This window comes from Larus michahellis, chromosome 18, assembly GCF_964199755.1.
Source record: "Larus michahellis chromosome 18, bLarMic1.1, whole genome shotgun sequence".
Taxonomy (NCBI): domain Eukaryota; kingdom Metazoa; phylum Chordata; class Aves; order Charadriiformes; family Laridae; genus Larus; species Larus michahellis.
The window spans coordinates 3,729,361-3,848,580 of NC_133913.1; the positions used below are offsets into that span (position 1 = coordinate 3,729,361).

Consider the following 119,220-nt stretch of genomic DNA (forward strand, 5'->3'; position numbering starts at 1 on the left):
CCCCCAACAGATTAGAGCTAGTTAGTGAGGGGGCCCAAATAACCAAGTTGGGGTCTTAACTGAAACCAGTACACACGCGACTCAGATCACAAGACCGTTATTGAGTTCTCTGTCCAGGCCAACCACGAAAGCCTGGGATGAGCAACACGTCCCGGGCTGTATCCTCCCCACTCGTAAAATGGAGAAAAAATCTATTCCCTGGGAGGCTTTGAAGCTAAAATGGGGTTTGCAAAACAGTTTGGGGTGAAAGATACTGAGGAAAAACACACAGGAAGTCTTTTATCAACTACGACCCACAACTTCTGGTGAAAGAGAGAGACACAGTCAAATCTCCCGTCAGTCAAATCTCCATCCAAATGCCAGAAGAGCCAAAGGAAGAAGTGGAGAATAAAAAGCACGTGCTAGATATTTTTGTCCCAGTAATAAAACATTTACTAGAGCAAGCAGAAAGTAAACGCACAGCTGATAAAGAAAACATCACAACGTCACAAAAACCTGACAGTTTCTGATACTTCTTTCGGTAGAAACAAGACAGAGGTGGGTGCTGACATGTTTCAACAAAAGAGTTCTTCCTTACCTTTATGGCGCAAAAAAGAATTATGTTAAAAAACGGGTAATACACACAACGAGTTAAAAATGGCCAAGCAAGATTTTACAGTTTTAACTACACGTGTCCAATATGGGGCGATATTTGAGCTGTTCCACTTCATCAATCGCTTCTCAGGTTCTCCCTAAAGGCTTCTGAGCAGCAGGTCCCTGAATTTCTGGGTGAAGCCTCTTCATCAAGCTACGCTTCACGGGGGGCACCAGCCTTTGACTGTTGTGGTGTATCTACATTTTTTTCCCTTTTTTTGTTTTTAATTAGAAGAAAGCACTCAGCCCTCTCATAACAGAGGGCGCGTAGGCACAGCAGAGAAACGAGTTTGCTATGCAGGCTTCCACCAAAATGAAGGTTTATTAGGAAAGAAGGCAAAAAAATACCTGGGCAATGGGATTGGGATTGATGTACTGACCACAAACAAGCCAGGGAGCCCATCCTACACTACATGGGAATTTGTGGTTAGCCAGGCTGGAGAAGGATCCCTTGAACAGCTTCATAAAAAATGGGAAAAAACAAAAAAACAAAAAAAAAAGGAAAGAAAAATCAACTTGCTTCATCCCACCTTCAGCAACGCAAATTGACACATTCTTAGTTGATGGGGAGAGATGTAAGGGGCAACCTGGAGGCCAAATTATTTGGGGAAAAGGGAATATGTAAAAGGAAGAGATTGGGGAAGAACTCACCATACTGAACAAATTGCTGAAAGATTAATGTTTAACAGGTGGGTTCCTGAGCATCGCTAGATGGACTGGTGTTTTTAAATGTGAACGCTGGTTAAGAAAAGACTACTTTATACTTCTATGGACAACAGTTTCTTAACGTTCCAAGGACGTGAAACAGCTTCTTTCTTGTCAAGAAGATCTCTTTAAATCCAGCAGAGAGTCACTTGAGCACTGAATGTTTAAAAGCAGAACCCAGGGAGCTTTATCAAAATGATTTCTCTTTGACTAAGCACTGTGTGTACACATCATTAGAGTGAATCTGTCCGCAGATGTACCGGCCCAGATTTGCACAGGTAGTTTGCATGGTTTCCTTCTCCTCCCCCAGACGCTCAACAACCAGTTACCAAAAACCCCAAAAAATCCTCTGGAAAAAGACAATACTACCTGCAGAGATTCCAGGCTGCGAAACACCAGCTTTTAACTGTCCCACCGGCTCTTCTTACGTTTTGGGGGCTCTGGGACAGCAAAACCATCTGTCTTGTTGTCTCGGCTGTTGGCATCCTTCCTGTTCTCACCATTCCTGTTCTCGTTGTTCCTACCTTCGTTGCTATTCCTGCTATCACCATTATTGCGATTGCCACTGCCCACATCAGCGAAGTGCCGGCTTTCACCGTGGCGATGGTTGTCGCCGTGTCGGCCCTCTCCGTGGCGGTAAGCGTCACTGTGGCGACCGCCTCCTTCTCCATGGCGTTGCACATCATTGTAGCGACCACCACCCTCTCCGCGGCGCGGGATCTCATTGTGGCGACTGTTCCGGTTGTCGTTGTAGCGTTCTCTGACAATGCTGCCGCCGCCGCCACCACCACCACCGCTGCCGCCGCTGCCACCGCCACCACCGCCGCCAGCGGCGGCAACGCCGGTGCTGCTGCTGCCGATGCCTTCTCGATTGTTGGTGCTGGCATTGGTGTTGTTGAAGCCCTGTACTCCGACGCTTGGAAAAGTGGGAACGCTACTCAAATTCCCCGTGCTGGTGAAACCTGGAACACCCTTTGCTGCTGCGGTGGCTGCAATCGGGCTGTCAGGATTTGCAGCATTTTGCTGTGCTGAACTCGTCGGTACTGAGTTCAAGCTCCCAGCGCTGGTCCAGCCACTAGCACCAGCAGCGGAGCTACCAGTCTTTTGATTATTTAAGCTTGCGGCAACAAAGTGGCTCTTATACTGGGACTGCCGGAAAGAAACGGAAAGAAAAAAAGAGAGCCTGTTTGCCTCTACATTGCACCACAAAACACGCAGTCATCATGCATACACAAGCCTGTCTTGAATTCTGGGGAGTCAGTCTTGGAGTGATTACGTTCCTGCTGTGCTTACGAACCCAGAATTAGTAACGGATGTCTGCTACCAGACCACAGAAACAAGGGAACTCCTACATTGTGGGGTTAATTTTTACACTGAAGAGAAAGGGTTTCTCTGTTCTCCGTTTCTTTTGATTGCAATTACACTACTGCTGCTAAGCAACCTAAATAGGATCAACCCTAGGAGCAGAATCCAGAAGGGAATGCGAGCAAAGAGGCAGCAGAAAACAAAATAAGTTTGGTAAATTAACTTTGTGCGACCATGTTGTGTCCAGCCTGCATACTAATTCTTCCACTTTGGATTGCCATGCTGAGTGCGTGCTCCAAGTGGATGAGACACGGCCACAACTACCAAAAAACCCAACTTCCCTCAAGTCAACAGGGTTTCTGCATTTTCAGGGGAGAAAAAAGTTGTCTTCAATCATCACTAGTAAAATTTTTCCATGTTATGTCCTTTCCTCCTGAGTTAGAATTTGGAGTAAAAATGATGGAACCAACCTGAAAAGCCGCTTTCATTGCTGTAAGTCTGTCTCCCATTGCCCCGGTGGATGGCTTGTATGCCTCATAGTTACTCATCACACTGTTGTTGTTTCCACGGTCCTATGCAAAAAGACAAAACGACAACTGGAGAGATTTATCCAACACAGACGCTTTCAAGTCAGCCTTTCTCCAAATCTACCTTGACCCTGCACTCAGGAAATACACCTACTAAGGATGACAAACTTCTGGAGAGCACTGAGCAGAACAGTTTGTCCCATGACCTTGAGGACGACAGAAAAGTAAAGATGCATTAAGTCTTAGTGACTCACTAGTCAACAGTGGGAGGGTTTCCCAGCTCCTTACAGTACAAGCAAAAGCAAAATGCAATCAAATGGAGATTTTCATAGAGGTCACTGCCAAGACAAAGTGTGGACAAGGCTTCAGCTGTGACTTTTGGAAAAATGCTGAACGTGACGTGTTTTCAGTACGTCTGCAGTTAAACTCTGTCCCCATACACATTGGCAATGAGCTGTTTTCCTAGTGTGGACATACCTTAGTAAGTGTTCCCGGTGCTGCAAGATTTTTTGCTGCCAAGAACCAGCCTGGAAACAGCTTTTCAAGTAATTTGTTAGCGTTTATTTTGCATTGACAGTCTATTTTGAGTAGAATCTCCAAACCTTCTGGATCACTCTAGCCCTAAAGGCGGCATTTCTTGACAAGAGGATTACAGCACAGGACAGTTTCGCCTGAGATATTTCTGATACTAACTGCAAGACTCTGAGCTATGAAAACCTTGGAAAGCAGAGGCTATACTCCAGACTAAGAAGATTATTTAAATTAAAGAGTAGTCAACACTAAGTTTAAAAGTTACAAAAATCTGTAAACAACTTCTTCAGCATCTCTACTTACAGAATTTTCTGATCCCAGACCAGGACGTTCACGGTATCCTAAGCCACCACCACCAATATTCAGCTTCTTGCCTTTTCCTCCTTTGAAACGTGATTTCCGGAACCACGGATTCTGGGCAAAAGAAGGACAAATGCTTCTCAACACATGGAATAAGAAGCTTCATAAATGCATGCAATGAGGCTCAGAAAAGAAAGATTTTGAGCATTTCAAAAGAACAATAAAAATGCACTGTTTCCCCATTCAACAACACAGCTGTTGCAAGGGGATGGGACGTGACAGACAGCGCTTTGGAAGTAAACTGTAAACAGTTCTGTTATGTGGGTCTGAAGCTTTTTGTTACAAATGCTTTTTCTGAAAACTCATTTTTTGTCCTGAACTTTCATCCATGTTAAAGTTTTGGGGGTTTGCATTCTAATAAACCCAGGAATAAATGCAATCTCTAATGCTACTCACTTGGGAGCTCTGCATTTGCTCATACTTGGGTTTTATCGATTTAGCCCGCTGCCCAGCTACGGAGAAATGAGGTTTGGTCAGCAAAACTTCCTGCAAGATGCAGTGGCCAGGGAAGGGCACTCCAACCAGACCTCCTCCTATTACCAGGTTTTTAAATAATGCTTGGCTGCACCTCTTTTTATGTCCTGTAGTTTCTTCAAACCTGAAGAAGCCCGTGAGCCAAGCCATTTAGCTTCCATACTGTCCTCTCAAAGGCAGCCTGCGGAGCTCTGCCTCACAAATTCCGTCCCTTCTGGAAATGCTCCCTCTGTACCTCGGAAAAAATATTTACTTCTAGCAGATGAGTGCCCAAGCTGCTTGGCAATGAAGCCACACGCATGCTAATCAATCTCTGCATTTGGGAATAACCAAAAAACCTTCGCTCTCTTGCAGCTACACGGGCAGCAAAAGACAAGAACTTAAAGAGCTGGTGAGTTCAGAGGTGCAAGTACAATTGCTTCAGCTATCCGACAAACCTATATATAGCAAGCCTGCCAGACAGCACTGCCAAGCAGGTATAATGATCAAGCAACAACCATTTCACAGAGTGAATGCCCCTGTAATTATTTTCTAGTTTAGCTTTCAACTAAGCTGCATTTCCCAGGTGCCTGCCACAAATGCATATCGAAAATCTGATTGTAATGAGACGCCGAAGCTGCGGTGTTCTGCTGGCATCAGCCAGATTACAGCTCCTAATTTTCTCGGCAGTGCCTGACCCCAAAATAGATTACATACTGCATTCCAAAATCTTCATGTCTTCATGGATTCTTTCACGGGCCATTAAAAACACTAGAAAACCTACTTAAAAACAGTATAGGTTGCCAAAAGGTCACTGCGAACACATGATGGAATGAGAAAGCTCCTGATTTTGTGCTAACCATGGACGGAACCTTCCTCTACTCAACTTGCTTGTTCATACCTGCATTGCTAGATCCAACAGCTCTTTGGAAACATGTTGATTAGCACCTTCCAGATTTCTGACAAGATCACCAGCAAAGTTACTGTCTTTGGGAGTCAGCAGGGTGTAGGCAACTCCCTTCTCGCCTGCTCTGCCAGTACGACCAATTCTATGGGTGTGCGTATCTATGTCCCGAGCCACATCGTAATTGATGACAGTCTTAATGGAAGGAATATCTAACCCACGAGCTGTAATAAAGAACATAGAGGTAAGCGTGATTATCCTGAATGACCTCAAAGCACTCCCATTCACACCAGTATATCACTTCATTCTGCTCCAGCATAAAAAGGAGTTTCCACAGGAACACACCCCAGTTAAGATAACAACAAGTTTTAGTGCCTTAAGTGCAGCAATAGCTTCCCCAAGAGTAGTATAAGTTACACCCATCCCCAAGTTCCCAGGACTGGAGATGGAAGAGGTCTCTTTAAATGACTGTTATTCCAAGGAAGAGAGAGGGCTTTATTAAAGGACACTGAAATTCACTCATTGTTCAGCTAAACATCTGGGTACAGAAGCTGTTCTAGAGGAGGCTTCAAGCACATCCATTTCCTCTTCATTTCAGCATGCATAATGTGTCAGCTGATTAACAAATAGCAACTACTTCCTTAAGAATGAGCTTATTTTCTTTCTGTATATTAAAAAATATTGGTCGGACTGTAATTTAAACACCATTAAAAGACTTTAAAAATAAACCACCTTGCTAACACTGTGTACTTCTGAAAAAATGCCTGTAACACCATGCCCAGCAGGTGTAGACGCCAGCCTTGCTGCCTTCCACTGACATGTGTTAGCCTTTTCTGCTGGTATCTTGTCTGAGCTGCTGTTTCGTAGAACATCACATACCTGCCACATCAGTAGCTACCAGTATCGGGATCCCCTTTTTCTTAAATTCTGAAATGACTTTATTCCTCTCACTCTGGTCCATGTCACCATGAAGCAGCCCCAGATTATGATCCTCCTGCTTAAGATTATTGGCCAGCTCTTCTGCATTTGCCTTCTTGGTGACAAAGAGGAGAACGCTCCCAGAAGATGTGAACTCCACGAGGCGTCGAGTCAGCCAGTTCCATTTGCTAGGGCCAGAGGGGAAAATCTCCACAATTTGAGTAACATCTTCATTTGCCTAGAGGGAGAAGTAAGACAAGCAATAACACAGGACAGAAATGACAGCGTGGCAAACACACACAGATGGCAGAATAAACCCAGGAATTTAAACTAGGTGTGAGAATGCAAAGTGGAGAAGCAGGAGACCAAAATTCTCCTTTAAAAGTGGTTTCAGCTCCTGTCTAAATGCCGAGCGCTTTATTTTCACAGCGCAGAAAGGGCAGGGGTTAAATGAGCTACTCTCTGCTAAACCTGAGAGAGGCAAAGTGCAGCCTTTGGCATGGCGCAGTTTAGCACCCTACTGATCTAAAGATGGGTACTTGCAGTTCAGATGCTCTTGCGACAGATGCTACTAACATCTAAAATAGGCTGTGCAAGAGCAGGGTCTGAGATGGAGAGGATGCTCATCAGTAGAAGTTATTCATATGGCAATCAGAGAAAGTTCCTCTGTGAGCTGTGACGTGCGCTCGGAGTCAGGAAGAAGGGAGGTATGAACAGACTCCCTGTACGTTCCCGACTGCAGGTAATAAAAGTGCCGTGGAGCCCACAGCGCCCTCTGGAAGTTTCTCTGAAATATTTAATTTTTACACATTAATTATTCCAAGGATGATGCTCTCCTAACAGAGTAATAATTTAGATTAAAGAAAAGAAACCATGTGATTGAGCTAGGAAAGCTGCTTCGCTTCTTAAGCGACGTTTAGAAAGAACATTTTCCCACAAAGAAGGGGCTTCAGGTAGCCATTAATTTTTTGTTAAAAAGGGATGCCTCACATTCCTGATTGAAAAAAAAAAAAATATGCAGAGAACTGGTTAAAAGAAGAATGTTCTGAAGGCATCTTGTGAAACTTCTCAACAGTTTTCATACATTATAAACAAAGTTTCTTCACAGCAAGTGTAATCTGCCCACTTCACTGATGTATTACCGAATCCCCAGTCTGCTAATAGTTCAACTGCTACTGTCAAGCAAGTATAGAATCAACCTTCCCACGTAAACCACCTGAAATCCTTCATTGCAAAAACTGCTATTTATTTATAGTTTTAAAACAAAAGGATATACCCACTGATTCTCCTCATTAAAAAAAAAAAAAAAATCAATCACTGCATTAATGTTGTTTCACTCCTTGATGAAACCTCCCATCACTACAAGAGTATTTGTTGGCAGAAAGAAAGCTCAATAAAATAAGAAAAAGCCCAAACCCTTACTGTTTTTTGTTAGGCACAAAGTATTTACTCTTAAATATAAATGATGACTACAGCAGTTTAACATAACTTTCAGACAACAGAACCAGGATGGTCTGTTTCTCTGTCTTAGAAGTAATTACCTCCCCAATGTCTCCCTGCACAACTCGAATTGGGTCGATCAGAATGTCTCGGGCCAATTTCTCAATCTTCTTACGGAAAGTGGCACTGAACAAGAGGGCTAAAAGAAAAACAGTATTTGAACTCAGTGAAAAATACATTTTCCTTGTCAGTGATCTGAAGCTACAGTTTGTTCTACCGGTTCTAATGAAAATTATCAATCACACTATTAAAATACCTCAAAGTGGAAACGCATTTCATGGCATTAGAAAGTAGAAGTGCATAATAAGTGGCACTGCTGTGAACGTTCTTTCATGGCAGCTTACAACACAGGATCTCAGGGCATACTAATATTAATGCAGCTAATCATCTTTTCCCTGAGTAAAGTCTGCGGAGGGATTACATGATGAACAAGTACGGACGTTTAACCACACTCACAAGCGCTCCCTCCCAACAGCCCACACTGAGAATTAACACCAGCACACTCTCATTGCGCGGCTGCATCAAGAACAGGAAACCCAATCTCTGTTCCAGATTCTTAACTGGTAGCCCACCATATACCCTCCTTCGACTCTCAGGAGTTTAGCCTGAAACGTGCTTATACTTACTCTGTCTGTCAGGACGTACGTGGCTTGCAATTGATCTGACCTGATATTCTGGAAAGGGGAGGGAAAAGGTAATGCTCATTATTTAGCAGAATAACTCAAAACGCAACTTTGTTGTTTTATTTAACAAATAACCACAGAGGGAATGAGTGCCTCTCAGAATTCATGTTACACTGTGACTTCCAGCTGCTCTTTGCTGCACAACAGAAGTTCCTTTGCTATAAAAATAAACTTCTGGAAGTTCCTTCAGCAAAAAAGTACCAGAAGCAAAGATCCTAGCTGAGCCTGTGCATACCCTGTGCATCTTAAAAATGCCTCCCTCTGTTTGCAGTATTAGAGTACTGTCAAATCTTTGCTGTGTCTCATGATTCTTGAGCACAAATTCAAAATCATGCCGATCCGAATGACCAAACCTCTTCCAATAAAGTAGAAAGTTCTTTTAACACCACTAGTTTGTACACATAGAATCAAAGACAAAACTTCCCAAAAGTTATTCAACAACTCTACAATAAAAATCAGGTTTTTTGGACTTCAACATCAACAGGACATTGGTGATCTCTCTATACCACCAGATATTAGACCTTTAAATATGTCTATATTGTCTCTAAAGTACTTTCTTGATGTATTTGCAAGTATATGAAGCTACAGGGGTTATAAACAACCGTATTAAGCTGGGAACTAGACATCGCTGTTTTCCAAAACAGTGACCTTCATTCATTACATACCAAAACCCATATCAAACATTCTGTCAGCTTCATCAAACACAAGGTAAGTGACTCTCTGAAGGTTTGTAGCTTTCTTTTTCACATGATCAATTAAACGACCCTATTAAAAAGAAAAAAAGCCAAGTTTTTAAAGCATATTTTAAAATACATTAATACATGCGACCTTCAAGCACTTAACTTTCCTCGCTTAACTTTACCCTCACTTACCAGAGACTTAGAACAGAAAATATCTGAGGCTTCACTAAAGAAGTAAGTGTCAGTATTCAAGTCACAGAAACAGACTCCTGAAACTCTCATCAACTGTACTGCACAAGCTGAATTTTAGGACTGGATTTTCAAGGTTAACAGCGCTGAGATCCTAAAATTCCCTAGTCTTCAGTACAATTAAATTTTAATTATGAACTGGCTATTTAATCCCACAATATTTGGCACAAGGGTTCTTCATGCTTTGTTTTCTTGCCTAATATCCCAATAAATAGCCACAATAAAACTCCCAATCATTAGTTGCTCAGTTTTGCACAAGTTCGCAACTAGTTTTTGCAATAAGCGAAGTCAGTTGACAAAGGTCTTCATTTAAATCCCTGGTTCAGCATTAACAGCCATTCCGATTCAATGTTTCGACCCTTCAGCGTTACTGCCACTGAATCTACGCTGACTCAGTACGATGGCACTCAGGTTCATGACATTCTGGGAATTCTCTTCAGGAATTTAAAGCTCAGCAATCAGACACCGGTATTGCACACAACTGACACTGATTCAAGCAGATCTTGCTGGCTACTCTCTCTTCTATTGGAAATCGTACTTAATCTCTTTCAATTTCTTTTGGAACACAAATAATCCCAGCATATTTGCTCTCAACATCCGACAACCTGTGAAGAACCTAGATTTCAGCAATCAGAGAACAAATTCTGCATCGCTGACGATATTAAAAATCTGACTCAGCTTCAGTTAAGCAGCAAAAAATTGCACTGTGCGCGTTCAGGTACTTACTGGTGTGCAGACAACTATCTCTGCCCCCTCCTGGAGGGCTTTGGCTTGCTCCCACATGCTTCCTCCTCCATACACAGCTACAGAGCGTAGATTATATGCCTTACCAAAGCGCTTACATTCAGAATGGATCTGGGAATTTTAAACACAGCACATCACAGTCCACGTTAGACACATCTGAGAAAATATAGCTACCTTGGAAATACAGTCCAGCTCCTGAAATCCACTTTTCAGCTAACAACTTAATGAAATTATTCAGAAATCCTCTGGGCTAAATACTTCAATACTTGTGGATAATTTCCAATACTTTATTTGGGAAACCTATTTAGGCATCCAATTGTAATTTAACCTATTAGACATACATCCTTTTACATACACAATTTGTGGCAATGCATCCCCAGCATTCTTAATAGTTGGGAATAAAATGGGAGCCCCGTGCAAAAATTAACAATTTCCGATTTGTCATGATCCTTCAACAAAAACAGGTGTAAGAGTTTACTGAGGTTTTCTGATAATTTCTGCCCAGAATTTTGCTTTCTTCTGTAAGAACACCGTATGGCACATACATGCTTTCTATACACCTACCTGTTGGCAAAGCTCTCTGGTTGGGCATACGATCACTGCAATGGGACCATCCCCCGGTTCAAGCTCCTTTTGATCCATGATGTGAATCAACATTGGCCAGATGAAGGCTGCTGTTTTTCCGCTTCCAGTCTTAGCTATCCCAATCATATCTCTGCCACTTAGTGCAACTGGAACACCCTAAAAATAAGGAGATTCTAAACCCATATTATGCCTACCATAGCATATTCTTGTGCTAGATCTTACATGACAACTCAGACAACAAGACGAAAGCACATTACAGGGGACTCATAGCAACATACATCGATCCTTCCACAGTTTTATTGCCAGATCTGAATTAGTTTGTTTTAAGGGCCGGAAGCAATTATCACGTTACGACTGTTGGTGTCCTACATGAAACCAATGTTTGGGCAGAGTACAACACCCCAAGGATATATTTACATGTCCACAAACGCATCTAGACCAGCTGTAAGAACACTAAAAGACAAATTCTCTGACCCTACTCTTTCTTTAGCCATTCTGAGTGCTGAATCCCTACGGTTGCTACAAGGATCTCTCAACCACAGGTTTTTACAAGTAGTATGGACTAAGGTCCTAACGCACATCCCTTGGACACAGCACTATGTCATTTTTTTTACTTCAAGACAAACATCTGAAGCGCTGTGGTTATAATCACATTATTGATAACCGTAATTACTTATGGTAATCAGTTTACATAAGCAGTAGAATCCCTTTTGCTTGCAAGGCTCTCCAAGGAATAAGCAGTTAAACGGTCCAGCTCATGTGGCATTTATTGTAACTGCCAAAAGAAATTAAAAAATGCCTTGTTGCATATTTCGTCTAGTTACAAGGCATCCAAATATAAGCTATTTAAAGGAAGAAAGCTGACAATGTATGGCACTCAACTCGGCTACTGCTATCGTTATTTTTAATAAAATTTCTAAAAAGATCTTAAAAAAACTTCCATACATTTCTATAAGCAAGAGATGTCACTTGAATGTTGTTCACTAAGAGACAAATGAAGAAAAGTATATAGATTTATTTACAGTGGTCATTTAACAAGAAATAAAAGTGAGCATACTTCTATTTAAAAAATATCATAGCTATTTTCCTACAAAAATAGAAATTATATTTCTCTGTGACAGCTCTATATAGGAAACTACATATCGTCATACGGACTAGGGACCTTTGCGTGTGTTCTATTAGTTCTCTTTAGATGTTAGAGAAGTAACAACACTCACCTGACACTGTATAGGAGTGGGCTGGGTATACTCAGATTTCCTAATTTGATGCATAAGTTGCTCATCAAACCCAAAATGCGCAAAACTACTGCCAGGCCTTGGAGGAGCGGCACCGGAGACCTTAGAAACAGAAACATATCTTTGTTCACGAAAAGTAAGAGAAAAACAAAGAGCAATATGTAGAAAGATGAAAAAAGTGTCTCTCTATCTCCGGAAATGGCTTTTTATTTTTTAATAGATGTAAGTTTAAGAAAGTGCAATTTCCAGATGTGTTGTGTAAATAGGACTTTCAGGTACAAAAATTCAGATAAATTGTCAATCAACATAAGCTACTAAACATCATACTACCCCCTTGTATAATTGGTCTCCTTCTTCCCCAAATAATTCCCTTCACAGAAAGCCACCACATTAACATGTCACAAATAGCAAAGAATTCTCGCATATAATATTTCTGGTTTCAATTCCTAGTTCTTTAGTCCAAATGCAACCATGCAACTGGCAATCCTGGGTGCCCACTTTGAGAAGTCCAGAGAAGACTTTTAAGAACTGCTGAGGAAAACCAAGCTCCCTTAAATCAAAGTCACTGAAGGTATCCAAGAGGCTTGGTATTCAAAAACTGGTGTTCCCTGTGAAAATCTTCATTAAAACTACTAAGGCAGTCAAAAAAATGGGAGTGAGAAGATCCTAGGAGGACAGTTTTGTGACCAGCTTACCCGGAGATTTAGCTTATGACGTAACTCCACCACTTGCTGCGGGGTGAGACTGGTGATCTCCTCATGCTCATCATAGAAATTTTTCTCAAACGGTGGGTATTCGATCTGCAAGGGTAATTACTCAGTTAGTCCAGGACTCAAGATTCTCTCTCTGTACACTTAGTTTTGGAGGGAAAGGGTCCTTTTGAGAAAAAGTTCTTAATTATCTGCAAGAACATTAGTTTAATGTGAAGTCATTTGAAGGATCTTCAGTATGACTCAAGCGGCACAGCACCTGCCGCTTGAGTCATACTGAAGTGTATGACTTCAGTACACACGGGGGACAGAAGTGTATTTCAACCTCCATCTTAGCTCCTGCTCTCTAGAATGCCTCAGCCAGAAGAGAGTGGACTAAAGTTCCTTCCTACCTCTGAATGGTCAATAGGTGGAAGAGGATCAATGATTTTCTTGGACGGCGCAATTGGATTCCCATCACTGTCATACTCCAGGTTATCCTCTTCCTCTTCTTGGACCACACCAGCAGTGGGGTTTTCAGCCATGTAGCGAAAATAAGCTTCCTGCAGCAAAACATATCAGTAAAATCACATACAATAGGATACAAAAATACTACTATATTTGTTTAAATGATGTATATGCTAGATGGCTGTTTGCTTTCACACCCACCATGGAGGAAAAAAACGTTCACTAGACCTGATTCTTCTAATAAATACCAACAGTTATGTCCAGAAGAAGGACAGTAAGTACAAAGAAAGCAACTAAAGTGTCAAACCACAAAATGCTTTCAAAAACCAAACAACTTCTCTCACACGTCTGCTTAACAACTCCTTCTACCAAGACTTCTTAGGCTTTAACAATAGAAGAATCTACTCCACAAGTAAAAACGCTGCAGGTTTTTAAAAAACAACACGATGTTACTAAGCATATGATGTTTACATATTTTTAAACACACTATGCCAAAAATAGGTTCTCCACTTCCCCTAACTAGACTCCAAGAAATGAAAATATACCTATTTTGCATTGAGAGAGTCAACAGCAAACGGGAAAGAAGCTATTTCAGAAGAGTCCTTCAACACAAGGCCAAGTCAGAAGTCACTGTCACCACTGTCACATGCTATACGTACAGCTCACAAATACGTATGTGTCTCAGAATCTCACTGGCACACCAAGGCATTCTCATGGAGAAAACATCAGCCTCACTTGACTTTCAAGTAGTTATTTAAGCTCAGATTTTTAAAGCAAGGTTCCATTACAAGTAAGTGTATATACACTCATCTGGCTTTTTCATCTGCATGGCCAACTACCACTCCGTCACATAGATACGCACACAACACACTTGAACAACAGCTGTCTCCAAGTGTAAGTCACCTTTGCTCAAACTTTAGCACAGCTACACTCACCAAACTGGAAGCAAAGGCCTAGAGGCCAGACAACCCTTCCATGCTCTACGTTACTGCTCATAACACAACAGTTATTAATTACAACTTAGTAGTAAGGTACATTTTGAAATGAAGTCTTTCCTCTTTGTTTATTATTTCTGTCGCAGCGATGCCTATAATCCTCAATCAGAACTGGAGCTCCTCTGAAAATAAAGAGCAAAAAGCACAATTTTTGCCCTTAACAGACATGAAATTTCACTGCAAATAGCCTCCATGGTTTAACAGCCTCTCACTGGTGCTCCAGGTTAGTTGATTCTGCTAATTTCAAATTTGATGAGACCCTCAGATACTGGAAGCTGAAGTTCAAACTGACTGAAAAAAATCTTAAACGGAGTCAAAAAAGAATGAAATTGTCTCCTAATATTCTTTTTTTTTTTTTTTAAGTGAAACACCTAGAAGGGTAGAGACAGCAGGGTAGCCACTAGAGCTTTCTGATGAATTGTCCGGCTACTGCGCGTGATACTGGAGTTTTGTTTGTACCTACTAGTTATATATTTGGGGACGGAAGATACAAAGAAAGCCCAACACAACAAAAAAAAACAAGATAGAAAGACTGCATACGAACTCACTTGGTCATCTTCCTCTTCAATGTCATCTCGAATACCCCTGGAAAAACAAGCGGAGAAAAAAAACTTCCCTGCAAGTGTTCCACATACTCAGCTCCATACTTTCATGTGATTAGTGCTGAGCTCCATATTTCGTGGAAGACACAACACTAATAACTCAGTAACATTTATAATCCCAACCCATGGAGTTTTCGTATTTGGTGCCAACCATAACAGCGACCCTGCAAAGACTTCTTTTTACTTCTATTAACGAGACTGAAAGATTAGGACTCCGTCTTCCCAGTAGATGCCACATCAAAGATCATCCTGGTCTAAGCTCTTGATGCTACAGAAGTCCCATAACTGAAGAGGAATATGAGCCAGGAAGTGCAAATCCAGTTCAGAACTTCCCCAGGTGGTGATTTGGATCCGGTGTTCTGTTTCAGGACCATGTATAATCTGATCAACCCCATGCAATGCAAGTTCTAACAATGTATCTGACATTTATATCAAGAATCAATAGCATAATTATTTTTCTTGGTCAAAACAGACAGATAAGCTGCAAAACTGTAAACTGTTTTTAAATTCCAAATATAGTATCCCAATTGTCACATGCTACCTAATACATCAGATTTACAGGGAGTGTCTTAAAACCTAGTTCAAGTTTGGAAGAATCTCCAGGACTACAGGTACAGCAGCACTGAGTTATTTTGCTCACATTAACGGAATTTTAAACTAAAGCATCCTGATCACTGCAAGGATGTGGAAAGAAGAAAAAGTATTGAGGCTGATCTGGAAGGTGGTAGTAGCACAATGCGTTGCCCCAGTTTGTGTGGCCTAGAAAGGCTTCTCGCATGAGATAACTCGCAGTGTTGTTACATTTTACCACAGGATGCCGCAATGGATTCATCCCTCCTATTATTAAATTTGTATTGCACAGAACTTTACCCATGGGGGATATCATGCACTGATTAACGCTGTTTACTATCTATATATTATATTGACTACAAAACAATCATCATCAACAAAATGCATTGGAATTCTCTTAGCACCATACAAGTCACAGGCAGGCATGAGAATTATAAAAGAGAACTTACTTAACATTCTTTTTTTCCTTGTCTTTGTCTTCAAGTCTCTTCATGTCTCGAGCAGCTTGATCCTAACAGGTCATAAAATTATGACATGTTAAAAACCCCAAGATAATAAAACATGGAAGGGAAAAATGTTCCTACATAACTAGACCATCATGCCACACAGACAACACTTCTTTGGACTAAACTTTCTCTTGTTCCATATCCTACTATGCTAAATAAAGTCTGCTAATTCCTTTGAAATTTATACACTGTAACTTCTTGGCAATGTTGTTGAAAAAGTACATTCTTCATATTCCTCCTGAAAACACTGTGGTAGAATCCAGTGAGTAACAGAACTGTAGCTAAGGAACAGCTCCTGATAAATACAAATCATTTCAATTCAAGTAGTGTAAAATGCACAAAACCTTAATTTCATATTCAGAGATACACAAAGCTCTTTGTGGTATTGCCTTGACATGCTTAAAACAGCTAGTTAAGCTACTGTAAATCATATCCATCCTCTCCCTATCTAATCCACCTTTGAGTTCTAATTAACATAGCATCTTACATAAAAACCAGAAGCTAAGTGACTCTCTGAATACAGCTGCCAAAGCCGTGAGTGACACTTGCTGCTCCTGACTGGAGAGAAGTACGGCCCCATAAATTAATAAATATTTCACGAGCCAGGTCTTGCCTCCACTTCAGCCATGAATGCCTCCAGAGGATCATCATCGCTGTCAGAGTCTGCTGATTTGGAATGAAACTGCTGGCGAGTGGGGGAATTCTCTGCGGGAATGTACGGCAATTCAACATTGCTGGAATCTTCCTCTTCATCCTCAAAGTACCTGAAAAGAAACAAACAATGGCTCAGTCAACACATAATCTACAGCACCATGCTGTCTTTTGTGGTTTCTGAGTTGAGTCAAGTTTCCCACACAGAGATGGATAACAAAAGTCAGTATGTACACAGGAATAAATGTTGACACTTACTCAGTTATTCACAATTATTCATTTTGTAAGCTAAAAGTGGTAGAAGTGCAAAGAGATGTGATGAAACTGATCTTCTTGAGTGGCCCTCCCAGGCTGGTGAATATAGGATGATTTTCTGGCCTTCCTTCTATTCAATGCATTTATGCAGCTTTCTTAGTAAAGAAAAGTGGAGTTGAATGTTCCCCTGTGCAAACAACCCCTAAACGTATCCTGCTCGGCTCCAATTCTGAACACATCACCTCAGGCAAAGTCTTGTTCAGACCACAGCATGAATGAGACTGAGCTGACTGAGGCTCAGCTGAGATACGTTCTTAGGGAGGGGAAAGCTAGAGGAGAGCTCTCCACGGGCTGCTGTAGTACCTCACAGTCCTTTAAATACATTTAAAGGCAAGGATGTATTATCATTTTCATTTTATAGACGATGGGCTGACACCCAGAGAAAGGGTAAATAATCAGTCCAGAGTGACACCAAAAGTCTGCTGCAAAGCAAGGATACCTGCAGGTGACTAGCTCTGTTTTTCTCGACCCGATTGCCATAAAGCTCCTGGGGTTCTGTTACACCATAATGCAGTGTTAAGGCATTTATTCTTGAGCAGGCTTTTCTAAAGAACTAAACCTCATAAATGTCACAGATACTTTCCCTGACCTTGGAAACTTTAAAACACTGAGATCCAGAGCTAGGACACACACAAGAAATAACCATACTTACGCATTCTCTTCATCAAAATTTGCTCGCTTTGACCCAATTTTGTAGAAAGAAGGCAGCTGAGGAGGTCCTGATTTCGCAAATGCAGCAGAAGAACCGGCTGTTCCAAAAGCACTATGAGACTGTTGAGAGAGCTTAGGCTCCTCTTTTTTCCCAGGTGTTATGGCAAATCCACCAAACCCAAAGCCTCTCTTAGTCCCAGGTCCACCTTTATTCCAATTCATGATGTCCCCAATATATCTGTTAAAATCAGAAAAGACAAATTAATGCCCTTTCTGCTTTAGACAGTTAAATATTTAATTGTCACAATTTTTCTTGTAAGTGGATTACTTCAGTCATGATAAAGAGACTTGTGGAAATGTGACTGACAAGAATTTAATCTGTTTCCCAAAAGGGACTGAGCTTTGTTCTTTTTTTTGTAAGTATGAATGCATCCACTATTTGAAAAATGAATAAAAGAGGTTGTCTTCCAAAGCAGATCATGCCCCTCAATGACTACTCAAGTGTACTTAAGATGTTGCCTGTCTTGTCTGTTTTGCAATCTAAGACAAACAAACCCAAGGCCAGAACTTTGAACATCATGAGGAACAAGAGACGAAAAGTCAACTCAGTACATATTCTGCATGTCCATACAGCCCCATCCTTGAGTGCTTCATGGCTTTGTAAATACCACACTACTGCAATCTAGGAGCCTCTAAAAAAGGGGGCCCAAAGCAGCACACAGCACACCGCTCCATTATGAGACAAGGCACACTTCTGCCTAAAAGTCAACTCCCTCCTTCTTCAGAAAGCATCTTTAGCCACGTATATGTTCTCCAACCTACATTTTTCATACCGCATTTTAAATACTCCATGTAACATGCCGCCCTGGAACTCCGTTTTCTAAGTCAGACGAAGAGCAGACTGAACTGATATACTAAGATTCACACTTCCCGTTCCAAGTAATTTAATTATTTCATCTGCATGGTCAAGTGAGACACACCTTTAAGGCAGCCAAGGACAGTATGACACCCACTGCTTTCAAGTGCATTATAATTAGATGGCCCAAAGGCTTCAAGTCTTAGTAAACAAATCCTCACATTGAGTGAGGATCCTCCAATGAGATCAGAATTCACTGTCAGGAGAAACAACTTCAAAATAATCTGAGAGTACATACTGGTACTGGTCCCTGTGCAGAACATTTGCCAGCTTGGGAGTCGCTCAATAAATCTCAAGCCTAGACCAAAGCTCACTAGGAGACTTTGGGGAAAACTCTGCTGTTCAGATCTCCATGTCAGCAGCTGACAGAGATGTCCTGTTCTCCCACTTGCACTGACATACCTTGCAGCTTTCACACCTGCAGATGTGTGGCAAATAATAGAACAAAATGTACAACAAATGGATGAAAGGTGTAACTTCGCACTTCTGCTGCTGACAGCACAGCAAGCAGTCTTAAGTTATCACATCTGATTTTAAGGGATCTTCCTTGCTGTACTTATCGACCGTTCTTCCCCTCCCAACACCCAAGAAAACAAAAGAAAACATTCTTTTATTCTGTCATACAGCCGCAAATGTACAAAATTTGGTCTGTCTGCCCACAGAGCCAACCAGTGAGAGCAATGAAATGCAGAGTGAGACCGCGGGCTAACTGCCGAGGCTTTGCTTCCCTGTGAACGCCGCTCCCAGGGAGGAAAAGCGAAGGCACAGACCCTTTCTACGGATTCCCTGGATCTGAGAGAAAGGCAGCAGTATATCTTAGCCGCTCCCGTTCCCGGCGGCTGCGAGAGGAGGGGACACCCCCCCCGCCCCCCGCCATCACCCTTTCCCGGGCACCGCAGGAGACAGGCGGCCCAGTGCCGCGGGGAGCCCCCTGCGCCAGGGCAGGCGGCAGCGGCGGGAGGCACGGCTCGCCCTCACTACACTCTCCCGGCCCACGGAGCCGATAGCGGGGCCTCTCACAGCCCTTCCCGCCCGCGGGGCCCCGGCACGGGGGCGGGCTCTTTGTGCGGACCAGGCCCAGGCTGCCCGAGCCCGGACTAGGCCGCGGTCCCGGCACCTCCCGCCCGCGGGGGCCGCCGGCGGGGAGAAGGAGGAGGAGCCGCCGCGCCGCGCCGCCCGGCCCCGCGCCCCCTCACTCACCCCTCGGGCACCGCAGCCGCCGGCCGCCGCTTCCCCGGTTACCGGGGCGGGGGGGTGGGGTGGAGACGCGACGTACCCACGCACCAACGCGCGTACGTGCGTGACGTGCTGAGGTCAGCCCGCCGCACCGAGCATGCGCACTGACGGCGGGTGAAGCCGCGGGAGGAGGGCGGAGGAACCGGGCATAGGCCGGGGCGTCCCGGGCCGCCGTCATCGGCAGCCCCGGCTGTGAGGCTGGGGGTTCTCCTGCCCACTGCCCACGCGTGTACACGTACGTACACACATGCACGCCCTACGCACGTTCTACGCACACCCCGCGCACGGGCAGCGCGGGCGGCCGCCGCAGTGCGCATGCTCCCCGCTACGCAAAGCACGCAGGCTGCGCCGCTTGCGGCCGCGGCGGCGGGCGCGGAGCGGAGGGTGAGGGCAGGGCCTTAAGTGGCGGCGCCGCGTGAGTCAGGTAACGCGGCTGCGGCGGCCCCGCGCCCCGCTGGGGATGGGGCACCGCGCTCCCGCCTCCCCGGGGGCGGCCGGAACAGCATCACAACCCCTTCCCCACTCCCCGTTACCGGCCCCCGTAGTGCCCCCGAGGGGGGCGGCCAGGCCCCGAGGGCACCGGGCGTGCGGGGCCTGTGCCGTGCCCCGCGGGGGGCTTTGGGGCAGAGCTGTGGGGAGCGGCGGGCTTGGGAGCAGGAGCTGGTTTCACCCTGTCTAACCTTGACCTTGTGTCCCTGGAAGGAGCGGGGAGTGGCGGCGGGTGCCTGGAGCGAGGGGACCGCCGTGTGGACCCGGCGCCGCTCCCGTCCCTCCGGGCTCTGCGGAGGTCGGTGGGTCGGTCCGGGATGGGCGGCGGGTCGCGGAGGGTCCGGCAGAGCGCGTTGTGCGTCGTGGAGCTGTTGGTACTGGGAAGCCCGTCTGCCCTGTGGCAGAGACGGCGGAGCTGGGAGTGTGTCCTGGTTTTCACCCATCAGCTGCAGAAGTTTATTTTGCAGGTTTTAGGGAGTTGTAGGGTCTTTTGAAAGTGGATACGCTCTAATACTCTCAAAATTCTTATTGTGAAACTCTTGGGGGTTTGGTTGAGCAGGTGGCTCTGTTTTCTTGGTATTTTTAACCTCTGGATGCAAATACATAAATAGTGCATTGTTTTTCTGTTTAAATTTGCATAAAACTGTAACATGCCTAAACAATGTGCTAAATTCCTGGGCTCACTCTGCCTTGCTCTACTTCCCATCTCATTTAATGTCTCTGGGAACATGCTCTGTTCAGGTTTTTGCTAGAATGAGAAGTCTGTGACATAGGCATTTATTTTAGCCATCCTCGTTATTCGTAGCAGTGGGTTCCCTGCGTGTGGTACTCGGAGGAGTGCTGGTCTAATTTAGAAACAAATTATTTCTATTTCAAGTTTCTAAGAGAACGATCTCATTAACATTCAAGTTCCCACTCGGATCTGGTTGCGGGAGGGAGTAAAATGAGTCTTGTTGCCAAGTCTGATGCAGCCGATCCTCTGTAGGTATTTGCAAAATGCAGGAGTAAGGTTATTATGGCCTTTTCAGGCTCAGTTCGGACCTTGGCAATGTAGAATTCTTGGTCGGAGTGGGAGACTGGGACTGTTCGGAGCTCACACAGGAAGACATAGGAACCTGAGGGCAAAAAAAGATGAACTCACAAACTCTCTGCAGTTTTCTGGCAAATCGGCAGAGAGAGCTTTGAGCTCATGAGCCCCAGTTTACCCTGGTGGTTTGGGGACCAGTGCAATTTCCATTCTCTTCCTGCACTTTTTTGGTAGAGTTTACAACAAAAGGTCTCTACCTCTAAACAGAAATAGTGCTGGGATGTCGTAGGACCTGATTCTGAGCATGCGGTCTAGAAAACCACCTTTAAACTAGCAGAGGCTATTGGAGCATTGCTGCTTAAAACGAATGAATTCAGCGCATTTTAAAGATTTACTGCTGTTGTTACACATTCATTGAGCTGACTGTGTCTAATTGCTAATTAATAACAACTGTAGGCACAGCGTGTGGTCTTTGAAATGAGCTGGCAACGCTGACTGACTGAGAGATGCTATTGGAGAGTCAGTTTTTTAGCGGAACATCTCCGCTTCCAGAACTCGCTCATCTGAACTTGCCAGATATGAACTTGCCACTCCTGCTGCAAGCAAGAGAGTCTAGAACCTCACCCTCACAGTTATTTTTTCTTGTAAGAGCATTCACTTTCTTTTTACAGAAGATGGCAAGATCAGGCAGAGGTTTATTTCTCTCTCTGCTCTGACCCCGATAGTGTTTTTAAGTTGTTCGTGGAAGTTGGGCATTACTGGAGGTGTGATGTAACAGGATTGATAAGGACTTTTTGCAGTGTTTGATAATTTTTAATTTTTTTTTCAGTGAAAATGAAGAATTTATATATTTTTATTGCTGTCCTGTTTATCCCATGGAGTTTTTCTGTGGCAAAGTATGATGAATTTGAGGATGGGGATGACATTATGGAATATGACGATAATGACTTTGCTGAATTTGAAGATGTTAGTGAAGATGCAGTCACAGAGTCTCCTCAGAGGATCATCACTACAGAAGATGATGAAGAAGAAGCCACTGTAGAGCTTGAAGGTCAGGACGAGAATCAGGAAGACTTTGATGATGCAGATGCCCAGGTAATGCCTCATCTCCTTTCTCTGTGCGTTTCCTAATAGTATCTCTACACCTTACTTTCTCACTTATCTTTTTGGATTTTGCTTACCGGGCTTTGGATTTTCATGCTGTTTATGATTTTGTCCTTTAGGAAGGTGATACTGAGAGCGAACCGTATGATGATGAGGAGTTTGAAGGCTATGAAGAGAAACCAGATGCGTCTCCTAGCAAAAATAAAGACCCCATAACAATAGTTAATGTAGGTATATTTTTCTCTATATTTGGTGTTTCATCACTTTTTTTTTAAGGCAGTATGCCAATAATGTCATTGGTGTACAAACATACACATAAGCGAGAATCTTTCCTAAAGAATTTGCTATTTGAATTAACAAAGAGACAGTGCAGAAATAGGAAGAAGTGTGGAGACAAGAAATACCTGCAATAATGCAACAGGATAGCAGCAGAATGTGATCCAGGTGTGCCTGTTCCCGATTCCATGCTGCTCTTCATTGGTTTATGCTACTTTAAATATCAACTCCTGAAGTAAAACTTCAGGGCAGGTACCTTTGGTCTGTTGATCTCTGTTTTAAGCCACTAGGACTCCCATCGTTGGATCAAAGCTGTAATCTATGTTCAAACTGAGAACTGTAATTGGAATATAGATCAGGAAATTCTTCATTAAAACAGACCATTTGAAACATAGTTTTGACCAAAGCATTTTCTGACTCAGCTTCCTTTACCCTTATGACTATGGGGGAGAAGCGGAGGAGCTAGAGTGATGACCTTCATTTAATCCAGAGAAAAACATACATCCGAGAACGTCTGGGTGCTTTGTCAAGACATAAAGTAGAGGTTGCAATGATGATATGTGTACAATAGCTTGTCTATGGCTAAAATTTCAGATTAGAAATGGACTCCTGTGATAGTTTTTGAAGCCAATCTCTCTGTCCACCCTGCATCTTGTTGCCTCCCAAGAGAGTCTTTTACAGAATGATCAGGCGTTTGAGGCCAGTGTTTTTATTATCACTGAGATCTCTTTTTAAGAATTATGGCTGACATTGGTAGTGAAAATTAAGGCTTGGGTGCTTTTATGATTGAAGGGTGATAGAGTGATAGCAGAACAGCTAACTGATCTCTGCAGATGGCAAGGCCAGGCAGACTTCCCTGCTTCCCCACGCAGTCTGTGGCTCTTGGTGGTATGCTGAAAATGCTCCAGGTGCTTGGGTATTACTTCAGATTTCAACAGCAGTTAAATGATGATCAGATAATGCTGTGATGAGCAAGGCATCAAGCTCAAATAATCCGGGGATTGAAATGCTGGGCAGTTGACTACTGCGAGGGATGCGTGCTAGCACAGGTTCACTTGGAAGAGACACGTATTTTGTTTGTATTAGCCAGGTATTTTGGGAATGCTATTATCAGTAGTTTCCTGTGTGATTACTGTGCCCCAGTATTGCCAAATGCATTATGTCGGCTTAGCTCTGTCCTGTCGCCTTTGAAGCTTACTGCTGTGTTTGGGATGAAGCTTCTCCAGTACTCTTTTTTTCAAATTGTTTGTGTGTCTGGAATCCGCTCATTCAATATGTAAAATAGTCTCTGTTCACTGACCATAGGTCCCTGCTCACCTTCAAAACAGCTGGGAGAGTTATTACATGGAGATCCTGATGGTAACAGGTCTTCTTGCTTACATCATGAACTACATCATTGGGAAGAACAAAAACAACCGCCTGGCTCATGCATGGTTCAATACTCACAGGGAGCTGCTAGAAAGTAACTTTGCTCTTGTTGGTGAGTTCCATTATGACTAGGCTCCATTTTTAGTTTATTTGAATAAAGCTGGTTTTAGACCACCATGTAGGCTATAGAGAAGAGTAATCTTTTCTGGGCAGATGCATGATAACACTAATGACCACTCCGTGTGTAGACAAATAGTGTGCTAGTCTTCCAGTGCTGAAATGAGGTTATGGCGTCGTAGTATAAATTATTCAGAAACATCGCAGTGATACTGAAGTAATCCAGGAACAAGCTCTAAGCCTACTGATGAGCTCCGGTGTTTAGATTTGTGACTTTCAGACTGCAGTTCTCTTTAACTGTTGTTTTCTTCAGGGGATGATGGCACTAATAAAGAAGCTACAAGCACTGGGAAACTAAATCAAGAAAATGAACACATTTATAACTTGTGGTGCTCTGGAAGGGTGTGCTGTGAAGGAATGCTCATCCAGCTAAAGGTAAGGATGAGTGAGTTTGTAGTACTGTTTACCTGTCACCAGTTTTCAGGTTCTAGAGGCTTTTCCATTCCACTGTGAGTAGCCAGGAGTCCCGGCTCAACTCTTTCGCTCACATTTAGATACAGGGTTCTGAATATACACACGTGAAGGGAAGACTGGTTGGACTAAAGATCCATACAGGCCTGCCTTCTGCCCACCAAAGTAGATAAGAGTGAATGCTTACAGAAAGAGGATAGAAACCAGAAGTATAGCGTAAACACAGGTAACTAGGCTGAAGAGCCCAGCTGCCATTTTAGTATGTTGGAGGAATGGACTAACAGGAATTCCAAAAAAGTCCAACAAAGACAAATACAAAGTTCTGCACCTTGGGATGGAACAGCCCCACACGTTGGTTCAGCTCCTAACTTGAGGGAACAAGGCCCTGAGAAACCCATCTAATGCAAAAAGTAGGGGCCTGCTTCTGAGCAGTATAGGTGACTTCCAAAGGGCCCCTCAAAGCTAAATTATTCTATGAAAAATATCTGCTTATAACTGTCTTATTTTTCCTTGAGCCCCACTGCTATCTGCCAATGAAGTGCTAGACTTCACTGTATCCTATTATATACTATAATATATATTATATACCTATACTGAATAGGTATATTCAGCTATCTTCTTTGTGTTTACAAACTTGTGTTTTTAGTTTCTTAAGAGACAAGACCTACTGAACGTTCTCGCACGCATGATGAGGCCAGCTTCTGACCAAGTGGTATGTACTCAGCCCTATAGATCAGCTGTGATAAATTGTTGCATTCCTTTGGTTCTGCTCTGCTGCTTTTGATTGTTCTTATGACACGCAAGTGAACTGCTAGGTGTCTTTCTGTAGTATTCCATATCTTCCAGTTCAGTAACTGTCGAAACAATCTGAAAGAATCACTCGTATTTCTTTTCTGCCTGGGAAATGCAAGCTGCTGATGACTGGAAATTGTTTTATCTATGGGTTTTATTGTTTGAGTGGTTTTGTGAACAGTCCTATCATGCTTCAAGACCTCATCTTGATAAAAAGTGGTTTTATGATCTGAAGTACTTAATTATTGTTCTTCTGTCTGTTCAGTCTGCCTGAACAGAGCTGCTTAATGCGTGTGCTGACCTGGTTATTATATCCTATAATATTACTTTTTGCCTCACCTCTTGCTCTTGGAGATGAGGGGAATCTCTTAACTGCATAAATGCCAAAAGAAGTTACATTTTGGAAGAACAGTGGCTGTGTACACTGTGAATATTCTTTCCATGTATCCATAATTTAAATCAACAACCTTTATCTTAGCTGTGTATGGCCTCACTTAGTCTTTGTTCTTACGAATCAAAATCAGACAAACACTGAACTCGCAGAAGACACAGGTCTCCATTTGGTCAGTAGTCTGAAGGCAGAGTACATCATATAAATCTGATAAGGGCTAATAATGTTCTGTCCCACAGCAAATAAAAGTAACAATGAATGATGAAGATATGGACACCTATGTGTTTGCTGTTGGAACAAGAAAAGCACTGGTGCGACTTCAGAAAGAGATGCAGGACCTGGTATGTATGATCGCAGTGGGAATACTAACATGATAAATAGCAGGATATAAGAACCTCTAATCGGTAGATTGCTTTTTTTCTTTGGAACAGCTGAAAACTTGTGACTGACCTGTTGGAATTAGTGTGTGGGGAAAAGACATTTTCATCTAATGGAAATGGTGTATAGCTCATTTAGGAGGAGGCTGAAGTATAGTCTTGGGATACACACGAGTGTCACTTCACCTCATTTAATTTGCAGAAATTACTTTTTCAAGGATTGAAAAGTAAACCTAATTAGCGATATGTGATGTGGAAAGTTTGGGTCTAAGTCATCTGCTTTTATATGACTTGAAATTAAAACTTTCCGTATGTTCAAGCCCTGAAGCTTGCAAAGAATCCAGTGATAATATGCAGTGGTTTGCAAATCTTTTCACTCATAACTTGTCTCAGGTAACAGCACTGAAGTGTGGTTGGTAGGATGCCAGTTGGCTTTATTCTGTTATCAAACAATGTAAGCAAAATGCCTTAATCCACTTTGAGCATTCCAGCGTGGATGTATTACAGTTGTTTTATATTTTTCCTTAAAATAGTGACTATTGAAGAGAAATACTAACTTAAAGACTATTGGTACTGCATGCTTTACTTTATGCTTGAAATGTCCCCAGCCAGACTGAGGGACCAAGTTAGTGTATTTTGATTGTTTCTTATCAGATACTCTTAGGGGTCCCACTGTGCTGAAACAGTTCAGTCTGATAAGACACTTACAAGCATGTGTTTGTTTCTATTTCTTTCCCCTTGCTCTCTTTGAAACAGAGTGAGTTCTGCAGTGATAAACCTAAGTCTGGTGCAAAATATGGGCTTCCAGATTCGCTGGCTATCTTGTCGGAGATGGGGGAGGTCACAGAGGGAATGATGGACGCTAAGGTAATCCCAAATGAACTAGTACAAATCTTCCTTGGTAACCCTGGTACTTACAGCCTATGCAAGAAAGTTCTACTCTTTATCTCCTGTTAACATCACAACAGGAGAGACAAATGGCCCTAGTGAGATCTAGAGAAATCAAGACCCCAAGGAAGGTTAAGGGCTATAAGAAGGATGTAATTCTCATGTCTTTATTCCTTTTACATAGCAACTGTTAGTCTAACGTGAACTGCAGACTTAAAACTGCCTTTCAAAGCCTGGAAGTTAACTTCAACAGCCAGTTCGAAGGAGGGTGTTGATGGTGTGCTTGCAGGTCCTCAAAGTTGACATGTTATCAAATTGATTGGAAAATCCCAAATGAGCACTGTGTATCTAATATCTGAGTTGCTCGTGTTAATTCAACGCATTTGGCCCATTCTAGTAAAAGCTAAAATAATTGACAATTTAAATTTCAGTGTCATTGTGGCAAGCTGAGCACAGCAATTTTCTGAGTGATACATGGGCACTTTGGCAAACCCATATGGAGTGGGTAGGCTGCAGATGGATTGGTGTTGGGAAAAACTAACCCCAGTTTCTCTTTTAGATGATACATTTCCTCACGCACTATGCTGACAAGATTGAGTCCGTCCAATTCTCGGACCAGTTCTCCGGTCCAAAACTTATGCAAGAGTACGTATAAAGCTAGATCTCTCCTCCCGGTAGCTATTGTAACACTAAGCAAAATAGAGGCTGACAAACTTGTTTGCACTGTGAAACCTGCTGGAATGCACACAAAGAGAAATTGGGAGCAAAGGTGAAACAGGTGAATAAATACACTCCCAATGCTTCCAAATGCTGCATTAGTTTAGAAGATCAAGGTGCTGTATTGCCTTAATATTTATTTTTGTGTGCTAGTTAGGCTGTAGTTTGGGCAGCTACAAATTTCAGATAACACCAGGCACCTACAGTGTACACAGCTGCATGGAAACCAACTGAGTAATCCCACTAAAGGTACACGGCATGTTAGAGTTTAAGCACCAAGAAATAACACTGCAGGAGGAGAATCAACACATCAACTCGGATGCTATTTGAATGCGTTGAGAACTAGAGAAAAGTCTGCAGTGTAAAAAAAAAAAAAAAAAAAAAAAAAAAAAAAAAAAAAACCCCAAACAAACCAACCAAACTAAACCATCAAGGTTGCTTGCCCTTGCCTAGTTGAATTCAACATTCTGCTGTTGAATCCCATCGCTTGGGTACTTTTGTTCAGGCTGATTCTCAGCTGTGCTTCAGAAACACACAGATGCAGTATCTCCTGTGTTTCTCTAAGCCTCCTAGTCTTGAGGTGCTTTTAGCTGCTGCTGCAGAATTGCCAAGCGGTGGGTGATTTATCTTATCTGAATTACCATGTAGACTTTTGCAAGGGTGTATTATGCTCACAGGCATGTAAATAAATGATCCATATCAAAACTTCAAACCGTCCTCCAAAAAAGGAACATACTTTGATTTAATTATAAGACAGCAGTATGTGCACCTTGTACTGAAACTGCTAGGCTTTGGAGGATCTGTGAAATGTAGGTCTGACTTTCTTACATTAGAATACTGTGGGGTTTGGGGCAGTGAAGACTTGAATTATGTTGAATAATTTTTTGTTTTTCCCCTAACTGGTAGTTATAGAAGATGTGTAGTAGTATAAACAACAGGGCATATGTAAAACTGAATGTCATTAAAAATATACAGGCTGCCTTAGAGCTCAGATGACCTCTGACAATTGGATTGGATGGTGCTGTTAGTATTTACGTTAATGCCTTTTCACTGTGTGCTTTTGACTAAATACTTCAGGAATCTGAATAGTTTGAAACTTAAATTTGGGTTACAGCCAGCCTTTTAATCTTGTTTATTTTATTGGAGTAGTTTGCAAGTGTCTCTTAGTTCTTAATGAGGTTTTCCTTAACAACGTTAGGTATTTTGTATGCCCATATTTTTCTTCACTCATTCCAGACACTTTTTTCTTTCCTACCAGGGAGGGTCAGCTTACAAAACTGCCCGAAACTAAAAAGACACTTTTGTTTACATTTAACGGTAAGAGAACTGCTGTACATGTGTGTATGTGTACCCGGGGGAGTGTTGTGTTTCATTTGTGCAAATTACATGCTCAAGTTCTGTCATCTATGGAAGACAATATGTGATGAATGACTTGTAACAGTGCATGTAACAGGATCATTGATTGATTAACCAGGAAACATAAGGCAGTAATAACGCTGGGGACTGGGCAGCATATCGTCATAATAGGATACTCAGTCTTGCTATTATTGATCTTAGTTCATGCTCCGATCTCTACTGGTGGTTGTATTAGGGCACCATTGAAAGATGGCTTGTTTTCAAGCCACACTCCTTGCAGTTGGAACTTCCACAGAGTAACTTGGTTAACCCTGTTTTGGAAGAAAAACAGCCTGTTGGAAGCCTATTTGAGAAAAGGCCCATAGTTCTCTTCAAAATTCAAGGCCATAGCTCCAAGTGACATTAATGTCAGAGCCTGAATTCAACCCTTATGTTTGTATTCCGTCCTGCTAAAACTAAGAAGGATCGTGTGTGGGAAGTGTGCCTGTCACTGTGTGAGGAATCTAAATGCGATCTCCAAAGCTAAACGCCTCTTTTAGATAGTTATGTCCTTCCTAAAGAGATGGCTAAGAACATCTTTCTTTAATGAATGGTGTGAGCAATAAGGAAATAACGTTAGAGCAAGTAGAAGAATCCTGCCAACCTCTCTGAATTAACAAGTAACTCTTTATTTTAGTGCCTGGTTCAGGCAACACTTCCCCAAAGGACATGGAGTCTTTGCTGCCTCTGATGAGCATGGTTATCTACTCTATTGACAAAGCAAAGAAGTTCCGTCTGAACAGAGAAGTAAGTAGGGTATATTTTTTCTGTCTTCTGAGTATTGTATGAAATTGCAACCATTACCATTGGATCCTTAAGATTGGGAGCCTTTTGTTTCTGACTGCTAGAGATACTGCATCCTGCTCATGGGGAATCTGTATTAACTGCATTTGCTTTTCTCTGTGAAAAGGGTAAACAAAAAGCTGATAAAAACAGGGCTCGTGTGGAAGAGAACTTCCTTAAACTGACTCACGTGCAAAGACAGGAGGCTGCCCAGTCCCGTCGAGAAGAGAAAAAACGGGCAGAAAAGGAGCGAATCATGAATGAAGAGGATCCTGAAAAACAGCGTCGGCTGGAGGTGAGATGCATTTTTCAGATTGTTAGAAGCCACTGGCACATTTCTCTTGTGGTATCTCCCAGGCTGCCCGTAGGCATACCAGCAATGGCCAACTTTGATTTCTTATTTGCTGGTAGGCAGACAAATTTTGGGGTATGTACATTTGCTTTCTGAAACATGCGAAGGCTGCCAGTGAAGAGCCCGCTCATGTGGTTAGAGATGTGAACCCAAGTACTGAGGGTCTTTTTTGTTTGGCTCTTCTGAAAAGATGAGCTTCCTCTTTGAAGAGCTCACCAATGTTCATTCAGACCTTTCTGTCCTTGCCTGTAGGAAGCCGCTTTGCGGCGTGAACAGAAGAAACTTGAGAAGAAGCAGATGAAGATGAAGCAAATCAAAGTGAAAGCTATGTGACTCCATTGTGAAAAGCGTCTCAGTGCCACCTGCAGAATTTTAATTCACAGGGTACAAAGACCTACTTAACTCCATTATCCTACACTTCTTTCAACACGAGTAGCCATTAAGAGAAATGTTCCTTGCATTGGTGTTACTTATTTAAGTATTACAGCAACATGCAGGTGTATGTAGAAAGCTTTGTCTGGGCAGTTTTATTCCAGGTGGTACAAATTTTTGCTACTTGTCTGTTAAAAAATTTTGCAATATTCTTGAATGCTCTTTGTCATTTGTTCTTTAAAAACAGAAGATTGTAAACCTGTCCACGTGTGCTGGTAACATATTCATGCTTTGGTTTTAAACTTTGGTTTTAGTTATTGGGAGGGAAAGGGGGAAAACTTAAGGGGAGGAAAACTGTGCAGTAAACATTTACTGTGCATTTATTTGCATCAAGCTTGTAAAGGCACAAAACTTAAGAGCCTTCCATACGCAGTATGGATTCTTCAGGGATTTAAGCCCAGTAGAATAGAAGTTATTTTTGGTTGTGTTTTTTTAACAAACAAGGGACCGAAACAGTATTCGGTCACCTGATTGGCATATGTGTAAACATATAGATGGGTTAGATACGAGGGAATGGAATACATGAACAGTTTCCTACTTGTGGTTTTGAATGCTGCAAGCTTAGTACAATGTGAAGTCTGTAATGTCAGCGTGGTGTTTCTTCAGGAGCGAGTGCATGGTGAGTTAACAGCTTCAACTAGCTTTCCTTGAATATTTTTAACTGTACAAGTTTGCCTCAAAAACTTTTCTCCCGATTTCAGCAGCTGCTGCTGAGTTTACTTCAGCCAGGAGCTAGATTCAGTGAGGTATCTACTAATTGCCAATTTTCCCGAGCAAGTGAAAAAGTTTCAGAGGACATGTATCCTCTTCATCTGGGAAATTATCACTTCAGGTTTTTGAATATAAATGGAGAGAATGAAGTGAATGCCCCCGTGCAAGCACTTCGCTAACTGAGAGGGCACTGCATTTTATAAATGCTTCTTGTCTTGAAGGCGTTTTATTGTTGCTTGTAACAGACTTTTAACAGTTTTGTGGGGAAACAATGTCTTGCATTTTCTTGTTCAGTACTTTGTGCAAACTTGATTCTGAGGCAATAAGAATGAGCTGCTGTTGAAACAGCAATTGTTTAAACTTCTTGTTCCAGCATGGGATACTTCACACTGATTTAAATGCAAATGTCTGTAATCTGATACATGCAAATACATTAATTTTATAATGGTTGGTAAAATTATTTAAAAACAAAACTAATGTAGATTATGTGAAATTTTAGCACTATTTAGCTTTAAAGATTAATACGGTATTATTTCACACAATTCTCTGAAAGGAAATACTAGTTTGTGCTCTTTTGAGTAAGTGGACAGCTTTCCTGAAGTCCCATATGTTTGTGGGCCATGGCAGCTAATTTTGTAATATGAACATTCAAATGAACAATCTAATGAAGAGTAAAATGTAATTGAAACACTCCGCTTGCCTACTTTACTTGGATGGAGTCCGTTGTTCCTTTCATCTAGTAGAATCTCGAAGCCCCCTTTGTCCTGGGTAGGTTTCAGTGTAGGTTTTCTATACGCAGTAGCCGTGTTGCTGGACAGGATCCACCAGGACCTGCTCCCTGGGAGGGCTGTGGTTGCTGGGAGAGGGCCCATAGCTGGAGGAAGCATCTCTCCCCTTGTGCGGGCGGGGGTGGGTGGAGATGGAAGACTTGTCCCCTGCCTTTGATGCCGGGGCCGTGCGGGCGCTGCAGCAGCACCGATGGCGGGGGCGAGGCCTCGCCTGCTCGTTGATGGAACCAACATGGCGCCGGCCGCTTCCCGCCGCTCCTGCGGGCGGGTGCCTCCGAGCTGACGTCACGCGCGCGACCTGCGTGCGAGCCGCATCACGTGGCGCGGCGTGCTGGCGTCACACGCGCAGCGTCTCCTGCCGGTGAGCGGCGGCCGCAGCCTGAGGAACGGGTGAGGGGCCGAGGGGGGACCGGCGGGGAGGTCGCTGCCCTGGGAGGGAGGTCGCTGCTCTGAGGGGCCCGGGCGGTTCTTACCGGCCGCCCCCGCTCCGGTAGGGCCCTCCCGGCCTAGGGCTGCCGGGCCTCGGGTGAGCGCTGGCCGTGGCGGGGCTCAGTGAGGGGGTGACCCGCTGTTGTTGTGCCTGCAGGTTGCCCGTCCTTTTACGAGCTGCGTGTGGTAACACAAAGGCGGATTCCATGTCTTTTCTTGTAAGTAAACCCGAACGGATTAGGGTGAGTGTTCAACACCTTTCAGCTTCCCTCAGACGCCGGCCTGTCGGGAGAGTCTGCCTTGCGCTTGTGCAGAGGAGCGGCGGCGGGGCCGGCCTCCTGGAAAGCACCTTAAAAACGCATGAAAACGTGCTAATTATAGGGCAGGGTATCGCTGTGCAAGCTAGGTACTAGTTAAAAAGGCCCTGCGCCGAAGTATTTATTGCTTGCACACCTGAATCTCCTTGCTGTGCAGTGCAAGGGGTTTGTAATAAGCCTCGCAATTAAGAAAAAGTGCGGTAATGCTGAGTATTTCCTACCTTTCTTTAAGAAGTTACTGTCTGACCTGTGTTGCACCATCCAGAGTTTCTGTTTTTCTAAACTTAGCTTGGAAAGCTAAACACAACAGCTTTGTTTAATTCTGCATTTTTAAGTGAGGTCGTTTCATGCGAGAAAACCACTTTTTATGCCTTAAAATGATATTGTTATATAGGAGTTTTGAGTCATCATCACCTAAAGACTCATTGGTGCTTTCTAGGACTGGCTTCCCTTGCACTGAAAAACATAAGCTATTTTTTTCAGTTATTTTACTGAGTAGACAAATTCTAGTGTTGGAGTGTTTGTGATTGCTTATGTAATGCTAACTTCATGATTAACACTCTGCAAGCCTAAAATTGCATATTCTATTGTGCGTTTATATATATTTTTCTTTGAATCACAGAGTTGAATGGACTGGTAGAAACATTTCTCTGCACAACCTAATGCTTGCTCTGAATCTTAAGCATGAATTCGGGAAGAGAATAGCAGCTTTAAATTACTTGTGTTCTAATTTTGCATCATTCAGTCAATAGATATGTAGCCAAAATATTTAAGTTCTTTAAGACATCACCTAATTGTAAATAGTTAAAGCTGTTTTTAACACTATTACACCGAAGCAAATAACTTTTATTTGCCTATATAAGGGAGTTGTATTGTGCTTATTATTTTTGCTGTCTGTGCATGTGTAACAGTTCTTGTTTGAGTGATCTAAAATGATGTTAACTTTATTGCAAGTGCATGCTGGTCAGGAAAAGCAACAGCACCTCTGTGGTTGCTGGGTGCCTGCCATCACAGTGGCACAAGGAGAGAATATCCTTGTCCAAAGTAAGGATGTAGCTCTGATGTTGCAGCTAATCAGTGTCAGACCACAGTAAAATCCTTGAAGTCCTATGATTCTCTTATGTTTTTTTTATGGGGGAAAGGGAAAAGAAACTTGTCTCTAGATGGAATAACTAATTGTCTGGGGGATTTTTTTCTTTCTCTCAGCGGTGGGTGTCTGAAAAATTCATTGTTGAAGGCTTAAGAGAGTTCGAACTGTTTGGAGGTAAGTTTTCCTCCTGTTACATGACATTGTTAGAAATGTTTTATTTTAGCCGCAAGGTCTGTGAGTTTGGTTGTATGTATCTTAACAGTAAAAGAGATTAATAGATCTGGTTGTAGCACCAGATCTGGTTATTCAAGTGGGCTAACCATATAAAGTTAACATGGAAGCGTCCGAGATCTAGCAAGTTATTTGGAAATCAGTTTCATGTTGATGGCAGTACTATTTTCAGACCCTGCATTCTGGATTTCTGAGCATAATCACTTTTTTCCTATGCAAAATAGAGATTTAGGGTTTGGGAAGGTTAATTATAATATTTCAAGTAAAAATGGATTTTGAAACTCTGATGATAGCTCCCCAGTGTGCCTGCAGGAGAGCTGATTGGTTTCTGTTCTGCTTTGCGCATAAGGAGCAAAATTGCCCACTAGGATGCGTAATTCCTGGTCAGTGACATGGAAAGCAATCAGAGCATAGGAAAGATGTCTAGATCTTGAGCTTCCAGGTGGAGTGAAAGAATTTTCACTACTTTAAATAAACTTTAGATAGTCTCTTCTGTATGTAAGCGAATTAGATATGTCATTTTGAAATTGTGTTTAGAGGTATAGTAAGAAAATTGTAACCTTACATTTATGTTGAATATATGAACAGTAGCACTATTTGAATCTCTAGTTCCCATACCTGTACTACCATTGGATTATTTTTAGTGCTGCAACCTTATGTGTAAATTAAATGTCTTTGTCTAAAAAATATTGTATATATTTGGTATCAAGAAGTATCATGCAGGGTTATTTACTCAGTTTTCCAACTCTATTTTTAATGGGTATCTGTTGAACACAACATGGTGAACAATTAATTTCTTTACTCCAGAGCAGCCTCCGGGTGACTCTCGGAGAAAAGTAAGTGACTTTTGCAGGCTGTGGTGCTGTGGTTCATTGCATGGAGATTATTCCTTGTGGAAGTTTGATTTTTCTTTTTACCTTAGTTATATATTTCATCTCTATATTTAGCTCTACAAGTGTGGAAACAGGTTTCACCCTGGAGTGGAGATTTTGGTGTGTGGTTTTCAAACTGTATGTCACAAGGCAAAACTTTAAACTTAATCTCTTGGATTTGTATTTGCGTCGTCGTTCCCCCATCCCCCCAGGGGTCTTGTTTTTGAGATGATTTAGATCTGATTCTTCAGAGATGCTAATCTCTTATAACTGTCTTTTAGAATAAAAGGAAGAGGTTAGTTTATGGGACTTCTGAAAACTAGGCTCAAAAAATTTCATGTGCTCCATTCAAAACCAGGGTTCCCTTCTGAACACGTTGGTTCTGATTTCCCTGTAGTGCAGCCACAACAGAGGCTCCAACATCAAAACCAAATATCATGTAATTTTCAGCTTGAAGTGACTTTATCTCCTCTTGTCTGGTCATCTTCAGAGCCAATTCCATGCATGCTTAGAGAGCTTTGCCTCTTAAAAATTAAAATCACAAGCAAACATGGAATGTCTGTTCAAAAACGTAAAGCCAAAATGTGGCAGTTGAGAACTGTACCTTGATGCTTTTTGTTTTGCAGACCCTGATTGCACACTATCCGTTTCATAATGAACAATGCTCAACACAACTTACAATAGAATATATTTGTCTAAATTATTTCCCACCTGCCCACACCATATTGAAACATTTCTCTGTGCAGGTGTTGCTCTAGTTTAAGCTAATTACAAACATGAATTATGTGTGATTTGATTATAACTGTGTCAGTTCAAGCTGCTTAGAATTGATTTTTGTGCCAGTGTCTGTAATTTACTGGCACAAACAAAGCTCAAAATATGAGATGTATATGGAATGTTTTGTATAAAGTCAAGTAAATTCACACCTTTTTTAAATTGCTGAGTGTTACACATATGCTGGACTGGAAGCAAACTGAGATTAGCATCTGTTTTGGTTTTGTTACAGTATTCACTTGGGGTTTGGACACCTTTGCAGGGATATTGATGACTCTCATTTTGATTTTTACATTTAAATAAAAGCTTACTTTTTCCAGCAGGGCTATAGAAGAAGGTAAATAATTTGGAGAGAGGGATGGGAGGAAAATTTTTGTTGCTTATGCTGAAAGTAAGTGAGGGGATGAGGAGGTGGAGGGGAAGGCAGCAGAACAGAACCGATATTCCCTCTTCCTAACTCAGATGAATGTCATTTGGCAAATGCAGATCCTCACTAGCATCACATAACTGATTTTCTTATGGCATTTGTAACAGTAGTTGCCTTTCAAAGATTAATTTCCTTAAATCTATCTCAAATTAAAATCAAATCAACAAGCCGGAAAGCTAGCTCTTAATGAATGTCGTGCCATAAAGCTAGTCATATCTGACTTCATTTTGCAACTGCTTTTGCTTTTGACCATACACCAAAAGTTGTCCTGTGTGAAACCACTGAGGAGCTTTTTTGCAGTATTTCATAAATGACATTTCAGTTTAACTTTTTTTTTTAAACTCTTCTATGATGTTGATAAATTTCTGGTAGAGCTCCTTTTGCATTAACTCTCAGTTATTGGTCACTGCTAACATGAAGAGAGGTGAGTGATGTGAGAGTGAGACCTCTGATGTACTGGAAGACTTTTAAAAAGGGAATTTACCATATTGTTCCATTACTGTTGAAACAGCCTACACCATTAATAAGATTAAATTTTTTTAATTTTCTGCATCTGTTTTGTTGGCTTATGCTATATCTGGAGTGGACTTTATTAAAGCAAACCACTTACATATTGCTCAGTGTTTCACCAGCTGTCATCGCTCCATAACGCTGCTTATCAGAGCCTCCCGCTTTCATTTCCTTGGTGGTGCCTTTCTGCTTCAGAGGTTTCCATCTGCCTGTGTGTCTCTCCTGGCAATCTGCTGTTGACAGAACTGTGTGAAATTGCTGGAAGAAGTAATGAATGATACAATTGAGATCAGGATTGACAGGCATCTTTAACAGAAGTTTGAAATCGTGAATGGAAAGTTGCTGCCTGTTCTCAGCCCAGGAACAGCACTGTGTAATGTTACAACTAGAATAAAGGATTTGGGACTGCTGAGATCTCAGGGGTTAGCTATCATGAAACACGACTGAGTTGCTGTGCTGGAGTTGTTTGAGCTGAAAGTATACCCTGGCACTGTTCACAAATCTTAAGTTTTGCCTTTTCCCTTAACTGAAAAATATACCTATTTTAAATGTAGGGAGAGAGAGGTGAAACGCGTGCTTTTCAAAGTCAGCTGAAAAGGTGGAACTTGGGAAGACTGACTGTTAGGTTACTCCCAAAATATACTTAGGCACCCAAAAGTAATTTATAGCAAATTCATGTCTGTGTTTATTGCACTACATTTACCCTGGACTGAGTGTAGAATAGCAAGTTCCTTGTTTTTCAGCTGTCACTGTGTTGTTTCCATCTTTCAGTGATGGAAAAAAGAGTATTTGCTGTCACTATAGGAAAATGCACAAGCCTTTTCTGCTTCTTGTACCATGAGAAAAGGTCTGATAAAGGGCATTTGCAGTTGATGAAGAATGAGGTGGAAAAAATGAGCTGGAGTTCCAAATGTCAGGAGGAGTTAATGTGCTGGAAATTTGAGATAACTAAATCCAATCTTAGACACCAAATAAATTTGGATCCCCATTAGGATGCTCTCCTTGTGACTTTGGAAATTTGAGGGAGTTGGCAGGTATAACGGAACTTGCAAGAACATTGAAGTTTGTCTTCTGCAAAATCCTGCTTGGAAAGATTTATGTGTATGTAAATAAAGCAGGTAGCTTTATGTCAGATGTAGTGAAGAAAAATGACAGGCTTGGGAGTGCTGCTTCCTTCTGTGGTGTGGGGTTTTTCCCTTCTTTTTTCCTTTTTTTTTTTTTTTTTTTTCCTATAAGCACTAATGCTTTGCAGTTTTTGCTTTCATTTGGAGCTTCTCTTCTCATGTGTGTCTGATCTTCATATCGTGGGCTAAGTTAGTTTGTCATTCCACCATTCAGCTAAGCAGCTTCAGCTGCGCTGGTCTTATCACAGATCAGCAGCTGAAAACCAGAAGCCCCAGCAGCAGACAGGAATGCTGACCGCCACCGTGCAGAGAAGTGCTATAAACAAGCTTTCCTTTGGCCTTTGCTGAGGCAACAGGATGGTGGCACAGTAATGGGAGAAAGGTAGTTACCATAAAGCAGTGCTTAAGCTGTCCTGGGGAATAGTAATTGGCTTTATCCAAATATTCCTCAAGAAATTCTAGCTTGCTGTAATTAAGAACCTACTTGTTATGGTTACATGTTTTGAAACACAGATGTCTGGATCTTCTGAAATGAGGCATCTCCTGGATTTCAATTGATAAAATACTATTTAAAATTATTTTAACAACAGTTAAATTCTCTCTTCTATATTCAGTACTGTCTTTTTATTTTAAGGTGTATGATAATATAAGGAGCAGATGATTTTTCCAGCACATGTTCTTTATTTCTCTTGACCTGACTTTTTTTTTTTTTTTTTTTCACCCCAGGCAAATGAGGCGAGCTCCGAGTCGATAGCTTCTTCCCCTAAAAGGGACACCATGAGCAACTTCCTACCAGACAGCAGCTGTTATGAGTTGCTCACTATCATAGGTAATGCTACTCGTGGGCTAGAGGATTGGAAGTCCGCTTCACAAAGAAAATAACTGCTGCGTATTTGTTGGCCTTTTCTTGATTGATAGCTTATTTTTTACATTAGATTCCTGTCCTCTTTGATCTTAAAATTACTTTAATAAAAAATGAGATGCCAGTCCTAGAGGCTTTCAATTGAAAGAGGCATGTGGTGGGTTAACGATACTGAGTGTGAAGTACAAAGTCAGCAGAAGCAGCTTGAAACCTGTCCCTGTCCTTGATGGGGCTGTGGCCTAATCATTTTATTTCTACCTCAGTTCTGAACTTGAAAGACAGGATAATATTACTGGCTAGGAGGTTTTCTCTTAATGGGATACATGCCAAGGAAGGTGGTATCTGATGGAACGATTACCCTTTTTCACAAGGCCAAAATAGTTTTAGTAAATGAACGTAAAGATTATTTAAGGGTCAAGGACTGGAGGAGTTTTCCAGAAGTGTGTGGTTCCAGAGATATTGCTGAAGCTTTAATGCCTTTTCTTTCAGGCAGAGGCTTCGAAGACTTGATGGTTGTGAACCTGGCCAGGTATAAACCCACAGGAGAGTATGTCACAGTCAGAAGAGTGAACTTGGAGGCCTGCACAAATGAAATGGTCACATTCTTGCAGGTAACGCGAATCCACTAATACCGTAATGCAAGTTTAGGAGAGCACAGACAGCAGGCGCAGTGCTTAGCAATACGGTACTCATATTTCTGCATTTACTAAATTGAATCAAAATATCTTTTTTTTTTAATTTTAGGGGGAACTTCATGTTTCCAAGCTCTTCAACCACCCTAACATTGTGCCGTACAAAGCAACTTTCATAGCTGACAATGAGCTATGGGTAGTGACATCTTTCATGGCCTATGGTAGGTGGAGAGGGAATACCTTTGTCTGACCATCACATTCTGTGAAATGTAATTTAAGAGCTGAAGTATCCTTGGGGTTTTTTTTCTGACCAATTAAGAGGTGTTTTGTTTCTTTTTAGGTTCTGCAAAAGATCTAATCTGTACCCATTTTATGGATGGGATGAGTGAACTGGCTATCGCATACATCCTCCAAGGCGTATTGAAAGCACTTGACTACATCCACCATATGGGCTATGTACATAGGTATTTAAAAAAAAAAGGCCACCTATTTTCCTTCTGTTGGAAGTTCTCAGAAATACTGCTCATCATTAGAGCGGAGTGGATAGTTCAAGAGATGCGGAATGCATTATTAAGTTTTGTATTGCTCTGCTGTTAGAGCAAGTCAGTTTGGTACTTACGAAAAATTGTATTTTTGCTTTTACTAAACTGCGTGAAAGCGTCACTGTGGAACAAACTTATCCCAAAGACCATTGTGTATCTAAAATCACAACTGCAGCTCGTGTTGACAGGCTGACTTGTTAAGGCTCTGCTCAGATACTACTGATAGTCTCCAAATTGAGACTGACAGTGGCGGAGTGGTTATTTGCCCTGTTCCTGTTAAAGGTCCTGTGTCCATAACCTTCAGTCCTGCACTCCTCCTTGCCACAGAAACATTGTTTGGGAACCTGCAAAGTGAATAGAGTCCTGTTAACATTTGTAGAAGCTGGTTTTGCGCAGCATTCAGGATGGTTGATAGGAGTCTCAGACTCCTGGTAGGAGGCTGATCAAGTATTGTCCTGCACTTTGAGCTGAGGTTTTTATCCTTTCCATGGGTGCTTACTAAGGATGAATTTCTGTTTAGTACTACAGCTTCTCTTAGTCTCTTTCTAAATCACTGTCTCCACGCCTTAGCATATTTTTCCTCTTCTCTGATGCATCCCTCTTCTTAAATTTCAGATGCTGAAAGTTTGAGGTTATTGGTTGTTACTACTTTTACTATATGCACTGTACAAGAAATTCAGCTTGCCTGTGCCTGCCTTAAATCCTTTGCAGTGCCCTTCCGCACAAAGCCTTTCTGGGAAAGCTGTAAGGAACATTAACTCATTTGAGGCCAGAGAAGCTGACTGTTTTTACTTATTTTCAGGAGTGTTAAAGCCAGCCATATCCTGATTTCTGTGGATGGGAAGGTGTACCTCTCTGGCCTGCGAAGTAATCTAAGTATGATCAACCATGGGCAGCGACTCAAGGTTGTTCATGACTTCCCCAAATACAGCATCAAAGTCCTGCCTTGGCTCAGTCCTGAAGTCTTGCAGCAGGTGTGTTAAAAAAAAATCCTAGTTTTTAGTGTTATATGGTATCTGTATAATTTTCTGAGTTCTTATGGCATGTTTAGGAAGTGTGGTGGGGAACACAACAAAAGCCACAAGGCTACTTTTTCTCATTATGAGCTTTATCTTTTTTTTTTTTCTATCCTTTTTCCAGTAAAACCAATGATCCCTAGCAAGGGGAAACCTGTATTCCTGTCAAAAGGGGCAGTTGCTGAGAAGCCTGTGTTACGGCATTGTCTTTTCTTTCCCTCCAGACAAAAGTGCATGCAAATCCAAGGAAAAGGAAGGGGAGAGGCTAGAGGAAAGACACTTGGGGGAGGCGCAGGGCGAGTGGGTAGAATTTGATCTGATCTCTGTTTCACTGAATAGTTTTCTTGTAGGTACCTCTACAGATTCTTCCCACTATCGAAGTGTTACATTAAATGCCAGTTACCCTAAGGTGGATGCCATCCCTACCAGCTAGCTCATTTCGGTTAAATAAATGTTGCCCTTAACTGTGTGTCTTAACAAAAAAACCACTACCACCACCACAATAAACCAGCCTATATGTGGGTTGTATTTCTGCTCTAATCATTCTGGGGTGCTGTTCTGCATATTGAAACATGGGCATTGCCCATGCATCACGTGTAAGTCCACAAGGCTAATTTTTCTTTTCCTTTTCATCTAGAACCTCCAGGGTTACGATGCAAAATCTGACATTTACAGTGTAGGGATAACAGCCTGTGAGCTGGCAAATGGACACGTACCATTTAAAGACATGCCTTCTACTCAGGTAAGGTTTAAAAGCTGTTCCTTTCTCATCCTTCATCCTGGCACGGGGAACTGCCTTGCTGCACTGGGCTGTGAAGACAGGAGGGTGCCGTGCCTTCCTGATTTCCCATCTCATTGCAGCTTTTTTCATAGAACTGCAGTGCTTCTGTATTGAACCTCTGGTGTCAGAATGGTCACGTCCAAATTCGGAGGACGTTAGAAATCCACTGAGAAATATTAATCATCTGGTCTTTTTGTGTGTGATGTTGTTTATGCCCCTTCTCTTACAGATGCTCTTGGAAAAACTGAATGGAACTGTTCCCTGCCTGCTAGACACCACCACAATTCCTGCTGATGAGCTGACTATGAAAACCTCCCGTTCAAGTGCTAACTATGGGATGGGCGAGAGCATGGCTATTAGCAATGTGAGAGCGGCCAACGGAGAGCCAGCCCTGCACCCTTATCTTCGGACCTTCTCCACCTACTTCCATAACTTTGTAGAGCAGTGCCTCCAGCGGAACCCCGATTTCAGGTAAAGCCAGGTGAAAGCTGCTCTTCGTGGACCTGTGCTATTCTAGGGCTGATGAAACAGTGAGAGCCAGCAGAGGGTATTTGAATTTCCTTCCAAAAGTGGAGTGGAGTGAGGATGTGCTGCGTGCATTGAGAAGAGCAGTCCAAGTATGTAAACCAAGAGCGGTGTTAACGCTTTTAGACACTTTCTATAAGAGAGCCAGAAGAATTACTCTGCAGCCTTCTTTGGGGGGTAGAGTGGTGCTACACGTCAGGAAAATAAACTGAACAACTTGACTTTCTGGTCCCTGTGAGGCCCTGTTTACCCAGTTCCCATCACTGCGAATGTCTGCTGCTCAGCCAGCGGAGGATATCGATGGAAAGTGATCAGGAACTGTATTTTCCTCTGTAGGGAGTGTGAGGTCATCTTTAGCCATGACAAACTTCCCTAGCACACCACACTGTTCAGAAACTTTACCTTGACCAAATGTTGGGGTGTACAAGTAGGTAACTTGCACAGAAGGCTGAACCACTTGCATAAAACATCATGTGAACATAATAAACAGTGCTACCGGTTACAAAAGGCAGATATCCTATAGCTGAGGCAGGAAGGACTCTGGTTTTTTCTTTGTTCCACTGACTGACTTTAAACATTGATGCAATTTCTTGTATGCTTACTTTATTCTAACTCCCTTCTACAGGCCAAGTGCAGGCACGCTGCTTAATCATCCCTTTTTCAAGCAGGTAAGGAACTCATTTAATCTGCAGATAAAGAACAGTGGCTTTTCTGTAGTTGTTGTCTCGCTGTGTCACTGAACCTGAGGGTGGGAATGTCGAGTTGCTGAATTTTCTGTGATCTGAAAGGATTACATCAGTTGGGTGTCTTAATTGTAGTGCAGCTTGGTGATCCTCACATCGTCCTGGGAGGGGAACTGGCTTTTCTAGGAGGACATAAATCTGCCCGTCCTGTATGCCAGAAGCTTTTCACCCACGGAGCATGGCGGCAAGGCAGTCCTAACCTCGTCCTTACTGAGAGCAAACCGAGGTGGCCTGTGCATTGCTTCCAGCTGTGCAGCAGGTTGGCGAGCTCCAGCCCTGGCATGAGAAAAGGCAGAGGCTCTCCTGCCCCCGGGATGATTTGTCTGGCTTGCTCTGAGCTGAGGGTTGGGGGGCTGTTTCACTGAGGGGAGTATCAGGACCACTACGGTACCCAAGAGCTACTGGCAAGACTGTATGCAAAGCACTTCCTTGTTACGACACGCAGTGTGAAAGCCCTGCATCTCTCTCTGTGCAGGTGGGAGGATAATACTGTATTCTTACTTTCTACCCATAACCACGCACTGTTGTTGCTTGTCTGTGACGGGCGATCGCAGGGAAGCATTTCAGCAGCCCCCTTCTCTCCTTTCTGTGCAGATCAAGCGCCGTGCTTCTGAAGCACTCCCTGAACTTCTGCGCCCTGTCACCCCAATCACCAATTTTGAAGGAACGCGGCCCCAGGATCCCAGTGGCATTTTTGGGCTGGTGTCAAACCTGGAGCAGCTGGATGTGGATGACTGGGAATTCTAGAAAAACAAGGACTCCACCTGGTTCTGGAGCAGCTTTCTGGACATTGTAATTTATTGGTCCTGTTCATAAAAGGTGATGAATGTTACACATAGAAGAGTTTACAGGTCCTTGGGAAGGAACTTCAGCTGCCTCTTTACTTAGGAAGTAGCCTGGAAACAAATGGGACAGACCTAAGCTGGAAAAGGATCAACCCCAAGGAACTGTGGAGTATTCCAGATGGTGCAGTGCCCAGAGCCCCAGTTCTCACAGCTGAGTGCTGGCAGATCACTTGAATGGGTTGAGTGAGTCTGTTTAGTCTCTATTTATGTGTTTCTAAAAATCACTGGCTTCCTCGTATCACAGTCGAAGGCTGCATGTCCCTACCCTCTTTGGTTCTTTCTCTTTTAAGGGTGCCTTAGAGTTAAGGGGAGGCAGGCAGCTCTTAGTTTTGGGCATTCTCTTAGAACTAGTCCGAGTACTGTTACAGGGTGAGTTTGGAGGGTGGAGAAAAGAGGGATTATGTTCTTAAATTTAGTCACTGCTTTGTGATAGAAAATGGGAGATCAAAGATGACCGGATTCTGTTCCAGGCACATCTGCTGCATCAGGAATTCCTCTGCAGCACTGGATTCTTATCTTCCAGTTCTGGAGAGAGCTTTTGAAGAGACTCCTCTCACTTGAGGCTGAGCACTCTGAACTCCAGGTCAGACAGGGCATTCCAGCATCTCCTCCCATGGCTGCCTGGGTCACCAAAGCGAGTGTGTACGCCCGTACAACGTACCAGCTCTTTTATCCCTACAGCACATCTTGTTGAGCCTCCCGTTAGCTGGGCTGGTTTCACAGCACATAACACTCATACCAGCTTTTTCTCCGTGACTTACCCTGGCACAGAGGAAAAATAAGTCCATTTTCATGCTAAATCCTCTTGCTCATGACTCCTCCTTGAACATCATGTACAGAACTGATGTTAAGCCTTCCATTACCATTGCTGTTCTGCCTTCCCTGTCTGACTGACAGGTAAAAGCTTGCTTCTCACGTGGCTCCCCTTGATTCACGGCTGTGTGACTCTGCCCTGCTGCCGTGGCAGCTCTCCCCCAGTCCATGGTATTTGTTTTTTGGAGGTGTATTTAAGGCTTTTAGTTTGACCCTTCCAAGGACCATGGGTGCTGGATGTCTTTCTACTCTGTAACGAAGCACTGAGAATCCAGTCCTGTAGGTGTGGTTGATGGGAGTAGCGGTGCTGGCAACAGGTCCTTCTTGTGTTTATAAACTGTACTTGAACCCAGATAAAGTTTGTTACTCTAGTTTTTTGCCAAAACAAATAAAATATTTCTGAAGTTGTTTTTTTTAAGTCTGCTGTTGCTGCAAGATGATGGAATGGATCACAAGTGATGACACAGGCTGGCTGTGCACGCTTACTCTCTTCTCCTTTCCTTACTTCAAAGGTGCTGCTTGCGCCCCAGCTGGGTGCCATTAGAACGTACCCAGCTGAAGGCAGCTGCTGGTGTACGGCTCACCCGGGAGCAACTGCCTTCGTGTTTCAAAACTGTATTTCTTTAAACTAAAGCAAGAAGCTGCAAACAACCACTCTTGCTCTCTTCTGAAAGCTTCAGTAGAACGCACTCATTCTGCCAGAGCAGGGGCGTTTGTAAGGGCAGGCTCTACCAGAAAGGACGAGCCCACTTCTGCTTCCTCTCTAGGACCAGGTTTGGCTCCCGCTTTAATTGTATTATAGTAAGTAGATCTTAATTTCCTATCTTGTTATGAAGCCTGCAGCTTGCAAAAATCCTTATCCCTCTCCCACAAGCCTGAGCACAGACTAGGTCACTGGTACTTACAGCAAGAAAAAAAACACGGTAACACTCAGCATAAAACCTTTGGGACCGAGTTAGGGATGGTTTGGAGGAGATGGGTTTCCTCACAGAAGAGGGATGTTTCGACAGAGGTGTTCCCACTGCCATTGTAAGCCTCTCTTGAATCCTCCTAGGAACCAAGAGGCAGGCAGAAGGGACATGAGGGAAAACACTGAGCTATAATAAATCACAAATAACTGCAGCACTCCAGCCTGCCTTCCCCTGAGCTTGCATTTTTAGGGTGAAGGATGAACTTATCGCAAGCTAATATTTCTCATCCTGTTCCATGCTTTCGGCTCACTTAATGCTTAACAATTATGGACTTAAATTAACTTAGAGATAGTTTTATGCTTACACAGCAACCCCAAGCAAGCAAGACCAGTGCAAAGTTAGGAGTGAACAGCAACACCTTGGTCAAAAAAAGAAGTTATGAAGTAACTGAACGCACAGCCTTTAACACCTCCTTCCCCAGTGCACTGCTGCACTCGGGGACAACTGCTGGGGTCCTGCTGGCAGCATGGTGGTAGACAGCCATACTCGGCCACGACTCTCGAGTCTGACCTTACCTGTTCTGTCTTATGCCTTAGAGCAGCAAGCAGGGAGTCTGGCACGGTGGGGACACTGTTTTAGTAGCTCCTGGTTGGATACGCAAGCTGGGTACAGCTGCTGGCCCCAAGGCAACTGCTGGGAGCTTTTTTTTTTTTCCTCCTATGAAAACTTTATTCAGCTACATACAAAACAGGGTGCTCTGCTATTGTGGATCCTCTCCATGGTCTGAATGCTGCTGCTCTTCCTCCTCTTCTTCCTCCCCTTTGTGTTTTTCCAATTTTGCCATGAGTTCTGAAAAACAGGAATAGGCAGGATGAGACTCCAGGGGCAGGGGCTGTCCCACACCAAAGCCAGGTGCCCAGGTCCTGCAGACACCCATCTCCACAAGAACCAGGGCAGCTGCATTTGCCCACACAAAGGCTCAGCAAGGAATTACCACTGTTTGCTGAGTCCAGGGCAACAGATGTTACAGTCAGAGAATCCATCAGTGCGTTACTGACCATCAGACCAGCTGCTACCTCCGCTCCTGCAGCACATCCCCCCACCGGGAGCCACACTCCCCGAGTTCCCCATCTGGGCAACCTACGGGGCAACCCCATTTTGCACCTACGCAGCCACCCAGGCCATGATTTAGTGTCTCCCCGCACTAAAGGAAGCTCTGCTGGCAGCCAGGAGCTATGAGCTCCAGCCAAACACCAAGAAGACACTTCAGGAGCTGGTGCCTTTGCTGCTCCAGACGCTCCCTCTGAAAGCCCCCTCTCCCACAGGGGCCCACTACCTTTTGCTGGGTTGAAGACGCCATTGGTTTGCTTGTCACAGACGTAGCAGCGCTGGGATTTGCGGTAGTGTTGGAGGGCACAGCTCTCACAGAAGTAATGCCTACACCTGTATGGAGACACAGATGCTGCTGCATGTCACCAGAAACAATTGCTGTGCCCACGAGTTAGAAATTACCGACTACTGGGGGGATACAAAAGTCAGCTACGTGCAGAGCTTCCTCTGCATTGTCCCCATGGAAGGGGTTTCATCAGTGCTTCGCTGATGTGATGGCACAGAGCCGCTAGGTTCCCAGGAGACAGCCAGCAGTGTGGGAGAGGGCCAGCAGCGCGTGCTGTCCACGCTGCCCCCAGCCTGCTCCTCAGCCTTGGCAAGCTCTTGGCTTCCCCATGCTTCTTGCTCTGCTCACGCGATGCAGCGTGCCATGCAGCGTCCAGGAGCAACGATGGCATGAAAACAAAATCTCAAAGTTGAGGGGAAAGATGATGTAATCAGGCACCATCTGTGGAGATTTAAGAGATGCCTAGACAACAAAGGCTTGAGATCCCTTCCAAGAAGATGCTCCAGACGCAGTTACAAGACTCCCTGGTTATCAGAGGATTTCCCCACCCACCAGAAAGCCATGGCAGACAACAAGCAGGTTCCACCCACCAGCCTGTGGGCAGTGTTTGTATTTGGCTTGACACAGAATGACTAGTAGACTCGACTGACAGCAGACACTTGGCTCCCTATGCCAAAACAACCACTTACTTGGTGACCACGGGGTTCTTGAAGGAACTTCTGCAGATGAAGCATTTGAAAGGCATATCCTCCTCATCGCTGCTCACCTCATAGTTTTCCTCATCTGCACAAGACAAAGTTAACCAGACTGGAGGAAGAGCAGAGGCAGCCCGACCAGCCCATGCGTGGGGCATGAAATATTAGGTATGGAGAGAGTACAGCAGGTGGGATTGAATCTTCGCTGGAAACAATAGAGCTCTGGCATCTGGGTGTTGCTGATGTCAGTAACACATGTGGGACTGAGATATAATTAGATCTGATGAGCCAGCGTGCCTGTTGCTCATCTCACAAGAACAAATTATTTTCTACCTCGCCCACTGGCTGCTATAAAGAGACATATCCTCCAGCCCCCTCCTATTTTTTATATTTTCTTCCAAACCACCTGCCACCAAACTCTTCAGCTCCAACTGAACACAGAACACCCTCTTCCCTACGGCTGCACAGCGGTTCATGAGCAACACTCATGAGCCTCGGGCCACCTGGGAAACTGAGTAAGAAATAATGATGTGATGTAGCATGAAAACAACCCACCTCCTGGGCAGCTGGGGGGCAGGAGATGGTGACATGTCCCCAGCTGGGACCCATACAACAGCAGTGCTATCCTTTTAGAGAGAGCCAGTGGAAATAATCTGCCCTGGTGGCAGTCAGTGGTTATGTGAGAGCAGCAGGTTTGCTCAGCACTGCAGTGGTTACTGGCCCTGAGGTTATCCTGCAGCAGTGAGTTCCGCAGCTTTGGAATAGAGTCCTTTCTCTCTAATATTAATTCAACTTATGGCCTGTGCAGTTTGAGACAGCAAAGGACCCGTTTCCTTCTTAGCGACCCAATATCCCTAAGTCACATTCACTTTAGGGCACGATAAGAGGCAGACCTGGTGGCCTCATCCACCATTAGCTTAGGGAGAGGGAGAGCAGAGGGGTGGTGCCGTACCATTGACTCCGTACCGGCCTTCATCCAGTTCCCGTTCAATCTGCCAGCCGTGTTTGTAGTCCGAGCGGTCGTGGAGGAATTTGCAGCTGTCTGAGCAGCACAAAGAAAGAAGAATTAACACTCTACCTGGCACAGCCTAGCTGTTACCTGGACACCTCATTCAGGGGCAGCCCGAGCTTTGCCCAGCAGGTGAGACCCGATTGCTTCCCTGCCCGCCTGTGCTCCTGGAGCAGGCGCAGGACCCCTCTCAGGGTCAACAGGCCCTGAGGATTGCGCTCTGTGTGCCACAGCGACAGTTCCAGCATTTACACACAGGGGAAGCGGGATAAGGAACAGGAAATCCCATCCCTCACATGGCCTCAGCCGCCAGAACACCTGTGGGAATGTGGGTCACTGGAAATCCCAGGGGTCCCTCCCAGGACTCTTACGGCCACTGATTAGAGGCCATCAGCTTTCGGAAGGGCTAACACAAATGACTAGAACGTTACATAAACCAACTCTGCAACAGCATCACACACCAGCTCTGCAAACAAGTGCCTGTAAATCAGGAAGTGCACATCTCGGTGCCACAAACACGGGCTCACAAGCTGGACTGGATCCCTTTGCAGATCCGGTGCTGCACGCGCTCAGCTGCAGGCAAAATCCACTCACCTCCAAAGCCGCAGAACCCAGTTTCTTTGTAGTCTTTGCAGATGTCGGGCTGGTAGTCCCACCGCACCGTGGCCCGCAAGTGCTCCGGAGCACGGATGGGTCCTTTTCTGAAAGGGGGGGAGAAGGCTCAGGCCGGCTGCGCAGCTGCAGTGGAGAAGGCCCCTGCAGGCCTGGTCAGAACCAGACACCGGACTCGTTAGACAGAAAGAAGCTGGCAGCAACAGCAAAGTTCAAGCCCCGAACAGGTGCCTTTGGGGAGGGTGCCTGAGCTCCTCTGTGGTCCCAGTCCTCCGAGGCTCATCCCAACCTACCTGACCATTCCTGAAGAGGCATTTCCCATTGACGTGTCCTTGGGCTTCACATACTTCTGGTAGTTGTTAATACCACGGTAAATTTTATCATCTTCCTTTCCTCTCAGTTCCTAGGAAAGCAAAAAGAAAGGTGATTAAGGATCAGGAAAGCTTCATGACACAGATCGGCTTTCACCTCTCTGACACCAGACTCCCTTCCCACCCCTGCCTTCCTTAATACCAAGATGCCAATAAAGCCAGAAAGTTCCCCTATTTACAAGAGTTACACTCTTGGCTTCTCAAGCTTCCAGGGAGAAAGAGACTCAAACTCTTCTTGGTGTGTGGAAGGGGGATGAGTAAAGCACATGTTCTCCTGTTGCAGAGCATTAACTCTTACAGAGCACGTCTGACTCACCTCCTGGATTTTCTGGCTGCGTTCAAAGATGGCCTGAGCATCCTTCTCCTTCTCCGTGTCCAGTTCATACACTGCTGTGGCTCCCATGTCTTCTGGGCCAACGGGTTTCTGAAAAGCAAGAAGAACTTGTGACAACAGTGAAGAGAAAACCTGTACAAGACAGAGAGCTCCTTGGCTACCTGGAGGGTTGGTCACAGAGCAAGTACTGGGCATGCTCTGCTTTACCTTCCACCAGTCTCTACCACCCCTTAGCACCTGCCAGGGAGAATCTCCCGTGGGCCGGATCCGGCCTAGTGCTTGCAGGAAACGCTTGTCCTTACTTTACTCCTTCACGCTCAGCCTCGGCTTAGCTGGAAACTGAGCTCAGGTCTCCCGTGTCCAACATTTCCGTCATGAGACGATCCCGCCTACACGCAGGATGTTACGTCTGAACTTTTAACCCAGCTGTGGGTGGCTTACATTCAGTTTTAATACAGGGATCTGGTTCAGATTCCTCTTTAATAGACTAAACAGACACCTGTTCCTGGTTTTATCAGATCTTCAGGAACAGCTGCACAGAAACCAAATAATTACAGCCAGCCTCAATTAAAACAAAATCCAACTTAGGTGCCATACGGTTCTGGAGCCCCGGAGGTGACATCTGCTCCCGTTCCCTTCCCGTTCTCCTACAGCACCTAAGTCACCTTGAATTCTTTGTGGAGAAAGATGGTCTAAAACTGAAAACACGAACCCAACAGTAGGGCAAACCTGATTCAAGTGCTCCCTCTCCTGAAAGTTTTGCGTGATGTTGAGCAAATCCAGTGGTATCTCGGAGTTTTAATTCCCACCTCTAAGAGGGAACGGCCAACCTTAGATGGCCTCCTGAGGATGCAGGGGGTATCAGGAGAATAAACCTAGCACAAAGTGCTCGTCTACTAAAAGGGAAGGGACAGGGAGGTGCATCTATAGATAAAAAAGAAGAAACGGCTGATCCCACATTTGCAGAGGCAAATTCTCTCTATCAAGTGTGGGATCTGCCAGTCCCACCTGCCCTCACACCCTAGAGCCACATTCTTGCCCAGTCCTTACCGCCGACCTTGTCGATTTGTAAGTGACTCCGATCTCCTTTGATGGATCCTCGTCGTCACTGCTGCTCAGCGCGTACGCGGGCCTCTCCTTCGTGCATCTCCTGGTCTGAGGGGCAAGAAGACAGCAGGTATGAAGGACGGAAGGGTCCAACGCTGTGTCTCGCTTGAGCTCAGCAGGCCACCGCCGATGCACCTCGAATGGCGCAGTGCCCTGCTGTGACTCCCTTACCTTCTGGATCATGGGGTTAGGGGTCTCCCGCCGCCGCTCCTTCCGCACCACCGTGCTGCCCTCCTCACCGCTGCTCTCTGAGGGGTAAAACCCAGAGATAAAGCTGTGCCCGGGGGCAGGACCTCGGCCCAAATGCAGGCTGTGCCGGCAGCCTCCCACCTCTGCGGGCTGGGGAGGCCCACGGGAAGGTGCGGGAGGCCGGGGGAACCCCCGAGGGCGCTGGCACGGCCGGGGAAGAGCCCTTCACCCCCTCCACCACACAGACATCGGCACGGCTGGGGAAGGCTGCGAGGCCCCTCCGTGTAGGAGCAGCACTCCGGGGTGGCACCAGGATCTCCCTCGCCTGCCCTGGGTACCGAAACGACCGGACACCCGGCGGGCTAGCCGGGGCCCTCCGCGAACCCCCGACGGCCCTCACCCTGCTCCTGGTCGCTGCTGGGCCGCTTGCGCCGGCCCCTGCCCGCCGCCAGGCCCCGCTTCTTGAAAACGAAGCTGCAAACCGAGCCCTCCTCCGCCATCTTGCGCCGCCGACCACTGCCGTCGGCGGCTAGAGCGGCGCGCGAGCCGGCCCCCCAGCCCCGCGCTGCGCAGCGCCCCCTGCGGGCCAGGAGGACCGGCCGGCCCGAGCGGGGGTCGGGGCCCCGGGGAGCGCGGCGCCCCCGGGGGAGGGCGCCCCCTGCCGGCGGGGAGGGGAGCGGGGGGGGGGCCGGGCCGCTGGGGTCCCTCGGGGCCTCCTCCTGGTCCCTCGGGGCCTCCTCCGCTGGGGTCCCCTCCGGCCCCCGGCGACCCCCGGGCGCGGCGGGTGCGGGAGGGCCGAGATACGCCCCCCGCGCCCGGCCCCGGCCCCGCCGCCTCCCCCGGGCCTGGCGGACCGCTGCGGCCTCCGCGCCGCCATGGCAACGGGGGAAGGGCCGGGCCCCAGCGCCCCCCACACGCGCGTGTGTGTCGTGGGTGTGGGTGTGTGTGAGTGTGAGCGTGCACGTGTGTGAGAGCACGAGCATGTGCGCGCGCGTGTGTGTGCGTGCGTGTGTGTGCGCGTGTGTGTGTGCGTGTATGTGTGTGCGTGTGTCTGTGCGTGTGTCTGTGCGTGTGTGTGTGCGCGTGTGTGTGTGTGTGTGCGTGGGGGTCGGTGAGTGTGTGTGGGGGTGAGTGTGTGTGTGTGCATGTGTGTGTGCGCGCACATGTGCGTGTGGGTGTCGGTGAGTGTGTGTGTGTGCACGTGTGTGTGCGCGTGTGTGTGGGTGTGTGCACGTGTGTGTGCACGCACGTGTGTGTGCACGTATGTGGGTGCACGTATGTGGGTGCGGGTGCGGGTGAGTGTGTGTGTGTGCGCGCACGTGTGTGGGTGTGTGCATGTGCGTATGTGTGCATGTGGATGTCTGCACGTGTGTATGCACGTGCGTGTGCGTGTGTGCGCGCGCATGTGGGGGTGTGGGTGAGTGTGTGTGTGCGTGTGTGTGCGTGTGTGTGCACGTGTGTGGGGGTGTGGGTGAGTGTGTGTGTGCATGTGTGTGTGCGCGTGTGTGTGCACATGTGTGTGTGCGCGCGCGTGTGGGGGTGTGGGTGAGTGGGTGTGTGCATGTGTGCGCGTGTGTGTGCACATGTGTGTGTGTGCGCGCGTGTGGGGGTGTGGGTGAGTGGGTGTGTGCATGTGTGCGCGCACAGGTGTGTAGGCAGGGCCGTGTGTGTGCATCCATGCGAGAGAGCATGAGCATGTTATGTGCACGTGTGTGTGCACGTGTGTATGCTTCTGTGTGTGCATGTGTGCGTGTGCATGTACATGCATGGGCGTGCGCATCCATAGGTATGTACGCGTGCATGTGGCAGTGCATGCATGTGTGTATGCGCGTGTGCATGTGAGCGTGCACATGTGTGTGCACGTGTGTGTGCATGTGTGCGTGTGCGTGCATGGGCGTGCGCATCCATAGGTATGTACGCGTGCATGTGGCAGGGCATGCATGTGTGTATGCACGTGTGCATGTGAGCGTGCACGTGTGTGTGCATGCGCATGTATTTCCAGGTAGGTGTGTGCCTGCGTGCGTGTGCCCACATACATACACCTGTGTGCATGTGCGTGCACTCGTGTGAGAGCGCAGGAGTGTGCTGGTGTGCACGTGCTTGTGTGTGTGCCTGCGTGGGTATGTATGCATGCGTCTGTGTGTGCGTCTGCATGTATCTGCATGTGTGTGCGTGCATGTGGGTGTGCATGTGTCTATGTGTGTGCATGCGTGTGTGCGTGTGTATGTGTGTGCGCACGCCTGGGTATGTACGCATGCATGTGGGTGTGCATGCATGTGTGCATATATGTGCATGCCCGTGCGCGTGTGCTCACACACACACGTGTGTGCATGCGCGTGCCGGTGCCGTGCAGGCAGGGACGTGGCGTTTCTGGCGGGGGACTGCAGCTGCAGGGAGGACGCTGCTGCCAGGGGTCTCCCCTGGCGGGGGGCGCAGGACCAGCGCTGCACCCACCCTGCGTGTCCCGGCGGGCGCCAGGCTGGGCTCCGGGCCCTCTCCCCCTCCGCACTGCGTCCCCGCTGGCGATGCCGGGGCAGCGGGGGGCAGACGGGACCCCTTTCCCTGCACATCCATGCCCAGAGCCCAGGGCAGCCGGTGGGTGCCGTGCTCTGAGCGAGGCCGCTGCCCCGCAGGCCTCCCGCCCGCTCGCCCTCGTCGCGGGGCAGCGCGGCAGTGCCTCGGGTGCTGCCCCGCTCGTCCCCGTGCCCAGATGGATACTGGCTTCTGCAGCCCTGCCAATCTCCCGCTGCCTGACACGTGTGACCGTCCTCGGCGCTGGCTCTGGATCCGCTCGGCAACAGCTAATTTTACTATCGAGTCAAAGTCCTCTTTTATTTGCTCTGGGTGGCAGCAAGGCTTTCCATCACAGATGCTATTTGGGCGATGCAGAGTGGCAGAAGTGATAAATCACATCACTGCCGTCCCCTTGCCCAGTAAACACCGCCATAAATTCCTTAATCGTATTTTTTTGTACGGGGAATTACAGACAAACCCTGCACACCAAGATCACCTGCCCCTGCTGCTGGGCTCAGTCTTGGGGCCGTCTCCAGCCGGCGTTTGGCTCTTTCCAGCGGCACCACGCTGTGTTGAGGAGCTCAAACAAGAATATTTGTTCCCGCATCAGCGTTACCAAAGCTCTTCCCACCACCCCATCGCGTGTTTTGCCTCCGTTTATCCCCCACGGAGGGGTTTGGGAGGTTAAAGCAAAGTAGGAGCCACAGGGTCCCTCTGCCTTTCAGGCTTGCGGCCACCCCGGCTCCCTTGGCTGGTCTCAAACCACCTCCGAGTTCCCGTCAGGTTTTAACTATTAATATTTAACCTATTTATTCCTAACATTTTGCCCTGTTCCTGGGGAAATCCCAGCCCTCCAACCTTCAGCCCAAACCCCAGGGGCGGCGCGGGGGAAGCTGCCTTTATCCTCCGGGCAGGGATTTGGAGAACCTGCCCCGGCCGAGCTACCAACCGCCTTCCAGGGCACGGCTCCCACGCACGGCTCATCACCCCTCCGCGGAGCAAAACCGGGATTTCCGAAACCATCCCGGCTCAGTTTTGCCCCGCTGGGGGGTGAGGAGCATTGGGATCCCCCTTTCCTGCTGCTGCCTGATAAGATCCTTCCTCTGCAGTTTGCTGATGTTGGGGGGGGGTGGGGTGAGTTTGGCTTTTGCAGACCCTGGAGGGACGGATCCTGCGGGATGCTCGCAGGAAACCTGACACAAGTGGGTTGGTGCCACGCGGAGAAACCCCAAGGCCACAGCCAAAGGCTCGAGCGAAGCCCATCTGCACACGCAGAACACGGCAAGGGGTGGGGGGAGAGGCTGGGCACAAGCTAATTACGCCGGGGGGGTAAATTACGCTGCCGGCGGGGAGGAAAACGGAGGCAAAGCTCTCGGGGTCGGGGAGGCTGCGGGGGTTCGGGGGCGGCTGGGGAGAGGGAGGCCGGGAAAAGAGGGGCTGGGGAAGGTTTGGGGTTAGAGGTTGGCTTCACACAAAGGAGCGAGCGGCTGGAAGACGGTACGACGCCAGAGCCAATCATCGCGGCGGCCCGGCGATAAAAGGGCTCGCGAAGGCGGCCGTGGGAGCTCGCAGGAAACGGCTCTCGCTCCCACAGCCCCGGCCTCCGCGGCGGGGAGAAGGGGAGCGAGAAGACCCCGCCATCGGGGCCGTCTGGAAGCACCCACCGCCCGCCAGAGCCACCCACCCTCCCGGGGTGAAACCCTCCGGTTTGGCATCGCCGTGAGGAGCCCAGGCATATGGTGAGCCATCGCTGGTGGAGAACAACGGGGCTGAGAGGCGGCGAGCGGCTGGGCGGGAGACAATGATGGTCCCCGAGATGTGGGGAGCGAGGGGGTCCATCCACCCCGGGGACGGCCGCCCACTGTGGCTGGGCGGTGGGAAGAGGGGGGAGACGCTGGGGGAGAAAAGCCAAGACGGAGCGGTGGGGAGGGAGAGAGAGGCAAGCGGCCGCGGAGAAAGGGATGGAGAGGAGGGAGGAATGCGAAGGTACAGAGAGCCCCGGGGAGCAGCACCGCTGGCCGGGAGCCACCCGGCAGCTGGGGGGGTCCGTGCCCCCCTGCACAGCGCCCCGGGAGGACGTCCCACCCGGACGCCCTGGGAACTTTTCGGCTTTGGGAGGTGGCTCAGCCGAGGTGGTCGCGGGAAGCAGATTCAGGGTGGGTGGGGGGAACACAAGGGGGTCTGTCCTCGGCCCTGGGTGGCCCGGCCGGGGTCAGGCGGGGGCAAGGGGACGCTGTCTGAGCTGCGGGAGGCTGTGGGGAGCGATGCTGAGGAAGGGGGGGGGGATGGGGGGCAGCACCCCCTGCCCTGCGGGAGCTGGGGGAGGCGAGGGGCTCGCACCCAGCGTATGGTGGGGACGAGAGCGAGCGGAGGCCTGCGCTCGCTGGATCCGTCGCAGCGGGCATCTTGGGGTGCAGTGTTTCGGGGCTCGCGCTCCCCGTTTTAGGGCTGTAATTCCCTCTTTGTTGTGTGCTGCAGTACGTGCCGGAGGGGGGCTGGACAGATCCATTTTATTAAGCTGATCAGAAAGAGCGGAGATGGAAGAAAACCTGTTAGATCCCGACTGCCTTATCCCCCTTCGTTAATGCCTGCTAATTCTCAATGGTGTGTCTCCTACCGCCTCATCCAGCCTGGCTCTAAACCTTTCCAGCGACGGGTCTTTCATCACTTCCCTGGGGAGGCCGTTGCACGACTGTGAGATTTAATAACAACACAAATACCCCGAGCTCTGACATAACCCTTAACAGCCAGGGATCTCCCAGGGCTTCACAAAGGAGAGCCGCTCTCTTTTCCTTGGGCGCAGGGTGGGGGGAAGGGAACAGGGGAAAAAATGAAATTATTTCTCCACTGGCACCCCAAAATTAGCAGCAGAGCTGGGAATTAAGCCCAGGTCTCCCAAGTCCCAGTGTGGGGCTCTACCTACCATGTTTTGAGCCAGTCTGATCTGTCTAATCCCCTTGGATCACTTGAGACCAGCTAAACTACCTTGTTAGGTCGTATTTTTGATCAATTTTCTGCTGCTTTTTGTTCACGGGGTGGGCATCGGTTTTGAAAGAACCTGAGAATTCAGCAGCCCCGATCATGGCTTGGAAACCGGGCTTTGTCCACCAAAGACATCGTGTGAGGGCTCTCGCCGGGAAGACATCTGGTGCCCCAGCTGAGCTGTTGTGTATTTAAGGCCAGGAGTAGCACATCTGCAGCATTATTAACGTAGATTACAGAATAATTGCAGGGCAACCGACCAAGCCTAGTCCGAAACGGCCCCACCGTTAACGTCCTTTTTAAATGGGAGCCCTGCGAGAAGCAAATCCCCAGTGAAGAAATGAGGGTCCGTCAGAACCAGCCTCTTGGGCTTTGCGAAGTGACTGGATGCATCTTCTTTTTCACACAGCTCAAAACTAGGTTCCTGACCTTTTTTGGTCAACAAAAATCCCACGAGACTTCTCATTAAGGAAGGGAGTTCCTCTTCTGCTTTCCTTCAGCCAGTCAGTCCCGTGAGCCCACAACCACCCCCGCTGGTCCTTCGTGGCCGTGGAGCTTTTCTTTTCCTTTTTGCCCATCCTCAGCTTCCGCAGGGTTGTTGTCCGTTGGCAGGCAGCTGCCACCTTCCCCCAGAGGTGTCTGCCTTTCGCTTGCCAGTCAACTTATCTTTATCTGCCATCCGGGGGTGTCGCAGAGCTTACCTAGCTGTTGGCAAAATCTCTGGGATGGAAAACATTAAATCTGGGTGAAGGGATTATTGCCATCAATATTAAGCACACTTTAGACGTATTTCTCATTCATCTGGTGTGCCCGTAACCCTCTCCCATATGGCCGCTCGAGGGTTTTCAGACACAAGGAGCCCCAGCATCCCCTGATGTGCCTCTCCAGGGCTCGCTATTCCCAGCACACTCATTGCTCCACTGAAATCCCGCGGCCTTGCAGAGCTCCCAGTCCTATACTGGGCCGTACGGCATCTTGGATCCTACGAGGGAAGATGGAGGCGAAGGCAGCTCAAAAAGAATGATCTTTCGAGAGATTTAATCTATGAATATGATCTTGGTGGCTTTTTTTTTTTGGTTTTGGTTTGGACACAATCCGCATTTGGACAGCAAACGCAGGAGGAGGCAGCAGCACTCGCAGGGGTCAGGGACCACAGCAAGTGTTTGTGCCGTGGTTCGGGTGCCTGGAACGGGACTCGCTCCGGCTCGCGCTGCGTCTGCAGATGGCGAAACAGCAGAAGCTCTCAGGAGGGGCCATCTCAGAGCTCAAGAGATGGACTAACCCGCATAGGAAATGCCAGTCCAAAGTCTGGTGTTTTACAGCTGATATTCCACCAGAGGAGATTAGCTGGCATAACATTTACAGGTTATGTTCGGGCAAAGAGGAAATTACAGGCAATTACAGGTCCATTAATTGGAGTAAGACAAAAGGTGAGTTTCTAGAGTAGGTTTTGGAAGAGTCATCAAAGACATTGGGAAGCAGAGTAAAATGCAGCCTGGTTTTAACACAGATCACGTCAAGTTGGCTCAGTATCTTCCTTGGATATGATACCTGACTTCTGAAACAACAGGGCCTCATGAATCTGGATTTAAGGAAAGCACTTGATACAGTGCTCCAGGGAAATGATTATTTTAGGTGGAGACAGGAAAGAGGATAGGGAAGGGACAGCAAAATGGAAGGAGGACACTTGGATCCTTCCTCAAGGAGAAATCCAGAGACTGAACTTGTAAACAGTCCTTTTAGAAGCCAGGAGATCTACCCACGGTGAGGAAACACAGATTGGCAGCAGGAGGGCGAGACCGGAGTCCTAGAAATGGCTAAAGCAGAGTTGTGCCAGAGCAGGCACCTGGGGAGCTGCAACACGAAGCTGCTGTAGCCTGGAGGGACCTCAGCAAGTGGAGGGCACTGAGGAAGACAGAGCATCCAGGATTTCTGGCAGAGGCTATAGAGGAAAAGCACGTGATGCTGGATGTTTTCAGGGGTGCCAGAGAAGTATTCGTACCAGAATCCAAAGGTCTGAGATCTCCTTCAGCGTGGGGCATCCAGGCCAGCTCACCTACTTGCAGCGGGCCACCAAAGTGGCTGTAGGAACAGAGAAAACCCACCTTATGAGAACAGATGAAAAGGAGTTGGCTTCTCCTGCTACAAAAAAGACCGATAAAGAGTGTAATTACTCTTTATGAATCCCTCTGAGAGGCAAATATTATGGTTGGAGAACTAGGAACATAATGCCAGTATAACGGTGAAAGGATATACGCTTATGAAGGAAACCAGAAGGTGAGGTTTCCAGGTGGAGCACGGTTTATGGAACAGACTATGGAAAAACTGAAAAGGAAGGGAAGGAGCATGAACTGCTATTTGCCTATTGTGCTTGTTTGCACCAGGTTTATATTGCACTTAATTAGTACCGTGCTGCAGAGCTTCCATGTCCTTCTCCCAGCGAAACAGTTTTCCCTAATGTCCGACCTGAACCGCCCAACCTGCGATTCTTGGCCATTGCCGCTTGCTCTGTCACCAGGCACTGCTGGGGAGGATTTGTCTCTGCCTGGAAAGAAGCTCTTCTCATCCTCCCAGCGGGCGTTCTGCTGTATCTGCTGTACCTGAGCTCCCGGCAAGGCCGGAGATCCCAGGGAGCAGAGACTCCCTTCAGACCATGATTTTTAATGGATGCCGTTAAACATGGCCACGGTCCCAGGAATGGGCTGCTCCGTCCTTCAGTTTCCACTTCTGGAAAACGGGTGGATCCCAGCAGCATCCTCCCGCCCCACCTGTCCCCTCGCCGAGAGGCAGGGGCTGGGGACCAGCCGGGTCTCCCTTGGCCCTGCTCCTTCCAGGGCCGTGCACCTCCTCCTGAGGGGAGGCAAGCCGGAGCAGGGACGAAGATGAGAGAGCAGAGCGGGTGGGCAGGGGCTTCCCTCGGGCTCCCTCCTCGCTTGTGCGGGTCCTCCATTGTTGCCCTGACAAAGGCAGCCCTGTTCCTCCCCACAACTATTCCTTGTCAGCAACCCTCAGCATTTCGGCTGCAGATTTCCTGCCCACTGGCAGCCTTTCAAGAGGCAGCCCGGGCGCAGAACGTGGATGGAAAGCGGATTAGTGGGGCAGGCTGGTGGAAGGTAGCTCCGTGCTGCGGGGTGCAGGCAAGGACGGGTCCCTGTGGTGGGGCTGCTCTCCAGAAACCTGATGAACAGGGTAGTGGTGTCCGCAGAAGTGGCCCAGCTGCTCCTCCCTGGAGTCCTCCATCAGCAGGGACCTGCCCGGGGTCCCAAATACTGGCAAGGTCAAGCGGTTGGCTCGAAGCCACACAAGATCTGAAGCTGAATTAGGGTCTCCCATGGCTGAAGCTGGAGCCACGACCACCAGGCTTCCTCCATCACCCCCCTCAAACTGCATCTCGCCGTCTCTTTCCGCTCTCGAGAAGCTGAAGCAGCGCTGGCGACGCTGTGCCCCCTTCCCTGGTGGTGCCGTGCCCGGTTCTGGCGCCGGCCCGTTTGATGCCAACTCTGCACGCTTTCTTTCATGGGGTGGATTGGCCGTGAGGCCCCAAGGCCGCAGAAAGCGGGGCCAGCTGGACACTGAGCAGGGTGATTCCCAGGCTCAGGAGACGCGTTCTTCCAGCCCCTCTCCACCTCCTCCCACGCAGTCCTGCTGAGAGACACCATGGGCCTGGCTGGCCATGGAGCTGGAGGCTCAGCGGCTGCCCCGTCTGCGTAGGCCGCGCTAATCCTCCACACGATCCTGGGGACGTCAGTCCCCGCGGCGACCGGTTTAGCCCACCATGTCCCGGGGGAGAGGTTTGACAGCCTCTCCGAGGCGTTGAGCCCCTGCCCGCGCCTCGCCGTGCCGCCAGCGATGCTCCGCGTCCTCCCAGGATGGAGGAGGAAGGGGCCCGGATCCCCCACGCCGCGCGTTGCCTTTGGGAAAGCCTCTCGCAATGGTGCAGTGATCCCAGCAGTAAACATAGACTTCACAGGGCTGCTAATGGGAACCATATGGTGGAGAGGGGCCTCTCGCCCTCCGCAGTCACGCTGCTTTCCTGTGCCGGAAACCCATCGGCTTTGGGAGAGGCCATTAGCTAGCGCTGGGCTGGGGCCCGCTGGGAGCAGGGCCGGCTCGGCAGCCTGGGCGGCCACGCTGGTGAGGGGAAGGGGGGAAAAGCCCCCAGCACCCATCTTGGCTGTGGGAAATATGACGCTTCGGAGGCAGGTCACCATCTGGGGGACTGGGGAATTTCCTTGAGGGGCCGCCCCAGGTGCTTCCCTCTCCCTACGTCTGCCCCAGGGTCAGGCGGGAAGGTGAGAGGGGACGGGAGAGGCTGCTATAGGCAAAACCTCTGTGAGTGAGCAGCTCCTGGGACGGACACTGCCCTCCTCACCCCAACCTGCTCCCCGTTTGGTGCTCGAAGGCAGAGCGGGAGCCCCTCTCCAGCTGCTCTCGCAAAGCAGCAGACACACGTCCCCTGCGGGTGCCAGACCAGCTCCAGCCCCAAGGTCCTGGGTCGATCACCAGCTTGCTGAGATCACCAAAAAAGCCCCCAGTGCAGGACTGGCAGCTGCCTGCGGTGACCTGTGGACAGGCAGAGCTGGCAGCTTGGGCACCAAGTGCCTCCCCCTGGCTCTGGTGCCACGTCTCTGGAGAACACTGAGATCCACCTCCCTCTGTGGCCATCAGAAGCTGCTCCATCTCCCTGTGTAGACGACACAAGCCCAGATCCCTTGGAGAAAGGTTTTTTTTCTGTCTGCACCAGCCATCAGATGCTCGCAGGAGGGGCAGGAAGATGGAGGCTGTAAGGTAAAGGTGTTCTCACCTCTGCCTGAGCCAAACACCTGAAATTGCTGGCTGCGTGACTAGGAGAGGACAATCCTCTCCCCATACTGCATAGATGGCTAAGAGCCTTAGGCAACGGAGGTTTGGAGAAGTCAGATCTAGCAGTTACGGTGCCAGCCTCCACCGTGGAGACTTGGATTTGGCTTTCTTGCTTTGTCACGGATGCCCTCCGCACTCCTCCGAAAACCAGCGAGCGCTCCCCCCGCCCCCGCGCACTGGAGGGCTGCCCTAGCAATTGTGAAGGCTTCATAACATCGATGTGGCAGCGTGTCCTTAAGCAACGCCTGTGCCGCTGGGGTTCCTCCGCTCACGGAGGCCTGCGTGGACTGCCTTGGGCTCAAATCCCACCCTGTGCAGACTAACGCCTCCTTGGAAGAGCAATGACAGCAGCTGAGGGCCTCCTAGACACCCTCCCGCAGTTTCTAACTTGCTCTGTTTCCCTTATCGCTTCAGCACACCCTTCCCCTTTGAGATTTCTGTTCTTGCCTCCTGCCCTTCGGCAGGAAGGACGTTTAGCAACTTCTACTCGCACGCCCGTAGGGCAGCTCCACCGAGGGGACCTCTCGTTTGGGACGAAGGTTGGGAGAGCCTGGGCGCAGGGCTGCGAGCAGGGGAAGTGCACGGTGGGGCAGGGGGATGTTAAGAGGAAGGAGACCTGGAGGATGGGCCTGGGTGGAGAACATCAAGCCATGGGGTGGGATACGTGGGATGGCACTGAAGGGAACAGGGTTTGGGGACAAGAGAAGCAAAGGAACAAAGAGTAGGTGGAAGGAGCCAGGGAACGTGCGCTTATGGGGAAGGGCAAGAGGGGGATGATGGAGAGACTGAGGAAACCGAGGGAAAGAAGGTGTCTGGGGCAGGGGAGGAAGATGAGCTGTGAGGGAAGAGGAAGGGAACCTGGGGGTGGAGAAATGTTTGCGGCAAAGGCAGGGGAGAAGGTGAAAGGCAGGTGAAAAGGGGGAGGGTTGTGCATCTGCATTAGAGGCTTGCATGGGGTAGGGACCGGAGGGGTCTGCGCTGGGCTGTAGGCACCGTGCAGACCCCAGAGGTGTGAGAGGGAAGGTCCTGTCCCGGGGAACAGGGGGGCAGAGGGGGGCTGTGGGCCTGGGCCATGAGCCCCTGCCAGCGGGGTGGCTCCTCGGCTGTCCCTGCCCCGGCCCCCAGCAGCCGTGGGGTACGGCAGCAGCCGCCTGCGTGCTGCCATCCGCCCCGCTCGGCGAGCAGGAAATAACAAGCAAACCGCAGAGGAGACGGGAAATGATTTCGGTAAAAGAGGAGCCGTATTCTCAGAGGAGGCTGTGAAATGTTTGTGACGAGGGCCATCCAGCCCCCCAAGGGCTGCGAGGGGGAGCCCAGCTCCCGCTGCCCACCCCCCCCCGCTCACAACCTGGAGCAAAGGTCTCTCAACTCTGAACGCAGCCAGTAATTTTGGGTGCTTTGCTGGGCACAACGCGAGCCTGGTGTCAGCTGCTGGGACATTGTAGGCAGCCAAAGAGCCCCCCAAGCCCCATGACGTGTTTGCAAATGTCACCGTGAGACCGGCATTGCGGAGACGTCCCCTGCCCCAAGCCCTCCACCCCGGCACGTCTCCTGCCCTGGGGCTTTCTCCTCGGGGTCTACCTTGGGCAGCAGGAGTGGTTTTGGGGTGACAACATGAGGCCGAGAGGTTTCAGTAGGAGAGGAAAGCAGCCCCAGACAGGAGGGGTGGGGGTGCTGGTTTGCCATCCCCCAGCGCATCCCCGTCACTGCAGGACTGTACAGCCACCCCTTCGCTGCCCTGTTCCCAGCCCCCCCTTCGCCCCCCTGTTCCCTGCTCTGCTCCTCCCTCGGCACCCTTTGCTCAACCCCACATCTCCATCTTGCATATGCAAAACAGGGCTCATCAAGCCTGACCTTTTATGGGTGTTTTGAAGGTAAGGCGCAATGGGGAAAAACCCCCGAGGATCTGTCGGTGCCTTTTCAGCTGATTTTTACCAAAAGGGGTGATTTGCAGTGCTGGTGTTTTGTTTCTACGCTGCATTAAAACTGGTCCGAGACCTGTCAAACTCATCCTCCTGGGCCCTCAGCGCATCCCTCAGAGGCCACAGCTTATGGGTCGCAGCCCAAAGGCAACGTGGGCTCCCCAGAGAAGACAAAAATCCCCATCACTCGCTCTGCTGCGCTGTGATCCGCTCTGTTCAACAAGCCTTTTCTGGGCTAAAATTAGACTGAAATCACCGTCCTTGCTCCAGCAGCACCAGTTCTCTAGTGGCTTTAGCAACACTGGGTGCTGGTTTCGCTGCCTCGGCAGGACGGCGGCTCTGGCTGGGAGTCGTAGTGTTGCTGCTAACGGCTTGGCCTTTGCGTTCCATGAGTGGGTTTGGAGCAGAAGCCGTCACATCACCTTCTGCTCAAGTTTCCAGCAGCCCTCTCCCATCCCATCCCATCCCATCCCATCCCATCCCATCCCATCCCATCCCATCCCATCCCATCCCATCCCATCCCATCCCATCCCATCCCATCCCATCCCACTAGATCGGGGCTTTGAGCAACCTGGTCTAGTGGGAGGTTTCCCTGCCCATGGCAGGGGATTGGAATGAGATGATCTTTAAGGTCCAACCTAAACCATTCTGTGATTCTATGAATATCTTTGTATGGCACTAGAGGACTGAGCTGCTGAGCTCAGTGCCCCAGATCACCTGCCAGCTTCCTAAAATCCAGTTGAGTCTGGTGTGCCTAAAACCCTGCCCTGGATGTGTTCAGGGCCAGGCTGGACGGGGCTTGGAGCAACCTGGGCTGGTGGGAGGTGTCCCTGCCCAGGGCAGGGCGTTGGAACGAGATGATCTTTAAGGTTCCTTCCAACCCGAACCATTCTGTGATTCTATGATAAATCTCTTGGATCCCTCAAGAAACCCCTAGCCCAAAGGGGCTGCGCCGACCCCGCGGAGGAAGCTTTGCAGATGCTGCTGCCACGCACCAGCTCCTGCAGAGCTGCGCAGCTGCCGGGCTGGGGGTGACGAAACCAGCCACGCTCCTGTTGACATTTCCTTTCCAGGTGTTGCAAGAGGTCTGTCTTAGACACCTCCCCAGGGAACATCAGCCCACAAACTTCAAGCTCAGGATTAAATAGACGGAGGAGGGGAAGGAACCATGTTCCAGGCCACAGGACCCGCCAGCCCACCCCCAGCTCACGTACGTAGCATCCCCTGCGGTTGGCATGGGAATTTCAACCCGGGTTTTGGTTCTCAGGGATGGGGGGTTGTGTACAGAAGCTGTATTCCGGACCTGACATTTTAGGGTGATCAAAGGCACAGTCACTGCTCCTCAAACAACAAGACCGGGGACAGGAATGTTCCAGCAGAAGGTGCTGTTTGCTGAGCACATCGCAACGCCTGCGTCCAGGCGCTGGTCCGTGCAGAGCTGCTCACCCCGCTCTCCTCTCCAGTTGCCGTCTGTTTGTTTGTGTTTCCATGGCTTTCTGTGATCACAATTGGGAGCATGCGAGCTGCTTAGGATTGGAGTGATTAGAGATGGAAAAACATAAAGGCTCAAGAACATCTCCTGCTGGGACAGGATATGGCCCTTCCCTGAGGGAGGATATATCAGATATGAAATAGATAGTGTGCCTGATCGGAGCCAGAAGGCTGCCGAGAAGTGACGAGCACCGGTGGATTGCCTGTAGCCTTGGGAACGGATGTCTTCCAGCTCCAACGAGGCAGCGTTTTCCTTAGCTCTGGTCAGCTGAGCCTGGAAACAATATATTAAATGCTAACCCCAGGAGAGCACCTGCGGTTGTTTTACCAGCGCCGAGGGACGCAACTGGTTTTACACGGCCTGAGTCTCCTCACTGCCCATGTCCCTCTGTTGACTTTGGCTCACTCTTCCAGCCTTGTGGGAGTGAGAGGAAAATCACGGCCCTGACCTCAGTCAACGAGAGCAGCTGGGAAACGTCTGAAGAGGCGGCTCAGCGAAGTGAGAGTTTCCTGTGCCTCTCTTAGACAAACCGTTTCCAAAAATACTGAGGAGAAACGATGGGGAAGGACAAAGCGGGAGGAACGGGGACGGAAGATCAGCCTGGGGGCAGCGAGAAGGGGCAGAGCTGGCCAAGCAGAGCCGGACCGGCAGCAAGAGGAAGGGCAAGGAGGCAGCGGGGTGATGGGGGCAGCGGGGTGATGTTCTGGGGTCCCACAGCCCCGACCTTGTGAACAAACAGTGCAGAGGGTGAGAGGTCTGTTGTAAAGCGTCCCTGGCTCGTCCACCCTGCTAAAAGCGCGTTTATCCCTTTGGTCCTGGCTGTGTGAAAGGAGGGCGGCAGCATTTTCATCAGTGCAAAGGCAGGCTGAAATACTTGCAGGTGGACCCAGTGGGAGCCTGCGCTAACGGGGAGGGCGCGGGACTGTGGGGCTGCACACTGGGGCAGCGAGGGGAGGAGCGGGAGGTGGTTTGGGAGGAGACGAGCTGTTGCAGCTGCAGACGGGAGAGCGAGGAGAGGCCCTGCTCCAAGATCCCGGGGGCAGAGGTCCTGGGACCTCAGTCCTTGGATCTCTCTGCCCGATCGCTCCTCTCCCATCCGCCCCCGCCATGCGGCGGAACGCCATGGAGCGGGTCTTCAGATCCAAGCGCGCCCCACTGCCCCTCCTGCCCTCCCCGTGCACCCTCATGGCCCGCGGGGACTCGAGAAGGCTTTTCGACATCCCCTACGGCACAGGCGTTTCCTGCGCAGCGCGACCGGCCGATAGCGGGGCGAGCGGAGGAACTCGGAAACAAAACATCCGCTGAAGGGGAACCAGCGCCACGTGCTTGCTCCACGAGAGTGAGGGGCACCCCGGTTATACACGGGGGGAACTGGCAGGCTACCACCCTCCGGCTGCAGGGAAAGACACCCCCCCCACAGCGCCGCCAGAGCCCTGCGTGCCTCTGGCAAGAGAAGGGTTAATTACCACTCTCCAGCCCTGTGGGGTACATGTTGGCTAGAAGGAGCAAGAGCAGCATCTTGCACCAAAGCAGAGCTGCTGTCAGTAGACGCTGTCAGTGACCTGCACTGTGACGATGTGCCAGCGCCGGTCACAGCGGGAGTTTTGCCAGGGGCTGCAGCAGCTTTCCAAGCCCTTTCCCCCTCTCTGCCCACCCCAGGGCAAACTGCCCCCCAGGGATGTGGAAGCGGGGTCTCCTCTGCTTTGCTGCTGTTATTCCCAGAGGCTGGTGCCAGCCCTCCGTGCCCTGAGACACCCAGGGCGGTTGCACCGGGTCGCCAAGGACAGTAATGGATGGCTGCGGAGGGCGAGAGCTGCCCATCAGTGGCGGCTGGGAGCAAGAGAGGGCTGTCACCCTGGGGTCGTGCTCTGCAATGCTTACGCTGTGCCATCGCCTGGATCTCCCCTTGGGTGCTACCACCGTAAAAGAGCTCAGCTATGCCTTGGGCCATGGAGAAAACAAAGCCATGACCCGCTCCTGGCCTGTCCTGTCCTGTCCTCCTGCCAGCTGAGAGCTGGCTGCTCTGCCCCCACAGCCCCCTGCTGCCTAGTTCCCTCTCTGCCACATATAAATGGTTTTTCCTCTTTTTCTATTTTCCTCTCTTCCTTCTCCTCTCTTTGGGAAAAGCGCCACAGCGCAGGAAGTAACTCGCACACGAGAGCCTGATGGAGGTCGTGGCCTCTGGGCAAGTGAGTTCAGAGACGGCCACCACGTGCCCGTGACAGCCAGGCAGTGGCCGCTGGTGTGGCCCAAGTCCCTGCAGCTCAGCTGCTGTACTGACCCTCTGCTGCTCCTCCTTAAACACAACTCAGCCTCAGGCTCGTCAGTCCAGACTCTCATTTTCATTTCTCTTCTCCTTCTCTCCTTAGGAGGCAACGAACAACTCAGGAGGCAGCACGGTGCAGCGCTCCAAGGTACCTGTGGCTTTACACATCCTACCGATGCCTGGTGAGGGGGGGAGGACTGAGAGCCCACGGGCCAGCATCAGCAGAGCAGCACAGGGAGGGCGAGGGGAGACGGGGCAGCTTCACACCCACCGATGCTCCAGCAAACGGCAGCATGGCTGTTAGGGAAGAGGGCTGGGGTGGGCGCACAGGATTCCCCAAACCCCTTCCTCACCCTCTCTCCCTTTGCTCTCCCCTTGCCCAGTCCTTCAGCCTGAAGGCGCAAGTGAAGGAGATGTGCACTGCCTGCCAGAAAACCGTCTATCCCATGGAGCGGCTGGTGGCGGATAAATTTGTCTTCCACAACGCCTGCTTCTGCTGCAAGCACTGCCACACCAAGCTCAGGTGAGATGGGCCGGGTGGCCACGGACAGCGAGGACACCCACCACAGCCTCTCCTCTTATCGGGTAGCTAAAGACCCCCAGCCCACTCATCGCAGCAAAAAAAAAAAAAGGGCTTATCTGCCCACCTGGTTTGGAAGGAGAGTTTTTTTCCCCTTGAGTTCAGCCCCGAGGTAACATGGAGCTGAGCCGGAGCATCCCTTCTAGGTGACACTGAGCCAAGGCTGAGCTGCCTTGTGGGACCCCCCTCGCTCTTCACAGACCTTTAAGGCAGCCCCTCACACCCTGAGCTGGCTGGAGGGAGCTGCTGTCCCTTTCCAAGGGTCCCCTCCTGCATGTTGTCTCCTCCCCTGTCCCGGTGCCCCCCACCCCCAGCTAACCCTGCCCTCCTCCTTCCCCAGCCTGGGCAGCTACGCGGCGCTCCATGGGGAATTCTACTGCAAGCCCCACTTCCAGCAGCTCTTCAAGAGTAAAGGCAACTACGACGAGGGCTTCGGGCGCAAGCAGCACAAGGAGCTGTGGGTGCACAAGGAGGTGGAGAGCGGGACCAAGTCGGCGTGAGCGGGGCCAGCCCCCCTCTTCCCTGGAGCCCAGCAGAGACAGCACAGAGCAGCGCTGAGCCGGGGGCTAACTGAGCTGATGTAAAGCAAAGGGGACCCAAGGGGCTGTGGGTAAGGGAAGGGAGGCAGCCCAGCCCTCTTTGGAGGATGCTTGGGGGGGCCCAGGGCGGGCAGAGGAGACCAGGGTAGACCCCCCAGACCTGGAGCTCTCTCCCCACAGGCCCCTCTCCCCCACGAGATCAGACCAGCAGCACTTGCCCCCACGGGAACCCCAGCCCTGTTCACCTGTTCCAGGCCTCCCACCATGGAAAAGGAGATGATCCGGGGGCTTTTCCTAGCCTGTAAGTCACAGCAGAGCTCCCAGCGCCTGCCACACCAATCCTGCCTTGCTGGGGCTCTGAGTAAGGAGGGTCCTTGGTTTACATCAGCTCAGTTCAGCTGGGATTGTTCAGCCTTAAGGATGCTGCCCTGCGACTGTTTAAGAGTGTCTTGTCTTTTTTATATTTGCCTTCGATTGGTACGTTCTGCGCTGGAGCCCGGCACGGCAGCTTCACGCGTGACACTGCGCCATGCGCTCTTTTATTTTTGTAATACAAGGTTTCCCAGCCTTCCCTGTCTTGTCCTGTGTTCCCAGGGGTCGGGGAGCGGGGAGGAGGGGTCCGGTCTGCCTCGCACTGCCCAGTTACTGAGGAAAGAGCCTCGGCCCCTGCAGGATCAAGAAACTATTCCCGGATACCTGCCTGTAATGTTCTGACCAAGGCAGACAGGTCCTTTGGGGACCAAACCTGGGATTTCAGATAGCACGCCAGCAATGCTACCCTGTGAGCTCCACAGCCCAGCTGTAACCCCATGCCAGCTTCCACACAGAGCCTAGACCTCCCTTCCAGGGAATTCACCCTCCTGGGGGTTAGATCCGCCCCTTCGCCCCGCGTACATTTTGTGGTTTCCCCCTCCGTACCCACAAACACCGCGGATGCCCGGCCTCCGCAGGCAGCCGCTTGCTCGGTCCCCTCGGCAGCTGGCGGGATGGGTATGGGAGGGGGGCTGACGGCTGCAACGCGAGGTCTGGTTTGGATCGACCTCATCTGCTGAGCTGTGACCTTTGGATGGCAGCGTCCATACAAGTCCATGAGCCCAACAAGACCTGCCAGGCTGGAGAGCCTAACGCAGGGAAAACAGTGAAAGCAGGTGAGTCTGGTTTTAATTATTATTTACCTGCTTCCTCCACACACGATTTGCAAGACTGGCTTGAAAGAGTAAGCGTTCAGGAATCCCACATCTTTCAAATGCTACAGGAATTAGGCTTTGCATAGCCCACAGAGCAGAGCAACAGCCTTTGATATCAACCGCAAGAGTCCCCATTCCACCCCTGACTGATAACATCAGCTCCCAGTGAGCACGTCCTGTCTGGGAGAATCCAGATGCAGCCATGAAAAGAAAAAAGGAGCTAAGGATTGAAGAAGACAGGTATGGGTACTCCATAGGAGTCCCAGGAGGAACAGATGGTACATATAGAGATGTGTTCTTAGCACTGGTCACTGCGGTGGTACTCCCCCAGTACAGGTCCTCTGGGGCTCTGGGTGTGCACCAACAGCCCGGCAGCATCACAGAATGGTTAGAGTTGGAAGGGACCTTAAAGCCCACCCAGGGCCACCCCCTGCCCTGGGCAGGGACACCTCCCACCAGCCCAGGTTGCTCCAAGCCCCGTCCAACCTGGCCTTGAACCCCTCCAGGGATGGGGCAGCCACAGCTTCTCTGGGCAACCTGGGCCAGGGGCTCACCACCCTCACAGCCAAGAATTTCTCCCCAATATCTCATCTAAATCTCCCCTCTTTCAGTTTAAAACCCTTCTTCCTCGTCCCATGGCTCCCCTCCCTGATCCAGAGTCCCTCCCCAGCTTTCCTGGAGCCCCTTTAGGGACTGGAAGGGGCTCCAAGGTCTCCCCGGAGCCTTCTCTTCCCCAGGCTGAACCCCCCCAGCTCTCTCAGCCTGTCCTCCCAGCAGAGGGGCTCCAGCCCTCCCAGCATCTCCGGGGCCTCCTCTGGCCCCGCTCCAACACCTCCATGTCCTTCTGCTGTTGGTGCCCCAGAGCTGGAGGCAGCACTGCAGGGGGTTCTGCTGGATTTGCACATCACCCCAGCTCTCCTTCGCCAGCGAAGCTGGCCGCAGTCACACCTGATCTTGGGGAAGACATGTGTTGGATGACCCCAGAAGCCTGATGTCCCTCCCGTTGGACAAGTTACTTCTCCTTTTCAGTTAAGGTCTTGTTAAAAGGCAGGTCTGTGAGCTCTTCAGGGTGGGGACCGCCTGGGGATTTACACTGCCAGCACAGGAGGGACGACAGACAGAGACCCTGTTACAGCTCCAGGTGAGTCTGAGCCTCACCGAATGCTTTAACTGTCCCCATCTCGCAGGTATGTCCCCATCCTCACACCGACACGTGGGCGATGCACTGACACCACGCCAAGAGCCGCGTCCTGAGCAGCCCTGAGCATTCGCTGCCACCAAAGAGAAACCAAGCGGTGGCTGCTCTGCGGCGAGGGTCTTGTGATGCTGCGCAGGCTGAGGCCCCTTCCTTCCTAAGGCTGGCTGAGAAAATGAAAGCAGGCTCCTCGGTTTCGCTTCCTGTTTCTTGCTGGCCTAACTTCCCGATTCCCTCACCTCGGCAGAAAACATTTTTAACTATACCAGATGATTTTGGGGTAGGGTAGGGAGGAAAAAAAAAAACAATCCAGCTTTTAAGTGTTGGGCTTTCAGTTAGAAGAGAACATCAAGCAAGAAGGACGATGATGTTCCATTTCTCTCCTTCCCTCCACAAAAACTGAAATTTGGGATTTTGTCTAAAGACAGTAGCACCCACCATCTCCTTGCATGTGCACAGAAAACTCTCGCAGATGGAGCAGAAATGGAGAGAGCACGTGCATGCACAAGAGGTGTGAGATCTCCGGCCTGCTGTATGATCGCTTTTCTGATTTTGAGAGCAGGAACCAACGACCAGGCTAGACATCACCGAAATAGGCTGCAGCAACCTGACCCAGGCACCACCGTTCCGGGGAGGGAAGGGAATCTGAGGAGGATCCGATTCACATTGGGGAGAGACGTTCAGCAGGGCTCTGCTTCCGTAAAGCAGCGAACGGCGACCTCCTGCTTCCCCCATTAACACGCCGGGCTCTGCACACAGGGAAACCCTAGTGGTAACACACGCATGGGGAGGTTTTTTCCCAACACTTTCAGCTTATTTTATCTGCCCGATACATTTCAAAAGCAGCTCACCGCACAAGTGACAGCACACGCTTTGCCGGGGTGTACCAGAAGCATCAGCATTGCAGAAAACCCAGCTTAAAGTGTCTCAGACCAAGAGGTTTCTGTAAAACAGATAAAAAAAAAAAAAAAGCCCAAAACATTAGCTCTTTGTCCCTAACGTTTAGCTAAAATCCAGCCGATTTTATGATGAGCACTAGTCTCACTCCACCGGGGCTGGAACCCTCCTTTCTGAACCACCCGTACCCTTAGCAGACCTTTTGGGCAACGCACACGCAAATCCTGTTTCTGGGGAGACACGATGCCTTCCTACTGCAACACCCTCCCTTCAAATCTCCACCTTTAAGCACAAGGGCCGTCTTTTCTCATTCCAGCTGCCAGCAGCCTCCCCTGCCCGGCAGCCCGAACCGGCAGTCGGTGTGCACGGCGCTAGCAGGATTCAGGATGTTCAGACCTCACAGCTGGGGTAAGATTTAACAACATAAATAGCCATGAAGAGAAACAGGACCACAGGTTTGCGGCACATATAGCTGCCCATCATTATTACGGCTTTTTTTTTTTTATTCGAAATTTCTGAGTGGCCAGACGCCAGCCATCGACGTGGGAAGCATCCTGCGCTCCCCCTGGTGAGGCTGAGCCGCACTGCAGAGCGGCACCGCGCAGCGGCAGCCCACGCCAGCCTGGGTCAGAGATGGTCCAGAGCCATGGGGAGACAGGAGCTGGGCTCCCAGCAAAGCCTGCAGCCCCCAGGGAGCCAAGCAAGAGCAAGGGAGAGAGATTCCGCCTGCGACCTACTCGAGGATGCTGCACAGAGCTTGCCCTCGGCGGAGATCAACTGCTTCAAGTTCCTTTCAAGTCGTGACCTGGTCCCTGGTGGAGATTCTTGCTGCTGCTCCAGCCCAGGGAAAGCCACGCAGCAGCTCCAGGGGAAAACATCTCCAGCAGAGGAGCCAGAGAAGCAGCAAGAGTCGCAGCCAGAGCAGAGCACGCTACAGCTCTCCTGGGCTCCAAGGCGATGCGGCGAGAGCTCGGGAGCAGCAGGTTTAACAGCAGCCCAAGGGCTGTTCCAGGGTGCAGCGACCGATGACTGCTCCAATGCTTAATCCGGGGCACAGAAAACAGCGAAACCCTTAAATCTGAAGCACAGAAAACATCACAACCCTTAATCGGAAGCACAGAAAACGTCACAACCCTTAATCAGAAGCACAGAAAACGTCACAACCCTTAATCAGAAGCACAGAAAACGTCACAACCCTTAATCAGAAGCACAGAAAACGTCACAACCCTTAATCAGAAGCACAGAAAACGTCACAACCCTTAATCAGAAGCACAGAAAACGTCACACCGCCACCTGCGCTTCCTCTCCTCCGAAGCACTGATCTGGTCCTGCCACCGAAGAAACAATACGACCGAGGAGCAACAAATAACCTTTATTTGCATGACTCACACCGCAACTTTCTTTCTCATTTCCACCAGAGTCTTCTGTCACCAACCTGCCTTTTAGCTCAAGAAAGGACATTTTCCAGAGACGAAAAACTCAAGCCAACAAATTCACGTAATAAAAACTGGTTTGGGGTAAAAAAAAAAAAAAAAAATCATAATAAAAATCAGTCAGAATCCATACACATCCATACCCTCCAGATGTCCAGTTTTGGCCAAGACACAGAGCTCTAGGCAGAGATCAGCATCAGAAGAACCAGCGAGACGACAGCTAACCGCATCAGCATTTGCTGGACATAATGCAATACACCCACACCCAAGCAATATTAAATCCAGAAGACATTGTTCCTAGTTCAGACTTTACTAGCCTAATAGAAAGAGCCGCAGTGGCGTAGCGTAGCCAACCTCTTTAGAGATTTTAAATTATATTTGCTTCAGAACTGGGTTTAGAGAGGAAATACCTTAAGTCACCTTCCCCGGAGCCACGCTACGCAGAGAACACAAATTAGCAGAAATGAAAAAGGCAGGAGAGCTTTTTAGCTGCATTTCTTTTGTGTGTCGGTCAAGGGGTTTGTGGCTGCTCATTTCTACCTTCGGCCCAAGCCTCCAGACACTTCCCTCTCCCAGCGCCGGCTCAGCCACCACCTACGGACAGGCACGGCGAAGATTCAAGTCAGGACCACATATTCCACGTTTATGGAAAGCAGAATTACTACAGAGCTACTTACTTGTGTGAGGGGAGTCCAGGAGAAAACATGCCATCGCACAGGCCCAAGAGGTGACTCTCATGTTCATAAAGCAAACACTAGCACTGAGCACACTGAGCGGAAAGCAGAAGCTTTGGGAAGGACCTCCTCAAGTAAAGGTAACGGAGAATTTCTAAGATCCTCCCTTCAGCAAAAGCGGGATTTTCAGGTCCTCACACACACAAGGAGGGTGTCAGGAAGCAGCGGGAAGTGGTTATTTCTGGTTCCACAAGGCATTTTTTTGTTCTGGGACAGCTTCAGTTGTCTGGTTCTCATCTGTTCTGGATGAGCACACGAGAGCCACGCGTGTGCTTGTCTCATGTGCAGGGCTTTCTATTGCATCAGCTTCTTAACCCAGTTATTCTTACTTGTTCCTATTCAACATTAACAAATATTGCAGTATTTAATTGACATAGCAACCGGCTGCACCACGGCCTGGGAAAAGGCGATCAGAGGGAAGGCTGTGGTCAGGGACCGGGCAGTCGGGCATCTCAAGGGACCATGGTGGCATTCAAACCGCTGCTTAAGCGACGGCGACACCGAAGACCATGGAGCTGCACAAACAGACAGAGCAGCACCAGGAAAAAATGAGCATTTCAGCAAGTAGCGTAGACAAATTTTATAGGAGCACTATTTCTGTCCTTTCCTAAGATAGTACGCTGGAAAAAAAAGAAAAAGCCTGAAAATATTTGGAAATGTGGTTACGCATTCCCTTGCCCTACTCTGGGACAGCAAAGCTGATCCTGTCCCAAATCCTCAGTATGCTCAACGCAAGAACACCCAGTTTCCTCCACTTCTGCTGGGGGGCTTCAGTTCTGGAAAGGAGTTCATTATATCTCCCATTTGTCTGAAGTCCAGAGGCCTGCCTTCTCCAATTTTTTTCTTTCTAAAATGACTAGACAACACATTCAAAGGAGAAACAATTCAAAAACCTTTAACTTGGGGGCTTTGAGCAACCTAGTCTAGCAGGAGGTGTCCCTGCCCAGGGCAGGGGGGTGGAACGAGATGGATCTTTAAGACTCCTTCCAACCCAAACCATTCTATGACAACTGTTTCCAGCTATTTAGAATAAATACATTTTCAAGGAACTTGAGCTTCACAAGCTAGAGCTGGAGTTATCCCCTTAGCAAGCTGCTCTGGGGTATTCCCGAGTTCCCAGCTGGAAGCAAAACACAGCAGGAAACCAGACATTATCACACTAACCGCCTCCTCCTGGTCCTCTTACCAACTGCCTTCTCCCCACCTGATGACGATCTACCCAATTAAGCATGGATAAATCAAGAACATTCACAGACCAAGACCTGGAATAAAGAACTCACCACCACAGCAAAATCCAAATGCAAACCTCAGCTCCTGTTCTCCACCAGTGAGGTCTCCCACACGAAGAGCCAATAAACCAGTCTGGCTACTCTCCTGCAAGGTGGAATGAAGATGGTGCTGTTTTTACCCGCTAACGAGAGGGAAGGAGCCATTCTGCCTCTTCTCTTTGAAGAGTGAAAATGGATGAACGTGACCTTCCTCAGAGGCAGCCTTGTAGAGGACACACACTTACCCGATCCGAGAAGCAATGCTTCACCAACAGGACGCTTCTCCATCTGTCCCCAAGAAAAAATTCCTGAAAGGAAAAATTTCCTCCTTCAGTTAAAGTCCTTGGTTAGAAGGAAAACAGTTAATCGTCTTATTGTCTTCTTTTGAGGCACCATTTCCATAGGAAGTAAGAGACACTGCACTGCAAACCACCACCAAAAAGGCTTTCATATAAATGATAATTTTATTGTAAATAAAACGATACATTGGCCTGGCTTTGCACTGCAAGCCCCCGGTCGGTATATATAGACTACTGGTTCAAGGTCTTCTGCACAATCCAGGTTAAAGCAATTTCTCCCTGCTCTGCGCAGTTTACGTCAGACAGGTATTGACAGACAAGAAAGTCCTTCTCTCCATTTCTCAGCTGCCCCTTAGGCACGTCTGCCTTTTCTAACTGGGAAATTCTGAGCTGCTCAGTGAGATTTGCTCCTAAACAAGGCTGGAATTTAAAGACCTGAAGCCCAAACTCCATTAAACCACAGAGGACACCTACATTTTTTTTTTTTTCTTTTTTTCTGAAAATTAAAGACACACTCAATACTCCCAGCTCCAAGGGCAGGTACCAAGGCGACAGCCACAGGACTGTAAGTCCTGAAATCTATAAAACCTTTCCATCCAGCAGCTATTAACCTAAGCACCAAATCACTGGGATCTCACTCAGCCCCCCTGTACGGCTCTAAGTATCTGGCCTTTGCCTACCAGCGAAAGCTCGTACAGCAGGGGTGTCTATATTTATGGAGGTTTCACAAGTTCTCCTGGCTCTCTGGGCACTTGGAAATACCATGTGGCACCCAAGCAGGTACCAATTTCCCTCTTGGTCAATTTCTTTTGGTAATTAATGGCAATGGGAACCGTTTGGAGCTTCTTCGAGTCCTTTGGAATACTCCTCCAAAAATATGAAAAAAAAAAAAAAAAATCAAATTGCTGCAACCTACTGCCACCAGAACAGGCAAAGATCAGGTTTACCGGAGAAGAAGCAAATAACCTGGAATGCACAGAATCGTCACACCGAGCCCAAAATGCCAAGTTTGTTTCCTAACAAGCTCAGGGACAGTCAAATCCCCCGTTCCCCCAAGGTAATCTCTGACGGGAATCTCAGACATTATCCTGGTCACAGTTCCAACTGTTCCAGGATAACGAGACTCCTGTAAGATAGTTTTCTTCACATAGAACATTCTCCATTTCTGCAGCACCTTCCATCGAGGATCCCACATAGTCACTACACATCCCTGTCTGGAAGGAACAGCAGAAAACACAAAGTGACATTTGGAATGGACACAGCAGCTTACTGTTAGCCTGGCACTCTTCCTCCCCTCTCCCCCAAATGAGTTTATTCCCAGTTTTTTCAAATTCTGCCAGGCTGAAGAGGCCAGATGTAATTCAATTTAGAGAGATAATTACATTTATGTCCATGTGAAACTTTGCTGCTGCCAGGGCCGTGTTAAGAGACTGTAGTATAATTGTCGGCCCCAAGCTTATTCACTGTAGCAGTGGACTTAGGCAGCCAGATCTTCCTTTGCCATAATCGGGAGGGCTGTGAGGAAACAAAGAACACATTTTGGCTTGGCTCTACTCGTTATAAACCATCAGCAAATTCTCTGCAAAACCAGCTGCTTTTTTTTCCTTTTTAAATTCATAAAGGCGTCAAATTTATTCCCATCCTCCCCCCTTACCCCGTAACAGTCGAGTCGATATATATAAAAATCACCAAATATGATCTTTTACGATATAAATAAAAAAAAAAAAAAAGTATGAGGCATCACCGTTTACATGATGTAAAAAGAGCTAAAAAAGAGCGATATAAACTACATTCATAAAAGTGCATCTCCAAACATACAAGTAATGCTTTGGCTTGTTCCTGTGCCGAACGGGTGGCATTGGGTCAGGTACTGGAATACGAGAAGTCCAAGCTGGCACCCCATGTTCTCTGTCGCTGTACAATCGCTATTTACTTTCATTACTACGGCCTGGAATACAAGTGTATACACAGAGGAGGCACATCTCAGCATAGGTGGTGGGAAGGACCAGAAGCTCTGGCGGGGAGAGGACTGAGCCCATCAGTCCACGATGCTCTTTGCTCTGCTCTGGAACAGCCTTCCATGACGCATATGAGGTAAAAGCCACAACAGATCCTGAGGATTTAGTTGCTTTGAAAACATCGGAAGTTACACCATTTCCTCATGCCCTATTCTCTCCCAAAACACAACGTGCGGGATAGCAAGGAAAAGAAGGTCGCAATTTGGTGAGGACAAGCCAAGGGTAGAGAGAAACCTACGCAGACAGGATCACCGCGCTCCCGATTGCTGCTGGATGTCCGCATGGCAAAGCGTGATGAGTAGAACATTCCAATCTTTGGTATATTTAGGTGCTAGCTACAAGGCCTGAAGAGCCCCACCGGAGTGCTGACCACCCTACTTCTGTCATCGAGACTACAGGAATGATTCCACATTCCTCCGCAGCATTCACAGCCATTTACGCCACGGCGAAGTGGTGTAAAAAGCTCCCTAAACCAGAGTAGTAGTGTCGTGTCCTCACATCCCTTCGGTGCAAGCGACAGCGAAGTGCAGGCCAAAAGTTGGGCCACGTGTCTTGACAATTTGGAGTCAAGTTCCAGGTTTGGAAAAGATAATAGAAGTGCTCTCACTAGAATTAAATAAATTATGGAACAAGGGCTTTCAGAAAAGATCTACCCCTAAGTGCCTGCAACCTAAACAGTGCATCCTTGTAGTAGTGCAGGAGAGCCTGAAAGTGAAACCAACGCTATCTCGCTTTCACCGATTACACATCGCTCTGAGTCTGGCACAGGAAAAACACTTCAGATTGTTAAACCCTTTCAGGGCTTTTGGTTGTTTGGGTTTTGTTTTTTTTTTCTAAGGTTCTTTTTTCCCCTCTTTTCATTTTTTCATTAAACACGATATTTATCACGTGTTCAAGGAGCTTGGTTTCATTAAAACTTGTCTTTTCCTGCTACAAGCATTCACTTAAAACTGTTAATTTTACTGCATTATGAAAGCAATTTTCAAGTTTTCTTTTGGGGGGGAGGAAGAGTTGGAGGCATGTGGATCTTTAACGTGGTTTCCAATGCAAGAGCAGAACACCTTTAGCGTTGCTCTATAAAGCAGGATTTTAGCTAATAACACATTTGTTTTTCTTAGTTCCACTTCACACAGGTAACTTCTAATTACTCTACGAATCCCCAGTTAAAAACTGCTGCTCTTTTACGAGTGAAACAAGGACTCGGCGCCCCAGTCGACATACAGTATTCGAGGCCAGTAAGCCATCAGGAACCCAGTTCTCAGAGATGTGGTACCTTTTACACGCAAAATCACTCGGATACATTTTGCTGGTACCTGCATGGGGATCCCCAGTTCATTTTAGAAATACGCTAGCATAACAAATGTTCTCTCTGGTTCACCGTTTGACTTAACTCGTACAACAGCTTATTTAAATAGGGCCCTAACGATTTATGGAAACCTTAAATGAACTCTTGCACACCTGTAAAACAAAACACACACAATGAATGAAGGGTTGAGCTTGATTCTAGCTTACTGTGCACAAGTACAACTAGTGTCCAGCAAATTCTCCACGTGAAAAATCCCATTTTCCATTAAGCCAGGTCCTCAGAGAAACACATAAGCTTTTCCTGAAGTAAATTCCTGGGCACCAGATGAACTCTCTTTGGTTTAAGGGATGGTAAATAGTTACCAGCCCAAAAGATCGGTGCAACAGAAAGTTGTTCCGCAGAACTCCCTTCCAGAAGGGTTTTGTTTAGACCCAGCAGGCCCAGGGAGATGAAGCCGGAGCACGGATTTGTTGGCTATGAGGACACAAACTAACCGGCACTGTCTTAATGCCAGGACAGATCAAGCCTTGGAAATCAAGCTCTGGATTTTCTAATGTCAGTGGGAGAGGCCTTATCTCAGGCCCCGGAGTGATTGCATTCTGCTGAAACTTTTCTGATTATCCTGACATTTAGCTAGAAAGACCTCCCTCACCCCCCACCCAAAAATCCATGGTTTCATTATAAAATAACACTATTCACATACTTTTGAATCAATATTTTCTGAACACCTTCAGATGCTGAATACTTAAGAAGAAAAATATATAATTATATAGCGAGCGCATGCTCAATGACACATGGCTTTTTGCTGGATTCATGTACTACAGATGCCTCTAAAGCCCTAGCAGTCTGGAAAACAGCGACCCACACGCGGAAAGCTGGTCTGGATGGCTGTTGCACGTTTCTGTTCTGAAGAGTGTAGCTCTTCCAGTTCCCACTTTGGTTCAGATTTCTCCTGTGTTCACGCAGTGAGACGCTTCTTCAAGATTCCCATTCTGGAGCCTGCAGAAAACATGCAGCCAGCTGCAATTTCACATCAAGGTAACCAGGGCAAAAATGCAGCTCTGTTTGGACAGCTGTCAGTAGAATAAACATTAGTCCAGCAAACAAAGGTATCAGGCACAAGAGCAGACACTAGGTTCCTTGGCGTAGTTTCCCCAAAGGACTAGGACAGCTGAGTTGGCATTTTGAAGATGCAGCACCACAACGGGCAGTTGCAACTAGACCAGACGGGGCACCGAAAGCCCAGCAGGAGCTGCGAGCAAGGGAGGTAATTCAGTACTGGAGCTGTGCAAACTGATGTCTGAGCAGCTCTTCAGCAGAGGGTCTGTGCCTGGCTTCCACAAAGATCTGCTTTAGAAAGTCCCGGCAATGTTCTGATATGTGAGAGGGGAGCTGGGGGTTGGTTGGTTGGGTGGCGATTTTGAAAATGGCTGCCATGGCTTCGTACTCTGCCCAGGGGGGTTTCTCCGTCAGCATTTCCACGACAGTACAACCGAGGCTCCTGGAAAAGCACACGGGGGGGGAAAAATAACAAAGTGAGAATTGACTCACACAATAATGCACAGTGTTCAGAGAGAACTTCCAAGCAGCCAATGTGAAGGTACAGCTCTGCTCTGAAAACAGCTATAAAATGCCTTTGTGCTCAGCAAAGCCCGTGTGTGCGCAGAGCCTGAGCCAGACCTGCCAACGTCGCTGCTTTTCCTACTGTCAGGCTTGCAGGAAAGCGCTGAGACAGGGAGGCTGCTTTCCACCGCGGTTCTCTCTGCACTGAGAGCCGTGAAGCGCCATCTGCCCAGCTCTCCCTTCCTCAAATTCTGCTCTCAGTAACCATCTGTGTTAACGACAGGGGACAAGGGCACACGAGACGTCCCCGAAGGCGCCGTTTGACCTCAGTGGTGGTTTGGGTGCTGCTGTTATATTTCAAAGGCTGACTTGCAAGGTAGAAAATGTACTTTTTAACCACGGTCCAGTGAACCGCAGCTGGCTGACCCCACAAAGCCATTTCGGGAAAATCCCTTTTCAGTGCACAGCCCCAGAAAAAAAAAAAAAACAAACCTAAGATCTCCACTCCACAAGAAACCACGTATCATAGACAATCAAAAAGTAATTAAAGCCTTACCAGCTCCAAACTGAGAAGGCAGCAAGTTGAAACGCCAGTAGGCAGACGCGTCATTAATGTTAAGGCAAAACTCCCAGTAAAATTAATGGGTCTCCGCAGGCTAATTCAAGGCAAGACCGTGATTACAGGGACGGACATGGCTGAGCCACCTTTCCGAAGCAAGCGTGACAGCAATGCTTTCCCAGGGAAGATGGGTTTCTGTAGTACTGCGGTGATTTGGGTTTTGTTCAAAAAAGGATTAATTGCTTCCTCCAGGCCACAGATTAAGCAAAAGCAGTTAGCGAACTTCTAATATCCAGCCCTGTGTTTTGATCACATAATTCCATTAAAAAGGCAAAACTGCCTCTTCTACCTTTAAACGAAACCCTCTTTTGAAGTGAAAAGCAAAGAAACGACATTTTCAGAGGCAGACTTGCATCAATTGCCAAGACAAGGAAGGAAAGGAATCAAATCCAGCGAATATGCAAGAAATGACTTCTTGACAAGGTTTAAAATCCAACGTGAAAATTTTACACTGGTTTCCAGCCATTTAAGACTTACTAGAAGAGAGTACAGAAAATGCAAACCATGTGTGCCGAAGTGCTGGGGGTTTGCTCAAGAGCAAGCAGGGATATATTATTGTTTAGACTGATTTATACCGTTTAAGCAGATCCGGTTTCTTTAAGATATTCAGCAAACAGCAGGAATGTTTTTCATGTCAAGTCACTCCAGCAATAACAAATAGCTCACATTTTCTGCTATTTAGGAAAAAGAAAATTGGAGAGGGGCCTGCAGCGGTGGCGGAAAGCCAGGTGGCGAGATTTGTTACGTCTTTGAGCCTCTCGGCCATACGCATCCACCCTGGGACTAACGCTGCACTGGAAAATTCTGACCCCCCTAAATAATGATCAGGGTTGTAGGAACTGGAGCCCAGCCAACGGCAGCTTCTCTTTGATGGGAATGGACCGATGTCAGCACCAAGAGGAAATCCACAACTGCAGCAACCCAGGGGGAAGGGCACGTGCTCCATTCTCTCCCCAAGCATCCCAACTGGGAGCGTCTGCGGAACTTAACCCTTTGCATACGAGACAAGTTTCAGCTACGTTTCCACTCCCTGCTTGTACAGGAAATAGTGGAGGTCTTGCTTTAATGTGGAGAGACAAACATACCTTTTGTTGCTGTCATTCAGTTTGGTTTTATAATCTCACCTTTTTAAGGCCTCCAAAACTAACATTTTGCTTTTTCCTTTCGATAGAGGCTGTTTCTCGGCTATGCCAACAGCAGCACGGCTACAGTTTCCATTCATGCATTCTGCACATCACCTCTGATCTGACCTGTATCTTCTGTGTTATTCCAGGTTTGCGCATCTTTCCTTTAGAGCTTTGTCAACATACTCAAATTCTATTCCTTTCATTTCCACAGCGTTATCAGCATACCCCTCATTTTATAACAAAATGAATGGACACTCTCTAAACAACCTTCACTCTCTTTTATGAGGGGTATAAGAAGGATGGAAACCTCACACCAGAAAAAGTCCGAAAACAGAAAATCAGTTATCAGTTCAAGGGACGAATGAGTGGAACTTGCCCCTGAAAAACTAAACGAGCAGTTGTGTGTTGACGTGGCCTGTGGCAGGCCACGTCTTGAGTTCAAATCAACTGCTTTGTGTCGCCTTAAACTTTTGATCCAGACAAAATCTGAATTTGGATGTACGAATGACAGAAGGTATATGTCTTATCTTGCTCCAGAAAAGCTGTAAATTGATCTACGGACAGAAAGTTAAAGCCTCACCATACGTCTGCTTTTCTTCCATAGCCTTCTCCGCTGATCACCTCCGGGCTCATCCAATATGGCGTGCCAGTGACAGAGCGGATGCCTGTTCCAGACATACAGATTGTCTGCAGCCGTTTGCTGGCCCCAAAGTCCCCAAGCTTCACATTCCCAGCAGAGTCACGGAGAATATTGGCTCCTGGACAAAAACCAAAGAATTGAGACAGCTGTTTTCATGCAATCCAGCTGTTGGATCCGCAGCCTACAGAGCTGATATCCAACCCAGAAATACCCATGCTCACGGTATGGCTTTTTCCCCATTAAGCCTCAGGTGACCTGCTAAACATCATTGCTTTATTTCAGGCTGTAGACAAGCCAATTGCTAATGGCTGCAAATGGGAAAAACTTCAGGGGAAAAACACAAGGAAGTGAAGGGGGAAGGGAAATGAGAGCTGAGTCAGCAGCGTCATTGTTACACTGCCCGTAAACAGCCCATGCAGGGCCCCCAGGCCAATGGTTCCGATAGCACATAGCTGTGTAGAAAAGGATTTTTTATTGGGATGCTGCTTTGGTGAGCATAACCATCGCTTTCTGGTCAGCTGGGTAACAGATGTAGCTAATTAAACCACTTTGAACTCCTACAATAAACAAGTCAATCTCCACTTTACTTGGTCAGAGGTCCCGAACATGAAGCACCAGGGAAAAAAGCAAACTTAAGAGCTTAGCTAAGCTTAACTAAGGCTTAGACATCAAAAACAATTCTTCCACCAAATCCGCAATAAGATCAAGAACCCTGTGTTGCCATTATCGGGTATGTGCCTATGTGAACTCCTTCTGCCCTCAAATAAAATGCACTTGTGCTGGGAGACAGCTTTATCACTTCACTTCCCCACTGGAAGAGCTGAATCCAGAATAACAAGTCTGTCCATCCAGCACCCTAGAGGCAAGTTAAGTTTGGCTTAGATGGGTGCAAACTAGTGAATAACCCACCAGGTAGGAAATCACTTGGTAAAGAGCACCACGTGAGCAGTATACAAGGTGTTATTCACGAATCAGCAGCTCATTTCCCTTTGCCAGCCTAGAGGGGATGCAATGAAGATTTATGGGCAGGAACAAGAGGATATTTTTCCTGCAGCAAGCAACCCTCCTGGTCCCTCTAGAGCATAGAAAAATTTGTGTGGTGTCTGCCACATCTGTTGACATTAACTCTTAAGGAGACTGGCTGGCACCATAGGGTTATATTGGGAAGAGGAAGATTAAGGACTCATCCCAGAGGCTCCACATGGAAGATTAGAGGTTTCTTACACAGAGGAGGCCGGACGGTCTGGTCACAAGCGCCTGAGGTAAGCAGGACTGTCAAGAGCAGGCATGGAGCTCCTATGGCAACAGGGATGCCTACCAGCTGAGAAATACTATTTTGGCCAAGCGGAGAGGAAATCAGAAGGGAATCCACAGGGAAAGGAGTGTGCCTTATGGGGGCAGCGACAGTCAGGCGGCAACTCAGCCTCATTTTGCTGGGGTGTGAGAGGAAGACGAGGAGTTACAGAGGAGCGTTCCTAAGAATTAGAGGCTTTCAGTCATCCTTACTATAACCAACTGCCATGCTCTCAGGTCCTGTAGAGAAAACGGCCCCACTTCCCTTACCCAGTGCAGAACACAACCTTCCCTAAGGCCTGCACAAGGATATACGACCAAAAGGGGATAACTGAGCAAAGCAATGCTCCGAAGCCCCTGCAAGGATACTGAAATTCTTGACACTTGGTTTCTTTTTACAGAGTTCCTTTAGCAGGTTGTATACACATAAATCACCGTCTGATCTCACCCTTTATGTCCCTGTGCACAATCATGTTGCTGTGAAGGTACGAGACTCCCTCGAGAATCTGGCGAGTGTATTTCCGGGTGACATTTTCCGTGAGAGCACCATACGCCTTCAGCTGGTCTTTCACTGACCCCTGCGCCGAAAGCAAACGGAAGGGATTGGCAAAGAAACGACAAACCACAAATCCTGCAGTCTCCATTCAATTCCCATGAGCTGTGACTGTGTTAGACACTGTTATTCACAGTAGTGAATTCTAGACTCTTCTAAAGCCTTTTTGTGAGGCGCTCAGAGCATCTCGCCCTATGAAGCCCCTTTTAGGAAAAGCAAGGACACGCTTTATGGCAAAATTAGCTTAAGGAGGTTCTGTCTGCTTCCTCCATCCTTGAGCTGTGCTGGTACAACTGCTTGTGAAGACAAGCAATAAAATAGTTCAGCAGACTGACCCGGGTCAGCAGTCTTGCGGGGTCAGTTTTAGCCTAATTTGCTGTACTATATGACTCTGCTAATTCAGTTAGCCCGATTTACAAGTTGGTCCAAGACTGAAGAAAAGAACTGCTGTTAGTGACTAAGAGAATGTGTTTCAAGTACAAGACACTATGAAAAAAAACCCAAAGAGGTGGTTTGAGCATAAATAAGAAGAAAGTGGTGGCATTATAAAGTCAGTATGAAAAAGCAGCATATGGTGGACTACGCAGTCAGGGTAATCACAGCAACTAATAATCCAACTAACAAACCCACCCATCTCACTTTATGATCTGCAACTGTGCCTCTCACGTCAGCTCTTACCCCTGGCATGTACTCCATGAAGATGGTCAAGGTCTTCTCTGCTCGATCCCGTAAGCAGCCGTAATACTGAACGATACGTTCATGCTGGAGATTCTTCAGCAGCTGAATTTCACACTCCAGGGCACTCACTTCCTGTGGATGTTGAAGGAGAAAATAAGGTTCTCTCCCCAGGAAATATTCCATCCTAATAAATCTGTCCACGTCACTGGAAAGGTGAGGCCACTACTACACCAAAAAAGTCTAATCCATGGCATTGGCTCTTCCACCTCTTGGGAAAGGCCAACGTTACCAATGCTTCCCATTAATCCTTACTGTAAAATAAGCAGGTAAGTATTGGTGCAGAAGCTTTGATAGTTAGAATGCAGGCGGTATCATACATGGATTTAAGACCAGAAAAAGCTTTGTTTCTTGTCTTGATTCTGTCAGCTGAATGGCTTCAGCCAAGCAGGTTAAAGCATTCTTCATGCACAACACAGATATAATCTTCTCATAACTAAGCTGAGGGCAGTAACCATTAATTCCAAGGATGAAAAAGCTCTGAATACAGTTACAGAATTGCTAAGAATCTTCCTGTAGGAACCCCAACCCATTAGGGAGCAAGAGCACACGTCCTAAGAGTTCCTAAACATCTTTTGTCACCCAGTCTATTCTGATTCACGCTGATGATTTTGCTTGAATCAACCTTAGAAATGGCTTCCTCTCTTACTTACTTCAAAGAACCTGCAGCTATGCACGTGAAACCGATTCTCTGCTTTATTCCTGCCACAGACAACAGGGTATCACGGCGCAAAGGCAAAAAAGCTATCCAACAATTCCAGGCTGAATCAGAGATTTTTTTTGCCTGGGAACTGTATCAGGTTCTTGCTGAATCCAGGGAATTAACAGGTGGAATATCAAAGGTACCGGAGCACAAGGATTTATGGAAAAAGGAACGACGTTTTCCCCCAAATTAGTCCCACTTAACTCTCCACTCCTGCCGCTGGAAGGTGCCAGGTTCCCTTCTCTCGCTCTGGGAGAGGATGCCGCTCTTCAAGAGCAAGGACCCGGCTGCCCCACAGATGCACGGAACCACAGGGAGTTCCTGAATCGGGCCAACTGATAGTTTAAGGCTTGGAGTTTCAGTGCCATCAAAATACATTCCAGCCTGTTCTTCCTTTGCTCAGAGTTACTGTCTGATTTATAACAGAGACATGGTAAAACTTAGAACTTACCAAGTTAGGACTTACCTCGGCACCAACACCCCACATGAAATCAGAATAATTAAATCTTTAGGGATCAGTTATTCCAGCTCAAAGTGAATTTGTTCAGTATTGGGGACTGGTACATTGTTAAAACACTAGCAAAGAACCTAACAGAGCTCTGGCTGCATCCATTGCGCAGGAAGTCGTGTGCTGACCTATAATTTCAAGGTGCCCCTTTCCATCTCCACTATTTCTAATGTGTTCTCGACTAATTTACGCACCACAGTTCAGTTTGAGGACAGGGACAATTCAGAAGCAGAAACTGGTAATTACTACACTTGATACAGGACCTACCATGTAAGCCCAGAAAGTGGATTTTGCAAGTGCATGCAGCTTTTTTGTTTAAAAAAGAAAAAAAAGTTCTAGTCTTTCTGGGTTTAGTTTCATTCACATCCATGTCTAACCAGGAACACAGGGCAGTCTAGTATTCCTCAAGTAACCTGGCAACAAACCAAAAAAGCTGAGAAGGGAGAGCCAAAAATGAAGCCAGAAAATGGATTTTAGTTTCAGGCTGGAGTTAATAATACGGAAAAGTAATTTTTAAATGACTCTTATTCCTCTTCACATGACTTGAAACCCTAGTACAAACTAAATAAGATACTAGCTTTCGAGGACAGACAGATACAGGCAATTTACAGCATCTCAAAGTCTGCATAATGAATTTTAGAAGCTACGATGAGAATTACCTTGCTTGTTTCAGGACTCTCTGGGTCAAACTGGACCTGCTTAGCTGCAAGCTCTCTGCCCGTGTCCACATCATAGCACAAATACACACGGCCAAAGGCACCCTGGCCCAGCAGTTTTCCTCGTCGCCAGTTTATTGGAGCACTCGGAGCTAAAAAAGACCAGTAACAATTTCTCTTTTCGTTATACTATTTAAAGGTAATGGTGACCTTTTCAAAGATCAATCCCCCTGAGACTGGGATTGAAACAGATATTTTGCAGTTGAAGAAACAGACGTGAGGCACTCTCCCGGTATAAGGGAGTCAGCGGCAGAAATCTGAACAGAATCCAACCATTCAGACTCTCAGGACCTGCTGACTCATGTCCCATTAAAACAAAACCGCGAGACATTTTGCAAAGATATACTATAGACAAGTTATTCAATGAGGCTGATGAAATTTCATTCCACCAGCAGAGTGGATTCTACAACATCCCTATCTTAAGAGATGAGGCAGCAATTAAACAGCGTCTTCCAAGCCTTGATCTGTAGTTACTACATGCAGCGGATGAAGAGGAGCTGGATCAGCCTTGCTAAATTAATCCCACTCAGCTGGGAATGACTGTTAAGCTTCTGGGGCAACTCGAAGGACATTATTTCTGAGTTCTTTGCCAAACATCGGTTACTTCAGGGTTCCTTCTCCCGCTAGGAGGATTTCACTGCAAGGCTATCTCTACACCAGAAAAATTAGAAGTTGTAATTCCCTACTAGAAACTGATAAGGTAAGGGCTATGACATAAGCAGAGCACAGGTATCTTCTTTGCCTGCTGAACGATCAGACTCTAATAAAAATAGACACGCGAACCAGCTAACACAGCCACCTCCAATACCCCAGCAGGAGGTTACGTCAGCAGGGAATTACGAGTTCTCATTGTTCTACTGCACTGGCGAGGGCACTGCACAAGCAGCAGTCCCCCGACCCAGAGATTAACACCTGAACCCAGTTTTCCAGATGGCACAACATACTGCTCTAAGACCAGTTCTTTAGTTCTAACTTTAAAAACAACGCCACCAGACACGCGCAGTGCAATGCATCCGATTACGTTGTTTCTAATAAGAAACTCTAAAAACAAAGACAGGAACCAGCCATCTGGACAGTGTGAAAATACAGAAGATCTGAGAGATTAGCTTTGCCATGTCTAATTTAATCAGATTTACTGCCAGTTGGCGTTTTAGTGTGTTGCTTACTTTGCTGCATTAATGTCTTCATTTTAATCCTTAAATTACTGCACGGGATATCTGAAGTTCATCAGTAATGATTTATGTTCCATTTCTTTTCTCCGTAATATAAAGTTCCTCAGAAAACAACCCAGGAATGCTATTAATACAGAAGTAAATCTTTCTACTAAGGAGCAAGTGAAATAAATACAGCCCTTAATGAGTAAAATAACTGTAATCCACAAGCCTGACTACAAATGTTAATGTATCAAGAAAATAAACAAGCTTGTCTGACCCTTAAGAACCCTGTAGATCACCTAGATCCAATCAACTTTGAGGTTTTTTTTTTCCTTCTTTGCCGAATTTCCAATGCTTTCTACAGGAAAGGCCAGCTCCCAGTGCAAGACTCCATATTCTCAGAAGAAAAAGAGGACCTGTCTTACAGGTGAGAGAGACTGGTCTCAAAACACAGCCATGTAAGTATGTGGTTTTGAATGGCTTGTTAAAAATCAAGCTATGGTGATATATTGGGTCTGGAGTTCATCTCTAAAAGCCTTTCTTGCCCGTAAGCCCAGGAGGTGTTTCCCCAGTTATCATCACCAGGGTGACTGCTTACATTTGGTGGGAATGTTCCTCTCCTGCACACCAAGGGCGTTTTCGCTGTCGGCACTCCGCAGGCGCCCCCGGGGGTCCAGGTACTGCAACGCCAGGCCCAGGTTTTCTCCGTTGGTGCTTAAGGAACGACTTGAAGGGACCAAGGTGAAAAGATTCCCTTGGTGACGTCGTATCCGGGGAAATGTCCTCCGGCCTGGGGAAAAAAAGTACATTTTTTTAAATAGCGAAACAGCGTATGCTTACAAGTGGAAGGTAATGGCTGGAGGTTATGCAAGGAAGAGAGGGGAGAGAAAAAAAACGTGTTCTGGTCTGTTCCCATGGAGTAGAATCTACTGCCAAACACGCAAGATGCAAAAATATAACAGTTCAGGGCTGATGCAGCTTGAGTACAGTACAGCTTTGGATCATTCCCAAAGTAGAAGGGAGAGAACACTTTGTAATGCCCTCAATGCAGTAGTGCGAGATCTAAGCTTGCCTTCCAAAGCAAAAATCCGGTTTACAGGCTACCACACAAGCTCCGAGGCTTGGTAACAACTACACAGACAGAATGGCTTTCTAGGTAACATGCCTGAACTTGCAAATAAAAATGATAAACAGAGATTATGACAACCCGCACCTCTTATGAAACTCTGAGAAATTAATTTGCATAAAGCCATCTGATGAGCAGAGATGTGATTCTTTAAGTCTCTCGTTTATTTAAAAGACCCAGAAGCAAGTTTGCATTGCGAATTAGCAAAGTATAACGAATCCCTGAGGTAGGAACCCACTATGTGTGGCCAAGGCTACTAACTATGTCCACTGCTCAACACCAGCAGTCACCGATCAGCCTGGATTTCCCCAGAAAGGGCAAAGTAAACAAAGAATTGCAAACAGCCATCACAGGTTGCTACAAAACGTGGCACCATGCATGGTAGCATTAACTCCAGCAGGAACTGCGAAGACCAGAGCACTTCCAGACTCTTCAACTAGGAGTGACACTCGCTCCTGGAGGTTGACGTTGCCTCAGTTTCTTTTTCAAGCCTGGAATTGAAGGTCCGAAACCAACTCACCATCGTTGTAGTCTTTGTGCTGCATGGAGACATTATAGCGCCGAGGGTAGGTCCCACCTTTCCCTGCTTTGTCATAGATCTGATTCTCACGCTCTGGAACGAGATGCAAAGACAGAAGTGAGGCTCCTTCAAAAAGTATACTTTTCCTCCAACAGCAGTTTTTTTAGGAAGAGGTAATAAATAACTTCATATCCCCAGTTCTTCTATTTATACAATCCCAGCAAGCATGGAGAGTTGCCAGCAAACAGTAGAAAACGTCTGGATCAAATAATCTTTATATTGGACACTGACATACCTGAGAACTCCTGTCTATTATCAGGAAAGCTTTGTGCCCTTGACATCCGTGACTTCCGAAAAGAAGGACTATTAAAGAAAGAAGGCAAGAATAAGTTTTGCTATCTACTGGAGTGAAACCTACAAGGACTTTAAGTAACGGTGATTCTCAAAATGCGTGTCCCTGCAATAATTTCACACCACATCTGCAAAGCTTAACTCAGGCTAAGCCCCAGCTGGCCAGACTACTTCCCAGTGTGGGCAGTCATCCTTTCTATTCGGTTTGTGCCATTTATTCAGCAGTTCCCCAGTCTGTGGTCTAAGACCCAGTGCTTCCTTCAGACACGTGAAGTGGAAGGGTAAAACCAAGGCTAGGGAACAGAACAGGGTACTGATTGTAGCACGTTGCTCCCAGGGCAGTGGAGAACGGGGACTACTGCCCCCAGTGATTTACCAGGAGGGGTAAGAGTTCCTCTCACGAAAACTTGTGTGCACTTTCCTCTCTACCAGCAGCAGATGAGCCTAAACACAAACACTGCTTACGACTCTCACGTTTCTCCCCAAAAAGCAGGACTCCTCAAGCAAGCCTAAGTATGGCCCCTTGTTTGGCAGAAGGCCTTTAACATCTCTTAAGAGATTGCACAAACTCAATCTGTGCCAAAGCCGTGTTATTCACACTTTTTTTTGTTAACCAGTGTAAATGGAGTAAGCCTGATACAGCTTTAAGACTCTCCCAAACGAGATTCCTTTCCTACTACACAAAGAACAACAGCTGCCCCAGAAGATGCCTCTCCTACAAGGAATAACCAGGAAGGCTCTTTCTCTTTTTCCCCCTCCTCACCTTAGGTCAGGGGAAGGCGGGGAGAAGGACAGGTAACAAATTAGCAATGCCCCCCGCCCCCAATAAACGAATGCATGCATACACACAGGTTAACTCTAAGCGCTTCCTTGTGACTCCATAAACTGGAGCGAGGGAACGGCTACGAAACCAAACCTCAAGTGCTTGACATAAAAGGCATACGCTACCTACAGGAATCAGCTTGGAGGAATCTTAAAAACCCGCTGAAGTCCAATATTACAGGTGCTGGGAAGCCACAATTGCTATTCAAGTTAATAGGACCTACCACTGCCCACCAATATCTCATGCAACACCAACAGCAAAGAAAGGGAAGAAAAAAGATCTTGAGCATCAGACTACGACAAACTCTTAATCAAAGGAAGAGCCCCCTTATTTACCTTTGGAATTAATATCTTGCAGGATGTAGGAATCTAGTGTAATGATATATTTCTGTAATCTTAGAATAGTTGTTTTTTTTTTAAATGAACAAGTAGAGCCTTGTCTAAAAGAGATTTAAATACCCTGCAGCCAGATGTTCTTGGAGCCTGGGCTCCACACAGACGGCACGCTTTAGAACTTTGTATTTATAACATAAAGCTACTGAAGCACAAGTTTGTTGGTGTATGGTTTTTCCAGAAAATAAAACAGCCTTAAGACATTGTTAATTCTCTCTAAGAAATGTATTGGGATATAGGTAGGAAATAAGTTCCTATTTCTCGCCAAGAAAATTTATGAGATGGAAAACAGACTTTTGTGTAAGAACAACTGGCATTTCAATTTGAGGCCTTCAGTTCCTGCCAGCTTGTACATTTGTACCTGTCTGCTGACCTGTCCAAGGACTGACAGCTTCCTGACACCGAGTTTTCAGCACTGCTTAAAGGGTCCAGCATCTGCAACACAGAAGAAATCACACGCTAACATCAGCTCCGTCTAGCACCTGGAAGAGCAAGAGGATCAGAGCCTACTGCTGCTTGCCTGGAGGGTGTCCAGATGAAAAGGGGAGTCTAAAACTATTTGGAATGTACATTTTTCCCTTATCTCCCACAAAAATTATTAAGGACATAGCGAATTTGAGACATTGCTTTAGGTGTCGACGGACTCTGCTGGGAAAAATGAAAGTGTAAGTCAGTCTTGTGCTGCATTTTGATCCCAACTGACTTAGGAACAGAGTCTCTGCTGGTGCTCCTGCACCACTGCCTCCACCTGCAAGTCGCCCTTTGCCCTTGCTTCCTACTAGTTTGAATGGAGATCGCAGTTTCAAATGCAAGAGGGTCACGCAAACCCGGTAATAGGAAACCTGAGCATACGTGTGTAATTCACACGAAAACTGCACATTCAGAGGTGGAGAGACAATGCCCAAGACACATGGCAACTGCTTCTGGCTGTCCACCAAAGGCTTTGAACTTATACAACTACAAACAAGTCTGAAGCAGAGTTTAAATGAACAAAGCAGTACTAGTAGGTGCTAACGCAACTACAGCCAGTGAACATTCCGGAGTGAAAAAGAGGGCCCGGAGAGCAGCAGAGAGCTCCTTAACAGCTGGACTTACTATTTTTCACCCTAATGCTCATACTTACACACTGTTCATTGGTTTCTGGGATGAATTCGCCTTCACTGTTTATGCTTGTGTAGGACCCCTGCCGAGCAATGCGCTGTTGCCTCTCTGGAACGTACCCAGGAGGTGGTGAACTTCGGCCTGTGTTCTGGGAACCTGGGCCAGAAAGAAGGACATTTTTGATATTTATGCTTACTGAAATGAGACTGCACGTGCACGTACACAAAATCCAAATATTCACCTCTAACGCTAGACCTCTTTGATCACAACAACTCCGGAGTGAACCTTACAGTCCGGACAGATATGGAACCAGGAGGTGCCACGTCAAAAAGCAAATCGTTCAATGAACACCTGTACTGTCATTTTAGCCACTACAAGATTACTGTTGAAGCTTTTAACAGAGCAGCCACCTATTTCTAACCTCTTCTGCTCAACCTTCTGAGCAGGATTTCAGTATCTCGGGGAAGGCAGAGCACCCCAGGAACCCCCAGCTTTTGGGCATGAACTTCACTTCACTGCTGATCTCCACTAAACAAAACGCTTGTCACAGAATCCCAGACTGGCTGGGGTTGGAAGGGACCTCTGGAGGTCATCCCATCCAATCCCCTGCCACAGCAGGGTCACCCAGAGCAGGTGGCACAGGAACGTGTCCAGGTGGGGTTGGAATGTCTCCAGAGACGGAGACTCCCCCACCTCTCTGGGCAGCCTGTGCCAGGGCTCTGCCACCCTCACAGCAAAGAAGTTCCTCCTCCTGTTGAGATGGAACTTCCCAGGGGCAAGTTTGTGCCCGTTACCCCTTGTCTTGTCCCCGGGCACCACTGAGAAGAGCCTGGCCCCATCATCCTCACACCCACCCTTGAGTATTTATAAGCATTGATAAGATCCCCCCCTTGGTCGTCTTTTTTCCAGAGTGAAGAGACCCAAATCCCTCAGCCTTTCTCCATCAGAGAGGTGTTCCAGTCCCCTCAGCATCTCGGTAGCCCTGTGCTGTCCCCTCTCCAGCAGTTCTCTGTCCTTCTTGAACCAGGGAGCCCAGCATCTGGCCCCAGTGCTCCAGCGGTGGCCTGAGGATGAACATCCCTCCACCTGCTGGCCACGTTCTTCTTGATGCACCGAGGACACCATCGGCCTTCTTGGCCACAAGGTCCCATCGCTGGCTCACGGGCATCCTGTTGTCCATCAGGAGACTCCCAGGTCTCTTTCCACAGAGCTGCTCTCCAGCAGGTCAGCCCTTGTTGAATTTCATACGGTTCCTCTCTGCCCAACTCTCCAGCCTGTCAGGTCTCTCTGTATGGCAGCACAGCCTTCCGGTGTGTCAGCCACCTCCCCAGCTTGTCAGGGCAAGCCGTCTTCTGTCTTGATTATAAGTTTGCCTCAACTGGTATCATTTACCTTGAGTGGCAGTACTATCCCTGCTCGTCATCATCAGCTGAACTAATTACACTGACGCTGAGCAATTCCAATATCACATGGGAGCGCTGTTACCTTTGTAACCCCAAAATTTCTGGTTTACTGAGTGAAAAAATGAAACTGTTGACGGTTGGACTAAATGGTCTGAAAGGTTCCTTCCAACCCAGACAATTCTATGATTCTATGACTAGTTTGGGCAAAACCACACGGAGGTCAATTCTGCAATTTCTGTTAATTGGATGAGATAGCTAGATGGACAGAGAGTACATTTAGGGGCGAAAAGATGAGAAAAGCATTTTAGTCACCTGTTAACAGTACTACCTAAAGAGTTTCTGTTGAGCTACCTACTGAGAGAAACTTCACCCCTAGGGTTTATTTTTTCCTTGCAGATCTCAAAGCAGCTGATACTTTGAGAAACAGGAAGATACAAAATCCCTTTTTGCAGTGACTTATCCACCTGCAGCTCCCACCGAGTCAAACCGCGAGCGCCAAGAAACGCTGTGGTCCAGCCAATCTGCTCAGGGTCACCCATGAAGTCAGAGACAGCGTTTTAAGATCAGCTCTCAAGCTGTGCTCTTTACCATGCTGTCTTTAATTAACTGTGTGTACTCAGGTGCTATGAAAGATGGGTAGAGATCAGCAAATACTCTCCCAAGGAAAATATTTTCTACAGAAGTTATTGTAATAAAGAGTGAAGGTAAACATCAGCAGAAGCTAACTGAAAAGCAGTGCAAACACCTTTCAGAGAAGGAAAAAAAACCCCAACCCAACACTGGCATGGCTTAGAGTGCATGGAGGGGGTGAATAATATGCAAAAAAATAATAATAAAGCTACTGCTTAGAGCTACCACCTGATTTTCCAAGCAGTTCTGTGGGGCTCACGTGACATTAGAAGCCAACTGGCATGGAGATAAACAAGAGAGCGTGCTTTGGGGCGGCACGGAGTCACGGGAGCACACTTTCACTCTTTCCGATGCAATGCCACGGCTGGCCAAAGGGAGCCCAAGTCCCGCTGGCATCGGCCCAGCTGCTATTGTGGAAAGGCCACCACCACTGGGCAGGAAAAGGAAGTCGGTACTAAATCAATGTATATCAAAGGAAGTGAGTGGAAAAAACACAAGTGCTGCCAGAATGCTTAGCAATGTTTTGTTTTTTTTTTTTAAATACAAGTTATCTTTACTTCCAAACCTCTGAATTGGTGACAGCAGGCTTGAGGCCCAACCACTTAAGATGACAGGAACTACACAGATATATCTCCCGCGTGCAAACAACTTTTGTTGAACGCCGCTTTCGACTTTCATTGCATGACGTGGTATGAATAAGAAAATCTCTGTGCCTGAAATGCTAGCAAACAGGGCTACATTCCTTTTCCAAATCAAAGGTAGGAGAAGAGAAGGAAGAAAGAACTGATTCAAGACTGAGCTATGGCCAAATTATTATCAGACCTCTGACAGAACCAGAGCTCTTCTGGACCTCTTAATCATTTCAGTCTGGTACTCCAACATGTTCAGAAAATAAAACGAATGCTTTCTTGATTGATGAACGACAGGCTGATCAGAAAGCATCCATAAGCTGGGATAAGAGGAAAGAGTCTGTACAACTGAGATACAGAAGGGGCCCCTTATTACTATACAGTTTACCCACGAGCGACACTCGGTACAGTCTGTTAGCTTTGGCATCATTATTTGGACACCTTAGAATGCCAATAAAGGAGAAAGACTTTTTTTATTTTTTTCAAATGAAATATTTTTGGCATTGAATTTGTCTGTGAAAAAAGAAACGTGGTGTTCAGACTTGCATAGATACTGCTGCCTTCTTCACAGGACTGAGGAATGTTGCTCTTTTTATGTATATTAACTTCAAACTGGAAAGGATGGGAAAACCCTTTTTGTCCCAGTTTCAGTCACGTATTTCACAAGCTTTCAGCACTTCTCTGTTTGTTTGTTTCCTACTTCATAAAGGCGAACTGTACAGAAAGGGACCAGCAGCCTCTAGGCAGAATACAATAAGGTTTGCTAGACAAGTCTAGTATTGAGAACTACTGCTCGAGTTCTCAGGTCCTTCCCTACTGAGCTTCCTCTCCCAATTGCCTTTGGCCAGAACAGCAAGGATTTGTTTCCAGACTAGACCCCCCAATTGGATTTATTATTTGACATTAAGATTGCATCGCAAATACTGTTCTAAAAATCCTGTAATGATTATGCATCAAATTTACACAGCTAATGAAACCAAAACTCTCCGCTTCCACAGAGGGAGCTGGTTTAGAACTTGGAAACAAAACAACTCCGATATTCCCAGCTCTTAATTCTGCCCTCGTGATTTGCAGCACCTGCCATCTGAAACATTAGGTCTGACAAGCCCTAAAATAGCTGTTGTAACAAACACAGCCATCCTCTGCTGCTGTTTCCGGCAAAATTTAGCTTTTCTCAGTCCTAAAGTGAAAGTCATTTCCATAAAACACCACCTTAGGCTCTAGCCTTCATACTGCAGACCCCTATTATTGCTCACCTTCTTCCTGCTCTTTCCCTGCTCGCTCAGTTTCACACCAAGGAGCCAGATTCTAAACCACAGACTTTTTTCTTTTGGATCCAAAAGCCTTTAAAGCAGTTATCTTTTCATATAAAAAATTAACAGCTTTGAACATCCTTCAACGATGGATTTGAATACTTCTGCATAGTTATACAGGGGGTTATAACTAACACAGAAACTGGAATGACTCCGATAAATCTACTAGAGGTAGAAGTCAAAAATTACGGGAGTCTTACGTGGACCTGTTCACTAAGCTAACAGAAACACAAAGGCAATGAGACAAAGGTACGTATTCCTCTGACTTTTCTCATTATCTGTTGTGCAGTTGTGCCAGTCACTTAAGATATCAGCCTTGTGCTTTACTCATCTGGTAATCAGGAGAGTGAAAGGTGAGGGAACTCGGTACGTAGGGCACTGGTTAGACATGCAGTGGCAATTCCTGCACTACTAGTGAAATGCTTGATTACAGGAGTGAGGACAGATTCCAAAGCCCAACATTAAAAAAAAACAAAACCCAACAAATCTAGGTTTCATGAACTGAAATTGCCAATCTAAATAAAAAGCTTAATGGACTCGCGTAAGCTTTCCAAGTCTCTAACCTCAATGAATCTGGCTTTAGGACATCCCCTTTAGCAGCTCCTCAGCTGTTCAACAACTTAGCAAGGAACTTTGAAACATTCTATTGTAAACATTTTAAGAGCTTTTGAAAATGAACTGCCTTGTCCTCGAATAACCTTTCCATTTCTCATGGCTTTCATAAAGCTATATACCATAAACACTAGTGCCCAAAAGGTACGTTTCACAAAACAAAAACAAGCAGAAGCGGCAGAAATACTCACTGACAGACAGATGCCTACTTCTGGGTTCTGGCTGCTGATAGGGTATGTTCACATCCCCCACAGACTGGGAAGTTTTAATCCTGACTTGCTTGGGCAGTCCAGAATGGGGTGAAGAACTGGTCTGTTGGGTAAAATGAAAATAAAAAAATTAAAAAAATGAGACTGAGGAGCTCAAGCAGTCTGGCCATAGTTTCAAAAATGTCATTATGTTTAGTAGCAAGAAAGTAGCTGAGAAACAGTTCTAGAGCCTGAAATCTTATTAACTTCACAGAACACAAACAATAAAGGCAGCAAGAAAGCAAGCTTCACAATTACTGTGTACAACAGGAGTCGAACAACTAGAGCATGCTGCCCTCCAGCCTCAAATCGAACGCAGGATTCACAAGTCCCAGCGTTCGTCTTCTATCAGCAGGTACCTATCAAGCCAACTCTCTTTGAGACCAGACCATGGAAGAACCTACAATTTCTATCAGCCTCCTTGGCCAGCAGAGATAAATTACAAATCTTCCACTTTTTCAGAAGCAGTTAGGTAGCAACCTGAGTCCTCACAATTTTTAAAATAGTAAACTGACGATTCAGACAGTCTAAGTGAAAATAAATTCTAGATATTTTAAGAGCGCATAGAGTTTGGAAATGCAAAGATGAATGCTGCTTGTGTTGCTTTTATTCACCCTTCCCTGAATGTACGCAGACATAATCTAATTAAAGATCATTTTTCCACAGTGTCATCTTCCCATCCAAATCAGGAAGAGGAATGACAGGAGGCATGTCAAAGGACTTCTCCTCCACTTGTTGAAAACGATAGAAGGGGTAACTCCAGCATGTTTTGTGGGAAGAGGAACTGCAGGATGGTTTTGCAGTTTAGGGCAGTAGGACGCTGCCCAGGAGAATTGTGGCCCTCCTTTGAAATATTTAGCCTTCAGCTTCAGGCAGCCAACACCTCTGTGCTCTCTCCGTGGCTGATACAGGGACCGTGGGCTCTCAACGGAGGACTGAACAGGACACCAAGTGTCCAAGGATGGTGTGCTAAGGTCTGAACGTACGGAATACTGTGAAGTGCACATCTCCCCCAAGCAAATGAGATCCTATGCATGTCAAAGCAGGCGCTCAATACTAGCGGACGCGTTCAATTTTAATCTTCTTGTTCCAAAGTACCTAGTTTTACAAGAGGAAATAATATTCTCTTCCTCTTGTGTGTTACAGAATTTAACTAATGTTACCTTACTGTATTCAGATGAACAGAACCAAAGACACCCCAAGGAAATTAATTCTGACTTCTGGAAATTATTTGAGCATGACCGGCAAAGAAGGTGTGAGGCCACACAATCAAAGTATCGAAGAGTTGCTCATTTAATAAGCACTTACCCTTGCACAGAGTAAGGAGGGAGTCTGATTTAAACTGCATACACACTACCATGAAGAGAGTCATGGGAGCCGAAAAAAGGGTGCAGAGGTCACACTATTTATGTGGGCAGTCTGGCTTTAGCACTCTAGGTGTTCAACTTCACCAGTTCCTCCCATTAGTTTCTAAACAGAAAGGACGGACTGACAACAGAAGTGAGTTGCTTGATAAAACAAAACACAAATGAGCCACAGAAAGAGGCACAAGAAAATTAATATAAATGCTATCACAAACAGAGGCTCTCAGGACTAGTCATACAGCTACTGCTGTAAAGTTAATTTGGTTTATATACATATTTGTGCCAAAGTCACGGCATTACCTTTCCATCCCCAGAAAAAGAAAAGAGCACAACCAAAACAAAATCTGCATCCTGTACTTCAGGAAAAATAATGCTTCCCGCTCCCTCAGTGGGATGAGATCATGCAGCCAAGAAACCTCCTTCAGACTTGTGGGCTTTTGCTTTATCGCATGTAGGGCTCTCCTGTCAGGCAACTCAGAGCTGAAGAGGAAGTCGGAGGAGAGGGGGGAAACAGTGGCACTTACTGAAGACTTCGCTGTTTGTTTCTGCTTTGAGCAAAAGAGGAAAAAACAGCTAATAAAAGGACAACACCACAGTACTGGCTACTGGCTGGCGTAGGACGAGATTTACTAGGTGTTTACGGTAGGTAGCTTATGTAAAGTTTAGAGAGTATCATCCAACATCTGATTTGCAGTCTGAAGACACTGAAATTAACAGAGGGCTGTAAAATAGGCTTATTTTACTGTATTATACCAAAAGTTGAGGCCACCTTTTACAGTTTCCTGACAACACAGAACAAAGCCTGACTGCGCTAGGTCAGACCAAAGGCCTTCTTGCCAAGTATTGTCTTCAGAGCAGCCAGAAACAAACGCTTAGGGAAAGGGCACAGGACAAGGAACAGCATCATCCCCTCCTACACCTTTCCAGCTTTTGGCATCCAGTCATTTGGGAAAGGGCAGTTAACACTCCTGAAGGTCTTCGTATTTCTATTAACATGGATTATCAAATTCAAAAATAGAAAGAAACATATTTAAGTTCCCCTGACGGTTCCAACAATTACAGGTGTGATTATTCCAAGAGTTTGAGCTCAGAGTCCACAGAACTTGAACAGGGATGAATGTTCAAGATCGACAAGCTACAACCAATAGGTCTTTCAAGACAAAGCAGTTTTTTGTGTCACACTCTTCAAGAGAATTTGGTAATTTGCAAATAAAATATCTAAACTACCGAGGTCTTTGCCTTGAAAAGCTTTATGACCTTAATTCTGAAAAAAAGACATTGGTAGAGTGAACAAAGTTCTCCAGTCACAGATCAGGAATAAGGGAAACTCTGACTCTTTTTGCCCTCTTCAGCTTGGACTTCACTGTTCAAAATGGGCAGCTTCGGGAGCTTGACTTAAAGATTTATCTCATGTTATGATCTTTTCTGCTGAAAAGCGCAAACTACATTGACACTCAGTGCCACAGCCACCTGTGCTATAGGAAAGTGAACCAAGACACAATCAAATTCATCTTAGGTGTGAATACACCACTGTTTAGCTAAAAGCAACTTAGTTTCTACAGAATAAGGCTGGATTCAATGAATTAAGCTACAGAATTGAAAAATCACTGGGAGCCGTCCTCAGGCTTCTCACCCAGGAAAAAAGTGCTAATAGCTTGTCTTCAAGGACAACCTGTGCTTTCTTAAGGCAAGATAATTACACACACTTTCAACACTGTGCTATTAATCAAAGGTAAAAAAAGTTCTCTGCCAACCAAACTCATTAAGTGTTTTCTGAATACAGTCATTGGGTATGTGATATAAAATGGCCTTCATATTACAGCTTAAAAAGCTGCAATGTTTTAGTCCTTGAACAGCTGCCGAAGCCAGGAAAAGAAAAAAAAGAAAAAAGAAAAAAAAAAGATACCTATAACTAAGCCAAAGCAAAGAGGATAAACATATGCATTCGTGTTTGTGAAGAGTGATTTTACTAATCCCTGCTACTCTGAGGTAAGGCTACCATCATGTTTCAGAGACTTAAGGGTAAAAACCTTCATTTTGTTGCAGTCACAGAAGTTGTTACCTACATGGTTTCTGTCCTGAGACAGCAATAATATTCTAAGGCTTTTCACATTAGAGCTTCGGTCTAAGAGATCTATTGCTTTATCCAGGTCATCTTGATTTTTCAAAGGAATAGACAGCTGAAAAATAAAGAACAGGAAAAAAAAAAATCATTAGAAAAGACAGAAAAAATAAGTCACGTTCCACAATAGGTATTCCAACAAACATTAGAAAAAGAAAAAAAACCAACACAGAATATAAGATAGGATTCTGATTGCTCAATTATTCCACAAATTTTCATTATAATACTGTATTACTGTCCTTTTTAACAAGATTTTCCTCGCACGCCATCAGAGAAATGGCTGACCCTATGCAAATTTCTCTAAAGCACCATCCCTGAAAATATTAATTGCTACCTGACTTTGTTGCTTGCAAAGAACAAGTCAGACAAAGGCCCCTGACTGCCTGATGAGAACACCGTCTCAGAATACTTATGAATCCGGACCTAACGAGCAAGTGAAAATTGGGTTTCAGGTAGACACTAGTAGGAAGAAGATTAAGCCTTTTAAAGAGGGAATCAAAGAAGAATTTAAAACTTGCTAGTAAGACCCCATGAAATTATTCTCAGACGCTCTCTATTCTACAGCCCACTTACATCTCGAAACGTGTTATTAACACTGAAGAACCCCTCTATTTTTGTCCGACTCCAAGTGGTGAATGGGAGTTGCATCTCTCTCATTAGGGATGCAGCCCCAAAGGGTGGGAGGGCAACACCACAACAGAAAACCCAAGGCAAAACCAGGGCATCCAGAACAAGAAAGCTAACAAAATACTTTAGATTATTAACCGGGGCTACCCAGTTCCTCAGAGACCAGCGCCATTCCCCATGTCACTTTGCTTTACCAATGCCAGTGCCCCCAGCTCCCCTACAGCATCTCGTACCAGCGAGCCTCCCCTGCTCTCTAACTCCCCTTGTTCGCAGCGTAGCTGGGCAAGGAGCAGAAAGTGTTGCAGCCAGCAGGAGGTAAACGTCCTCCAAAGGCTGGATGGCTGCTGATGGTCAGCAGTCAAACAACACAAACAATACCGGCCCTGCTATCGGGCAGCTGAAGAAATGGCTCTGGGACTGCCTGCAGTCCTCAGGCTGTATATATATTGGCCTGCAATAGCTGCATTCAACGGTAAAAATACCTCAGCTTCTTTTTTTTTACTTCCCCAAGAGTCTCCCAAACAATACCAGTACAAAGAAGCAAGATGCTGCTGCTCGTACGATGCACACTGTGTGAGGTTTTGTCAGTATCAGCATGTTTTCCTCTGGAGGAGAGCAATTCAACTATGGTTTGTATTAGAGGGAAGAACTGAAAATTAAATTTAAGGGTACAGAATTTGGGATGGGAAAAGGAGGTTTCATCCAGAGAGAGCATTACATGTTCTGAGAGCTCATAACGACACTCTGTACCTCATTGTTCATGTAGTGGAGATCCAGTGGCTGCCCAAAGGCTGTTTTCACTTTCTGTTGCACGTCTTCATAGCGCACGGGACGGACAAATGGGATAATTCTGGAACCAAAGAGAATCACTGATTAAATTCAGAGATATACTTGACAACGCAATCGGATTAGACAGCTGAACCATTAAAAACACATTTGAATGTTCTCCCTTCATCCTCACGCAGGTAGCGAACCTTTCTAATTTGAACTGATATTAACTATTGTAGCAAGGAATTCTTGATCTCTGATCCATTTCCAAGTGGTTTGTCAAAATGCAATGTTCAACTGAAGATTTCAAATAGAATGCCTTTATCCCTGGATAGAAAAGTATCCTTTACTGAGTAAATTTCTTTCATGTAACAGGATACAAATCTCCTATGCACTTTGGCTTAAAGAACACTGCCTCAGGCACAAAACACAAACAAATACATCCAGTGAGAGTTGAATTAAAAGCTGCAGAAGGCCCACAGAACAAAACAGTATTTGGTTTAAGTACTCCAGTAGCCGAACTCGCAACTCACTCCCTAAAAATTTCCAGAACGCGTTCCAGTTGAAAGGTTTCAACAAACATTCCCAGAGCAAAGTTAGTCCTGACCTCCTGCGGGAAGGCACCAGCAGGACACAAAGGAATCTGAAAGCCCTCTCTCCCAAAGGTGGCCTGTGGTGTTAGCTCCACGTTACCCTCAGCTCAGACATCTCCCAACACCCGAGTCACAGACTCACTACACCGTCTCTGCAGTTATCCCTCAAATCCTGCGCAACACAGCAGGGGCTTTTTCTCAAGAGTTGATGGCAAATCTAACTGTAATTCTGCAACCATTTCTTGTTCACGGCTTGCTTTATTTAAAAAATTCGTGTTTTTTTTTTTTTAATTACAGAGACCTACTAGATCAAAATGTAAATACTGCTTCAGCTGTAATAGCAACGGCACAGCTGACTTGCAATAATTCAAAATATTCATAAAAGACAGATATCTAAGACAGAATACTCATATAAGGCCGATCAGTCTCATCCCCTCATGCTTTCTTCCTCATGAGTATTCTTCATACGGAACGCATCTCTGGGCACCTTCACCAACTGACTGACACACAAAATATGCACAAATGTAAGTTATTCTCATCACTTTCCTAAGCCCAGACCTTGTGACACACCAAACCCCCAATTCTAGCCCTCAGCTGTTTCCTCGCCAGCTGAATGGCAGGAGTTTTGGACTTTACGACACAAACGGCCTCAAGAAATCCAACCTGGCAACCGGCACAGCTGTCCCAGGGGAACCCTGCAGAACCCTGTGGCACGTGCATACTTTGCAGAAAACGACAGTATGCTTTCCTTTGTTGGGTTTTTATTACTGTTTTGCCTACCTTGGAATAGAAACTCTAATGGTTTAGGCAAAGTAGTAAGATGAAGTTCCAGCAAAGCATCTAAAACTGTTCATTTTGCTGAAATGTTCTTCTGTAGGAAGTGGCCAAGTACTCAGAAAGTCGCTACCTTGATGGCTGTGGAAAAGGAAGATTTTCACCCTCTTCAGAAGAATCAGCGAGTAAAATATCCTGGGTCACGAACTAGAGGATTCAAGCATGAACTGTAGTTTCCAACCCACTGTTGTAGCAAACCAAGGACATCTACTGCTCAGAAACCCGCTTTTCATCTCTCTGCAGCCCAAGGCCCAGATGGTTGGTTCTTCCTGCCTTGGGGCTCCTGCAACTAGACTTCTCGCCATCTGCTTCCACGGGCCACGAGACCACACCGCGTCTCCACTACTGGCAAGTGAAACACAGAGCTCAGGGCCACAGCTGGCAGCCACCAGCCTCCTGCAAGCTCCGAGGCCCCTCGGATAGCTGCGGGCCCCACTGCTGCCACTTGGAACAACTCCGCTTTGCCATAGCTGAAATGCTGCCACAAAAAGCTTCTTTATCAGCACCACTTAGCAATTTTGCCATCAGGCAGAAATAGGAAGACCTGAATGGACCACAGAAACTCAAGATACATCTTGCTCACTAGGACAACTCTCTGAGCTCACCGAAACCCCAAATCACCTCTGGGGAAGCTCACACGAGCTCGTGCTGAATCCATGCTTTAGACAGAAGGGTTAGCTTCCAAAACCTCCATCCAGCTGCTTTGCCAGCACTCAGTATCCTTTCACGATATGCAGCTTTTGTTTTAAATAGCTCTAGTGTTAGCTGGCTTCCTTAGCCCCTTCCCAGGAAGGGTTCATCTTGCTACCAGACCTTCAACATTCAACTATTTAGATATAATTGTTAAAAAGCAGCCCACAATAACATTTTCTACATATTCCTAAGAAACCCATCCATGAAATTATAGTACTCTGGCACTGTACAAACGTAATTTAGCTCTCAGTTGAACCGAAGTCCCTTATAAAGGCTTCCATTCTACACTCAATGCATTAAAAAGCAGAGCTGTTCTCAGGTGCCACAAATTCTATTAGTTTAAAAACTCCGTGCACTCTTCTAACACAAAATCATGGACTGCAGGGTTTAAGGAGCCCATTCCTGCCTGACCACCTTAAATATTTGTGGTTAGATCTGGCAGCTCCTCTGAAACCAAGCACACACACTTACATTCTCGGTGCAAGCTTGCTGTCTGTAACTGCATACCACTTTGGGAATGGGGAATTCAGGCGAGCGTAACTGCATAATTAGACTAACACACAATCAACCTTTTCATTTTAATGTTACTGCAGAAAAAAAAACACCTTTCTTCTCCCCTGAGCTCTGTGCCATCTTAAATGCCCTTGAGCAGAAGACGTGCAAGATGATAGGACTGTGGTGACAAGATTTTGCTTCCAAGTTACCTTGTCCTAACACGGTATCACAAGAAATCGTGACATGTCACACAGTGGGTCTGTTGTAGTCCACACAATGCCTGTGACACAGCAGAATGCTGAGAAGATCTGGGTGATAAAGGCGGCATCAGATCCCAGCTACAATTACTTTTGTATTTTCTCCTCGAGGCCCAAAAGTCAGGTTTTTTTAGTGACAGAATTCACCACGTAGTACTTTGGTGAATGAAACAGTTCAATTTTTGAGGAAGACTTTACAAATTATCCTCTGCCGCCTGCTTTATCAACAAAGAATGACTCCACTTTTCTGTTTTAATAAAAATCCCTTTATTTTAAAGAGGAGGATACTTGAGGAGGAGCTTAAGCAGCTCAGCCAGTAACCTCTGCTGCTAACAATTAGGATCACTACATACAACTTGCACTGTTGCACTATCAACAGTAAACTTGCATTTTATCATGAAACCATGAACTACTTCATGTTGAAAGTACTGTCTGGGATGGGAGAAACGAAAGCATTCCCATAGGATGTCTCTGAAGAGCAGCATATAAATTCATGCTTACAATTCAATTAATTTCTTCGGAAAAAGGAAACCAGAACCTGCATCAAGATCCCTTTTTCCCCTCAGTGAGAGCTCGCGAGCAGCCTCAAAGCGGCTGCAAACAAGTTTGGAGCCTTTCTGTACGTTTACACAGCCCCTCAACAGCCACATCAGGAGTTCCTCTCAATGAGATGGCAGGTAAGGAGCTTTTTGAGACCTACTTTGAAATGTCCAGGTAATTTTATTCATTGGAAACAACACTGCAAACATGGAAAATGCTAATCAAGTCAATTCTGGTTTTTGTAAAAGAAAGTGTCTCAAAACTAAGTATCAGAGGAAATAACAAGGAAACTTTTAGACCAATGAAAAAGTCTTCCCTGGCTGTATCTGTTGCCCAGTCACAGCAGGACAGGGATAGTGACAGGTCATCAGGAAGTGAGAAACTAGAAAAGAATGACACTAATTTGATCAGTTTCATTTGGTTTTAGTTAAATGAAACAAACAGGGAACACATCTGAAATAAGCCTATCAGGTTGAATTTATTTCAGGCTGGACAGCTTTTTAATATTACTGCAACTCACTTACGAATAGATACTATAAAAACAAATCAAAGGAAAGTGTTCTATGACACACTGATTTTTAAAAATAACCAAGTTGTGTATGACCTGTTTGCCTTTACTGTGTGTTTTTCATTCAGGAGGAAGGAAAGTGAAGACAACAAAACATTTAACCTGGATTGCTAATGACTAAATTATTCTGCTAAGCAAAGAACCGAAGTAGCGAAGACAGACTTACCGCCTTTCCCCGTTATGTTCAAACTTTATCCTTACATCATTCTGCAGAAGAAAGAACAACAGGTTAGTTCACAACGAAATTCTGGCATAGGTAAAAGCACACAAGCGGATCATAATAATGATTTTAAGGCCCAAACACAAAGCAGGTCGATTTGTGATTGCCAGAACCTAGGTCCCACAGCTTTCTCCATGGAAGCTGAAGCACACTGGGGACAGAAAGTGGCTGATATGGGAACCCAGCACCACGAGGAATGAAGAAGTTGCTAAAGGAGAAAGAGAAGGATAGGGGTAAAAACTAGTTGTAATTTTTATTAACTGTCACTTAAACAGAGGACACTGAAATATACTTTAAGGAAAATCAGTCCATCTTTAACACTGCTTGGCAAAAATCTGAAGTTGAGTCCAGCTGAATATTCATCTGAACTGAAGCTAATTTTCTTTGTGCATTCTCAAAGTAAACATATTCTATGGCAAAAACGAGACAGGCAGAGAATGTGCTACATTCTTTATTTTTAAGGCACAGACTAAATCTCTGTTTTTGCAAAAACGCAGCCCCTGAAACTCAAACTATGAAGCTGCAAACAAGTTAACGATGTGTCATCTTTATAAGTGCAAAGGGGTCACCATCCATATCTGGCAGATGGTTAAAAGCACTGACCGCGCAACCTGTGTGTTCCACTGTAAACTCAGGAGATGTTGTGTGGCACGGAAGAGTCAACACGCTGAACTTTCAACTCTGGAGATCAAAGTTCAAATCCCAATTTAGGTCACAAAGATAAAAATAAAAGGGAAAAATCTGCTCTGATAAGACTCCATAATTTCTGCTGCACAATTTATGTGATTGGAATAGATTAAGCCATCTGTGAAAGCCTGAGACAATAGGCAATCATACATCTAGGAACTTCAAAAAAATGTGGCCAGGAAATGCTCTTTAGCTAGAGGAAGTATCTGGCAGGCCTAGTGGTCAAGAATGCAGTTCAAAGGGACCCGTGCAATCACTGCGAGTACACAGTATTCCCAGTATTCCTGCAGCGATACTGTAGGTACAGAATTGATCATGACAAACGAGCTTCCCAATCAGAGCCACAATCCCCTGCAGGTGGGTAATTCACACATAACTACCAAAGATGTTTTCTCCGATGTGGGAAGAGAAAGAACACACCCTAGAATGACACCAAAATGAAGCAAATTCTAAAGAACACATTTTAATTGAACAGTAAAAGAAAAATGCAACAAACAGCATAGGAATAATCAACTATAAAAGATGTCCACCAGCCAACTACTGTTGAAACAGCTGTTGCTTAGACAAAATGGATGGAGGAATGATCCCTTTACATTAGGATTTTCAGGGAAGTAAGGCTCTAGATCTTTTTTTTTTTAATGCTATACTATTCCATGTAGTCCAATCTAAGGGAACTAAACAGGACTGTTTGGATTAAATTCAACCAAGCTAATTTTTCAGATTAGATTTCTGACCTCAAAATGTGTTTTAGGTCACGAAACAGCTAAGTGACAAAGCTCTCGCTAGTTAAAATTAGACAACACTAAAAGATCTTCAGAGTTCTTTGGAAACCTTTCTTCAACTTGCTGGTACCCGAGCAAACTAAAAGATCCTTCTCAACAGCACTGCACGCTTTCAAATGTGTAATTTGTGACACGGGGAAAGGTGGAGTGGAATCTGGCATCTATCTCCTGTGACTTTTCCAAAAGGATCAGACTTTGGCCGTTCACATCTATTTTTCAAAGATCCAAGAAAAGATATTCAAAGTGATCTTAGTGTTTACAATTCAGAGAGAAGCTAGAGGAGTTAAACATCTACTGTTGTTTCCTTTCAAAGCAGTGAACCTATCACCTATATAAACCACTTTTTAAAGCAACTCATATAAACTGTCCTAAGAGACGAGTAAGAAAGCAAATCCAAGTTTAGTACTTCAGTGTTCCAGTTCTGTGATGCAGTGTCATAAATAATGATTACAGATTTTAGTTTAAGACATCTCTGAATTTACGTTTCAAAGTGATTTGGAAAGGATTTTGTACTACTCCATCTACAGATTTGTCCAGCACATTCGAGGAAATCCCAGATCCCAGCTGAACAAGTAGATTATGAGCAGACAAAGCATAAGGAAGAGACAGACATGAACTTTAAAGCCCACTCTAAAAAGCTTAAGCCTGTAATAGGAATATAACTGGAAAGAGTTATTTTACTGATATAGGTAACTTCTCCTGTTAATGTTAGTCTAACTGCCAGTAACTTGATTTGAGTTTTTAAGACAGTAATGAACAAACAATTCTTCACTGAAATTGCTGCTTTGGCATTGAAGTATTTCATTCAAATGACAGAGCAATATTATTCTGTCCGTCCTTTCTACCAGAAAGTCAATGTAATAGTCTTCTCTACAAAATCTCTAGCGATGTCAGAAGAACCTAGAGAGACTTTCACGTATTGGCCCTGACACTTAATACCTCGGGAAAAGTATTTCTTTTGGAAAAATGGACTTCATACCCCCATACCCAAATAAGGGTTAGTTTTGTTCCCCTCTTCACGAGACAGATGACTGGGTAACTCCAGGCAACCCTCCCCGTTAGACACCTGTAAACAGCTGTTCCCTTTTTCACCAAAGCAAGGTCATTACAGTTTCACTAAAGCCAGGCCTTTCAGACAATCCCCTTCACTGTTCTTGGATCAATTTCAGTTTGACTACCTTTTATCGGGTTCTCCATTCTGCATTCACATGCAGTCTGAACCACGTGAAGATGAGACCAGCATTAGTTCATTATCCGACACACTGCTTTACGCAGCTTTAAACTGCAGTGGCCGCCTTTTGCACCAGAAATGGAAATACTTGTTTCCTGTTCATCATTATGCTGCTCAGTTCCCTGCTTCCTTTCGAATTTAAGTTTTACTTCCACTACAATGAAAAGCGCATCATACTGCTACATCATGACACAGTCAGCAAAGAAAGGCTTTCCTGGCCTCCCACATCTGCTTAAATTCTATAAAGGTCACTGCACACAACTTAAAAACATGCTCCTAATTTATAATTGCTAATATTGAATGGGAAATCAATTTTCTTACCGGAATTTTTTTTTCTTCCACTGCAGAGGCACACTGGTTTGTTATTGCAGGGCTGCCCAAGAGGGGTGGACTGCTGGCATTGTGTTTTTTCTTTAAAAATAATAAAGTAATTTAAAAAAATGGCAATATGACCGTGAAACCAGAAAACTACTTGGTAAACTTTTTAGCTAATCTACAGAGATCAAATCCCAACAAAAACATGTGTGGGAAGAAGGCAGAATACTAAGACGTTGCGAATTATCAAAACTGTGCCCTCCCTAGACCATAAAGGTTATGTAAATAAAATAATTAACAAGTAAGAATAGGGATCTAATCCACTGGGGTGCTTCAGCAGTCAGAAGCACAAGGCAGAACGCAGGCAGCAGACCCGCTGTCACCTCCTCTGTCCCTTCTGCCTCCAGGTAACCATTTCAAGTACTCATTAAATGGCCTGTTACCTGTTTGTTCGAGTGAGCAGTGTCTTTATTCTTCATGGTATCATATCCAGGCAGTCTGTGACGTCGGCCCATCTGGAGGGCTACCAGGTCCTTCATGATGGATTTCAAGGCCTCTTGTTCATCTGTGATGCACAAGAATTTTAGTAGTAAGTCACCTGGGTGGATACCAGCCGTAACACGTCCGCGCTTGTTTTCTGCTGGCTCACAGAAAGACAATCCTTCTTAGGATCTTTGCAAATACACTGTAATTTCATTTAGTCATAAAAAGCCCAAAGTTAATCTTATATCATGAAGTAGTAAACAGACGGATACATTTTAAGTCACTTGTCCAATGTTCCAAAAGGATGTGGCCATAGCAAAGTTCAGAATAAATATCCCTCGCCCCTGGTTCGGTTCAAATTGCTTCACAACAAACAATACAACTTGGACAGATTTGCTAGATCATCATAGGTCATTTAGGAAGGACAAATTGACGAGCTTCTGCCAAGGAAAACCCGGTAAGAATCTGTTCTTTCCAATTTTATATCCTGTTAACTTAGAATTCTTGCTTGCTAGTGGAACAAACCACGGCCAGTAGAAAGAAAAACGAAAATCTGGACAAAGAGTCATCTTAGAATCGCTCTGAATTCAAATCCGCTTGCACTGATTTCCCCAACACATTCCTCTCTTCCCCCAAAACAAACTGATGGAACAAAGTTCAAACCATTTAATGAGACTTCAAGATCTACTGAACAGATTCAAATCTCACAGCATTAAGAACTGTCTCCTGGCAGAGTATAATGCAGCAGGTTCAACTCAAGGCTTCTTGCAAACGCAGGAAAACAAAAAAACACACATTGGAATAATTCTTATACATACTACTGGTTGAAAATTACTTTCTGAGGCTAAGATGCCTGATGTAACAAATTTAAAGTGTTCTTCCATTGCTTGTTAGTTTTGAGGACAGAAGTGGTATTTAGCAAAACTTTGTATGAAGTCTAGAGAAAAAAAAAGACACAAAAGGAGAGAAATGCATAGGAGCTGGGCTGTGATGGATACTAGCATAAAGTAAGGTCCAAGAGCTACTGAAAACAAGCGTAACAATCCTGAATTCCTCGATACTACAAGAGGGAAAAAAGCTGACAGGTGAAGTTTGGTTCAAAAGGGGACTGCAATAGCTGCTTCACTCCTGGGTGCTGTGCCATCAACTGCCACCAACCAACAAAGCAGCGTCAGACGCTGCCGCGCAGACGATCTGCTACTGGCACACTCACACCTACGGATTGCGGGGCTGCTGTTTCACATAGCAAGACTCCAATATCCGAGTTTTTAGGGATAAAGTGTTGTTTCCTCAGCAAATAATAGATCCAGTTAAATCCTTCCTGATACTGAGGCACAAGTGAAATTTGAAGCAGTGATCAGATCAGCTCTGAACATGCCCAGAAGAACCACCTGCCCTTTCTAAAGAGTCTGGCTGGACTTGACTAACAGTTTTGGATAGAAAGCTTTTTTTTTTTTTGACAACTAGAACTTTTGAAAGTGATGCAAACCAGAAAATGCATAAATGAGGTTATCACATCCCTACTCGTGTGACCGTGTATCAGGTGTGCAGTGTTGCTACAGTCCTCCTGTCTTCCCAAAGTCCTTAAACACGTCACTTTGATGTGCCTGAATAGAATTTTGAATAGAATCAGAATTTTTGAAGCTGATTTGTAAATAACTGAAACTGGATTTTAAAAATCCAGCATGGCTACACACTGGTTCTTGCTCCACGGCACTGGTTTGGATGGGTAATGGCTTACATTTGGAAGTGTTGTCCCAGGAACAGCTGCTGTGCATAATGACGGACTGTTTCACATCTGTATTCCTCTGTACAGGGGACTCATTGGGACTATTTGTTTCTTCAATTTCATGTTAGGCATTTGCTCATGAGTGTCTCTCAATGAAGCTTATGTTTTATGCAGAAGTCTGGGTTCATAATTAATCAATGTCTGAATAACAAACAAAATTTTCGTAATGCTTAAAGATGACAGATGTGGGACATGTACAGCTCCTACAGCCTGCAGGGAGTGAATGCTACCAAAATTTAGAAGCAAAAAAAAAAAAAAAAAAAAAAAAAAAGGAGGCGGGGAGTACACCTATTTGTAAGGGGGCAACATTTTAAAAAGTCCCAGTCAGGACAAAAGTCACACTAACGTTACCTTTGGTACAAAAAATAGTTTCTGCCCAGAAGGACCCAGAAGGTCTGCTGTAGCTTTTTGAGAATACCAAGCACGAGAGCAGAGGAACTTCCACCACGGACTCCAGTATGTACTACCAGAAAACCAGAAACATCAAGGGGATGATTCTTCAACCAGGCTATAGAGGGGAAAGGAAAGAAATCTCCCAACACATTTGCAGAAGGTGTTAATTAGAGTAAAACTCTTTAAAAAAGGAGAACAGAGCAGTGAAAATAAAGTTACTTGAAAAAAGCCAAAATCAAAACCCACCAGATCTCTGCTGTCCAAGACAAGCCAAATGAGACAATACCTACATTGTGGTCGTGGAGAAGGGAGAGCACTCCTTGAAATTCCAACTGCATGCAAAAGAAGCGAGGGGTATAAGTAACACAACCAAAGCAAGAGGTTGCTTTTCGAAAAGCACATCAGCCAAAGGAAATAATTGCTAGGCTCTATCTCAGCACTAAGTAACCCCTTGTGGGTGAAAATGTGAAAAACCAGTTGTGAACGAAGTGAGAGCTCCAGGTAACTAAGAGCACAAGTTTACTTTTTTACCTTTTTTTTTTTTTTTTAAATTGTTTCCAACTTTACATTTGAATGTTTAACCTTTTACCTTACTGGAGCGTCTCCAATTTACTCTTATGCTTTCATCTTGTTTGATATTAAGCATAGCCTATGAGTTACCTGGCAGACAGAGACTAGAACTCTGCACAACAAAATATTCCAAGTTACGGACTGGCATATCCCTGGAGTGCCTACCACCCAAAACATGCCGTGAAGAGCTGGGATACAAGTTTTCCACTACAGCACAGTTTGGGTTTGGCCAGATACCAGGAGGATGAAGAAGAGCTTGTCTTGGCAAAGTTCCTTTGGGCAAGAAGGAAAACAGCTATGAAAGCAGTTTATAACTAAGCACTCATGACAAGAAATCAAGTCAGTCAAAGAATACGTCTACGAATAAGAATTCACATCTAAACAGTACGGCACATCACTTGAAAATAAGGACCAATGGCTACGATGCAATCGTGGGCTACAGGTGTTTGATCCCAAAACCCAGGGATATAGTGTATAAAGTCAGCTCGTAGCGCCATATTTGTGTGAGGAAGTGGGCAAAGAGGACACGCGTCTAACCGATTATCCATCTCTTAATAAAGACTGTAGCTCATCTACATAGTGAATTTGTTTATTGGCTAAGGCAACTCGTGAATTTACAAGAAGCTAAGACATTAAACTCTTAAGGGCAGCATCTGGCATCTAAAGCCCAGCTAGTCCACTGCGGGGTCTGTATCTCGCTCACTGTAAACTCAGTTTCCTCCGCAGACAAGTGCTAATGCTGAAATCTTACTTACAACCATGCAAAAAGGAATTCCTAATGTGCTATCAAAGGCTGACAGAACAACTTCAGGTGAATTTGAAGCTTACGTGATTATAAATTTTTTAGTAGTCTGACACTAAGCTGCTGGCTCCCTAGTACCAAAACATTCCCTGTGTAATTCATCCTTATGTTGGTGAGGTAAGAAACGAAGGAGAATTTATCATTTTAAAACATAAAATTAATGCCAAAAATTTATCTGAACTTATGTATGGAAAAAATGTTTCCGTTTAGGACAGCACTGCGATAGATTTAATGTTGAGAAGCATGAATACTTCTTTATTTCCATCAAAATAGAGGATTTCCATAGATTGACTTTAAAGAAGCATGTGCAGCGGCATCGCATTAATCACACAATGCAAAAGTTATTACAAATGAAAAGTAGGCAATGTTTGAAGCGCACTGAGAGACCCTGTTTTGCTAGGTCTCCAGTAGGTCTGGGAAACACAGTTCTGCTTTGTGCGGGAAAGATGTTGTCCAGGAAATGCTTTTCATGTTTTAAAAACTACACTCAAGGATTTTTATAACATCGATAAAAGGGAACTGCTACTCACAGAAAAAGCTATTCCTCTGCATAAAGCATTTATTTCAACTAATAGGTGGTTTATTACACAGGTCTGAGCAAGCCAGTGTATTTGCTGTGGCAGGAATGGAAACAGTTTTGAAAAAAAATCACGAAGTTCAAACACAGTAAAAGCATCTGCACATTGGTAAAAACAGGAAGTCTGTAAACCCCTATAAACCAGGATGCTATTTTATATAGCATGATAATAGAAGACATGATGCCACATTTGTTTTAAAAGGAAAAAAAAAAAAAGAAAGAAGTGAACAAATAAGCGTGTGTTTGTTACCTACAACCACAATAGCAAAGTTGATCACTTCTGCAAGCGATCTGCAGATCCAGGAGCAATGAGCGAATTTCACAAGTTCGGAAGACAAACTGAGTCTATGTTAAAGCTCTGAAAAAAGTTTTTTGAAAAAGTTTAATTTTGAGTCCTTCACTGTGGACAGTCTTAGTGGTAACAAAATGCTGGTCTGCCCAATTTTTAGGAAATAGCAAATGACCTGGTCTGTAGACTCAGAAGAGAAATCAGAGCTTCTCTATGAACCTGACCCATGTGGTGCGTATTTGGGGCACCTCTTCTCTCGCACAAATTAAAAACCCCAAAGTTTGGGATTTCAGCTGGTCCAAACCTGCCAGCTGAGCCCCGCTCCGGGGTTGTCACCACGGCTGAAGCCCAGCTCTGGGTGCGCGTGCGAGCCAGGGGAAGGAAGTGACACAGGCAGGAAAAAAGAGCAGATCGAGGGAAAGACTCAACTGCAGCTGGGCCGGCAGCGAGCCCTTCGCCCGGGCCTGCCACACACCAGCCAGCCCCAACACCGGTCTCCTCTGTTTCCTGGATATATGAATATTTCTCAGTATTAGAAGCAGGTATCCGTATTTTAAAGGCTGGAGAGGAGCTCTCTGTAGGGAAATAAACCTCAGTGACAGCCCCTTCTGTAAGGGCCAGAGAATGACCCTCAGTGAGCTTCAGCCACACCAAAGGAGTAATGACAAACTGCGATGCCAAGCTCTTACTGTCAACCACCCCATGTACCTTTCAGACTAGTTTATGAAAAGCAGAGTGCGATATAGCCTGTTATCCATTATTATTTAGACTATTTGATCCCAATGGTCTAACGAATTTAGATCTTTCCTATCATGAGCGATCCGCTTGCAGCTGTACCCATGATACAACGCAAGCATGCAATGCTACGGTGGAGTGGTCCATGAAATTGTAATTATTTTTCATTCTGCACTCCTGTGTTTACAAACACGTGTCCAGTTGCCCTCAGAAAACACTTTCATGGAAATCCAACTTCGTCCTTCTCAACTATTTTAAGCTTATATACCATCTGGCCGGTTCCTTTAGAGAAGACAGGGATCGAGTAATACTATACTCTCTGTAAAAGAGAAGTCTCTGATGGACCTGCATGTATTTGTTGTATTTATGAAATCAAAGTGAAGTACAAAGGAAATGAAGTTGTTTTACTTTTGCTTTGAGCAACAATTGCAATGCTTCATGAATTTACAATGTAAATACAAGAACTAATTATGCACATGGACTAAATAACAAAGGACAGTCTCAGAAAACTAAACTTAGTTGGAGGGAAGAAATATAAAAGTGGTAGCCCACAAACCATGCAACTCAGCACTTAACGACAGCAATAGTAACTCTCTTGCCAGTATGCAAATATGGGTAAGTTCTGGTTTAGAGCAATTAAATTTTTCGTTCTAGTACATGAGACCCCTCTTTAAACTGAAAAGGGAATGAAGTAACACAAAACAAACCCTCCATACGCAGTTCTTTATACAAGACATACAGTCCAAAAGAATTAATCATTCAAATTCAGTCATGGCAACTTCTGATAGCACCATTTTACTCTTGAAAAAGAGTTTCTCTAACTCCTTGGCTTGTTTTTACATGTTATTGTCTGGGTTAAGTACGGCAAATTGGAACTCAATAGAAGCTTCATAGAGAAAACGCTATTTTGATAGACTCCCAAGCTACAATTAATACCATAGGAAAAAATTTCCAATTAAGTTTAAGCACGTACATTCCCGGCTCAAAAACAAGCAACCTGATTTTTTTTTTTTTTTTTTTTTTTTTTTTTTTTTTTACAGGCAGCAAACCCTCCCTCACCCCCTAGGCCTGACCGACCGATCCTCAGTCACTCTCTTCTGGCCAATTTTAGTAAAAACCCGCGGTGGGGCCGTCCGTGCTCGGGGCGCAGCCGGGGCTCCCCGCGCCTTCCAGCCCTGCACGTTTACTGAAAGATTTAAAAGAAAACCCTCGAAAATACACCGGTTTCCGCGCTGACGGTGGCCCCGCTACCGACCGATGGACCCACCCCGGGGGAACGGAGCTGCCGCCGGCCACGTCCGGCCCCGTCCCCCGGAGGCCGCGCACCGAGGGGGGTCCCGTTCCCCCTCCCCAGCCCCGGGAGGCCCGGCCGCGGCCCGCCCCCTCCGCCGCAGGCCCCTGAGGGCCCCGCCGAGGCCCGTTCACCCCCGCCGCCGCTCTCACCCATCTCGGCGGGCGTCGGGCCCGCGCCCGGCGGCGCGCTGAGGGACGGGGCTGTCACCGCCGCGGCTCCATGGCGGCCGGGCCGAGGGGGAGGGCTCACAGCCGCCGCCACATTCCCAGGCCCCGCGCCGCCGCCTCCTTCCGGCGGCCGCGCTCCGGGTGCCGCCGCGGCGGCGGGGGTGGGAGGGGGCACGGGCGGTCCCGGTCGCTCCCCGCCGCCGCCGCCGCCTCAGGGCGCCCGGGGCCGCGAGCAAAACAAACCGCTCGGCGGCCGCCGCGCCGCCGCCGCCGCCTGCCAATCACAGGGGCCGACCCGCCGCCGCCCACCAATCCGCGTCCCCGAGCCACCCACCCGACGGCGTCGCTGGCCAATCGACGTGCGAAGAGACGCGCCGCCCGCCCCACCCGCCGCCAATCACGCAGGCCCGTTCCGCTGGCGGGTTAGCCCCGCCCCCTCCCCGACACTGGGCGGGAGCAGTTCAGACACCGCCTTCAGCGCGCTGCCAATCAGGGTGACGGGCGGCCCTGAGGCCCCGCCCCTCCGCCGGGTTCTGGAGCCGGGGTGTGCCGCTTGGTCCTAGAGCCCGCCCGGCCCGGAACGAAGCCCGTCCTCCACTGCGGGCAGCCAGGGTCACCCCATCCGCATCCCACCGCCCTCCACATCCAGGTCAGCCCTTCGCCACTATTTCGGGTGGGCATCAAAGTGTCCTGGAGGAGGGAACACGTCCCAGGCACACTGACGCTGCTGGCTTGCTCTTCTCACAAGCAGAGCTCAGCACTGACTTTAATTCTTGCTTGAAAAGCACCTTTTTAAAAAGGGGGGCGGAGGGGAACACAAACCCAACCAAAACCAGTTCAAAAGTTAAAAAGCCCAAAAGACATTGAACACAGGATTCTTTTTGTTTCAAAAGAAAAGTGTGAGTGAGTTTCCCAGCGCAGCACCCAGGCCAGTTGCCGCAAGAGATGTTATCTTCCAGACGCTGTTCTAATAAAAAAATCCTCTTAACCACCGCACCTTGACTGGCCCCAGGCCATCACACGTCCCCCACAGACTGCAATAAGTAACAAATGTCAAAGTCAAAGAATAAACACCTCTTCTGCTTTTTAAGCCTTCAAAAACACTATTCCCTTTTCTCCGCAGCCACGCTGTTTCTAAGCGCGGTAATCACTTCTAGAGCTCTTCCAGTTACCCAATGTGAAAGTCAAGTTCTGGATCCATCCTGCAGGAGTGAATTCTAGGCTAGAGTTCAGCATCTCCTCCCCTTTCATTTAGGAGTTTATCTTAATGAGAAAGCATTTTTGTTAGAAGTGGAACTGCTGACCTGCTGCATTCACTCACTTGACATAAGGCATTCGATGACAGTTTTTTTTCAGCTTTAGCATTTCGGTTTGTCAAGCCAACTGGGACACGCAGACCATAAGCAGAACACATTCTCGCTAAAAAGCTCACCAGTGACTCTAAATACAAACAACTTTGAGGGGGAAAAGCCCCAAAACAAACCAAAGATGCCACGCAATACATTTTCATAGTTTTTAGGGCAGAGGAGGACTGCTATGATTGCCCAATGTAACCCTGAAATCATACTCAAAGTTCATAAACTGTGTTTAAATCAAATCGTACCTTTTGAAGTGACATCCAGGCTTCAGCTGCTCCTTCCCAGCTCCTGCTTCCATTCCACCTGCAGGATGATATTTTTTTACAGTGTGGGTTTTTTTTTTTTTTTTTTTTTTTTTTTTTTTTTTTGCAAGGGGGACAACGGAGGGGTTTTTGTATTTTTAAAAAGAAGTACGGCCCTTCTTCCCTGGCTCGGCACCGGCCACCCTGCTGCTGGGAAAGCCACCTCGAGCAGATGGCTTTAGCAGCTGCTTTTCAATCTGGCAAACGTCTCGCAGCAAGTGTATTGTTTTTTAAGTGGTTTTGCTCGCAAGCAACACAGCAGCAATGTCAAAGAGGTTATATCAACTGGATAAGCCACACAAAGAAGAAAACTGGATTGGAGTGGGAAATGTCTCAAAAGGGTGGGCAAGTGCAGGAATCTAAAACCCTCACCCCAGGAGGAATTCAGGACTTAGCCAAAGCATGACAACAATAGCTGTGATATCACTAATTCATATATTTTTTTAACTGTCTAGATCTCACAGTGTCATACTAGGTAGACACGCAAATCCGTAAAGGAATGCTTAGGTCAACAGATCCGGCCTCTCTAGAGCAAGAAGCCGTGGACAAAGCCAAAAATCTAACTTCGAAGCCAGCCCGCTTGGAGCAGGAGGCTGGGCTAGATGACTTCATAGATTCCACCTTGAAGTTCGCATTTTAAAACGAGACTCTGATGCTGTTAGTGTTTAGACTTCCCTTTTTTCAGTCCCTCCTGTCTTACCGCTCCAATGCTAGAAAAGCGTTTCTAGCTTTCCTGTCTATTCGATCCCATTTTCGTGCCCAGCTTACAGCCATTTGTTTTCATGTCAAGATTATCCTTTTACCTAATCCTTTCCTCTTCCCTGGTATTTTCTCTCTAAATACATCAAGAAGATAATCATATCTC

General features: G+C 46.6%; 6 protein-coding genes across 23 annotated transcripts; 3 read left to right on the forward strand and 3 right to left on the reverse strand.

Moving 5' to 3' along the window:
• Positions 1–408: 408 nt before the first annotated feature.
• On the reverse strand, positions 409–19,716 carry DDX42 (DEAD-box helicase 42). 2 transcript variants are annotated; one of them, XM_074562119.1, is made up of 18 exons: positions 19,576–19,716; positions 17,461–17,697; positions 16,456–16,606; positions 15,786–15,847; positions 14,713–14,749; positions 13,115–13,264; positions 12,708–12,812; positions 11,995–12,114; positions 10,757–10,933; positions 10,175–10,303; positions 9,185–9,284; positions 8,463–8,510; positions 7,878–7,975; positions 6,298–6,574; positions 5,416–5,642; positions 4,005–4,115; positions 3,114–3,215; positions 409–2,487 (listed from the first exon to the last, which is right to left on the reverse strand). In XM_074562119.1, the coding sequence occupies exons 2-18, from the start codon at positions 17,679–17,681 to the stop codon at positions 1,741–1,743; spliced, it is 2,862 nt and encodes a 953-aa protein (XP_074418220.1). In that variant the 5' UTR covers positions 17,682–17,697; positions 19,576–19,716; the 3' UTR covers positions 409–1,740. The 2 variants fall into 2 exon arrangements, with proteins under 2 accessions (XP_074418220.1, XP_074418221.1); XM_074562120.1 differs by lacking the exons at positions 14,713–14,749; positions 17,461–17,697; positions 19,576–19,716 and having other exon boundaries at positions 16,456–16,533.
• Positions 19,700–30,747, forward strand: CCDC47 (coiled-coil domain containing 47). 6 transcript variants are annotated; one of them, XM_074562123.1, is made up of 14 exons: positions 19,999–20,035; positions 20,314–20,398; positions 21,957–22,222; positions 22,351–22,458; positions 23,813–23,987; positions 24,306–24,427; positions 25,110–25,175; positions 25,886–25,987; positions 26,780–26,890; positions 27,471–27,556; positions 28,887–28,945; positions 29,661–29,770; positions 29,934–30,101; positions 30,411–30,747. In XM_074562123.1, the coding sequence occupies exons 3-14, from the start codon at positions 21,962–21,964 to the stop codon at positions 30,489–30,491; spliced, it is 1,449 nt and encodes a 482-aa protein (XP_074418224.1). In that variant the 5' UTR covers positions 19,999–20,035; positions 20,314–20,398; positions 21,957–21,961; the 3' UTR covers positions 30,492–30,747. The 6 variants fall into 6 exon arrangements, with proteins under 6 accessions (XP_074418227.1, XP_074418222.1, XP_074418225.1 ...); XM_074562127.1 differs by lacking the exon at positions 19,999–20,035 and adding an exon at positions 21,584–21,771 and having other exon boundaries at positions 20,104–20,521; XM_074562126.1 differs by lacking the exons at positions 19,999–20,035; positions 20,314–20,398 and adding an exon at positions 19,700–19,846.
• A 1,653-nt stretch (positions 30,748–32,400) lies between these two features.
• STRADA (STE20 related adaptor alpha) lies at positions 32,401–45,040 on the forward strand. Of its 10 annotated transcripts, XR_012584164.1 has the most exons (14): positions 32,433–32,479; positions 32,676–32,760; positions 34,042–34,099; positions 34,964–34,992; positions 38,590–38,692; positions 39,215–39,336; positions 39,470–39,578; positions 39,698–39,821; positions 40,702–40,873; positions 41,553–41,657; positions 41,926–42,167; positions 42,847–42,889; positions 43,040–43,439; positions 43,559–43,675. XR_012584164.1 is itself a non-coding variant. In XM_074562129.1 (13 exons), exons 2-13 carry the CDS (start codon positions 32,725–32,727, stop codon positions 43,709–43,711), a joined length of 1,296 nt encoding a protein of 431 aa, XP_074418230.1. In that variant the 5' UTR covers positions 32,406–32,479; positions 32,676–32,724; the 3' UTR covers positions 43,712–45,040. The 10 variants fall into 10 exon arrangements, 9 of the variants coding, with proteins under 9 accessions (XP_074418237.1, XP_074418230.1, XP_074418238.1 ...); XM_074562129.1 differs by lacking the exon at positions 43,040–43,439 and having other exon boundaries at positions 32,406–32,479; positions 43,559–45,040; XM_074562131.1 differs by lacking the exon at positions 43,040–43,439 and having other exon boundaries at positions 32,407–32,450; positions 43,559–45,040.
• LOC141732771 (E3 ubiquitin-protein ligase RNF113A-like) lies at positions 32,454–51,771 on the reverse strand. Its single transcript, XM_074562140.1, has 12 exons — positions 51,647–51,771; positions 51,229–51,305; positions 51,001–51,105; positions 49,933–50,040; positions 49,539–49,648; positions 49,228–49,334; positions 48,577–48,666; positions 47,619–47,712; positions 46,870–46,976; positions 46,109–46,382; positions 36,840–36,997; positions 32,454–32,867 (listed from the first exon to the last, which is right to left on the reverse strand). The coding sequence occupies exons 1-10, from the start codon at positions 51,744–51,746 to the stop codon at positions 46,294–46,296; spliced, it is 987 nt and encodes a 328-aa protein (XP_074418241.1). The 5' UTR covers positions 51,747–51,771; the 3' UTR covers positions 32,454–32,867; positions 36,840–36,997; positions 46,109–46,293.
• A 2,984-nt stretch (positions 51,772–54,755) lies between these two features.
• Positions 54,756–68,975, forward strand: LIMD2 (LIM domain containing 2). 2 transcript variants are annotated; one of them, XM_074562150.1, is made up of 6 exons: positions 54,886–54,962; positions 55,238–55,499; positions 64,601–64,737; positions 67,389–67,433; positions 67,669–67,808; positions 68,206–68,975. In XM_074562150.1, exons 3-6 carry the CDS (start codon positions 64,696–64,698, stop codon positions 68,363–68,365), a joined length of 387 nt encoding a protein of 128 aa, XP_074418251.1. In that variant the 5' UTR covers positions 54,886–54,962; positions 55,238–55,499; positions 64,601–64,695; the 3' UTR covers positions 68,366–68,975. The 2 variants fall into 2 exon arrangements, with proteins under 2 accessions (XP_074418250.1, XP_074418251.1); XM_074562149.1 differs by having other exon boundaries at positions 54,756–55,499.
• Positions 68,976–75,563: 6,588 nt separating this feature from the next.
• On the reverse strand, positions 75,564–116,975 carry MAP3K3 (mitogen-activated protein kinase kinase kinase 3). Of its 2 annotated transcripts, none has more exons than XM_074561733.1 (17): positions 116,678–116,975; positions 110,040–110,161; positions 109,603–109,692; positions 106,528–106,568; positions 102,364–102,463; positions 100,931–101,044; positions 97,444–97,564; positions 92,688–92,821; positions 91,938–91,999; positions 90,294–90,361; positions 89,999–90,091; positions 88,951–89,142; positions 87,142–87,290; positions 85,215–85,346; positions 84,432–84,561; positions 82,631–82,808; positions 75,564–80,242 (listed from the first exon to the last, which is right to left on the reverse strand). In XM_074561733.1, the coding sequence occupies exons 1-17, from the start codon at positions 116,679–116,681 to the stop codon at positions 80,014–80,016; spliced, it is 1,959 nt and encodes a 652-aa protein (XP_074417834.1). In that variant the 5' UTR covers positions 116,682–116,975; the 3' UTR covers positions 75,564–80,013. The 2 variants fall into 2 exon arrangements, with proteins under 2 accessions (XP_074417834.1, XP_074417833.1); XM_074561732.1 differs by having other exon boundaries at positions 91,926–91,999.
• Between the last annotated feature and the right edge of the window lie 2,245 nt (positions 116,976–119,220).

Bases quoted from the DNA above. Each gene is read 5' to 3' on its own strand.
- DDX42 (XM_074562119.1), bottom strand. From the start codon at position 17,681: ATGAATTGGAATAAAGGTGGACCTGGGACTAAGAGAGGCTTTGGGTTT. The intron at 6,575-7,877 runs GTAATTACTTCT...TTCTCCCTCTAG, and splicing joins TGCAGGGAGACATTGGGGAG to GCAAATGAAGATGTTACTCA. The intron at 3,216-4,004 runs GTAAGTAGAGAT...CTTTTTGCATAG, and splicing joins GTCTGGGATCAGAAAATTCT to GACCGTGGAAACAACAACAG.
- CCDC47 (XM_074562126.1), top strand. From the start codon at position 21,962: ATGAAGAATTTATATATTTTTATTGCTGTCCTGTTTATCCCATGGAGT. The intron at 25,176-25,885 runs GTATGTACTCAG...TCTGTCCCACAG, and splicing joins GGCCAGCTTCTGACCAAGTG to CAAATAAAAGTAACAATGAA. The intron at 30,102-30,410 runs GTGAGATGCATT...CCTTGCCTGTAG, and splicing joins AAAAACAGCGTCGGCTGGAG to GAAGCCGCTTTGCGGCGTGA.
- STRADA (XM_074562129.1), top strand. From the start codon at position 32,725: ATGTCTTTTCTTGTAAGTAAACCCGAACGGATTAGG. The intron at 39,337-39,469 runs GTAACGCGAATC...TTTTAATTTTAG, and splicing joins AAATGGTCACATTCTTGCAG to GGGGAACTTCATGTTTCCAA. The intron at 42,168-42,846 runs GTAAAGCCAGGT...TCCCTTCTACAG, and splicing joins CAGCGGAACCCCGATTTCAG to GCCAAGTGCAGGCACGCTGC.
- LOC141732771 (XM_074562140.1), bottom strand. From the start codon at position 51,746: ATGGCGGAGGAGGGCTCGGTTTGCAGCTTCGTTTTCAAGAAGCGGGGC. The intron at 51,106-51,228 runs GTAAGGGAGTCA...CTTGCCCCTCAG, and splicing joins CTAACCCCATGATCCAGAAG to ACCAGGAGATGCACGAAGGA. The intron at 46,977-47,618 runs GTAAGTGGTTGT...GTCTCCATACAG, and splicing joins AAGAACCCCGTGGTCACCAA to GTGTAGGCATTACTTCTGTG.
- LIMD2 (XM_074562149.1), top strand. From the start codon at position 64,696: ATGTTCCAGGCCACAGGACCCGCCAGCCCACCCCCAGCTCAC. The intron at 64,738-67,388 runs GTACGTAGCATC...TTCTCTCCTTAG, and splicing joins CCAGCCCACCCCCAGCTCAC to GAGGCAACGAACAACTCAGG. The intron at 67,434-67,668 runs GTACCTGTGGCT...CCCCTTGCCCAG, and splicing joins GCACGGTGCAGCGCTCCAAG to TCCTTCAGCCTGAAGGCGCA.
- MAP3K3 (XM_074561732.1), bottom strand. The intron at 109,693-110,039 runs GTAACAGGCCAT...TTATTTTTAAAG, and splicing joins CTGCTCACTCGAACAAACAG to AAAAAACACAATGCCAGCAG. The intron at 106,569-109,602 runs GTAAGAAAATTG...TTTCTTCTGCAG, and splicing joins TGGAAGAAAAAAAAATTCCG to AATGATGTAAGGATAAAGTT.